The sequence below is a fragment of the Halichoerus grypus genome, chromosome 2 (assembly GCF_964656455.1).
Source record: "Halichoerus grypus chromosome 2, mHalGry1.hap1.1, whole genome shotgun sequence".
In the NCBI taxonomy this organism is placed as follows: Eukaryota; Metazoa; Chordata; class Mammalia; order Carnivora; family Phocidae; genus Halichoerus; species Halichoerus grypus.
In genome coordinates this window covers 144627232-144761732 of record NC_135713.1, presented here as the reverse complement: position 1 = coordinate 144761732, position 134501 = coordinate 144627232, and the positions used below count along the sequence as shown (strand labels likewise).

Genomic DNA, 134501 nt, shown 5'->3' with positions numbered 1-134501 from the left:
ACACAGGATCGCTGTGCCAGTTAGCAAGTGTTTAGCTGCGTGAGACAGAACTTTTCTCCTCACGCATCAGACATGCCCCTGAACCTGTGGAACCCTCAGGCTGCGGTCTGGCAAGCCTCCTGACCTGGGCGACAGGGGCCACAGATGGCCTAGGGCAGCGCCTCTCAAGCTGACGCGCCCAGGCCCGTTACCCAGGGACACGGCAGGGGCCCACATTAGAATGCCCACTCCCCCCAGCATCTGAGGTTCTGGTCCTGGCTAACAAGTGCCCAGGTGGTTCTCATGCAGGTTCCAAAGCACCAGAATGGCCCAAGCCTCACGGTTCTGCACTCGCTTAGCCTTCCTCCCCACACGTCTAGTTATAGTCTCTTTTCTGCCCACGGGCCTTTTCTCAACACGGATGTTCCCTACGTAAAACCAGGTAGCTGAAGGACCCAGGGAAGGAACCATCCCGGGGCCTTCTCAACACGGGTCGGTTCCACAGAGTGACTGCTAAGACCCCGGGGGGCAGTACTAGGTCTAGAACACAGCTGGAGACCAAATGCTCAGCACCTCCTCCCCCAAAAACGATTTTCTCTAAACCAGAAGAGCAGCTACAGGGTACATGCCAAGTCTACCACTTCCGTACCCCAGCCCGACTGCACACGTAGGACAGCACCAGCCCACAGGGGTGCACCCAGTCCTGACGGAGGGCATGGAGCAGGGTAGGGCCTGCAGGGCCTTTCATGCACATTTGTGCAATCTTGCCTTCTACAGACTCTTAGAAACGGGATTCCAAGCAAACCTCATCCGACATCAGAGAGAATCTTCAGCACTGTCACAGCCAGTGAAAATGGCTTCAGATCAGATCTACTGAAGGGACTGTGGGGATGATCCCTTTAAAAAGTGCTTAATGCCAGCTACTCCAGAGTTGTCAAGAGTTCTACCCAAACAGGTGGATTCCAATTACAGAATTAAACTAGTCCTTTTTGCTCGGAAATGCAATTTGGTATTCTACCTCCAGAACTATAAGGAATGAATTCTGCCCCGAAGTGGACCTGATCTTTAGGAATCAAAAACCGAAAGACTCCCTTTGAAAGCCATTTAGAAGCTAGCTCCTTCTACAAGCCCCCCTCCCCCATGCCCCATGGAAGCAAAACTTCAGGGAAGCCACCAGAGTGGGAGGGGCAGCTCCCGGTGGGCCCCCCTTGCCTCGGGCACTGCCTTCTCAGCCATGCCTGCTGCAGGCCTCTGGGGACATGCAGAACATGCAGTCAGAGTACTGCCACCTCTCCCTGGGTTTTGTGCAAGCGCTTAGCAAGGGCAGTTGGGGTTAGGTCCTGTGCAGCCAGGCCAAACACGCAGCCCTTCCACAAGGGCCCCCAAAAGCTCCATTTACCTTCAGTTGCACCGGAGGGAAGAGGAGGCTGCCGAGCCTCTCTGCCACAGCCAGAGACGTGGGCCACTGTCACCTACGCCCCAGGCAGGAAGAGAGCACCAAGAAACAGTCCACATGACACTGAAGCACAGACAAGACAAAGTGCAGTTTTTAAAAGGAAGATTTATTTGACAAGTTTCACTTAGCGCAATACACCTAAAAGGAAATCACGATACAAGGAAAGGTTTAAATCAAGGCCTCAGAATTTCATACAAACACCAAGACCAAAATCCTAACGTATGGTGTTGCGTCTCAAAGTCCCCCATTAACTTAAAAAAAAAAAAAAAAGCTTCAACTTACGTGCCTTAGAGGTTATTAAATGAAACTAGAATTAACAAACATGCCAAATGTGTTCACTTTTAATTGTAGACACAGCTCCTATATTGAGTTTTACAAAAAAGCATGTCTTTCAACATGCATCCCAACAGTGTTCAATGTAATGTGGTAGAAGAGCAACATTTAACATAATTCAACTGCTTTAACCTAAATACACTTGCTGCTTAAGTACATCCTACAATAGAACTAGAGAAAAGCTGAAAATTGTTTAACAGTTATAGTTTACTCCGTTGTTACATCCTAGATGAATGTTTGTGTTCAAAAATACTGAACCTTAAGTCTTTAAAACAATCCTGATTTCCACTTAGAGTAAGCATCAATCACAAGCTTGTATTGCAAAACTGTTAAACTTTTTTTAAAAAACGTTGACCAAGAGTCAGTGATCAGGATCAGTTACATCCCCCATCCACCACTCATACTGGACATGCTAGACATCCCTCCCATTCCGTTCACGCCCAGAGATGCTCGGCTTCCACTACTGTAGTAGCTGCTGTTCACTGCGCCTTGGCTGCCTGCAGAGAGAGCAATGTGACAAGTCAGCAGAATCATCAGATCATCAGTCAAAACAGAGCATTCCAAGAAAAAGTTTAAAAAGTATACGAGTACAAATGGCTGCTGTCCAAGTGGCGAGAAGCATGTTTGGGAAAGGGGACTCCCGACTCCAAACAAGTCTCAATTAACCCCTTTTCTCTGCAGTACCAACTTGCCAGACTCTTGTGCTACCATTTAATCGGATGCTTCAGGATCAACATAGAAAATTAAGTTTAAAGGAAAACTAGTGTTTTTCAAAAATTGCAAAAATTACTTCATGTTGTTTTTAAAGCTAAGCAAAGCATTTTAAAAAAAAATTTACCATAAAACATTCACAATGTGTCCATCGAATGGCATGTATGAATAGGGAGGACGGGGGCAGTCTCTTTGCTTTTCCTATTCATGGTGGGCAAGAAGTGAGATGACAAAAGTTGGGACTTAAGGCAACTCACTGTGCCCAAAATGGCAGCCTCCATGGAGTTAAGTCAGAGCCATTGACTGCTATAGAAAGTGTTATTACAACATATCAGTATTTGCTATTGGGAATTTAAATTATATTTTTTGAGAAAATATTTACCTATGCAATGTTTGATTGAAAATCACTGGAGTTTTCCTGTAAAACTTGGTCTGCAAAAGGATTTTGTAGGGTAAGACTATAATACCAAAATCACCATTCTTTAGACCAATTGAAAAAAAATAAAAATAAAAACAATCCTAGGATAAAACTGACTAGTAAATACGGTCCTAAACCCAACCACCATTCTACTATTAAATTCTCCCTCCATCTAAAATGGATTTAATGCTAACCAAAAGACAGAAAAAAAAAATCAACAGTTTAATTGTTTAATAAATGGAGGCAGATGTTTTCTGGCTCGACATTAGTCCAAGTTGCAATGACTAATTTATAGAACACTTCCCCCTCCCAATGATTGGTTCCAAAAATTAAGCTATTAATAATAGAACAAGTTACATTTGGATCAAAAGCAAACATTTATTAACCCACTTTCACCAAAAAGGAGCCTGCATATTCCCCCATCTAAAGAAACCTGCCTAAAACTTATTTCAAGTATATAAAAAAGCACACTTACCATATCCACTCATGCTGCTCTGGCCGCCATAGCCGCCTCCGTAACCACCACTCAGCTGCTGACTGGCTGGGCCGCCATAACTGGACTGGTTTGCTGTTAAGTTAAGAGAACATTAGGACCTTGTTCCGTATGTAACGTGGTACCTGGTGGTACCGGGCTTGTAATTCTAAATCTATCATTTTCCAGTCTTGATCTCGTATCTCTATAACCCTCTGCCTCCTTCTGCCTATCGCCTATGACCAAACTACCTTTCTATCCATCACATGAACTAGACAAACATTTATAAACCAGAAGGCCAACAGTATGCACATCAGCAGGACTAAATCCACATGATTCCGTAAGTAGAGGCATTCTGAGAAGACCTTAGGATATTGCTTAACTGGGGGATTTAGTGGGGCTTTCCCCCAATAATTTGATACAGTAAGGTTATGTCATACACAGGTTATCACTGAACATCTAATTCTGCCCAACTAACCATGCCCAAAACTTTACTGACCTTGTGCTTTTAACTAGGTATTAATTTTAGACTTCTACTTCATACTTAAGACAATTCAACTAGTTTCTGCAGTCCCCTCCCCCAAAACTACTAAAAACTAGTTATCTAAACAATTTTATTTAACTCACAATGATCTAAATAAGCCAGACACAAAATTCAAATCGAAATCTCTTTGCCTAACTTAATTATGCTAAACTCCTTAAAACATAACTTAACTTATATAATCGACTTATATAGGTATAAATGTTTTGGTTTTTAAAAAAACTAACGATATTTACACAAGCCCATGCCTCCCATCATTTGGCTACCATAAGCACCACCGCTTGCTCCTGCTGTAGAATTCAAGAAGAGTTCTACATATCTGTGTTCTGAAATGAGAGAAAAGGCATACAAGGTTAGCTTAAAAAAAAGACACTAAAGTGATATTTACACAAACCCATGCCTCCTAGCATTTGGCTACCGTAAGCACCACCGCTTGCTCCTGCTGTAGAATTCAAGAAGAGTTCTACATATCTGTGTTCTGAAATGAGAAAAAAAAAGTTTGAAAATGTTTGTTGGTAAAAGAAAAAACATAAGCACTTTAAGTTCTTAAACAAGTAGATCAGTGAACTTCAAATACTTTTGGTAAAAAAATTCTAGCTGCTTACTCTGGTTTCAACCACCAGCCTTTTGATTTAAACATTCATCTAAATTGTTCTAAGTTTGTCAATTAAGGATATACTTCAAGTCCACGTTACCACAAACCCCTTTTCAATCACACTAATTTTTAAAACCCACACGCTTTTTAAACACACACCATAGAACTAACCCATTATAGGAGAACAAATTTCTCATGCATCCGTACTATTTCTCTATCACAAACACTGGTCATTCCAACCATCTGTTACAGAGACCCCAAGATACTTAAAACCACACTTACGCATATTTGCTTTGTCTTTTGACATAGCTGCCACAGCATCTTCGTGAGTTGCAAACTCAACATCCGCTTCACCAGTTACTCTGCCATCAGGACCAATTTCAATATGTACTCTCACAGGATTGAGCGGTGAAAAAAACTAAATACAAGGTATTTCAGAGAACGAAGTCAAAGATCCACCGTTACCAAAAAAAAGCACAATTTAAACCTGTTTCACCTAATTAGAATAAAAACCAAGTTTTTACTGCTATCCTGAACCAGACACCTCGTAAATTTATCCGACACTTACATTATAAATGTCATTCTCAGTAGCTCTGTAAGGCAATCCCCGCATGTGTACACAATGTCCTGTTGTGCTCTGGAAAGTAGAGCCACCATCCCCATATCTGTGGTCAGACATTCCTGAAAAACAGTAATTGAGGTCTAGATTTACAAGAGTGTAAGTATCCTTCAGCTGAGAAATTCAATTCTTACCTTACCTCTTCCAAATCTATCCGACCCAAATCCATAGCCATCATTATAGCCATTATAATCATCATAGCCTCCGTAACCTGAAAGACAGTAAGGACAATCAACCAAATGAAAACAGTTACAGGAGGAACAGACCTTATAACGCCTGCACGGCCTCACGTACCTCCACCATAAGCACCACGCCTCATCCGTTCAAAGCCAGCCCCCCTGCCAATGCTGTTGTACCCTCTGCCAGCTCCAGGTCTGTCATAGGGACCTGGCCGCTGCATGGCCATAAGCTTTCGTGGTGGATCATAGTGAGTTCTAACTTCAGCGCGACTGCTCTTAAAGATTTCGATATACCTAAAGCATTGTTCATGAGGGAAAGGGGTGGGGAGGGGAGAGAAAACATTAGTCCATTTCATACAGGTACTTCGTTACACAAGAAAACAATGTAGTCATAGCCATGAAACTGACTAATATTTAAAGCCAGATTTCTTATATTTGCATAGGCAATGACCAGAAATTCACTCAATTTTAAGATTTAATGTAAAATTTATAGAGTAAAAGTCACTCCTCTGAGGCAGAGAGCCCAACCTTAGGGGTAAAGAGGAGTACTATAAATGTCAGGAGGGAAAGAATTCCACTCAACTTTCAACATTTCATGTCTTAAATCCGTTGGCAGCATGTATAGCAAGTGGGCTAAAAAGCCAGCCTCCACCAACAGTCTAGCCCACACTACACATTTCCTTTCGCCAATAATACCCCAGGCCTATGCTTTTAGTAGGAATCAGCATAGGTAAGCGCATGCTTCAATGAAAAATAGTCACAAGCAAAGAGAATAAAACCTTTTGTGACAATTTCTTGAAAGCTATGCTTATTAATACATATGCAGAATATTTATACAGCAAGAAAAAGTTTGTTGCATTTCAACTTTAAAAACAAGATCAGAAAGTATCACATTTTCTTATGGTAATATTAATTTACTAGGTGGGTGTTATTACAGCTAAAGCCAGGTTTGCATTAACATTTTTTAAAGCCATAGTCTCTCAACTCTAGTGATTAGAATTAGGAATCTTACAATATTGTCAGGGAGATCAAATTAACTGGGGACAATTTTAAAACCTAAACTTTCATCTCAATGCATTATGGGACTTTAACACAGGAAATTTGAAAATTGTGGCAAAACATCAATCAATTGGGACTAGAAAATAGATTTCTTCCTTCTAAGCAGAGAGAATATGGATTTAATTGTTTACCATAAGAAAAGTGACAAATCCAACCAACCATCCATCCCCACCTGTGCCCTATTCTTTCCTTGTGTTTCTTTAGAGCCTTTTCAGCTATTTCCTGTGAAGCAAACTGCACGAAGGCCTCCCCCGTACTCCTCCCCTGGAAGTCCACCGGCAATGTTATCCCATTTGGCACGATTTCCAACCCTTCAACCCAAGGACAAATAACCCCAGTAGGGGGGCAATATTAACATCACAAGCCCAAAAATGATTCTTCTTATAGCTTTAAATAAACCAGAATTTTAACTTTAGGTGAACGGTATGCTTTCAACAAGTAACTCTTTACATATGCATTGTAATAATATGAAGTTCCATTATTACAAAGTATAACTCAATTCTTAACACACCCCATGGCATAGTATGTAAAAGAAAAAAAAACAAAAAACAAAATAAAAACAAAAAAAACAAAAAACAAAACACTTGAACACAGGATGCATTAAGAATTCAACAATTAACACTCTAATCTATGCAAATTAATGTTGAGAATTACAGAAGAATTTAATAAAGTTTCAAGCATTAAATACAACAGTTACTAAACTTAAAACACACCTTTTACCTTATTTTATATTTCAATGTTTTAAGTTAGTGGAACTTCAACTTTTTTAAAAAATTACACATTTAAACATTTTATATACAAATTGAAACATTGCTTAAGTCATATAATTGACAAACATACAATCTAAACTTTTCAACAAACAACTGATCTACACAGCACAATCATGCACTCTTATGCTCTAACAGTAGTATGATTCACTTCTGGAAATTCCGTCTATGAAAAATCCTTTCCGTGGATACATTCCCAAGCTTACAAAAAGGGCTTAAAGCACTTTCCTAGAAGATATGAAATTATGTTCATATTTAACGTTGACAGATAGCATTCAATTCTCACCAATTTAGACAAAAACAATCAAAACAGACTTGATTTCAAAAATTCTGGCAAAGTATTAGGACTTGATAACATATCTAAGTCAAGATTTTAATACATACTACACTGAACCATGAAAGGATTTCTTGTTCTTAATCCCACTTTATTACATCATGATTATTAAAATAGTTACTTAAAATATGTTATCTAACATTCTGCTAAACATGCAATTTTATCAGCTCTTCAGCATAAAAACATTCAAATACTTTAGGCCCAGAACAATTTCAAAGCACTTTCTGTATTTCAGATACTGAGACTACATTCAAACTACTCCTACATTAGACCGACTTTTAGTAAGTTTATATAATTCCCTGGCTAAACCAACCATAAAAGCTGTTGTGGGTTTTTTTCCCCCCATAAAGAGAATTAGACCATTAGAGACATTTCTGGGCCCATGACCCAATGTGTCTTAAGACATAGGCGCTTGCCATAAATTACAACCACCTAACTGATACTAATCTAACGTTAAGGAATCTTACCTTTACTTGGTACTTTGCTGAACAGCATTGTGAGGAAAGTAGTTAAGCTGTCGAGGACAATCCTCAAACATCTACTCTGAACTACAACACTAAATATAGGCAAACTTAGCATTTTGGAAGTACTTAATTTCCACCTTTAAGATGGGCTTAAATTATTTGAAGGTCTCCAGGAAGAAGAAAACATTTAATTCATCTGCACATACTCACACCTGTTTAAGTATCTAAGCTACTGGACTTTAAGGTCTATTAAATCACATGTTGCCAGAAGCTTGCCAGAACTCACTGCTCAGCATCAAACACAACTACATACCTGAGAAGAACTGAACAATTTCTTCCTTGCTACATCCAAAGGGGAGTCCTCTAAGCCGTACAAAGCCATCATTGGCCGTGTCAGGACTATTTGGACCAGTATGCTTCAACACCCAATCCATTTCAACGTTGTTTGACTTGAATACTGAAAGAGGTGCTTAGAATTAGTCAATTTTGGAAAGTTAGAGAACAAAGTTCAGACTTCCTAGGTCTTTAGATAATCTAGGAAGAGCTGCCATAAACTCCCTTAGATGACCATTTCCATGCGGTCAAATACCTAAAATTCAGAAGGGGTAAGATAGAGCTCTAAGTGTTTAATATTTTATTTACTGTTACTAGGGCAACATAAATCAAACCTTCAACATATCTGTGTCCCATAGTTTCTCTGTCTTTTTTCAGGGCCAATTTGACTTCATCTTCTGATTCAAGTTCAACAAAAGCCTCGCCACTCGGTCTGCCTTCTCTGGTGTAGATGAAACGAATACCTTGAGCCCCATTTTGAATTTTGCAGTCTGGAAAGAAAACAACCGTTAATACAGAATTTAAAACTAAAAAACCACCTCTGGGTGATACAGATGAAACGCCTGTTTATTCCCCTGCTACAAAGCAGAGCTTCTACAAAGCCTAGAATGACCCACAGTACCAATTCCCAGGGCCACTTTCCAGTACTTAAGCACTTATCTTCCCCCAAACTTTCTTATTCTCTGGACACCTTCCCATTGCATCAAGAAAATCCAATAGTCAAAGCAATTTCTTAAAGTTATCTCCAAGTCCTCTCCATTGAACATCCTTTGTAACCTCTCATAAACTAAGTCTGGAATCTGATTTTATGCCATTTTCTGAGTCTGGTTTCAAGTTTCAGTCTGGGGCACTTGATGGTTTTACCTTACTGGCAGCAACATACAATTTCTCCTGCGAATCCAAATTGCAGGGCCAATACTCACCTAAAAGGGGATCAATGTTAGCAAGCTAAAATGCTCCAAGTTGCACAGCTGAAGCCAAACCCAGTCTTGCTCACTGCAAGGTGGCTTCCAGTGTACTTGGTTCTCGTTTTACAGGTCGTTTTCCGTTACCAATGCTAAATTCAGATAATAGGTCAATCCTACAAGTGTCCTTCCAAAACCTGCAAATTTCTCCCAAATATATCTGTATCAGGCTAAACTCACACTAACAATAAGAACAAGGACATTTTGGTAGAAACTATTCAGGAAACCTGCATACTGGAAAAAAGCTACACAGGCAAGTGAACTTCCCTGGGCTTCAGTGTCCTCAACTGTAAAGTGAGCCAGATCAAGAACTAGATGGGCAAAAACTCTTCACAATTACCAAATCTTGATTAGGAAAGTTTTCTGAAATTAAGAAGTGACATTTTAACTTTCTGAAGTCAAAATCCCCACTTCAAGGACACACCGAAATTGGAAATAAATTGTTATACTTTAAGGATTTGCAAAACGTATTGTTTGCCCAGCTAACTGGACAATTTTCCCAGGATGGAAAGCGAAATCCCATTTATCCTTTCGAAAAGACAGCCGTAGAAACACTAGTGCTTAGAGTAAGTGAAGACGACAAAAAAATCCTCCAGAGCCCGCACTCCCCCTCCCCCCGCCCCGAGGGCTCGGAGGGCGGGCGGGGCTTTCGCAATTTCCATTGCGTAACAGCGCCCGGCCAGGCGCGAGCAGCCCAGCGGGAACGGCTGCCGCCCGCGCCCCACCAGGGGGCGCCCCGGGCCCGGCCCGCCCCGCCCTGGCACGCCCGCCTCCCGGCTCGACCGCCCGCCCGCCCGCCCGCCGGCCGGCCCCGGCGGCGAACTCCCGCCTCCGCTTCAAACTCACCAGAAAAAAAACGCTGCACCTCGTCTGCCGAGCAAGACCAGGGCAAGCCCCGGACCTTCACCACGAATCCCTCTCCGCCTTCGGTGCCCAACATCATCGTCTCCTCGTGGGTCCTGGCGTCGACGCAGACTGCAGGCGGGGGACGAGCGTCAGACCGGGGAAATGATCCCATTAAACTGCCCTCCGGGCTCGAGGCGGCCGCCGGCCTGCGGGGCCCGAGGAAGAGCCGAGCCCGTGCGGACGCCCGAACCCCGGCGATTCCAACACTCGACACCCCTTCGGCCTGCGCCCAGGCCCCCGCAGCCGCTCTGGACACCAGGTGCCACTGCCCCAAGCCGAGGGGGCCCTGGCCTAGCGCCAGCGTGGAGGCAAGGAAATGGCGGCGGCCGCTTCCGCTCCGCCTCCTCCGACATCTCACACAATAGAGTCGGCGCGGCCTGCAGGCCTCGGCGGCCCCGCCGCCACTCGGCGAGCTCTTTTTGGCTCCGCGCGGCAGCCCGCACCTTGCCAAGGCCCCCCAGGCTCTACAGAGGTCTCGGGGCAAGCAATCCTCCCAAAAATGGCATCCTCGGGGGCCACTGGGCGGCAAACACAGAGCCACAAACACTCACCTGAACGCACGACTTCAGCGTGGCTGAGAAGAAATGGCCAGCAGGCGCCTGCGCAACCTAAATAAGGCCCTTTGAACAAGCTCTGCGCACGCGCAGCTAGGTGCCCGCACCGCCCCCTTGCGTCACACAGAGCTCAGACGCATGCGTAATTTCATGAGCCGGCCCCCACTCTAGCCGGCGCACTATTATGCGCATGCGTTTGGGGCTCATCGCCCTCCCACCTCTATAAACCCGCTGGGCTTTTTTGCGCCTGCGCCATCCCGCGATTATTGAACTTGGTTTACGATTTAGTTTCATGCGCATGCGTCGTCCTTCAAACCGTTCCGTCGCCTTACCCGCCAGAGTGGGGGAGGGGAATGGCGGCAATCAATTCCCCGTAGGGACCGTATGTAAGGCAGTCCCGCGCTCTGGGTTGTGAGGTGGGTGGTGAGGTGGCCGTGTTCCTACCCCTTCCCTAGCCTATTATCCGCGCCCCGGGCCGACCTGAAGGGACAGCCGCTCCCTGCCTTGGCGCCTCCTGTACCCCTTTTCTCCCTAGAGCCAGCCCGTGACCACCTGGGCCTCTCCTGGGGGCTGCAACACCAGGAGCACGTCCGAGGAGTGTATGCCTCCACTCCCCTTACCTGCCACCGTCGGGCCTGGGGCCCGGAGCCGCGCGGGGTCCCCGTGCCCGTGCCTCAGTCCTGTACCCCGCTTTTGCCCTAACGAACTCGCACCCCGCGCCCCCCGCTGCGGCGCCCCGGGGTAGGCGGGCCCTGAACGCCGCGGGGCGCTCGCACGAGAAGGGGTGGCCGGACGCCGCGTCCCGCTGCGCCTCGTGAGCGCCAGACTCCGCTCGTTCGAGCGGGTTCCCGCTCAATTCTTCCAAGGCCAAGTGGGTACCGTTAGATGCATTTCCCAGGTGGAGACACTGGGAAGATGACCCCGGGTCTCCCCGGGTGCGCCTACGGCACAAGACGAGTGAGGTTCGTGATTCCCACCAGCGCTGCGGAAAACCGACGCGCTGTCCTCTCCCGCTCGGGCCTGACGGACACAGTAAGGTAGCGTGGGACGGTGAGTGAAGGCCTCTCCGAGTGCCGCCACGGAAAGATGCGGGCGCAGCATGTCCCCGCCGAGGTGCAATGGTCCGGAGTCCGAAAACGGGGTTGAGAAAACCAGAGAAAGACACCGATGGAGTAAGAGGAACGGTGATCCTAGGTAGGATCCCAGAGGTAGGGAAGGGCCCGATCTTGAAATGCTCTTGACCTGCCATCTAGGTCTTGGCAAGGGGCTTAATTCCAAGTGCAAGGCGGTTAACTCCAAGTGCAAGGGGAAGACGGTAGCAGGTCTTCAACAGAAGCACTAGGAGCTGTTTTTGTAAAGGAAAATTCAGTGGCTGGAAGGGAGAAGGACACCGAAGGAACAGGCAGGGTTAATAATGCTGCCTGCCCTCAGGTGAAAACAGAGCTAGAGGAAATGGCATTTTGGCTGGAGGCACCAAGATGTGGGACTCCCAAATCTTCCAGACAGTAGGTCTATCTCTGGGTGATTGAAAAGTAAGGAGAACACTTACTGCACTTGGATGCTCTCTCCACCATATCACAAAGACACCTCCCAGAGGTTTTTTCTTCTAATTTTTGTTTTAATTGAGGTATAATTAACATTCAGAGGTGTCTTCTTAATAGGTTACAGCACTAGAGAGTTCTGGTGTTATTAAATGACCAAGGAACACTGGTTTATGATCAGATGAGGAAAAAAACCCTAATCTCCTTGATAGTGCATTAAAAAATCATGTTTTGACCTTTTAACAATATGGCCACACTCCTAAGATGTTTATTTTTCCTAATTTTTTTCTATAGTTTCCTGGGATTTTCTTCCATAATGAGAATGGGGGCACCTGGTTGGCTCAGTTGGTGGAGCATGAGAGTCTTGATCTTGGGGTTGTTGGTTCTAGCCCCACATTGGGTGTAGAGATTACTCAAAAATAAAATCCTTAAAAAACTAAATGTAATTGTATGATCATCATAGAAAGACTAATCATCTTAGGATAAATTTCTAGAAGTAAAATTATTCAACAAAAGGATCTGAGTCTTTTGAAGGCCACTAATAAAGGTTATAGCACTTCACACCCCTCTCTGTGGTGTGTGAGGGTTCCATATCCTTTGTTTTGCTGGCACTGAAAATTTCCTTTCCAGTAATCTTTGCTAATGTCATGCTGAGAAAAACCATATCTCTAATTTGTGCATCTGTTTGATTACTAGCGAGGTACAATAAATTTTATACATTTATAGCCAACTCCCTGTTTCAGTTTGACTTCTTTCTCTAATGATCTTTTGGACTTTATTAAGGCTGTTAAACCTTGGCCACAGCTGCCCCAAATATTTTTCTGTTTGCTTACCTTCTACTTGTTTTAATATTTATTTTTTTAAGATTTATTTATTCTAGAGATAGGGCACGAGCAAGAGGGGCAGAGAGAGTGAGAGAGGAAATCTCAAGCCGACTCTGCTGAGCAGAGCCGATGCGGGGCTCAATCTCATGATCCTGAGATCACGACCTGAGCTGAAACCAAGAGTCGCTGGATTAACCAGCTGCGCCACCCAGGCACCCCTGTTTTAATATTTAGAAACAAGGACGTTTTGGGGCGCCTGGGTGGCTGAGTTGGTTAAGCGACTGCCTTTGGCTCAGGTCATGATCCTGGAGTCCCGGGATCAAGTACCGCACCGAGCTCCCTGCTCAGCGGGGAGTCTGCTTCTCCCTCTGACCCTCCCCCCCCATGCTCTCTCTCTCTCTCTCTCAAATAAATAAATAAAATCTTAAAAAAAAAAACAAGGAAGTTTTTAATTTTGATGAAGTCAAAGCCATGGATACTTTACCTTTTTTATTTTATCTTTTTTTTATAGGACAGTTATGTAATCTTTTTAAAAAGATTTTATTCATTTTTGGGGGGAGGGGCACAGGAAGAGGGAGAGAGAGAATCCCAAGCAGACCTCACGCTGAGCCAGGAGGCCAACATGGGGCTCAATCCCACAATCTGAGATCATGACCTGAGCTGAAATCAAGAATTGGACGCTTAACCCACCGAGCTACCCAGGCGCCCCGACAATTATATAATCTTTATTGACCTTAACAAGGAACAACACAAACTGTGTAAAAGTTCATAACGAAAGCACTGACTTCCTCTCCATTTTCTCCCCCAAGTACTTTTAAGCTTAGAAAGCCGTTTCCCACGCAGAGATAATGTATTTATTCATCATCTATCTCTTTCATCAATTCTAAAATAACATTTCTTCACAGTTTAACCTCTCTAAAATAGGGACGTGTCTTAAAAACCAGTGGCATGTTATAGTTTAATTGGCAGCATTTATTTTCTTAATGGTACCTAAATGTGTCTTAAAATTGATGACATCTTGGGACGCCTGGGTGGCTATGTCGGTTGGGTGTCTGCCTTCAGCTCAAGTCATGATCCTGGGGTCCTCGGATCAAGTCCCACTTCGGGCTCCCTGCTCAGCGGGGAGTCTGCTTCTTGTTCTCCCCCCCTGCTCCTCTCCCCTGCTCATGCTCTCTTTCAAATAAATAAATTAAATATTTTTTTAAAATTGATGACATCTTAGGTTTTGGTTTTAAAGCATTTTATTTATTTATTTGACCGAGAGAGAGCCCAAGCAGTGAGAGCTGCAGGCAGAGGGAGAAGCAGGCTCCCAGCTGAGCAGGGAGCCCAACTCCAGGCTCGATCCCAGGACCCAGGGATCATGACCTGAGCCCAAGGCAGACGCTCAACCGTCTGAGCCACCCAGGCATTCCCATAGAGCTTACCTTAAAAAAAAAAATTACAAGAATGTTCATCGCAGCATGAAATGGCGCCCGTCATCTTTAAAACTTCTTTTAAAATAGGGGCGCCTGGGTGGCTCAGTTGGTTAAGCGACTGCCTTCGGCTCAGGTCATGATCCTGGAGTCCCTGGATCGAGTCCCGCATTGGGCTTCCTGCTCGGCAGGGAGTCTGCTTCGTCCTCTGACCCTATCCCCTCTCAGGTGTTCTCTCTCTCTCATTCTCTCTCTCTCAAATAAATAAATAAAATCTTTAAAAAAATAAAATAAAATAAAAAACTTCTTTTAAAATAATAAAAATGGTGAATTAGGGGTATAGTTTTGAAAAGCTGTTTACAATATTCGTTGAGTGAAAACCAATTCATGAAACAATAATAGTATGGCTCACTTTTCTGAAATATGTATAATTACACACATGTGTAGAATGTGTGTGGGTGGGAGCGACCGGGTGGCTCAGTCGTTAAGCGTCTGCCTTCGGCTCAGGTCATGATCCCAGGGTCCTGGGATCGAGCCCCGCATCAGGCTCCCTGCTCCGCAGGAAGCCTGCTTCTCCCTCTCCCGCTCCCCCTGCTTGTGTTCCCTCTCTCGCTCTCTCTGTCAAATAAAGTCACAAAAGAATGTGTGTGTAAGGTATAATCCAAAATGCTCACAGGGACTTTAGATGGTGCGAACATACGGGTGAATTGTCTTGTCTTGTTTTGTTTCTCGGTATTTTCCATCGTTTTAATGCTCAATACTTATCTGTGGATGGAAAACTTGACAATCCTCTGAGTGTAAGGCAGAACGTCAGGACAGGAGTTTCTCCCCATCCTCGGAGCACCTCAGCACCGGCAGCCTCCCGGACGCGCTCCGGGGCGGGGACCCCGTTCTGGAGCTGGAGACTGAACGCCCCGGCGGCCCAGTGGTTAGAGCCCGGGCCTCGGCTCCCGAGCGCATCCCGGCCCCACGCCGCCTGGCGCTGCCCCGCAGCCGCGGGATCAGGTTGTGTTCAATGAGATCGCCCCTCCACGCTCCGTGAAGGCTCCGGAACCTCTCCAGCTGCTCTGCATTCGGGTATTTGGTGCCGCAGAAACAAAGGCGGAGGCGGAGCGTCCCGGGGGAGGGGCCTGGCTCTCCCGGAGGAGTGGGGGCGCCCCGCGGACGCTGTCTAGGAAAGGGGATCCTGACACGCCCCCTTCGGCTCTGTCGGCGCATCTCCTTTAAGGCCGAATGCCACTCATTGTGGCTGAATCCTTAAGCCAGGTGTTCAAAATGCACTGATGGCTAATGTCCTTCCTTACATTTAAAAATGTTTTATTGTGGGGGCGCCAGGGTGGCTCAGTGGGTTGAGCTTCCAACTCTTGGTTCCGGCTCAGGTCATGATCTCAGGGTGTGAGATCCAGCCCTGCAAAGGCTCCGCAAGGCGCCTGCTTGTCCCTCTCCCTCTGCTCCCGGACCCCCCCACTTCCTCTCTCAAAATGAATAAATAAAGTCTTTTAAAAAAAAATCTTTAGTGGGGTAAAATATACATAACAAAAAAGTGGCCATGTTAACCACTTTTAAGTGTACAATTCGGTGGGATTAAACACATTCACAGTGTTGTGCAACTATCACCACCATCCATCTCCAGAACGTTTTCATCTTCTCAAGCTGAAAGGCTACCCTTTGAGCACTAACTCCCCATTCTCCCTCCTCCGTCCCTGGTGACCTCTATTCTACCTGGCTCTAGGAATTTGCCTATTCTAGGTACCTGATATAAGTGGAATGGTAGCATATTTGTCCTTTGTGTATGGTTCATTTCACCCAATGCAATGTTTTCAAGGTGGATCCACATAGTAGCATATGTCAGAGTTTCCTTTCTTTTTCAAACTGAATAATATTGTTATATGCATATACCACGTTTGGTTTATTCATTCATCCATAAGTGGACATTGGAGTTGGGTCCCAGCTTTTAGCTATTGTGAATAATGTTGCTTTGAACCTTGGGGTACAAGTATCTGTTAGATTCTCAGCTTTCCATTCTGTTAGTTATCTATCTAGGAGTGGAATTGCTGGATCATACATAATTCTATGTTTACCTTTTTGAAGAACCACTGTGTTCCGTAGAGGCTGAGCCACTTCATGTTCCCACCAGCAACTCACAAGGCTCCCAGTTTCCCCACTAGTTATTTTCTGGGTTTTCTGTTTGTTTTTGTGTTTTTACAGTGGCTGTCTCGAGTGTGAGGTAGTATTTCACGATGGTTTCCATTCGCATTTCCCTAATATATAGTGGTGCTGAGCATCTTTCCATGTGCTTATTGGCCATGTGTCTGTCTCCTTTGGAGAAATGTCTAAGTTCCTTGTGCATTTTTAATTTGGTTGTTTCGTTTGGGTTTTTTTGGTCAATAAGTTTTGGGGGTTCTTTATATATTGTGTGTATTAATCCCTTATCAAATATATGATTTGCAAATATTTTCTCTCATTCTGTGGATCATCTCTTACATTTTTTTAAAAGATTTTATTTATTTATTTGACAGAGACACAAGCAGGGGGGGTGGGAGAGGGAGAAGCAGGCTTCCTGCGGAGCAGGGAGCCTGATGTGGGGCTTGATCCCAGGAACCTCGGATCACGACCTGAGCTGAAGGCAGACGCTTAACAACTGAGCCACCCAGGTGCCCCTCATCTCTTACATTTTTTTATTTTTTTTTATTTTTAAAGATTTTATTTATTTATTTGACAGAGAGAGAGATAGCGAGAGCAGGAACACAAGCAAAGGGAGAGGGAGAAGCAGGCTTCCTGCAGAGCAGGGAGCCCGATGCGGGGCTCGATCCCAGGAACACGGGACCATGACCCGAGCCGAAGGCAGACGCTTAACGACTGAGCCACCCAGGCACCCCTCTTACATTTTTTTAAAAAAGATTTTATTTATTTATTTATTTATTTGAGAGAGAGAGCATGAGGAGGGGAGAGGGGTTGAGGGAGAAGCAGACTCCCTGCTGAGCAGGGAGCCCGACATGGGACTCGATCGCAGGACCCGAGATCATGACCTGAACTGAAGGCAGACACTTAACCACTGGGCCACCTGGGCACCCCAGTCCCTTACATTTTTGAGTCTTTGTAAGTTCATTCTCTTTTCAGAAGTTTCTTTGACCCACTGCTCCCTGGCTTCTCACATATGCATTCATTTCATACACGCATTCGCCCAAAAAATGTTCCAGTGCACTCCATACACCATGCTCCGGGGTGAGCACTGGAGGCATAATCACAGGAGAAAAGATCCTTGCCCTGGAGGAGCTTGCAGTTGAGTGGCGGAGGTGAACCAAAAAATAAGTCTACAAGTCAGTCCACGATGATAGATTCTGACACGTGCTGTGCAGGACAGCAAGGGTCCCCAACGTAATTTGGGGTTAGAGAAAGTTGCTGAGAGAGTGGCACTTAAATTGGGATTTGACAGATGAGAGGGCCTGCTTAAGGGCAGAGTGATTTGGCAGAGACAACCCAGCTTTGAGGCTGGGAGGCCTGAGGCCAGACGTGGTTCAAGGCTCAGGCATGATGCAGTTTATGTCCTCAAAGATCTGTCTTGCTGCTGGGCTGCCAATGGTTTGATAAAGGAATCCTCCTTCCTCCCCCGCCCCACCGACATTCACCACATCCTGCCTTGCACCCACAGGCAGGCACCCTCTGGCCCAGTCCCTGTCATCCCTCTGTCATCTGATGAGGGCAGTTGATCTCCTGTGCTATCCTCTTGTCCTTTGCCTGGTCACTCTCAACACAGAGTGATTTTTTTTTCCTGCTAACAGCTTTACTGAGATATAATTCACATACCATACAATTTTTTTAGTGTAGTCACAAAGTTCTGCCCCCATCACCACCTAAGTTTAGAACATTGTCCTCACCCACGAAAAGAAACCCCTTACCCATTATCAGTCCAGAGTCATCTTTCAGAACTGCAAATCAGATCACATAACTTCCCCTGCTTTGAATCCTTCAGGGGTTCTCACGCATTTCAAGTTAAGTCATTTCTTTGATGGGACTCCTGCGTACCTCCCATCTTCGCATGACCTCTTCACCCACTTCTCTACCCTCCAGCCACACCGACCTCCTTTCTGCTCTTTTCCATCGCAGGCCTTTGCAAATGGGGATTCCTCTGCCCAGAGCACTCTCCCCCAGATACCGTCATCACCAGCTCCCACACTAGAATGTTGGTTCCGTCGCTAGCACTGGGACAGAGTGCCTGGCACGTAATAGACATCAACAAGTAAGTGTTGGAGGAGAGACGGATTAAGGAGAAGAGGGAGAAGGTCATGTGAAGGTCAGTGCCCGGGAGTGATGAAGGCGCCATTCGCTGAGATGAGGAGGGCTGGAGGCAGGCAGAAAGGAGGGGGCCTGTCAGGAGCTCCATTTTGAACACGGTCAATTCGAGATGCCTCCAAGGTATCCAAGGGGAGATATCATATGAACAGCTGGAGTTTTAGGAGCTTAAAGCCAACAAGAGTAGTCTAGGCTGGATATAAAATCTGGATGTCACTGGATATAGATGATATTTAAAACCTTAGGCATGAATAAAGGGGCTTACCCTTGAGAATGGTATTCCATTCCAACACCCAGCATCGCACAAGCTAAAGATTGGGAGGTTGTGTCAATGAGAGGAAAAGAAAGAAAAAGGATGGAAGGAAAGGAAAGGAAAGGAAAGGAAAGGAAAGGAAAGGAAAGGAGGAAGGAAGACAGCAAAGGAGGCTGAAAATGAGTGGCCAGAGAGATGGGCAAAGCCTGGGAAGCACAGGGTTTCAGGTGGAAGAGTGTGGTCCGCAGCATCAAATTCTAGTGAGAGGACTCGGAAGATAGAGAAACAGAGACCCTGGAATTTGGCAACATGGAAGTCACTGGTGCCTTTAGCAAGAGCAGGTTAGGTGGAGCAGAAGGGGTGGAAAGCAGAGCGGGGTGCAGAGGAGAGTAAGGGAGGGCGCACTCTTCTTCGAACACAAGATAATAAATGTGTGTTGGTTTGAGCCACTGTGTTTGTGGTAATTTTACTGCTTGTGGTTATAGCAGTAACAGGAAAACAATACAGGGTGGTATTCCAGGAAATAAAAAGGATAATGCATTTTCTTGGAAATCAAGGAGAAAAATCTTGTGATTATATCCATGGATACGGAGAAAGGCACTTGATTAAAAAAAAGAAAGAAAGAAAAGCACTTGATAGAATCCTCTATCTCTTCTTAATAAAGTCCTAAGCTAAAAAGGAATAGAAGAATATACTTAAATATGATAAAGACTATTTACCAGAACCCAAAATTATAAAGCAAACTAAATGGATATATCCAAGCTGTTTCTACTGAAATCTAGATCAAGACAGGAGTTCCCACTCCTCTTTAAGATTGTGTTGGAATGTGCAGCTAGACAATGGGATTAGAACTGGCTTAAGTGATTTTTTTTAAAGTTGTCTCTGCACCCAATGTGGGGCTCAAACTCACAACCCTGAGACCAAGAGTTGCATGCTCTGCCGTCTGAGCCGGCCAGGCACCTCTAGAACTGGTTTAAATGATTTTAAAGTTCAACTGGAAGAACAAATGCCTAAGTACATCCCAGAATTTTCAGAATGGAAGAATTGTGGTAGAGTGGGACAGGCCAGAAGATAGACAAGAAGAACTCAGAAATAGCTTGCAAATATATATGGGAAATTAATATATGGCTAAGATGGCATATCTGATGAGTGAAAAAAAGAGGTGATTAATTCTTTTTAAAGATTTATCTATTTTAGGGAGAGCACGAGTGGGAGGGGCAGAGGGAGAGGGAGAGAAAAACTCAAGCAGACCACACTAAGCTTGGAGCCGGACGCAGGACTTGATCTCACGACCCCAAGATCATGACCTGAGCTGAAACCAAGACTCAGATGCTTAACCTACTATGCCACCCAGGTGCCCCGATGATTAATTTGATGGGTGGTACTGACATTATTGGCCATGCTTATGGGGAAAAAAAACCAAAAGCTGGACTCCAACCCAGTGGTTCTCAACTCGGGGGATTTTGCTCCCATTGGACATTTGGCAATATCTCGTGACATTTTGGTTGTCACAACTGGGGTTGGTACTATTGGCCTCTAGTGTGTAGAGGCAGAGATACCGCTCCTAAACATCCAACAGTGCACGAGACAGCCCCCACAGCAAAGAATTATCTGGCCCCCAATGTCGATAGGGCCGTGGTTGCGGAATCATTGTTCTAAAATAACACAAAATACCTGGGGCACTTGGGTGGTTCAGTCAGTTAAGCATCCAACTCTTGATTTCGGCTCAGGTCATGATCTCAGGGTCATGAGATCGAGCCCTGCATCGAGCCCTGCATCAAGCCCCGCGTCGAGCCCTGTTCCGCACAGAGTCTGTTTAAGATTCTCTCTCCCTCTGCTCCTCCCCCTGCTTGTGCTCTCTCTCTAAAATAAATACATAAATAAAAATCTTTAAAATAACACAAAATACCAAAATACTTTTCTGATGCATTAAATATTTCATTATACATATTTAAATAAAAAACAATATATTAGAGGGAAAAAAAATAATATTTACCTAACTTCAGGGTGGAAAAAAACCTGCTAAGTAAGCCTGGAAACCAGAAAGCCAAAAGGAAAAGATATATCTGACTGCACACAAATTTTAAATTTTCCTAAAAAAAGATGTAAGAAAATATATAAAGCAAATGATAAGCTTAGAAAATATTTATAAAATATGTGAAAGACCAAGAGTCAACAGCCCTAAAATGCAATTACGACCTGAAACCATAAAATTCTTACAAGAAAACATAGGCGATAATTTCTTTGACATCGGCCAGAGAAACATTTTTCTAGATATGTCTTCAGGCAAGGGAAACAAAAGCAAAATTAAATTATTGGAACTACACCCAAATAAAAAGCTTTTGCAGGGGCGCCTGGGTGGCTCAGTTGGTGGCGCATGCAACTCTTCATCTCGGGGTTGTGAGATCAAGCCCCATGTTGGGTGTAGAGTTTTCTTTAAAAAAAAAATAGGGGCACCTGGGTGGCTCAGTCGTTAAGCGTCTGCCTTCGGCTCAGGTCATGATCTCGGGGTCCTGGGATCGAGCCCCACGTCGGGCTCCCTGCTCACCGGGAAGCCTGCTTCTCCCTCTCCCTCTCCCACTCCCCCTGCTTGTGCTCTCTCTGTGTCTGTCTCTCTCTGTCAAATAAATAAAATCTTTTAAAAAAATAAATAAAATCTTAAAATAAATAAATAAAGATCTTAAAAAAAGAGCTTCTGCACAGTGAGAGAAACCATCAACAAAATGATAAGGCAACCTACTGAGTGGAAGAAGATATTTGCAAATGATATATCCAATAAAGGGTCCATATCCAAAATTTATAAAGAATTTATACAACCCAACACCAGTAATAATAATAATAATCCAATTAAAAAATGGGCAGAGGACCTGAATAGACATTTTTCCAAAGAGGACATATAAATGGCCAACAGACACATGAACTCAATATCACTCATCATCAGGGAAATACAAATCAAAACCACAGTGAGCTATCACCTCACACCCGTCAGAATAAAAAGGACAAGAAATAAGTGTTGGTGAGGATGTGAAGACAAAGGAGCCCTCGTGCACTGTCGGTGGGAATGCAAACTGGGGCAGCCACTCTGGAAGAGAGTATGGAGGTGCCGCAAAAAGTTAAAAATAGAACTGCCATATGACCCAGTAATTCCACTACTTGGTATTATCCCAAAGAAAACAAAAACACTAGTTCAATAAGATATGTGCACCTCTATGTTTAGTGCAGCTTTATTTGCAATAGCCAAAATATGGAAGCAACCCAACCATCTCTCAATAGATAAATGGATAGAGAAGAGTGATATATATAGAGATAGATATCCCTACCTACCTATTTATCTATCTATATATATGATATATAGATATATATCTATATAATGGAATATTACTCAGCTATACGAAGTGATGAAATCTTGCCACTTGTGAACACATGGATGGACCTAGAGGGCATAATGCCAAGTGAAATAAACCAGACAGAGGAAGACAAACACCATATGATTTCACTCATATGTAGAATTTAAGAAACAAATGAAGAAACAAAGAAAAAAAGAGACGAACAAAAAAGAAAGATTTTTTTTTTAAAGCTATTATTTATTTATCTGAGAGACAGCATACAAGCAGGGGGAGGGGCAGAGGGAGAGGGAGAAGCAGACTCCACACTGAGCAGGGAGCCCAATGTGGGGTTCCATATGGGGCTCCATGTGGGACTCGATCCCAGGACCCTGGGATCATGACCTGAGCCAAAAGAAGATGCTTAACTGACTGAGTCACCCAGGTGCCCCATCAGCACAGGTCTCGATCTCAGGGTCACAACTTCAAGCCCCATGTTGGGCTCCATGCTGGGTGTGGAGCCTACTTAAAAAAAAATGTGAAAGAAAAAGAGTCAAAAACCCTAACATGTAAGTTTTAACAGACCAGGAAGAAAACAAGACACATAAATGGTCCAAAGCTCTCACAAGTAGTCAGAGAAATGCAAATTAAAGTAGTAGAAGGGTTGGCTAGAATTAAAGAGCAGTTCATATCCAAAATCCCTGATCTTCAACCCCAACTTCACGAAGTCTTGAAGTCCCGGGATTGAGTCCCACATCGGGCTCCCGGCTCGGCAGGAGGCCTGCTTCTCCCTTTCCCACTCCCCCTGCTTGTGTTCCCTCTCTCGCTGTCTCTCTCTCTGTCAAGTAAATAAATAAAAAAATCTTTAAAAAAAAAAAAAAAAAAAAACGTAGTCTTGAAAACCAGAAAGATGGCTTTGTTAAGTCTGAGGCCAATTCATTCAGCAGCAGGACTTTAACCTGAGCTAATATGAGGCTATTTACAGTCTTTTTTTTTTTTTAAGATTTTATTTATTTATTTGACAGAGAAAGCGAGAGAGCACAAGCAGGGGGAACAGTAGAGGGAGAGGGAGCCCGATGCAGGGCTCGATCCCAGGAACCTGGGGTCATGACCTGAGCCGGAGGCAGATGCTCAACCATCTGAGCCACCCAGGTGCCCCGAGGCTATTTGCAGTCTTGGCTCATCTTTTTTTTTTTTTTTTTTTTTAAAGATTTTATTTATTTATTTGAGAGAGAAAGCACAAGAGGGGGAGAGCGGGAGAGGGAGAAGCAGACCCCCCACTGAGCAGGGAGCCCGACGCGGGACTCGATCTTGGGACTCCAGGATCATGACCTGAGCCGAAGGCAGTCGTTTAACCAACTGAGCCACCCAGGCGCCCCAGTCTTGGCTCATCTTGCTTGGTGAGAATTTTTTTTTCAAAATTTTTTTTATTATTATGTTATGTTAATCACCATACATTACATCATTAGCTTTTTTTTTCTAATTTTATTATGTTATGTTAGCCACCATACAATACATCATTGGTTTTTGATGTGGTGATCCACGATCCATTGTTTTCGTATAACACCCGTGCTCCATGCAGTACGTGCCCTCCTTAATACCCATCACCGGGCTAACCCATCCCCCCACCCCCGCTCCCCTCTAAAACCCTGTTTGTTTCTCAGAGTCCATAGTCTCTCATGGTTCATCTCTCCTTCCAATCCCCCCCCATCCCCCCATTTTTCCCTTCCTTCTCCTAATGTCCTCCATGTTATTCCTTATGTTCCACAAATAAGTGAAACCATATGATAATTGACTTTCTCTGCTTGACTTATTTCACTTAGCATAATCTCCTCCAGTTCCATCCATGTTGATGTAAAAGTTGGGTATTCATCCTTTCTGATGGCTGAGTAATATTCCATTGTATATATGGACCACATCTTCTTTATCCATTCTTCTGTTGAAGGGCATCTCAGCTCTTTCCACAGTTTGGCTATTGCGGACATTGCTGCTATGAACATTGGGGTGCATATGGCCCTTCTTTTCACTACATCTGTGTCTTTGGGGTAAATACCCAGGAGTGCAATTGCTGGGTCATAGGGTGGCTCTATTTTTATTTTTTTGAGGCACCTCCACACTGTTTTCCAGAGTGGCTGTACCAACGTGCATTCCCACCAACAGTGTAAGAGGGTTCCCCTTTCTCCACAACCTCGCCAACATTTGTTGTTTCTTTCCCTGTCCATTTTTGCCATTCTAACTGGTGTAAGGTGGTATCTCAGTGTGGTTTTGATTTGGATTTCCCTGATGGCTAATGATGATGAACATTTTTTCATGTGTCTATTAGCCATTTGTATGTCTTCTTCAGGGAAGTGTCTGTTCATATCTTCTGCCCACTTTTTGACTTGATTATTTGTTTTTTGGGTGTTGAGTTTGAGAAGTTCTTTATAGATCTTGGATACCAGCCCTTTATCTGTAGTGTCATTTGCAAATATCTTCTCCCATTCTGTGGGTTGCCTCTTTGTTTTGTTGACTGTTTGCTTTGCTGTGCAAAGGTTTTTATCTTGATGAAGTCCCAAAAGTTCATTTTTGCTTTTGTTTCACTAGCTTTTGGAGATGTCTTGAAAGAAGTTGCTGAGGCTGGGGCGCCTGGGTGGCTCAGTTGGTTGGGCGACTGCCTTCGGCTCAGGTCATGATCCTGGAGTCCCTGGATCGAGTCCCACATCGGGCTCCCTGCTCGGCAGGGAGTCTGCTTCTCCCTCTGACCCTCCCCCATCTCATGTGCTGTCTCTCTCATTCTCTCTCTCTCAAATAAATAAATAAAATCTTTAAAAAAAAAAAAAAAAAAAGAAGTTGCTGAGGCTGATGTCAGAGAGGTTACTGCCTATGTTCTCCTCTAGGATTTGGATGGATTCCTGTCTCACATTGTGGTCTCTCATCCATTTTGAGTTTATCTTTGTGAATGGTGTTAGAGAATGGTCGAGTTTCATTCTTCTGCATGTGGCTGTCCAATTTTCCCAGCACCATTTATTGAAGAGACTATCTTTTTTCCATTGCATGTTTTTTTTTGCTTTGTCAAAGATTATTTGACCATAGAGTTGAGGGTCCATATCTGGGTTCTCTGTTCTGTTCTATTGGTCTGTATGTCTGTTTTTGTGCCAGTACCATACTGTCTTGGTGATCACTGATTTGTAATATAGCTTGAAATCGGGCAATGTGATGCCCCCAGCTTTGTTTTTCTTTTTCAACATTTCCTTGGCGATTCGGGGTCTTTTCTGATTCCATACAAATTTTAGGATTGTTTGTTCCAGCACTTTGAAAAATGTCATTGGAATTTTGATCGGGATGGTATTGAAGGTATAGATTGCTCTGGGTAGCAACATCATTAGTTTTTGAGAGAATATTTTTATTATTCTGCTGCAAAGCCTTAACTAATGCATTTGATTAGGAGGGGCTGCCTCAGAGCCTGCTGGGGGTGTCATATAATTTCCTAAAATCCAAAAAGTACTGCATTGTGAAATACATGTAAGGATTTTGAATAAGTGCTTACAGCTCTGTAATCTGCAGAGATGCGGAGTGAGAGAAGCATGCATTGGCCAATTTTCAAATATTAAAACAACCTTGCATTCCTGGAATAAATCCTGCTTTGTCACGATGTGTTATCTTTTCATATAACATTGGGTTTGATTTGCTGATAATACTTGACAAGGATGTTTAAGTCCATATTCACCTGGCCTAGTGGTCTCTGACTTTCTTTTGTAATCTCTTTGCCAGCTTTCTGTCCTGGGTTATGCTGGCCTCAGAAAAGGAATTGAATGAGCAGTGTTCCTCCCTCTCTCCTCTATTCTCTGTGTTCGTATGAGACATTGTCTGGGCCTGGATTTTTCTTTCGGGGAAGGTTTGGATAACAAATTCCGTTTCTTTGCCTGTGCTTCTTTTTTCCAGCATGCCACAACGCTAGGTAGATATCCGCCCCTCTGACTCGAGGTCAGAATGTGTGTCCCGGGCTCCGTCCCAGCCAACCAAGGGCAGGGAGATGGCTCTGCTGGGATTGGCTTAAACAAGTTGGGATTGATCCCTGAACCTGGGCAAGGGGCTCCCTCTGCAAGGGTGGGACCCAAACACTCAGGGTTCTCGTGGCAGAGAAGCCGGGAACAGGGATGATGCAGGATGAGGCAGGGGGAAAGGAGGGACATTTGAAAGATGGAAGACCCAGAAGAGACTAAAATAAATCCAGAGATCATCACTATTACAGAGCAAGTTTGCTGTTTGCCATCAGTAGAAATAGGGCTCAGGGGCGCCCGGGTGGTCAGTCAATTAAGCATCTGCTTTCAGCGGCTCAGGTCATGATCCAGGGTCCTGGGATCGAGCCCCCCGCGTCGGGCTCCCTGCTCAGTGGGGAGTCTGCTTCTCCCTCTGCCTCTGCTGCTCTCTCTCTCCTGTCAAATAAATAAAATCTTTAAAAAAAAATAGAAATAGGGTTCAGAGCAGGGGGTCGAAAACACAAGTTACTTTCTTCCCTTTGGAGCCCTATGAAGCGTGTGCATGTTACCCCACATCCCATCCCCCTTCCCCTTACACACATGTTGGTGCAGATGGGGCTGTGGTCGTGAAGGCCGCAACCACCCTTGACCATCCACTTGGGAATAGGAGACAAGACCATACAGGATAGGGAAGAGGCTGGACTAACGGGGCTGGAGGCAGGGAGGGCTCCATCAGGGAGGAGCAGGCTCTCCTCGGAGTGGCGTGGGCTGGCCTGAAGGCTCAGAGAGTCCATTTCCAGCTGACTACTGCCAGGGCTGCCGAGCAGATGTGCACAATGAACAGCCCAGCCCTAACTGCAGGCCGGTGACCTCGGCCTCCAGGCCAGAGCAGACAAGCTCACACCATGGCCAGCTCCGTCTGAACGTGTGGGGGGCCAGCCTCGGTTTGAGGACACCTTGCCCTGCCATTCGTTGTTCACGAATAAATTCTAGATTCTCAGGGCTCATGGTCTCAACGGAAGTAAGCTGCCCGCCTGTTTGCTAGTTTGCTGGTATTCTGTTTTGTTCCAGAAAGGAGGTAGGATGCCATTAGTCAGGATGCTACAGTAACAAGCCCACATCTCAGGGCTTTAACAGAGTTGACTTCTCACTGCTCAGACCACGTAGCTCATCCACCAAGTTAAGTCAAGAGGCCAGGAAATGAAACTTTCCCAACGTCCTGGAAAAAGAACTGGAAATTTAGGGCGCCTGGGTGGCTCAGTTGGTTAAGCCACTGCCTTCAGCTCAGGTCATGATCCTGGAGTCCCGGGATCGAGTCCCGCATCGGGCTCCCTGCTCAGCGGGGAGCCTGCTTCGCCCTCTGACCCTCCCCCCTCTCATGCTCTCTCTCTCTATCTCATTCTCTCTCTCAAATAAATAAATAAAATCTTTAAAAAAAAAAAAACTGGAAATTTCCATGAACGATAGGAATGACCACCCTAGATGGGGGGGGGGGGGGTCTGTGTTTATATACACACATTGGAGAGGAAATGCCTCTTGCAGTAAAAATAGGGCACCTGCTTGGTGGCATCGCTACCTTCCACTTAGCCTTTGAAGGCTTCACCTCTGTCAGGACCTGCCCAATCAATCAATCAATCAGTCAGTCAGCCAGGGGACTGGCAGCAGCAGCCCCAGGAAGACTGGCCCCATTGGCGATGCCTACCGGGCACCAAAGCCCTTTCCTTCTCGCCTTCCACATCCTTCCTCTGGGTTTTCCCCAGTCAGGGCTGACTCCGCCAACTGATAAGACATCCTTGTTGGTGGGGCGCCTGGGTGGCTCAGTCTGTTAAGCACCTGATTTCAGCTCAGGTCATGATCTCAGGGTCCCGGGTTGGAGCCCCGTGCTGCACGCTCAGTGGGGAGTCTGCTTCTCCCTCTCCCTCTGCCCCTCCTCCCCCCAACTGCTCTCTCAAAAAAAAAAAAAAAAGACGGAGTTGTTGGGTCCCAGCATTTGACAGATAATTATTGTAGAGTTGCGTGATTACTGAGTCAAATGAGTCTGAGTAACATAAGACATCGCTGTGGCCCTGGGCTAGTAGGGAAGATAAAGCGCGGGCCATGGTCAAGCCCAAGGGCAGGACAGTCTCCCTCTGTGGGAGGGAGGGCGGCGGGAGAACTTTCCAGCTGATTAGAAAGAACCACAGTAGGGAGGGACGGTCAGGAGCTGGGGGCCTGGGTTCCGGGAGGAGAATGGGGAGCGCACACAAGTTCAGGCAGCTGGGGTTCAAGGACGGTGTCCGAATCAGCCCCCCTTCCTCCCCTTGCTGGGTGCTTCAGCATCTCTGTCCGCTGGGTCCCCAATCTCCAAGGAACAGGCGCAGAGAGATGCACAGAGCTCCAGCAAGTGGGCAGAGCGGACCTGGACTCTGGGCCACGTCCAAATCCAGCGCCAAGTGCTCCCCGCGCTCCAGCGGGTCGGGGAGCCAAGGGCACCTGGCCAAACGGAACGCTGACGTTGCAAGCTGCTGGAAGGGCGGTGGAAGGCGTACTTCAGGGCCGGGCGCAGCTGGAAAGGGCTTGGCTCCTGGCTGGTGAACCACTCCAGGGAGCGGGCTGCCGAGAACCTCAAGGCAGCCTCGCGAGCGGGAAACGTGCAAAGCACGCCCGCGCCCCAGCCTCGCCAAGGAAGGTGTCGGCCTTTCTGGGACGCACCACCGGCTCCGGCTTCGCGTGACCAGCAGGGGGCGCCCGATCCCCCCGAAACCCGGAGAACGCGGGCTGGCCGGCCGCGCCTGCGGAGGTGATTCAGCCCGAGGTCCTCTGCTGGCTTGTGCGTTGAAAAAGCGCTTGGAAACTATTTTCACCGGTTCCCTCTGCGGAATTGCACTGGGGCGGGGTAAGGACTTTTGTTTTTCGTTTTAAACCCAGCTCTGTGAACACTAAACATACTGCTGGACGCATTTGCAAGCTTGTATTAATTTGATTGAGAGTGCATGTTCTACAGCTGATTTGGCCTGGGTCCCCCAGAAAGCAGAGCCTGTGGGGAGTGGCTTTAGGAGATGACAGGGTAAGGCGTGTGGCCAGGAGAGGAGAGAGAGGCTAACACCACTCCGCATCACCAAGGTGGTCCTGCCCCGCTCTGTCTCCCAGGGCATTGCGGGCCACTTTACGGACTGTGTCTCAGAACCATCCTCCCAAGGAGGAGAGAAGGATTTATCCATTGCCTCCTGAGACCCCCTCCTCTGGCACAGGCTTGCAGGAGATTCTGTCCAGTTGCACGGGTGCAAAGCCTCCTCAGGGTGCTCTCCCCGCAGGCGCTCGACTCAGGATGAGAAGGCTGAAGAGGTGCACGTGATCTCAGAACCCCACCCGAGAAAGGGACCCAGAGGGGACAAGGGGACCCTAAGGAAGTCATCCACAGTAACTACCCAAACTCTTCATCTCAGGGACGTTTACACCAGGGTGTGTGTCTGAGACAGATTCTGGGAAGTGGGATTGCTTGGCTAAAGGGTCAAGGCAGCTGCAACTTTGCTACATGTTGTAAGATCCTGGTATGAAGCAGTTGTACCATTTTGCATTTCCCAACAACTTAGTGAGCGCCTGCTTCCCCACAGCCTTGCCAGCAGAGAAGTTGCAGACTTTGGGTTTTTGCTGATCTGACAGGTGAGACATGACATCTTAGTGCGTTTTTATTTTGGATTTCTATTCTCATGAGCAAGATTGAGCATCCCACCTTATACACAAGGCTTTTTATTGCAGTATTAATTATATGAGCAGAAGACAGGAAACACAAAAGCACAATGAGATATCACCACCTCACGCCCATCAGAATGGCTGTTAAAAAACAACAAAACAGGGCACCTGGGTGGTACAGTCGGTTAACTGTGATCCCAGGGTCCTGGGATCGAGTCCTGCATCGGGCTCCCGCTCAGTGGGGAGTCTGCTTCTCCCTCTACCCCCTGCTCGTGCTCTGTCTCGAATTCTCTCAAATAAATAAATAAAATCTTACAAGAAAAAACAAACAGAAAATAACAAGTGTTGGCAAGTATGCGGAGAAACTGGGACCCTTGTGCACTGTCGATGAGAATGTAAAATGATGCCGCCACTATGGAAAAGTTTGGTTTGGATTCCTAAAATAGTGTGACATGGAAGTACCATCTGATCCAGCAATTCCATTGGGTATATACCCTAAAGAATTGGAAGCAGGGTCTCAAAGAGATCATTGTACACCCATGTTCCTATCAACACCATTCACAACAGCCAAAAGGTGGAAGCAACTCACATGTCCATTGACAGATAAGTGGATAAACAAAATGTGGTGTAGGGGCGCCTGGGTGGCTCAGTCAGTTAAGCGTCTGCCTTCGGCCCAGGTCATGATCCTGAGGTCCTGGGATTAAGTCCCACATAGGGCTCTCTACTCAGTGGGGAGTCTGCTTCTCCCTCTGTCCCTCCCTGCCCCCCCCACCCCTGCTTGTTCACAAGCTCTTTCTCTTGCAAAAATAAATAAAATCTGTAAAAAAAAAAAAAAAAAAGAACGAGGGGCATCTCTAGGTCCTGCTGAGGTGTGACCTCCAGAATATGTCACTAAGTGAACACAGCAAGAGGTTTTACAGATTTCACAGTATGCTACAGCATCCAAGAAAAGGAGGAAATAACAGATATAGATGCTTATATTTTCAAATAGAAACAATGGAAGGATAAATAAATCAATACAAACATTTACCTAGCGGGGAGGAAGGATCAGGCTAGAAGGGACAAGGGTGCAGCTGGACCTCTCCATGCTTACCTTCTTTTTTTTTTTTTAAGATTTTATTTATTCATTTGAGAGAGAGAGAGAGCACAAGCGGGGGGGGAGAGGCAGAGGGAGAGGGAGAAGCAGACTCCCCGCTGAGCAGGGAGCCTGATGCGGGGCTCAATCCCAGGACCCTGAGATCATGACCTGAGCCGAAAGCAGACGCTTAACCAACTGAGCCCCATCTCCATACCTATCTTGTTTCATACTTCCGCATTCAGAAATGTGTAAATGTGTACACAATTTTCTGAAAACTTTAATTAGTATAGAGTTTGTTGGATTAACTTCTCTGCAATCTCCATAAGCATAGCCTTAGAAGGGCTAGTGATTTTTTTTTTAAAGATTTATTTATTTATTTGAGAGAGAGAGGGTGCAGGGCGGGGAGGGGCAGAGGGAGCAAGAATCTCAAGCAGAGTCCACGCTGATCGCAGAGCCTGATGCAGGGCTTGATCTCGTGAGATCATGACCTGAGCCGAAACCAAGAGTCAGACGGTTAACCAACTGAGCCACCCAGGCGCCCCATTAAGATTTTATTTTTAAGTAATCTCTACACCCAACGTGGGGCTCAAACTCACAACCCCTGAGATCAGGAGTTGCATGTCTACTGAGCCAGCCAGGAGCCCCTAAGAGGGTTGGTGATTTTTGAGATTTCTTCCACAGGATGGGTATATTAAAAAACAAACAAAATGAACAAAAACCCCCCAGAACGTAACAAGTATTGGTGAGGCTATGGAAAAGATGGAACCCTCACACATTGCTAGTGGTAATGTAAATGGTGTGGCTGCCTCGGAAAATAGTCTGGCTTCCTCAGAAATTGAAACAGGGTTAGCATACCCAAGAGAAATGAAAACACATGTCCACACAAAGGCTTTTACACAAATGTTCATAGCAGCTTTATTTATAACAAATAATACAATAGTAAAATAAATGATAACCCCAAACTGAGGACAACCCAGATTTCCACCAGCAGAGGAATGGATACACTGCGGTATTTCCACACAATGGACTCACCAGTAGAAAGGCATCCTGATGTGCTGAATAACATAAATGAATCCTGAAGTACTTTTGCAGAGTAAAAGAAATTAGGCTTTCAAAAGTACATACTGTATGATTCCATTTGCAGAAAATTCTGGAAAATGAAACTTAATCTATAATAATAAAAAGCAGATCAGTGGTGCCCTGGGGCAGGGGGAGGAGGGCAGGGGTGCCCCTTACGGCACGAGGAAACTTTGGGGTGTGATGAATATGTTCATTGTCTTGATCGTGGTGATGGTCTCATGGGTATGTAGATACATAGGAACTCATCACGTTATATGCTTTGGTTTTTTGTTTTGTTTAAGATTTATTTATTTTTAGAGAGAGCACAGGTGCGGGAGGAAGGGCAGAGGGAGAGAGAGAGAGGGAGATTCTCAGGCAGACTTCCCACTGAGTGTGGAGCCCGATGCCGGGCTCGATTGCACGACCCTGAGATCACGACCTGAGCCGAAATCAAGAGTCAGACATTCAACCAACTGAGCCACCCAGGCGCCCGTAAATTATACACTTTGAGTATCAGCAGTTAATTGTTCACAAAATAGGATAATAAACGATACTTAACATTTTTAAAACAATGAATGTAAGTTTTTGGACGATATCTTTTTTTTAAGATTTATTTTTAAGTAATCTCTACACCCAACGTGGCCTCAAACTCACAACCCTAAGATGGACAGTCACATGCTCCAATGGCTGAGCCAGCCAGGCGTCCCAATATCTTCTATTTAGTTGGAAATTCCTTTCTATTTCTAGGTTTTAGTAAGAATTTTTTTTCAGGTGGACTATCAAATACTTTTTTGGCATCTATTATATGGTTTTTCCTTCTTTAATCTGTTTGTATGGTACGTTTATAGATTCTCCAGCATTAATTCATCTCCGTATTCCTGGAATAAACACAACTTGATCATGACACATCGTCATTTTAATACGCTGCTGAAATTGATTTGCTAATATTTTGCAGGGATTTTTGCAGTTATCTTTTTATTACTAGCTAATTTAATTGCTTCCATCGTCCTGGTAAGAATGGCCCGTGGCTTTCTTTGGCACACAGTTTGCTCTCGGCTATGCTGGTCATGCACTGAGGAACGAACGTTCTCTCTTTCCGTTCTCTGGAAGAGTTTGTTCTTTTCCGGTTGAGATGATCCGTTCCTTGCCAGTTTGGTGGAGCCTGCCTTGTGAAGCCAGCTGGGCTCGGTATTTTCTTTGCGGGATTTGTAATGACTAATTAAATCTCTTTAATGGTTCAGGGAAAATTCAGGCTTCTCTTTTTTCCTTTTTTTTTTTTTTTAAGTGTCAGCATTTTTTTGTTTGTTTGTTTTTTAAAAGATTTTATTTATTCGACAGAGAGAGACACAGCGAGAAAGGGACACATGCAGGGGGAGGGTCAGAGGGAGAAGCAGGCTTCCGGCCGAGTAGGGAGCCCGATGCGGGGCTCGATCCCAGGATCCTGGGACCATGACCTGAGCCGAAGGCACACGCTTCACAACTGAGCCACCCAGGCGCCCCCTCTTTTTTCCTTTTGAAAAAAATTTTATTATGGAAAATATCCACCACACAAAAGTAGAGAGGATGGTATGGTGAGCCCTCATGTACCAGCTTATAACCGCATCTTTTCATCTGCACCCCCACCCACTTCCCCTGCCCACATCCTAGACCACCTGGAAACAAATTCCAGACACCTTATCATTTCATCTGTAAGGATTCTACTAATTCTCTCCAAAAGAGAATGATTTTATTTATTTATTTTTTAAAAGATTTTATTCATTTGAGAGAGCGCACAAGCAAGGGAGGGGAAGAGGGAGAGGCAGGCTCCCCACTGAGCAGGGAGCCCGATGCGGGGCTTGATCCCAGGACCCTGGGATCATGACCTGAGCCAAAGGCAGACACTTAACAGACTGAGCCACCCAGGGGCCCCAAAAGATAAGGATTTTAAAAACACAAAATGTAACCCTTCTATATCATGCCTACACAAATTTTTTTTTTAAACTTTTTTTTTTTTTAAGATTTTATTTATTTATTTGAGAGAGAGAATGAGATAGAGCATGAGAGGGTCAGAGGGAGAAGCAGACTCCCCACCGAGCAGGGAGCCCGATGCGGGACTCGATCCCGGGACTCCAGGATCATGGCCTGAGCCGAAGGCAGTCACTTAACCAACTGAGCCACCCAGGCGCCCATGCCTACACAAATTTAACAATTCTGTAATATTAAATAGTCTGTTTCCATCTTTCCCCAGTTGTCTTATATGTTGGGGGGTGGGATTGGTGGTTTTGTTTGTTTCAGTTAGTTTGTTTGAAAATCAGGAGCCAATTAATGCCCATACATTGTTACCGGTTGATGTGTGTCTTCAGAGGCCTGCCCAGCATGAGGGTTCACGCCCCCCAGTCCCATTTGTTTCCCCTTCTCCGGCCATGCACAGGCCCCCCTCCACGGTCATCCACACCCCCAAGCCACTGAGCAGCCTTGCACTTTCCCCAGGAGAGCAGTGCACCTGCTGCCATAACCCCAGGACATGGGTCTCAAGGGTCCACACCCAGCCCACCCCCGGTGAGCCCGCGGAGTCCCCGAGACGTTGCTTCGTCCCCTGACTTCAATTCAGCCCTGGCTGATCAGAACTAGGACACGGACCAGTTGAAAACGGACTGAGTAGGTGATATCACAGTATTGCTAAATATATTAGGAGGGGACAGAAAGCAACAGACAGGCCACTGGTGGTGGCTCCCAAGGGGGCAGGGGCCAAGGCTCCTGCTCCGTGGCTCCAGGGACAGCGGTGCCAGCGGCAGCCCTAGGCCACCCTGCTCCCCAGGGTCCCCCGCGAGGCCTCCTCTCTCCCCGCGGGTGCTGTTCCTGCCGACGGCGCGAGTCCCGTGGGCCTTTGCTCCCTCGCAGTCCCCTGCGGCTGCACAGGCTTCTGTGGCATCCTGTCCCCCGTGTGTGCGGGGGCACATGGGACATCCTGGGCACCGGCTTCTGAGCGCGCTCGTTCTCATTCTGGACACGCCGAGGACGGGCGGCAGGCCAGGCGCTGCACGCGGGGGCCTCCCAGCCTGCTCGGGGGAGGGGGTCCACCTGCTAGGAGCGCCCCCGGAGCAGCAGAGACTCGGCTGCGTCAGAACTGACGGCGGGGGCGGCGGGCGCGAGGGTGGGGTGACCGGGGCCGGCTGTGGGGCACGGAGCCCGTGCTGTGCGGCTTCGCTCCCAGACAGACCGGGAAGCGGCTGCTTGTGGGGCAGACACCGGGCCGGCCGGGCCCCCTCCGGAAGCGGGAGGCACAGTCCCCGCCGACACAGGGCCGCCACGTCTGGGCCTCTCCCTGTGATCCTACACGCTCTCGAACGCACGGCTGTCTGGCAATTGCAGGCTGCCTTCCGGACAGTTTTCCGGCTACGGTCTGCCCCTCCTCGCGGCCGCGCTGCTCTGCCATCTGGACCCCGCTCCGCACGGTCGCCGTTAACCACGTGGTCCTCCTGTTTCTGGCGGGAAGATCCCCGGGACGGGAAACGGACCGCCTCCACCGTCCAGGGTGCAGTTCCGTGGTGGTAACCGCATTGACACTGTTGTGCGACCATCCGTACCACTGGGCACTTCTGTTGACCCCGTCCCCGCCCGGCTGCCATCCGTCACCGGGCCGGTGGGGTGGGTTGAGGGGCAGGTCCTGGGGCCCCTCACTGCTGCCGGCTGAGCCTGCTTCTGATTCTGGCATCTGCCTCCTGTTAGGGACTGTGTCTCCCCCACCCCCCCCAAATTCATATGGCAAAACCCTCCCTCCCCATGTGATGGCATTGAGAGGTGGGGCCTCCGGAGATCAGGGTTCGAGGAGATCGTGACACGGAGCCCTCATGATGGGATTAGGAGTGGAGAGAGAGCATGCTTCCCTGCTCCGCCATGTGAGGACACAAGGGGAAGTGGGTCATCTGCAAGACAGCCCTCGCCCGGCCATGGGGGCACCCTGATCTTGAAATTCCCGCCAACTTCTGCTGCGTAAAAGCCACCCAGTCTATGGAATTTTGATAGCAGCCTGAACTGCGACACAGCCAAAGGTGGTCCGTCGCGGTCCCACTTCTCAGCGTCTCATACTGCCCAGGCTCCTTGTTAGGCTTTGTAGGCAGGACACGTCTCACTCCACATTTTCAGGGGTGCAGGGGATGTGGTTTTAAAATGTTTCTGTGTAACTTACTTTGTATGTCACACCTGCCGCTCCCCTGCAGTGGTAGAAACCACGTCAACGGTGGAGCTTTTCCTAGGACACGTCTAAATACTGACCTGATACGAAGGCATTTTAACAGCAAGTCAGATCTCTGCAGGTGCGTCTCTCGTCCTTGCTCCCCAACCCCGAGCTAGCGCTCACTCTCTGCCTCCTTTGGCTGCCCGTGTATTTTGCCCCTATGGACACCATGGCCTTGCCAGAGAGCTCTGAGGAGCAAGACCCCCCTTGTTGCTGCAAGGCATGGTAAGAACGCCCTTCTCTCTTCTGTGAGGTATCACGTCGTCATCATCCAAACAGTTAAATGCCATGCGAGAATCCCCTCATTTCCAATGACACTAGGAAACCCAGCTCCACGGCAGCATCAACTGCTGTCAACTCTGGCCCACGGGGGTCAGCCACCAACAGCTCCCAGATGACTCAATGGCCCCTCACTGTCTCATCCCCTACTGCCTCAGCAGAGGGACATCCTCTGGGCAGCCGCCGAAGAACAGTCGAATAGGGGCGCCTGGGTGGCTCAGTCGGCTAACTGTCTGACTTTGGCTCAGGTCATGATCCCGGGGGTCCTGGGATGAGCCCCACGTGGGACTCCCTGCTCAGCAGGGAGCCTGCTTCTCCCTCTGTCCCTCCCCCCCCGCTCATGCTCTCTCTCTCTCAAATAAATTTTTAAACTTTTTTTTTTTTTTAAGATTTTATTTATTTATTTGACAGAGAGAGATATAGCAAGAGAGGGAACACAAGCAGAGGGAGTGGGAGCGGGAGAAGCAGACTTCCCACCAAGCAGGGAGCCCGATGCGGGGCTCGATCCCAGGACCCTGGGATCATGACCTGAACCGAAGGCAGACACTTAACGACTGAGCCACCCAGGTGCCCCAAATTTTTAAAATCTTAAAAAAAAAAAAGGAACAAATGGTGAATCTTCTGGTTTTATGTAATAAACCCACTCTAAGATCCCCACTCCCCCTGAGCCTTCAGGCTCCTTCTTCCAAACTCAGCCAAGGCAACTCTGGCATCTCCAGGTCATTGACTGAGGCCACCAATGTGTCCAAACTTCTGGAGGCATTAGGATAAGCTCTGGGTGTTCTTGGCAGGACTTTAGGTCTTGAGTCATGGGAAATGCTCCCATTACCAATCAACTCGTTACCCAATATTATATATCCCACCCCCATCTAGTACCCTCAGGATCCACTCCTGCATGTGCTGCCCTTAGGTCCTGTGGTTAGACCGTTCCTGCAACTTTTTGGGCAATTGAGCTATTTCCTCCTAGAGGAGGGACTGCGCTTCACTGCTGAGGCTAAGCAGAGCCCAGTTCTAGTTGTTGGTCTGGAGGCAATGGGCAGAGGTGATCTCCACAGTGATGAGCATCATTTCATAAGACAATCGGCTCAGGTGCGATCTCTGCGTGGCCTCCGGGCAAAACGAGGCTATTCTTCTCTATCAAGTGGGGGGGAAGGAAGCAGCAGCTGCTGGCCAGGGGCATTCGGGGGCTCTGGGGCTCAAGATCCTTAGGTATATCCACCCAAACATCCCCATGCCAGGCCTTAAGATCGCATTCCACAGCACCCCCCTCGATGGCCTGACTTTATAGCACAGGAAAATTGCTGTGGATGACGGGTCTCCTCTGCAGCTCTGCAGCCCTTACGATCACATCGTGGGCCTCGCTGCCAGCATGCTCTGCTTTCTGGCTGCAAAAGTGAGCATTTCCTTACGTTGCCTCAGGAGACTTTCTGGCTTTCATATCACGCCCTGTCAAGGGGGTTCACTTGAGCCTTATCTTCTTTCAGTAAAGTTTCTAAAGCAGGTTTAGAAAAACTAGCCGCCTCCATAATCCTTGTAGCTACAGCTGCCCTCCTATCTTTCAAGTGCCAAAGCTACTCCATAAGCCAAGCTCTCCCTTCCACTTCTATCTTATTCCAATCTACAGAAGGTAAGAGTCTCATGCTCCAGGACGCAAGGAGTTAGCACCACCCACTGACCAATAGTGGTGAGAAGTCACTGTTGCCTTCTGAATGGTGGATGAGCCATAGTTCTAGATTCCTATCCCCACAGTGTCCCTTCTAGGGCTACTCCCTACTGTTTTAGCTTGCATCCCCATAAAAGCTTGAGCCTAGAACTTGGGTGCAGTTGATTTGGTAGATGAATCCAGGAAATGGGAGAGAGGGAGTGAGGAGAGTGACACAGGGCAGAAGGAAAAGTCAACAAAGTCTATTTTGGCTCCCATCCCTTATGGGCTGAAGGCATTCGCTTACCTGCACTCCCAGGCTAGGCCTGTGGGGTTGAGAGAGCTCCTGAGGCTTAGGAGAAAGCCACAGTAGCCGCTGGAAATGAGGCACTGACAGTGTCCACGGAGCCATCTACCCTTGCTGTGGCTGAAGTCAGAGGTGGGCTGATTGGATGGAACCAAAAGTTCTAGAACATCTAGTACACCTTTCTTGCCTTCGCAGGGATCAGAAATCTGGGACAATACCAAAGGCCACACGCCGTCGGCTCCCTGGGACTCAGCTGCCTGCCTCTGTAGACCTCTGTGCGTTCTAGAAGTATGTGGAAAGGGCCTACTAAGTGTTGTTAAGGACTTTTCTACAATGAGATGCAGGAAAGAACAGAACGAAAAGCCCTGAGGAGCTTATGTCCTAGTGGTGGGGGGCAGAGGAGACCAACAGTAAAATAGCATGCCAAGGGGTTACGGACGTTAGAAAACAAAACGGGCAAGGAGGATCCGTTGTCCCACTTTGGTTGGGTTGGGAAGAAGATGGACTCCTTTAAACAGTCATCAGGGAAAACACTGAAAAGGTGATATTTAGGCAGACATCTGAAGGAAGTGAGAGTAAGACCAGCCAGATACTGAGGAGGAGGAATGGGGAGGGAGGAGGGAAATAGTGCCCAGGAGCTCGTAGTGCCTTGGAAGCCAGGTGAAGACAGTGTTTCCAGGAGGAGTGGGAGGGGTCAACTGCAAGAAATGCAGCTAATGGGCCAAGACGAAGGCAGAGAATTGACCAAAGTCAATAACATTGGAGGGTGATGGCGTCTGTAAGGAGAGCAGGCTGGGGAGAGTTGGGGGTGAGAAACCCAAACTCGAGGGGGGTTAAGAGCGAAGAGGGAGGGGAAGAATTGAGGACAGTGAATACAAGCAACTTTTTGGAGTTTAGTTACAAAAGGAAGCAGAGAAATGGGGCAGTAGCTGGAAAGTCATGTCGGGTCAAGAAAGGCTATGTTTTCCAAGATGGAAGATCTACCAGGTTCTCTACTTCCATTTCCCTTCATCTTCCCTCTTGCTGTTGACAAATCTGTGACCTTTTTGACCTCCCTCTTCAAGCCCAAAAATATTTTTTGCAAAGCTCTAGATACCCAGAGAGTTCTGAGCTGTAGGAGGTGAAAGCCACAAAGAGTCCTTTGTTCCTGCTTTCTGCTCTGTCACATCCTTCCCTGGGGCAATGAGCCCGGCTGCCTCGTCAGGGGGTGAAATTCCACAGCAGAAAGAACAAAGTCAGATATCTCAAAATATCATCCTGCTCCATTTATTTTGGGCCCTTTAGCCACTTGGATGCCTTTCCCTAAACATGGGGCTCCCTGCCTGCCTGCTGCTGGTCTAGCAGGACAGATACTTTACTCTAGAACTATTTATTTTCAAGTAGTTTGGCCAAAGCAATATTCCCTAAACTTTAGACATTCTTGGATCGCTGTTACGATTTTGGCTATTTTCCCATACCTCATATAGTTTTTACTCCATGTTTTTATATAAAGCACTTTCCTTTACATTTTTTTTTATTGTCTAAAATTTGCCTAACCTAAAACTCACTGAAGTGTATACAATTCGGTGGCTTTTAGAACATTCACATTGTTGTGCCACCATTACCAAACAGTTCCAAAACCTTTTTATTCAGTCTAAAAGGGAACCCTTCACCTGCCAAGCAGTACCTCGCTCCTTCCCACTCCCCCCAGTCCTTGGTAACCACCAATCTGCTTCCTGTCTCTATGGATTTGCCTATTATGGATATTTTATATAAACAGAATCATGTCAGGGTGCCGTGGCTCAGTCAGTTGACCGTCTGCCTTCGGCTCAGGTCATGATCCCAGGGTTCTGGGATCGAGCCCTGCATCGGGCTCCCTGCTAGGCGGGGAGTCTGCTTCTCCCTCTGCCCCTCCCCGACCCCCCCCCACTCGTGTAATCTTAAAAAAAAAAAAAAAAAGCAAACAGAATCCCAAAATACATGGTCCTTTGTGTCTAGCGTCTTTCACTTGTATGGTTTCTCCATTAGTCCCTTCTTTTGGGTTTGATTTTTTTTCTAGTGTATCATTTTGATTCCCTTCTCATTACCTTTTCTGTATATATTTTTTTCTTATTTTAAAGATTTTATTTTTATTTATTCTTTTTAAGATTTAGTTGAGATAGAAAGCATGGGGGGGAGAGGGAGAGAGAGAAGCAGACTCCCTGCTGAGGGTGGGGGGGAGGTTCCATCCCAGGACCCTGAGATCATGACCTGAGCTAAAGGCAGACGCTTAACCGACTGAGCCACTCAGGTGCCCCAAGATTTTTCTTTTTTTTTTTAAGTAATCTCTACTCCCAATGCAGGGCTCGAACTCCCGCCCTGAGATCAAGAGTCACTTTGCTCTTCTGACTAAGCCAGCCAGGCCCTCCCACTTTCTTAGTTATTTTAAAAGGAAAATTCATTTCACCATCATAACTATTTTAAATACTTTGTTTAATATAGGTTAATGTAAATATAGAATTATTAAAATACAAAAAAGCACTGCTCAAAAGAAATGTTTTTCAATTTTGTGTCTAATGACCTGTTTTGTATTGTTTTGCTGCTTGAATGAATAAGGACACATCTTCATACAAAGCAGATGTTTAGTAATCCCTAGTCTGCGCCTGAAACAAAGGCTGAGGCAGGACACCCACTTCTCTCACAGCTGTCATATGGCCCTCGAGAAATGTGTCCCCAGTCTCAAGTTTCAGTGGATGCAGAAATGCACTGTCTATATTCCAGGGAAAAGGTTAGAGATTGCGAGGACCAGTGTCACCACAAGTACAGTCCACTCCCCAAAGCACCTTATATAATACCTCGTGTGGACGGGGGTTGGGGAAATGGGCTCCCCACATCCTGGGAAAGAACACGGACCCAGAAGGGATCTAGGAAGAGATCAAAATCAGACACCTACAACAAGGAAGGAGTGAAGCGACCAGGAGGTGACAGCCGCACTTCAGCTCAAGGAAACTGGGGCTGGACAGAATGAAGGTCCAGGGTGGTGGCCAAGACTCTTCTTCATGAGAACACAGGAAATCTGGATTTTTAATGTGAAATCTCCAAATTCTTAAATGTTGGCAACGAATGCAAAATCTTTAAGCAACGTGGGTGGAGCAAATCCTATCTGTGCACAGGATTTGCCCCGGAGAGGGCTTGTTTGTACCCTGGGTCAGACAAACCCTTTCTTCTACGGAGGAGAAAAAGCGAGGCCTGGAACAGCGAAGCGACTCGCCCAAAGCCACACGGCCAGGTGGGAGAGGCTGCGCCCAGGTTCGAGAAAGCTGAGTAAAACACACCTACTCTGGAGCCAGGCTGAAACCCCCTGGCCCGCTCGGCGCCTCTAAACCGGGGCGGGGGGAGCCAGGAGCGAGGTTCCCGACCCCGTCGGCCTGCCCACCTCCCCGCACCCTCCAACACTGGGCGCCCAAGGTTTCGCGGCCCCCCAAGACTCGGTCCTCGGTCCCTCGGGCCCAGAATGCCCCTGCCCGCTCCTTCTTGCCGTCCTCGCGCCCCTTCCCCGCCCCGCTCTGCGGGCACTGCCGGCTGCAAGCCCGGCTCCCCGTCCCGCGTTCCCAGCGGGCCGCACACACACACCTTCCTCCACAGCCCTATCGCGCCCTCCCGGGACCGGCTGCTGGCTGAGTCACCCGTCCACACTGGGCACTAGGTGACCGTCCCTACCCGCGAGTCGGGAGCCCGCGCCGGGCCCCCTTCGCCGCCCACGAACGCGCCCCGGCCGGCGGCGAGCAGCGAAGTGCGCGTGCGCCGCACGGGCTTTATTGCGTCAGCGCGACTCCAGAGCGCGCGGCTCGATCATGAGCGCGCCGCTCGCGCCCTCGCGCTTGCGCATCTTCCTCTGCCAGGCGCGCGCCGCGGCCACCGGGCTGGCCTGGCTGTCGAGCTTCTTCTCCAGCAGGTGCATGCGCGCCGTGGTCTCCGTCAGCATGTCCATGAGCAGCTCCTGCTGCAGCTTCAGGTAGTTGTTCTCCTCCAGGAGCACCTGGCTCCTGACCCGCGGCAGCGGCGGCTTCCAGCCCGAGACGGTCGGCGAGGACAGCGGCGGCCGCGACCGCAACGGCAGCCCCTCGGCGGTCCAGCGGCCGCCGCGGAACACGAAGGCCTCGTCGCTCAGGCGCGTGCGCGGCGCGCCGTAGCTGAGGCCCAGCTCGGCCTGGCGCGTCCGGTGGTCCAGCAGGTAGAAGGTGGACATGGAGGAGATGCGGCGCAGCGGCGGGCGGCGCGGCGAGAAGCGCCGCGAGCAATGGTCGGCCCAGAACTGCCGGAGCTGCTCCCACAGGCGGCCGGCGTGGCCCGAGGCCGGGCACCGGAAGGCCTCCAGGGCGAGGGCCGAGTGGGCCTAGTCCGGCGCGCGGGTGCCCGGTGCCGAGCCTCGAGGACGGGGACGACCGGGGCTGCGCCCTTGCCTCCGGAGCCCCGGTGTCCGGAACGATGAAGGCGAGCCAGGGGCACTGCTGGGGAGCAAGAGTCCGGGTGAGCAGCCTGCTTGGATGGGCTGGCCCGTCGGGCCGCGAGCACCGGTGGGCAGAGCTTAGCTCTGAGGCCGGCACCAGGGGCCAGCCAGCTGCTGGCCGCTGAGGAGCCCGTCCCTGCGCCCTGGGCCGACGGAAGTGTCCTGAAACTACCTTCCCCAAAGACCACTGTGCGTCAGGCGCAGGGGACGTGTGTGCAGACGGAGGACCGCAACCCTGGCTTTCCGAGCCTCGGCGGGACTGCTGGAAGGGGTTAGGGGCCCGGGAGTTGGGCATGGTAGAGACAGGGACTTAGAAGTTAAGCAGGGCTTTGCTAGGTGAATTGGGGGTAGATGAGGGAGAGGGCCCCTAGGCAGAGTGAAGAGCCGGGCACGGCTTGCCTGTTCCGGACGTGAGGAAGAGCTTGGAGTAGGGTCGGTGTAGGGTGCTCGGCTGCGAATACAACAGGAAGCTGGAAGGGGGACCAGGGCCTAAACTGCATTCTGGCACCGCTGGTTTACAAAGCCAGGGCTAGCTCTGGATTCAGAAAAGTATTCGGTAGGATATCTGAACTAACCAGTGGCGTCATGCGCCCTGGGCCAGACCTGGTCTGGGCAGGGGTTCTTAGCCTGTGGCCGCCCTCAAGATGCTCCTGGTCCAGCTTGGAACCCAGATGTGTGTGTGGATGACAGTAGTTCAGTATGCTCAGTGACGTGCCGTGGGCTAGGACCAATGCTTAGGATTCGAGGCCATAGGGGGTATGCAGACTACATCCTCAAGGAAGCTGAAGGACAGGTAACAAGTCTCATTCTCTGTCTCCCCTAAAGCCTGGAAGTGCTGACTCTAGTCTACGGGAAAAGGACTATATGTTCCCTCTTCTCCCACATGGAGGGTGAAAAGGGCAGGAACCCTCTGTCATGCCTACATCAATCCAATACACACGTGTTCCTCTTGCACGTAGCTGGGCTGAGGGGATGGTACTGTCCCCTAGATCTGACTCCGGGCGACATCCCTGAAAGCCCCAAGAGGGCCCGAGAGGGTGCAGCCGGACCGCCTGCGAGGCTGCATGCTCCCAGAGGCCCTCCCCAGGAATCCTCCCTGCAGGTTGGGCCTCACCTGGAGGACGCGCCGGAGGTGCTGAGCTGCTGCCCCGGGCCTGGCCCATGTCTGAGCCGCTCAGCTGCTCTCCCCCAGCTGTGACTCACAATGCCGCCAGGCCGGACTAGCCCAGGACAGGAGGGCTGCCCACAGTCCGGCCATAAAGCAGCCTCTGCGCTCTCCCCGTATTCCTGCAACACATGTGTAGAGTGTTTGCTGCGTTCCCGGCACAGCTCTGCAGAGCCGGAGATAGGGATTTGATGTAAGGGAACGAACAAGGTAGTCCCCCGTGAGGCTTACCGAGGGTGGTATGGGTCAGGTTCCCAGAAGCAGAGCCAGAGGTGAGAATTCTTGTTTGAGTGATTTACTGGGGAAGTGCTCTCCGGAGAAGGGTGTGAGAGAAACAGGACAGGGCAGGGAAACAAAGGAAGCAGGAGAGTGGCCTCAAGTGGAAACTAGCTTCAGCCCCATCCCCCAGGTAACTGCATAAATTGCACCACAGAGTTAGGCCTCCTTACCAAAGGAAGGCCAGTCTTTTGTACCCTCCCTTCTCTCCCACACCCTCATTTCCCATCAGTTATTGGCAGGGGCAGCTGTGAGTTGTCAGCCAACACTTAGGGCACATGTGGGGTGAGTGCATCACCAGGAAAAGGGCTCTGTGGGGCCCCAACAGCACAGAGGTGGGAGGAAGGGAATAAATAATAAAAATGAATAGAAGGGGCCCATGGGTGGCTCAGTGGGTTAAGTGTCTGCCTTCGGCTCAGGTCATGATCTCGGGGTCCTGGGTATCGAGCCCTGCATCTCGGGCTCCTTGCTCAGCGGGGAGCCTGCTTCTCCCTCTCCTTCTGCCTGTCGCTCTGCCTACTTGTGCTCTCTCTGTCAAATAAATAAATTTTTAAAAAAGTTTTTTTAAGCTGTACATCCAACGTGGGGCTTGAACGCATGACCTTGAGTTCAAGAGTCAGGGGTGTACCAACTGAGCCAGCCAGGCGCTCCATAAACAACATATTTAGGGGCGCCTGGGTGGCTCAGTTGTTAAGTGTCTGCCTTCAGCTCAGGTCATGATCCCAGTGTCCTGGGATTGAGCCCCGCGTCAGGCTCCCAGCTCAGCAGGGAGCCTGCTTCTCCCTCTCCCTCTGCCTGCCTCTCTGCCTACTTGTGCTCTCTCTCTCTCTGTCAAATAAATAAATAAAATCTTAAAAAAAATAAACAACATATTTATAATGTACAATTCGATATGTTTTTATAACTTGATGTATGAAATCATCACCCAAATCAAGATAATGAAGACATCCATTACCTTCAGAAGTTTGCTCTCATCACTACATAGTCATTTGTATTTTCCAGAATTTTATATAAATAGAATAGTATGTCCTTTTTTGGACACTAGCTTCTTGCAGCATAATTATTTTGAGATTCATCCATGTGGTCGCATTCATCAACAATTTCTTCTTATTGATGAATATTTCCCATTGTATGGAAATACCACGGTTTGTTTTCGCGTGTATTTGATGGAAATTTGGGTTGTTTCCAGTTTGGGGGCTTTTACGAATAAAGCTACTATGAATATGTGTGGCCATATACTTTCATTTCTCTTGAATAAATACCTAGGAGTGGAATGGCTGGGTCATATGGTAGGTGTACATTTACCTCTTTATGAAGCTACCGGACTTTTTCTGGAATGGTTGTACCACACCCCCAACAGCAGTGAAAGAGTTTCTGTTCTTCCACATACTTGCCAACACCTTGTATGGTAAACCTTTTTAATTTTCGTCATTCTGGTGGGTATGTCTAAATTGTGGTTTTAATATCATTTCTGTAATGGCTAATGATGTTGACCATGTCTTCATGTGCTTGTTACCCTCTTTGGTAAATTAAGGTCTTTTGCCATTCTTTTTTTTTAACTGGATTGTTTGTCTTACTGAGTATAAGGAGTTCTGTAATGCTAGATAAAAGTGGATATGTGGATATGGTGGATATGTTTTGCAAATATTTTCTCCCATTCTGTGGCTTTGCCTTTCAAAGTGAAAGTTTTTAATTTTGATAAAGTCCAGCTTATCAATTTTCTCTCCCGTAGTTCCTGCTTTCTGTATCATACTTAAGAACTGTTTGCCAAACCTAAGGTCACTAAGATTTTCTCCTCTGTTTTCTTCTAGAAATTTTATGGTTTTAGCTTTACATTTAGGTCTGTGCTACATTTTGAGTTAATTTTTAAAAAATATTTATTTGAGAGAGAGGACATGAGTGGGTGAGGGGTGGGGCAGAGGGAGAGGAGAGGCAAACTCCCCGCTGAGCTGGGAACCTGACATGGGGCTCAGTTCCAGGACCCTGAGATCATGACCTGAGCTGAAGGCAGACACTTAACTAACTGAGCCACCCCAGCGCCCCTTGAGTTAATTTTTTTAAGATTATTTATTTTAGGGCGCCTGGGTGGCTCAGTTGGTTAAGCGACTGCCTTCGGCTCAGGTCATGGTCCTGGAGTCCCGGGATCGAGTCCCGCATCGGGCTCCCTGCTCAGCGGGGAGTCTGCTTCTCCCTCTGACCCTCCTCCCTCTCATGCTCTCTGTCTCTCGTTCTCTCTCTCTCAAATAAATAAATAAAATCTTTAAAAAAAAAAAAAAAAAAAAAAGATTATTTATTTTAGAGAGAGAGCACAAGTGGGAGGGAGGGGCAGGGGGAGAGGGCGAGGGAATCTCAAGCAGACTCTGCGCTGAACTCAGAGCCTGACATGGGGCTTGATCTCACAACCCTGAGATCATGACCTGAGCTGAAACCAGGAGTCGGACTCAACTGACTGTGCCACCCAGGTGCCCCTTTTTTGAGTTAATTTTTGTTTTTAGTGTGAGGTGAGAGTTAATATTTTTTTTCATATAGATGTCAATTTGACCTAACACCAATTATAAAAAAGATTAGGCCTTCTCCCTAGTTTCAATCCTGTCATTTGTCCTGTGACTGTCCGAGTGTTTCTGGGCTTTCTGTTCCTTTCCATTGGTCTCTTTATCTATTCTTGCCCCACATCGTATTTTCTTTTTTTTTTTTTTTTAAGATTTTATTTATTTATCTGACAGAGAGACAGCGAGAGAGGGAACACAAGCAGGGGGAGTGGGAGAGGGAGAAGCAGACTCCCCGCTGAGCAGGGAGCCCGATGTGGGGCTCGATCCCAGGACCCTGGGATCATGACCTGAGCCAAAGGCAGACGCTTAACGACTGAGCCACCCAGGTGCCCCCCACATCATATTTTCTTAATTATTGTAGCTTACAGGAAGTCTTAATATCTGATAAAGTACATCTTCCAGCAATATTCTTTAAAGATTGCTTTGGTTTTCTAGGTCCTTTGCAATTCCATATAATTGAATTTCCATCCTAATTTTAGAATTTGAATGTCAGTTTCCACAAATAAACCCTCATGCTCACTGTTCAAATCTCTCTCTTCCTATCACGAGGACACTTGAGAGCTCAGATCAGCCCTCAGAAGGTTGTCTGATGGACGTGGAATCAGAGCCCAGGAATATTTTAATCGAGCCAGTGATTCATTCTCTCTGTGTCTCTCCAAATTTGTCTGTGTTATTAAAGCTAATTTTCATTAACAATCTCAGTATTTCAGGCAGGTCATGGGTGGCCATGGTCTACAGTAACTTTCAATTTCCCCTATTTCCTTACAAAAAAGGAGAAAGCTATAAAACCCAAGGAAGTCTTTATTTGATGATATGAATGGGAAAAGTTTAGAGATGATGAACAATTAACATCTTAACTCCTTTCACAAGCAGACCTTGATTCTGAGGAATTAAGAAACTGTGTCGATGTCCTCACTGAAAAGACTAGACCTGGAGCCCTTCAGTAAAGGAGCGCCAGGTACCGACAGGTCCGAGTTTCAGAACATAAAGTTCATTCTAAGGGCACAGAGGAAAGGAGAAGAGGACCTAAAAATGAATTTTCACTTCCTCACACCACACGCAAATGCCATAGCAACTGTGAATGTCAGTGGATTGGATCCCTTCTCTTGGCAACCAAGAATACTCCCAAAACCAAGGAAGTGAACTCTTGTTTTGCCCCAAGGCTATTTCACTTGGTTTCTGAGATACTCTTCGTGACATTTGCCCTTCCCTGAAACAATGAGACGTTCTCTGTGCTAACATAGTGAATTAAAAAAAAAAAAAGAATCCTGCTTTGGTATAATAAAACTTGATAGAAGTCATTTAGATAGTACAGGGGTGCCTGGGGGGCTCAGTCGGTTGAGCGTCTGACTCTTGGTTTCTGCTCAGGTCATGATCTCAGGGTCGTGGGATTGAGCCCCACGTCGGGCTCCGCACTGGGTGGGGAGTCTGCTTGAGATTCTCTCTCTCCCTCTGCCTCTGCCCCTCCCCACCATGCTCTCTCTCTCTAAAATAAATAAGTAAATAAATAAATAATATTTTTTTAATAAAGTCATTCGGATAGTACAGAACACATAGAACATAGTTATAAATAATGCACATGCTTCACTCGGCCTTTTTACGAAGCTCAAATTAAACAGGAAAGGATGTCCACCTGCTCTGTGGCTCATCCTTCCCTTGGGCTTTTTTCTTCTTTAGCTTCTCCTCCAGCCTTCCTCTTGGGCTTGGCGGTGACAGCAGTGGGGTGGGGGGCAGCACGCAGGTTGGCCCCAGTAGTGGTCTAGAGGTGGCTATGATTCCCCATGCTGCTCCAAAACCATTGTACCTTAAAATTAGTTCCATGCATGTTCTTTGGGATCTGTAAGTAGTCTATGAAAAAAATGTTTAAATTCTCTGTTTTAGGGGTGCCTGGGTGGCTCAGTCGCTAAGCGTCTGCCTTTGGCTCAGGTCATGATCACAGGATCCTGGGATCAAGCCCTGCATCTGGCTCCCTGCTCCGCGGGAAGCCTGCTTCTCACTCTCCCACTCCCCCTGCTTGTGTTCCCTCTCTCACTGTGTCTCTGTCAAATAAACAAAATTTAAAAAAAAATTCTCTGTTTTAATAAAAAAAGATCTGGAAAAAAATGTTCATGCATAATCTCTCTGCCCTAGATAACCACCTTGTAACCAGGAAGCACCACGGAACCCGAGAGTCTACATCTGGGCTTGAGTGGTGGAGGCTAAGGAGAGGGGAAGGCGCGCAGGCAGGCGTGAGAACGCCAAGCTCCGCTGGTGAGGGGAAGATTGCAAAGTCTTTCTGGAGAGTCGAAAGTAGACCGAGCCTGTGCCAGCTGAGCTCCAACACATTTGCCTTGGGGCACTGGGACCAGGTCACAGGGCACATAGCACTTATTTTCAGCAGAAAAAAAATTTTTTTTGTTCTCCTACTTAAATGTGAATTTGAATATTTTTGACTAATAGGTAATTTATACGTTTTTTATGCTTTTATATTTGGAAGTTGGAAATCAATGAATGTATGGTAAGTTTATGTTTCTAGGTGTTTGAACAAGATGGTAAGGTGGGTTAATATTTTGGAATTTTAGCCCCTGTATAGTTTTTGTCCTAAATAGTTCTCTTTTACACAGGTACCTGTTATCACCTAAATGGAAGTGAGGCTTTCTGCAGAAAACAGAACAACTTTTTGGGCTTTCAACTTCCAAAATAGGCTCTGAACAATTGTGTTGGATTGTGAAAGCCTGACTTTTTTTTTAAGTTGTAAAGTTGGAAATTGTCCAAGGAGGGGCACCTGGGGGGCTCAGTCAGTTAAGCGACTGACTCTTGATTTCACCTTGGGTCCTGATTTTAGGGTTGTGAGATCAAGTCCTGGGTTGGGCTCCTCGCTGAGTGTGGAGCCTGCTTAAATTCTCTCTCCCTCTCCATCTGCCCTTCCTCCCTCACCCCTGTTCGTGCGTGCTGTCTCTCTCAAAAAAAGTAATAAAATAAAATAAAAAAAATAAAATAAAAATTGTACATGGAACACCTGTATACCCTTTATTTTATTTATTTTTTTTATTATTAACATATAATGTATTATTTGTTTCGGGGTACAGGTCTGTGATTCATCAGTCTTATACAATTCACAGCGCTCACCATAGCACATACCCTCCCCAATGTCCAACCTCTATACCCTTTATCCAGATTCCCCTACAGTCAACATTTTACCCTATTTCCTTTATCATTTCTGAGCCATTTACATATATCATGGCCCTTTGCCCCTAAATACTTCAGTGTGTATTATCTTATATGACCAGAGTACAGTTATCAACCTTATGAGTTTATTTCGCTACAAATTACTTCTTTTTTTGTTTTAAGATTTTATTTATTTGACAGAGACAGAGCAAGAGAGGGAACACAAGCAGGGGGAGTGGGAGAGGGAGAAACAGGCTTCCCGCCCAGCAGGGAGCCTGATGCGGGGCTCGATCCTAGGACCCTGGGACCATGACCTGAGCTGAAGGCAGATGCTTAACAACTGAGCCACCCAGGCGCCCCTTCTGGTGGTGATTCTTGCCTGAGCCAATCCTTACCATCATGTTTGCAAAGTGGTGCTTTTCCAATGCTAGCACTAACTTCGTATTTGTGAGTTGGCTCTCCATTCTACTATAAGCAAGAGGTCTCCATTCTCAGGGCGCCAAATAAATAAAAAAAATCTTAAAAAAAAAAGAACCACTTAAAAAGAAAAAGAGGTCTCCCTTCTCTATTAGTATCGTGAGATAATAGAAAATCTATATACTCTAGGGTCACCCAGGTGGCTCAGTCGGTTGGGCGTCTGCCTTCGGCTCAGGTCATGATCTCAGGGTCCTGGGATCGAGCCCCACGTCCGCCTCCCTGCTCAGTGGGGAGCCTGCTTCTCTCTCTCCTCCCTGCTTGTGCTCTCTGTCGCTATCTCTGTCTCTCTCTCAAATAAAATCTTAAAAAAAAAAGAAATCTGTATACTCTCTGTACTGCCCCCCCCTCAATTCCGGACACAGGGCTTCTAAAACCCTTCTAATTTCCTAAGTGGTAACAGTACTAGGTGCATCTTTTGCTGTCATATTTGGTCTTTGACCCTTATTTTTGATATAGACCTTCCAAATCCCTTGGAATTTCCCAGGTAATAGCAGTGTCTTTTGTTCTAACGAGGTGGGTGTTGGTGGGCTCCTGGCTGGGGGCTGGTCACCAGAAGGACAAAGCCATGATTAGAAGCTTGGAACTTTCAGCCCCATCCCCCATTCTCCCAAGAGGGAAGACGGGCTGGAAATGGAGTTAACCATCGATCATGCCTTTTCTGATGAAGCCTCCCTAAAAACCCCCAAAGTATGGGGTTCAGAGAGCTTCCAGGTTGGTGAACACATCTGTGTGCAGGAAGGATGACATACCCCCAACACCACAGGATGGAAGTGTCTTTGCTCGGGACCCTCCTAGACCTCGCCCGATGTATCCTTTTATCTGGTTGTTCATCTGTATGCTTGGTCATATCTTTTCATAAGTTGGTAAACATAAATAAGTATTTCCCCCAAGTTCTGCGAGCTGTTCTAGCAAAGAATCAAATCCAAGAGGAGGTCGCAAGAGCCTCTGATCTGGAGCCAAGTTGGACAGACATTGTGGGTAACCTGGGGACCCACTACTTGTGATTGGCATCTAAAGTGTGGTCAGTCTCATAGACTGAGCCTTTCACTGGTGGGATCTGACGCTAGCTATCTCCAGGTAGATGGTGTCAGGACTGAGTTAAATTGTAGGGCACCCAGCTGGTGTCATAGAATTGCTTGGTGTGGGAAAAACTCCCACACATCTGGTGTCAGAAGGGTTATGAGTATGGTACTGGTGTGAGTAAAGGGGAAACACAGGAGCGTAGGTTGGTTTTTTGGGGTTTTTTAAGTTTATCTATTTTTAGGTAATCTCTACACCCAAAGTGGGACTTGAACTCACGACCCTGAGATCAAGAGTTACATGCTGTCCAGCTGAGCCAGCCAGGTGCCCCTAGTTTTTTTTTTTTTTTTTTTTCTTTACACTTTAATTTCTATTTTTTTCTTTTTAAAAACTTGTTGAGGGGCGCCTGGGTGGCTCAGTCGTTAAGCGTCTGCCTTCGGCTCAGGTCATGATCCCAGGGTCCTGGGATTGAGCCCCTCATCGCGCTCCCTGCTCAGCGGGAAGCCTGCTTCTCCCTCTCCCACTCCGCCTGCTTGTGTTCCCTCTCTCGCTGTGTCTCTGTCAAATAAATAAAATCTTTCAAAAAAAAAAAACTTGTTGACATTTTCATTTTTCACTGACTTATAATTCTTTTGAGTTTCAAATGGCTGTGCTCTCCCCCTAGAGATTCTGATGTAATGTTCTGGGGGTACAGCTTGGGCACTGGGGTTTTTAAAAGCTTTCCAAGTGATTCTAGTGTGCAGACAAGGCAAATAAATATCCCGTGCAAAGTGAAACATAGAGGCCAATGCAAGAAAACAGAAAAAAAGCAATGTCTAGGGAAGACACACAGAGGAAAAAAATCTTCAACTAAAAGTATGTGAGGGTAGCAGCCTGGTGAAGTGAGGAGATCAACAATTCTCTCTCCAGAAAACGATGATAAAGTTGGAGGAAAAAAGAAATCCAAAAAACCATTTAGCGTTCTGGGAATTGACCAAAAGCAAAGGAGAAATTGAGAAGCATTTATCCATGGAAAACCACTGAACTCTAGGTGAGAACAGAGAGTCTGTGGCATACTTGCCCGGGCTGCTCACAGTCCCCCAGCCTAGGCAGCAGGGCAGCCGACCACGACCGGGCAGGCCGTACCATCCAACAGTTTCGCTGCCAGAGGGGGCTCACTGAATTTGGAAAAAACCACAGCCAGATGCTCCTACACACCCACTAGAATGGCTACAACAAAAAAGACAGACCATAGCAAGTGTTGGCGATGCTGTGAAGAACTGAAACCTTCCGGCGTGGGACTGTGAAATAGAACAACTACTTTGGAAAACAACTGGGCAATTCCTTCTAAAGCTAAACATAAATTTACCACATAAGCTGGTGGTCCTACTCCTACATAGTATCCAAGAGAAATAGAAATGTTTGTATAAATACTCGTATACAGATGTTCCTATCAGCATTACCTACGATAGCCCCAAACTGGAAACAATCGAAAGGTCCATCAGCTGTTCAATGGATAGATAAATTGTGGCATATCCTTGCAATGGAATATTATTCAGCAATGAACAGGAATGAATTCCTATACATGCTGCTACATGAATGAACTGCAAGAACATTATGCTTTGTGAAAGAAATCAGATTCCAAGACTGCATATTGCATGATTCCGTTTATTTTTTTAAATTTTTATTATTTTAATTTTTTAATTTAAATTTAATTAGCCAACATATAATACATCATTAGTTTCAGATGTAGTGTTCAGTAATTTATCAGTTGCCTATAATACCCAGTGCTCGTCACATCACGTGCCCTCCTTAATGCCCACCACCCTGTTACCCCATTCCCCTCCAGTATGATTCCATTTATATGACCTCTCTAGAAAAGGGAGATCAATAAAGGGAGAAAGCTGTTCGGTGATTACCTGGGGTTGGCTGGGAGTTGACTGCAAATACTTACAAAGGCTGACATATCCTAAACTTGGATTGTGGTAATGGCTAAAAATCACTGAATCATTTACTGACAATGGGCTAACTTTATGGTATGTAAATTATATGTCAATCAAATAAAAAAAAAAACCTACTTGAGGGTAGATTAAATAGATTTTTACATTTATTTATTATTTTTATTTTTATAGATTTTATTTTCTTATTTGTGAGAGAGAGCATGAGCAGGGGGGAGAGGGAGAAGCAGGCTCCCCACCGAGCAAGGAGCCAGACATGGGGCTTGATCCCAGGACCCCGGGATCATGACCCGATCCAAAGGCAGATGCTTCACTGACTGAGCCACCCAGGCGCCCCATAAATAGATTTTTTAAAAAGATTTTATTTATTTACTTGAGAGAGAGCGAGTGAGCACAAGTGGGGTCAGCAGCAGAGGGAAAGGGAGAGGGAGAAGCAGACTCCCCACTAAGCAGGGAGCCTGATGCGGGGCTCGATCCCAGGACCCTGAGATCATGACCTGAGCCGAAGGCAGACGCTTAACCGACCGAGCCACCCAGGTGCCCCAAGAGATTTTTCTGATGTGCAAGATTTCAACAAAACCTTATTCCACAGCTTGGGCAGCAACAGGAAGACGAAATTACCAACTGTGGCAGTAAACCAAAAAAAAATGGAGGATGTTGGGTTATTAAGAGAACATTAAAAGATATGTCTGTACAAAGAGTCTATAGCAGTTTTATACCATACAGTCCCAAATTGGAAACAGCCCAGATAACTGTTACTTGGTGAATGGATAAACTGGCATGCTCATACAATGGAATACTACTCAGCAAGTAAAAGGAACAAATTCGTGATAAATGTTACCATATAAATGAGGATCTCGGAAAAATTTGTTCAGAGAAAGAAGCCAGACACAAAACATATATACGATATGGTTCTATTTATATGAAGCTCTAGAAAATAGAGATCTGTAGTAACAGAAATAAAGTCAGCTTTTGCCTGAGGCTGGTGGTAGGGATGGGCTGGGAATCGCTATGAGGGAATGGTAGTATCATAAAAATCGGTCTTTGTTCTGGGTTCCTGGTGCACAGCTCCTGAAATCCTTGGAATTTCCTGAGCGATAGGAGCGTCTTTTTTATTTTTTAAAATATTTTATTTATTTATTTTGAGAGAGGAAGAGAGCGAGAGCAGGGGCAGGGGCAGAGGGAGAGAGAGAATCTCAAGTACACGCCACACCGAACGCGGAGCCTGACGCTGGGCTTGATCCCAGGACCCTGAAATCATGACCTGAGCCGACATCAAGAATCAGACGCTTAACCAACTGTGCCACCCAAGTGCCCCAGGAGTGTCTTTTGCTATTCCTAAGGAGCCCCTTTCAGCCACACCTGAGTTTATGCTAATAAGGTGATTACTGGTGGGTCCCTAGAGAGATTCAGGTTGGAGGCTGGTTACTAGCCTAACCAGAGAGAAAGAACTGAATAGGAATGTAGGGTGCTCCTTCTGGCTGTGTCCCCCCCTTTCTCTTTCAAGCAAGGGAAGGTGGGGATAAGCAAGAGTGAGAGCGACTTGCAGAAAGGGGGGGGCAAATTAAGTTATAAGCAGCAATTGGATAAGAAGGACGGATTGGTCAACAGTTTTGTTTGTGGTGAGTTTTATTTTTTTTATTTTATTTATTTTTTAAAGATTTTATTTATTTATTTGACAGATAGAGACATAGCGAGAGAGGGAACACAAGCAGGGGTAGTGGGAGAGGGTGAAGCAGGGAGCCCGATGTGGGGCTCGATCCCAGGACCCTGGGACCATGACCTGAGCCGAAGGAAGTTGCTTAATGACTGAGCCTCCCAGGCGCCTCTATGTTGAGTTTTAAACATTTCATATTTTAAAGCTAAACACAAAAGTGGACGTTTACGTGATTTTAAGTAAGCTCTATTCCCAATGTGGGGCTTGAACTCATAAGCCCGAGATCAAGAGTCACATGCTCTACCAACTGAGCCAGCCAGGTACCCCCATTTAGGTGATTCTTTATTGAAAAAAATAACATATGCACGTTATTAAAAAGCCTCCTTTTCACTTTTCACTTGTGGAACCGTATATTGCCCAGGAGGTACCTGAAACTTAAGTCAGAAAATGAACAAATCCACAAGTGTGGTTATGGCCGAACCAACAAGCAGCCAAATGCCCTGACAGATAACACTTGGGTTTCTCCATCTCTTGGTAAATATGGCATTATCTGCATGGAGGATCTAATTCATGAGATCTTCACTTGGAAGTGCTGGAAAATACTTCAGAGAAGCAAACAACTTCCTGGGGCCCTTCAGATGATCATTTCCAGGAGTGGAATGAAGAAAAAGACCACCCATTTTGTAGAAGGTGGAGATGTTGGCCACAGGGAAGACCAGATTGGCGGGCTTATTAGAAGGATGACCTGAGGTCTCTACAGTGATTATTTTTGTAATCTGGTCAGTTAATCAACAGTGACTGCTTTTAAATTGGAGGAAAGAAAGATATTCCTTGGGGTTTGTCCTTTGCTTCCTTTTTTTTTTTTTTTTTTTAAGAGTTTATTTCTTTGAGAGAGAGAGAGAGAGCACAAGCAGGGGGAGCGGCAGAGGGAGAGGCAGAAGCAGGCTCCCCGGTGAGCAGGGAGCTCTGCTTGGGGCTCTATCCCAGGGTCCTGGGATCATGATCTTAACTGACTGAGCCACCCAGGTGCCCCTTGCTTCCTCCTCTGAAGAACATTATGCTTTAGAAAAAAAAATCCCCAACAGGACTCTTAGCAGGATCTCGAGTCCTGCTCTGTCTTGGGCCCAGACAGGATCCCCAGGATCAGCCAAGTTTGAATTCCCTCTTTTTTGGGGGGCTATACAGTTCACCTCTGGTCACCCAGGCTCACACTCCCAGTGTTGGCTTTGACTCCTCTCTTTCCCTAGCCTCCTGAGTCCAACAGACCATTCTTCAGCGTCAACATTTAATGTTTTTTTTCTATACATGAGGCCATTCCCTAACCCTGCCCTTAAATCACCTCCAAGAAGTGGCTTCCTAACTGGCCTCATAGTCTCTCTGTCTTTCAGACCTCCCTGGAATAATACTAAAATGATCTAAAATCCAAATCTAAAATCTAAACCATCTCCCTTGCAGACTCCTTGGCTTGGCCTTCAAGGCCTGCCCCATACCCAACCCTGGAACTGACTCCCATCACTTTCTTAGATACCTTTCTCTGGCCAAAACGCTCTTTCTTGGACACCTTTCTCCAGCCAAAGAGATAAAATCTTTAAAAACACTCCAGCCTAAACACACCCTACCCATTTTCCTGTCTTTGCCTATGCTGTTCCCTCAGCTAATGAAGCCTTCAACCCTCCGCCAACTCTCCAGCTATAGAAGTCCTGCGTATCTACCAGGTCCAGCCAAGTCTTACCTCTTTCCCTGTCCATTCTAGATGAAAGCAGTTCCTCCTAACTCAAAGCTCCATTACCTTCGCTCTCTCTTTTTTAAAAGATTTTTATTTATTTGAGAGAGAGTGAGAGCGAGAGAGATCACAGGGAGAGGGAGAAGCAGACTGGCTGCTGAGCTGGGAGCCCGATGTGGGGCTGATCCCAGGACCCCTGAGATTATGACCTGAGCCGAAGGCAGACGCTCCAGGGACTGAACCACCCAGGCGCCCCTCCATTACCTTCTCTTTACTATCTATCTATCTATCTATCTATCTATCTATCTATCTATCTATCTATCATCTATCTATCTATAATTGAGAGAGAGGACAAGCAGGGTCGAAGGAGAGGGAGAAGCAGACTCTCCGCTGAGCAGGGAGCCCGAGGTGGGGCTCCATCCCAGGACCCCGGGATCCTGACCTGAGGGGAAGGCAGACGTTTAACCGACTGAGCCACCCAGGTGCCCCTTCTCTTTACCTCTTAGCACCTTTACTGGAGTAGCTCTTTTGCTCACATATCGTTCCTATAACTACATTGTTTGCAACATGTGGCCTTCGAAATATCATAAGTAAAATTCTCTTACATAGATCTGGGGGTTGAAGGACTGGAGAATACTAAACTCAGGCAAACACCAAACTCTGACTCCTCTTTTCTCCTTCCAAGTGGCAGGAGGGAATAATGCTGGTTCCTGGGATAAGCGATACACCTGCTGATTCTAGTTTTTTCCATCCTAAGATTCAGCCTTCGGGCCTCCAAACAAACGGAAGACCAAGACCAGGACCTATAAACGTCTAGAAAAACCATAGGCCATTTCCATTTTCTGACGTTCTCAGCATATTAAACCTGAAGATGTGTTAAAAGTGGGTTACACAAGTTGTGATGGGTCTGAAATCTTCCCATCCTTTTCTCCCAACCCAGCCGTCAGTCCGTCTCTGTGGCCTTACGTTTAATCTTACTTAAGAAAACATCGCAAACTGAAAATGGAAATAACCTTGGGTTATATCGTATTCTGGACTCTGTGTTGGATAAGGAGGCGGCAGGCTGCTGCGCCCAGAGAGATGACTCTGCAAGAACGGTGGCGCCTGGTTACACAGCGCCGTGCAGTCAACTCCAGGCCGGGCCAGGGGAGCCCGCGCCGGGTTTCCTCCGGGCCCCGCACATGCCGCCTCCGGGCACAAGCCTTTCCCAGTGGCCCAGAGGGTCTCCCACCCCTTCTGCCGGCTGCCATTTGCCCCTTGAGCAAAGGGAACCCAATGCCCATCCCGGGGGCCAGCTCCAGGCACCGGCGGCGCAGGCACCGAAGAGGCGGGGACGAAACGCCGGGCAGCGGGCCCACTAAGGCATCAGGGCAACCGGGCGCCGGAACAACTGCCCGGCCAGCCCCGCCCCAGGGCGCGCGCGCCCCAGGTTCCCGATTCCGCGGCGGCCCGCCCCTTCCCTCCCGCCCAACCAACAGCCACTTCCTGCCTCACTCCCAGCCAATCCCCACACTCCACGAAGAATAGCCCTAGGGGGCGTATGGGAAGGTGCAGAGAGCGATGGCCACACCGGCCAACCAAATTCCGGAGCTTGCGTAAGGGGGCGGGACTTGGCGCTGGCCCTAGCTACTCAGGAGCGAGGGGCGGACGCAGGGCCGGGCTCCGCGCGGTGGGGCTCGCTCGCGCGGCAGCAGCGGTAGCCGAGGCCTCTTGGTTCTGCGGCACGTGACGGTCGGGCCGCCTCTGCCGCTGTCTCCACTGCAGCGCGGGCCAGGTGTGCGGGCGGGTGGAGGCGCGGGCGCCGCCGGCGGACCCCGTAAAACTCGAGGTGAGGCAGGAGGCCCGCGCGTGTCCTCGGGCCTGTGAGGACCTCGGGGGGCCTGGGTGCGCGGCGCGGCGGCCCCAGGGCCGGGCGTGGCCGGGGCCGAGGGGGTCGGGCTGGGTGTGAGGGCCCAGGCCCCAGCAGACGCGCCGGCCGGGAGGGACGAGGCCCGACGCGGGCAGCCTGGTGTGGGGAGCCGGGCCCAGGCCGCGCCGCCGGGGTCGGGAGGCGTGGCAGGTGCCCTAGAGGCTCCCTTGACCTCTGGGTAGCTAACTTCTTCCTATGGCTTTGCTTCTAGGGCTTTCGGAGGCCTTTTACTGGCTGCCCGGGAAGCCGCGAGGTGGGTCGGAGCGAACGGGGAAGGTCTGCAGGGGGGCAGGGCCTAGTCCGTACTCGTAGCAGCGGGAGAAGATGGTACCAGACCGGGAGCGAGTGTCTGGGATTAGCAGCATCACAGGTTCAGAACTGGAAAATAAAACCGCAAAGCGGAGACCGAAGCCTGGCACCCCGAAGAGGGTAGAGAATGTGCCAGAACACGCCTGGGTTGAAGAACTTCAGCCTTAACGTTTACACCTATTCGGGGGTGGGGAGTAATCCAGTCGGGAATTCAGTGGACATTTTTAAAAGCAGGATAGCACCCAAAAGCCCACTAAGGGCATGGCGTTTTATGGTGGAGGAAGCTGAGACCCAGAGCTATGAAATGACAGGCCCAAGGTCATGCCATTAATTTTACGATCACGTTGGGGATTATAGTTGAGGGCAGGGCAGTTTTGGTGTAGGGGTTAAGGTTACCGCCCTGGTTCGAGCCCTTTATGGCCCATTTGTTGTTGTGTGAACTTAGGCAATTTACTTACCCTCTGTGTCCTAGTTCTCCCCAAATAATGGACATCATAATACCTGATGGAGTTGTTGTTAGAATTAAATTGGGTGTACAATAAGATAGGGAGGTCTGACACATCATAACTGTTGTATAAATATTGATTGCATTAAGTTACTATAATCCAAATGCTCTTGGTCCACTACACTCACATCCTGCGCTTTGAACCAGCCCCTGTTTACCAGTATCTGAAGTCACATTTACTTACTTATTTTTAATTCAAATTTTAGTTAACATACAGTGCAATATTGGTTTCTGGCTGAAACTACATTTACAGTAATGGGAGGGAGAAATGGATCTAGTGGGTCAACTGCTGGGCTTGGCACACGTGAATGCTGGTTGAGGGAAGTTAAACTGAGCTGAATATTAAAAGCTTGTGAGGACAAAGGTGAGCCACAGTTAAGTCTCTCTACCTCTAATTTAAGAAATGGAACATTTTGTTTAATTTTTTAACGAGTAGACTTCTGTTGTTTTTAAGAGAAGAATTGTGTTGAGTTTTGAAATCATTCTGTAGCTTAGCTTTTCCCGCATTGTTCGAGGGTCATGAATAGAATCACTGCCATGTTGTACGCTTGCTGTAATTATACTTAGAGCAGACTCGGAACAGAGGTAAAGCACTGTGTGGGAGTTCTTTGCACCATCCTAGAGTGCACAAGCCAGCAAACCTGGTAACTGGATCGTGAGGAGGCTAGAGTGAATGAACTATGTATTGGAGTGAACGAGTCCTACAACGACAGACTTTCTGACCTATCTGAAAACGGGTGTTAGCATCCCGCTCCACCTAACTATATTAACCGGACAGACAGTTCAACTAACACATTATCTCCCAAGAACCATGAGAGGTAAACGTTTAGGCAGAAGCTGTTGCTGCCGTTTTGGCAATCATGCTCTTGCATCCTTTCATGAGAGTTCGCTTTGCCCTGCGAGATAGCTTCAGGGACAAAATGACCGTTGGTAAGCAGAATGCAGAGTCTTGAATTCCAGGCCCAGCATGGTAAGTAACTAGCTTATGAACCACCTTGGTTTCCCCATCTTTAAAATGGAAATGGGAAGTCTCCTGGCTGCCTCAACTTTCGGGGGCCACTGGGAGGGACAAATAAGATGGGGAACAGGGAACTACTTTGAACAGTGTGCTGCACTGTGCAGACAGAACTGGCAGTCCATAACAACTCCTGGGGAAAATAAAAGGGCCCAAACATAGTTGTAACCCATATAGCTCGCTGTAGAACTGCATCGGGAAAGTACTGCTAGTTGGGTGCTTTTTTAACTGCAGCAGATGTACTTTTATTTTTTATTTTATTTTTTTTCTTTTTAAAGATTTAATTTATTTGAGAGAGAGAGAGAGAGAGCGAGAGAGAGCATGAGCGGGGGATGAGGGGACAGAGGGAGAAGCAGACTCTCCACTGAGCAGGGAGCCTGACATGGGGCTCGATCCCAGGACCCTGGGACCATGACCTGAGCCGAAGGCAGACGCTTAACGACTGAGCCACCCGGGCGCCTCTGACTGCAGCAGATGTACTTTTAAATTAAGCTTAACTGTGAGCTGTGAAACCTAGTTGGAGATTTTTTTTTTTTTTAAGAATTTAGAGGATCTTCAGCAATGTACTCTGAGTATTCACATGTTAAACCTACTTAGGTTATAGGAAAAAAGAAAGTGCTATGGAAAAACCAATTATGTTCCAGTCAACGAAAAACAAAATTCAAAACTGTAAACAAGGTAGTATAGATATATTTTTAAATGGTTGAGCATTCCCAATAAAGATCATGTTTTATGTAGTTCCCCCTTCTTAAATGCTTTTACTTTTTGACTAGATGCATGTGTAATACAGTGAGAAGGTATAAAGAGTAGTAAAATGGTTCATCTGTGACTGGAATCAAATCCCTTTTAACTGGTTCCTTTCCAATTTAAGGCTTAAAATTTCTTACTTGCCTTAAAACTTAGAGTTTTAGAACCATTAAGACTTACATGGTATCACTGGGCAATACCTAGTAATAGTAGAAATCACTGCTAGCGTTGCTCGTATGTCCTGTAAGCCGGGCACGTGCATTTTGTTTATACAGTGACCCTAAGAAGTATATAGTGTTGTTGTTCTCATCTAAGAGCTGAAGAAACTGAGGGCCCTGAAGTTAGTAGTTCACTCAGTGGGCCAAGTTACTGGATATCCAGGAGGGATTGTGACTTCTGAGCTCCTGCTCATATATACCGCTGTATGTCCAACTGTGACCTCGGACAGTTTCTGTAATTTCTCTTAGCTTTAGTTTTCTCCTGTGTCAGCTGAGGGTGATCAAACCTCCTGGGGTTCTTGTGAGGATTAAGTTAGACAACCCAAGATACTTAAACCCCATAAGACCAACATTTTGAAAAGGGTATATTAATAGATGAGTGGATAACCTGCATGAAAGAAAGACTGCCTCATTTCCTATTATATGCTGCCTTAAAAAAAAAAAAAATCACTTTTTTTTTTTTTTTGAACAAGAACATTAGCTAGGTTATTTCTTCTTTTCCTCTTTCTAATTTCTCATGGATTAAAGGAATTATTTGAAATACCTTAACTTCTTTTAAGAGACAAGTCCCACAAAGAAAAGCCAGGAACCAAATGGCTTTACTGGTTAAATCTACCAAATACTTAAAACAAGAATTAACATCAGTCATTCACAAACTCTTCCAAAAATAGAAGAGAGCACACTTCCCACTCATTCTATGAGGCCAGTATTACCGTGATACCAAAACCAGAGACTTCACAAGAAAACTGTAGACCTCTCTCTTTGATGAAAATAGGTGCAAAAACCCTCAAAATGCTAGCAAATGGAATCCAGCACCATATAAAAAGGACTATACACCATGCCAACTGGGATTTATCCCAGGAATGCAAGGTTGGTTGAACATACAATAATGAATGTAGCACACTACATTAATAAAGGACAAAAACCACATCTCAGTAGACACAAAAAAGCATTTGACAAAATGCAGCTCCCTTTCATGATAAAAATACTCAACAAACTGGGAATAGAAAGAACTTCCTCAACCTGATGAAGAGACAAATAGTCCCTTCCTGGGGATTTCTTCTGTTCCTCTTTCTAATTTCAGATGGATTACAGGACTTAGAGTTGAAATTTCCTAACTTCTTTTAAGAAACAAAGTCCCACAAATAAAAGCTGAGAACCAAATGGCTTCATTGGTGAATTCATTCAGAAACCTAGGGAAGAATTAATAGCAATCCTTCCACAAACTCTTTTGAAGAATAGAAGAGAGAGAGTACTTCTCAACCCATTTAGTAAGGTCAGTATTCCTCAAATACTAAGACCAGACAAAGACTTCCCAAGAAAAGAAAACCATAGACCAAAATACGTATTTTTTTTAACGTAAGCACTGCGCCCAGCATGGAGCTTGAGCTCATGACCCTGTGATCAAGAGTTGCATACTCTACTGACTGAGCAGCCAGGTGCCCCAGACCAATATTTCTTATGAAAAAAAAAATAGACTAGACTTGATAAAATATAAAAATTTAAATTTAATAAACTTAAAAACAATAATATAAGCCTCCATTTGTTTTAAGGATCTTCTTTTTCCTAAATAGACCCTTATTCAGAATAAAGTTTTGTGCCTTACAGGGTGCAAATTTACTATTTTTTTAGTGTGCCTATTCCTAAAGATCTAAGTGGTTGTCCGGATTTGCTGAAATTCAATGCAGATTTGTCTGTTTCTGTTAAATAAGATATTACGTGTTCAGGTGAAGTCTCATGTACATTATTAAATGTATGTAGTAAAATAATTGGGATTGTCTTTTTTCAGAATGTGCTGAGAACAGAATTACAATTAACCAGAAATAAATTGAATTTTGGAGAATTCATGAACAGAAATCAGTGACTAAGCAGGAAAAAAATCACAGATAAACATGGGACATTTCTGTACACAAATGCTAAAATTATAGAGACACCATTGCAAGGAAGAGTTAAGAAGTCATATAGTGTGATTAGAGGAAAGCAAGTTTTTCTGGCTATGCAAAATTATTCAGCTTTGCTGAAAAACGTTGGAGGAGGAGGCAGATGTATTAGACCTATGGGTCTACTATGAGAACTGAAGGTGTATTCACTCTGATTGTACTAATTGTGCATCCAAGAACAAACTATTTGCATATACCTACCTATAAAGTCCTGGACTCTGATAGACTTTGTATTATTTTTTTCTATTTTCACAGCAGGCCTTCCTGCCAGTAGTACTATTACCCACATCTGTAAAATAGGGAAAGAAGACTCCTGGGAGCTCAGTAAGCTGAGCAGGGCCAGATAGAGGAGCAGGGGAGTCTGGAGCCCAGGTTTCTCTGACATGACAGGTTACACCAACCACGTGCACTGTACGGCCTTGGGTTATCAGGAATTACTTTTCTGAATCGGCAGTTTTAAGATAGGAAATTCCCGTCTCTAGAAGTCGAAATGAATTCACTCTTTTAAAAGTTAAAAAGCATGGACTGCAGTATTAAAAGTGAGTAGATTAGGTGCTCTTGAAGCCTCCTGTCCCTGAGATTTTGAGAGTTGGACTTTTTGCTCTGTCCTTGGGAAATTGGGAAGCAAGCCAGAAATCATATATATAATAGTATAGATTAAACGTACATGTGTTTCATTCCTGCTTTCTTGGTTTTGTGTATGTTTGTCCATGCGAACCCAGAGGCTGGAGATACTCTGGCCTGGATATAGATAGATAATTACATTCGATTACCAAAAACAAAACCCTTATAAACTGGAAGGAAAAGAGAAAGACTTGACCTCTTCAAGTTCAAATTTCTCATCCAGCTCACGTTTCTCAGTCTTCCTTTATAATTTCATGCTTTACAGAAGTAGGTCAGTTTAAAGCTGGTGTCTGGACAACTTTGCTCAAGTCTAAAGTGTCATCTTCGTTGATCCAGTATACATCATTTTAAAAAAGCATTTAATTTTGAACTAATCATAGACCTGTAAGAAGTTGCAAAAATAGTACAGAGCAGTCCCTGGTACCCATCACCCAGCTTCCCCCAATGGTAGCATCATCTTTTTTTTTTTTTTTTTTTTTAAGTAGGCTCCATGCCCATTGTGGAACCCAGTGCTGGGCTCGAACTCATGACCCTGAGATCAAGACCTGAGCCAAGATCCAGAGTCAGACACCCAACTGATTGAGCCACCCAGGCGTCCCCCCAGTGGTATCATCTACATAACATATAGTACAATCTCAAATCCAGAAAATTGACTTTGGTATAATCTACAGACCTTATTCATAATTTACCAGGATTTGCATGCATGTGTGTGTGTATGTATACAGTATTCTGTGCAATTTTGTCATGTTGAGAATTCATTTTTGAAATTGTTACTTTTTTGGCATTATTTTTGTAGAAAGAGAATACTAGCATGAGTCTTAAGTGGTACTAACAAACCTGTGCATTTTTTGCAAGTTAGATAAAGAAAAGATAGGTTATAATATTACGAGTTTATTTTGATATTGACCAAAACCCCCCAAAATTGATTTGTAGAACTAATACTACAGTATATTCATAAACTCTGAAAACATAGGCGAGTATACATAATGTCCTCGAGGTCACTTTTAATCTATAAAATATTTTTGTTTCCAGATTTTTTTTTTAATCCCTTTGCCTCTTATGTTTCCAGACTTTATGGACACCATATTATAGATTGAGTTCCTGAAGGTCAGAGACCGACTTTTTTTTTTTTTATATTTGATACCTACTTGGCAGTCGTGGAATTGGATGCCATCAGCAAACATTGGTTTAGTGTTTCACTCTAGCCAGGTTTTCTGATGGGCATTAGATGGTTTTCTCCTTTAACCCGTTTGTAATACATAATTCCCAATCTAAGCCTGTGATTGCCAGAAAACACTTTTGAACTCTGCCACCCAGCTTTTATGAGAAGTCCAGTTGATTGATTGATGAGGATTTGAAGGATATGCAGTCTGTTGATTTCTCTAGAGCCTAGATATTGTAGGTTTTATTTTTATTTTTTATTTTATTTTTTAAAGATTTATTTATTTGAAAGAGAGCACGTGCGCTTGCAAGCATGGAGAGGGGCAGAAGGAGAGGGAGAGAATCTTAAGCAGACGCCTGCTGAATGGGGAGCCTGGTTTGGGGCTCGATCTCCCTACCCTGGGATCAGGACCCCAGCCGAAATCTAGAGTCAGATGCCTATCGGGGCGCCTGGGTGGTTCAGTCGTTAAGTGTCTGCCTTCTGCTCAGGTCATGATCCCAGGGTCCTGGAATCGAGCCCCGCATCGGGCTCCCTGCTCCGCAGGAAGCCTGCTTCTCCCTCTCCTACTCCCCCTGCTTGTGTTCCCTCTCTCACTGTGTCTCTCTCTGTCAAATAAATAAATACTTAAAAAAAAAAAAAAAAGATGCCTATCAGGAGTCAGATGCGTAACCAACTGAGCCATCCAGGCGCTCCATAGGTTTTGTTTTTAGGTCTAGATTAACAGAAATCAGAACTTGGATCATATGGTGTTGGCCCCCATAGTATTTTGGGGTTTTTATTGACTTAGTCTTTGCTTACATTAAAGGATATCTTAAGACAGAGCCACACAAAACTCACATTTGTATATAACTTAAGGGCATTTTTGAGACAAGTTGTCCACTTCAGTAGATTCATAGATGTTAAAAGATTTTCTTGTTTGTGCTTTTGTTTTTTACTTGTGGGCTGTCCTGGAGGTCCATACCTGTAGTGATTATAATTTGACTAAGATAGGAATTTAAGCAGCCCACTGTGAAACTTTTTCTTGTAGCACTGAGCTAGTTACAGGTCATGCATTCACCCAGCATTTGCATCCTGGCTCAGAGGGACTTTGCTGTAGAGTTTAAGGTAAGAGTCTTGCAGTGATAAAAATTACGAGAGACAAGGAGAGAAGATGGCCCCTGAAAGAAAACCAGAAAATGAAGTGGTCTAAGAATATAATGGCTTAAAGTCGGGGGTGGGGGACCGGACTGCTGTAATGGCATGCAGGAATGCGGGAAACCTTGCCCTTGAGGAGCTGATGATACCTCTTAGCATGAACTGTGAAACAGAAGAGAATTTTAGCAAATGTGGTCAGTGTTTCTTTATTACGGGAAAATGTTTCTCGGTTAAGGGCGCCTGGGTGGCTCAGTCGTTAAGCGTCTGCCTTCGGCTCAGGTCATGGTCCCAGGGTCCTGGGATTGAGTCCCACATCGGGCTCCCTGCTTGGCAGGAAGCCTGCTTCTCCCTCTCCCACTCCCCCTGCTTGTGTTCCCTCTTCCGCTCTCTCTCTCTCTGTCAAATAACTAAATGAAATCTTTGAAAAAAAATTAAAAAGGTAATTTCTTTATTCACTTTTACTCCTGAACCTTCCAAATCTAGGAACCACTTGCCCTGTGGCTCAGGGGAAGTTGGGGGGGGCTGTGTGTGTGTGTGTGTGTGCTGTTTGTTTTCTAAAAGCATTCTTGCTTTGTTGTTGAACTCCTTGTTATATATTTCCTATTGATAATCTTAGAACCAGGAAAGCAAAGTGACAGAAGTATGCTCTCTGCTTAGGATTCTGTCAGCGTAAAGACAAATGAAGACTTTAAAAGGGAGGAAAAAAACCTGAAATCCTTCTAGATGCTAAAATATGTGGAAAATCACGTTGTGTCTTTCAGACAAAAGCATTTGTAGAATTACCAAGTAGGGTGCACTGCACCGGGATGCAGGAACCTTGGCTTCTGATCCTGATTCTGCCAATAACTGCTTGTTGGCAAGTCGGTCTCTGGACCTTAGTCTTGTCAAAAAGGAGAGCTAGACTAGATTCCTTTGGTATATTTCAGCCCCAGGATATTTTTGAAGGGGTGGGAGATCAAACATTTGAAGCATAATCGTGGAACATCTTTTTTTTTTTTAATTAATTTTTAGAATAGTTTTAGATTTACAGAAAAATTATGAAGATAGCACAGAGGAATCCCAGTTTCCCCTACTATTTACAACTTAAATTAGTGCAGAACGTTTGTTACAATTAATGAACCAATATTGATACATAAATATTAACTAAAGTTTTCTTTAATTCAGATTTTCTTTGTTTTTACCCGTTGTCCTTTTTCTGTTCCAGGATACATTACATTTAGTCATATTTCTTTAGGCTCTCCTTGGCTGTGACCGTTCTTTAGATTTTCCGTAGTTTTGATGACCGTGACATTTTTGAGGACTACTGGTTAGGATGTTTTGTAGAATGTCCTTCTATTGGGATTTTGATTTGTGTTTTTCTCATGATTAGACTGGGGATAATGGATTTTTGGGAGGAAGACCACGGAGGTTAAAGTCCTTTTTTCATCACATTGTGTCAAGGGTACATACTATCAACATGACCTCTCACTGTTGATGTTGACCTTGGTCACCTGGGTGAGATAGTTTTTGCCAGGTTTCTCCAGTGTAAAGTTCCCCCCCCCTCTCCCCCTTCCCATACTGTGTGCTCTTAGGGAGGACATCACCTGGTGCAGCCACGCACACGTTAAGGAGTGGGGAGTTAGGCTCTCCTTCCTTGAAGGAGGAGTAACTGCATAGATTAGTTGGAATATTTCTGCATGGGAAATTTGTCTCTCCTTCCCCATTTATTTCTTTACCCATATATTTGTGTCAGTATAGATCCATGGATATTTATTTTCTACTTCAGGGTATTATCTAGTACCACTTATTTTGTTGCTCATAACTGTTCCACTTTGGCCACTGGGCACTCTTTCTTGTGTTCCTTTGACATACCCGCCCCCCCCATCATTATGGGTGTTTTATTTTTGTTTTCTTTTTTGAACACTCTCCTGGCAGTGTCAGATGTTCCAGGCTCACCTTGTGTATTTCCTGCCCCAATCCTAGAGTTGGCCATTTTTCCAAAGGGCCCTGTTCCCTTTAATTGGAGGTGGTATTAAAAATCAAGATCTCGGGGGCGCCTGGGTGGCTCAGTTGGTTAAGCGACTGCCTTCGGCTCAGGTCATGATCCTGGAGTCCCGGGATCGAGTCCCGCATCGGACTCCCTGCTCAGCAGGGAGTCTGCTTCTCCCTCTGATCCTCCCATCTCTCATGCTCTCTCTCTCTGTCTCATTCTCTCTCTCAAATAAATAAATAAAATCTTTAAAAAAAAAAAAAAATCAAGATCTCGGTACTAGGTGTATTTATTGCTACAGAGATGTAGTTTCTTTTAGGCCCTCAAGGTGACACAGGAAGGAAACGTGTGCATACTAACGGGCATATATGCGCCTATCTATAAATACTACTGTATGTAAGCCTCTGTAAATTAGCCACAACATGAGTTTACATTGATGTCTCCAGCTCTCTCCCGTTACCGTAGGGGCTCTTCCAGCCTCTTTCCTTTGCTTACCCGTCAGTTCCCACACCCTGTGGTGAGAACGTGGCTCCCGCCATCCACCACCCATATACTCGTTCAGTTCCAGCATACGCATACAGCAGCATCAGCTTTGTTAACCTGTCCCTGTGGGGGTAACTTACCAGCTGGAAAAGTGCTTTCGCACCGTCTGGTTTACAGATTCCACTTGTTTCTGAAGTTACGTAGGTCAGCATCTTCCCTCCATCCCTTCCAATGAGGTGGTTAATATATCTGTAACACAGAACAATTGTCACATCCTGTGTTGCTGTCCTTGGGCCACCTGACCTAAAGGATTTTCTAAAATTTTCATCCATTGAGATTCATTCTCTGTGCAGTGAAGTGTCATGGGTTTTGACAAATGCATAGAGTTATGGATCCATAATCATAGCATCCTACAGAGTAGTCTCACTGCCTGAATTATCACCCTGTGCTGATGTGTTCATCCTGACCACTTCCCCCAAACCTCTGGTAACCACTGATCTTTTTACTGTATCTGTAGTTTTGCTTTTTTCAGAATGTCCTATAACTGGAATTATACAACACGTCACCCTCTCGGGCTGGCTTCTTTCACTTAGCAATATGCACTTAGAATTCGTCCAAGTCTTTGTATGGCTTGAGAACTCATTTCTTTGAGTTGCTGAATACTATTGCAGTGCAGTTTGTTTATTCATACAGCTATTGAAGGATATTTTTGATCCTTCCAAGTTTGCGGTGGTTATAGGTAAAGCTGCTAGAAATCCTGGTGTGCAGGCTTTTGTGCATCTGTAAGCTTTCAGGTCAGTTGGGCAAGTACCTAGGAACATGATTGCTGAATAGATGGTAAGACTCCGTTTAGTTTTGTAAGAAATTGCCACACTGTCTTCCAGAGGGGGTATGCTATTGTGCATTTTCACCAGCAATGAATGAGAGCTCCTGTTGGCTTCACACCCTTGCCAGTGTTTGGATCTTGGCCATTCTAATATGCGCATGCTGGTATCTTGTGGTTTTAATTTGCAGTTAGCTAATGGCAAATGATATTGAGCATCTTTTCATATGCTTATTTTCCATCTGAGTATCTTTGGTGAGGTATCTGTTCAGAATTTTTTGTCCATTTTGTAACTGGATGGTGTGTTTTCTTATTGGTGAGTGTGAGTTCTTTGTACATTTTGGAAACCAGTCTGTTATCAGATGTGTGTTTTCCAGGTATTTTCTTCTTGTCTGATTTGTCTTTTAATTCTCTTAAGTCTCACAGAGTTGATTTTTCTTTCCATATATCTTACTTTCAATGTTTTACATAAAAACTCACAAGATCACCTAAATTTTTTCCTATGTTTTCTTTTAGAAAGCATAGTAGTGCAACATCCTGTATAAATACCCACCCAGTCAGTGCTACCTTTTGGATTCCATTTGGTGTAGGGGGACTGAAAGAAGATGGGGGGGATTCTGTGTCTTGGTAATGTTGGATTTTCATTAACAAAGCAGAGAATTAAGGTCACCTTAAAACGTCTTGTTGAATTCTTTGTAAGTATGGACAAATCTCTAACAAAACTTGGAACATTTAAGCTGACTTACTGGTGATTCTTGGAACTAGAATAGACCTATTGGCTGTAGCATTTTGGGGGGGGTATTGGCAAATTCCTGGTGTTAACGCAGCAGATATAAAGCTGGCAGAGGGTAAGGCTCATTAAGTGTAAGAGCTCTGAGAGGCATGGTTTGGCGAGCCTGACTCCTCACAGGTTCCACAGCCTTCTGAATAATGTGAAAGAAACCGATGAATGCCTGCACACTTCTCTCCCCTAAAGAACCAGGTTCTGCACCTCAGAGTGTAGAGGAAACGGCAGTGGGCGAGGAGTGCATTTTCTGAAGCTTGCTAGAGACTTTCTGTGTTGTTCCTGACAGGACAGGTAGCCAGCCTTCTGCTCTCTGAAAACGGTTTTCTTTGCAGGGGGACCACTCTGCCTCCCCAACACAGATGCCTTCTTTCCCCCTGTTCCTTGACCCACAGCCTGGGCTCGCTGTTCTGCAGTTGCTCTGCCCTCACTAACCCTATCTGGAAACCCCCCCCCCCCCCCCGGACATTCCAGATCACTCTCTCCTAAAGGCTCCTCCTGCCTGGTCTTCCTGTCTTCTGTTCCGTTATACCTTCTCAGTATGCAACTACACAGTAGCATTCTGTCTCGTGTAATAGAAATACAGGATTTGCATTCTTTGAGTCTCACTTATTAGTTGTGATAATAAGTAGTTTGTTTTGATTTCATTAAGTCTTGATTCCTAACGTGTAAAATAAAATGAGAGTAATACCTCACGGGAGGTTTACATGAGCAGTGTACATGAAAGTGCTTTATAAACTGGAAAACAGAGCCCAAATGGATTATTCATAAACCCTAAGCGATGGTTCTCAAAGTGTGGTTCCTGGGACTTGTTAGAAAGGTAAAAATCCAGGCCTGGACTGAATCAGAAACTCAGACTGAGCCCCAGTAGTCTGTTTCAGCAAGCCCCCCGCGTGATGCTGATAGCTGTTTAAGTTTGGGAAACACGGCTCTACATTGTACTTAAAAACCAAAGGAGAGCTATTGCAGTCTGCCCAGGCTGCTGTATAGAATACCGCGGCAGGGTCTTAAACAATAGGAAATTATTTTCTCTCAATTCTGGAGGCTGGAAGTCCAAGATCAAGGTGTTGTCAGGCTTGGCTTCTGGTGAGGATGTTTCTCCTGCTTGCAGAGAGCTGCCATCTGGCTGTGTCCTCACGTGGACTCGCCTCTGTGCATGAACACTCCTAGTGTCATGTGGACAGCAGTTTCACTGGATTAGGGCCCTACCTACCCTGTGACCTCTTAACCTTAAGTACTCTCTTGAAGGTCATGTGTCTAGATACAGTCCCATTGGGAGTTAGGGCTTCATCATGCAAACTTGGGCAGGGCAATACAATTCAGTCCATAGCAGCAATATATCAACACATTAAAACTTATTGAGGAAAAAAAAAAATCAGTCCTATCTTTTTTAAAGGTAAGTAGTTAGCCCACCAGACCATCTCCCTGATTAGTTTTTTTCCTTGGACAGCGGTGTTCCAGCACCAGTACTCTGTTCTAAGTAATCCATTGCTTTGTACTTTTAATTACTACTAGTCTTAACATATTTTATTTACTTTGAAAAAGTCAGCTACATACTGTTTTAGCTGTGTTTGGGGCTAATTTGGTTTTGTAGCTTATACCGGGGAAGCTAATCACCATTTATAGCATTGTTTCTTTTCTTTTCTTTTTTAAATATTTTATTTATTTAGGGGCACCTGGGTGGCTCAAGTCAGTTAAGCCTCCGACTCTTGATTTTAGCTCAGGTCATGATCTCAGGGTCTTGAGATGAAACCCCGTGTGGGGCTCCATGCTCAGCGTGGAGTCTGCTTGAGATTCTCTCTCTCCCTCTACCTCTCCCCACGCTTGCACGCACTCTCTCAAAATAAGTATAATCTTTAAAAAGAAAAAAGCCTGCGCACCAGGGGGGTGGAGCAGCAGAGGGAGAGGGATAGGCAGATTGCATGCTGAGTGCGGAGCCTGAAGCTGGCCTCCATCCCAGGACCCTGGGATCATGACCTGAACCAAAGTCAGATGCTTAACCGACTGAGCCACCCACCCAGGTGCCCCTATAGCATTATTTCTATGAGAGAGAGCTTGGGAGTTGTATAAAATTGATTTAGATAAAAGGGTTGAATCAGCCTGTTTAGTTTCAGAGAGTAAGTTGTAAATCAAACAGCAATACTGCTATGCCATTGCAGAAAACAGAGGTCTTTCCAGTGAATAAATGAGAGATTACTTGTATTTTTTAAGTATATAAGAAACTGAAGCAGAATGTTGACATTAAGAGTTTTTTCTAAAAACTAATACGAGTCCTAGAAAAGGTAATGAATGATTTTACTTAGCACTTTTATTTTCTGTACTAAATGCTAAGCATTTAGGAATCCAGTCTCTCCCTTCTTTCATTTTGTGAACACAGTCCTAAGATGCATAAGTAAAGAAATACCACTAAATAATGCATGAAAATCTAGTTCTTTGTGTCAGGTTACTCACTATAAAGGATTATAAAGTTTATAAGGAATTCGGCATTAAATTGAGCATTAGAATAAATTGATCTGCATTTTTCTAGAAACTCAATTGGTCAAAATGGCAGCATTGGTTATGAATTGGGGCCATTCGAAGTTTACGAAGGAGCTCCTTCAGGTTTTTTTCTTTTTCTTTTTGCACTTTGCCTAAGAAATAAAGGTCTCCGTTGTAAACAAAAGACCAGAAGTATTAAGCTCAGATGTTTTTTCTTAATTTTTTTTGTTGTTGTTGTTGAATTAAAAACACATAAGATTTACTATCTTTTTTAAAAAATTAATTTTTGTTGTTGACTTACTATCTTCAGTGTTATTAAGTGTACAGTTCTGTGGTATAAAGTATATTCACATTCTTGTGCACTCATCACCTCCATCCATCTCTAGAACTCTTTTCATCTTGCAGAATTGAAACTGTACTACGTACTGTTGAATCATGTTGTGCATCCATGGGACTCAGCTTTTATATCTTAAAGATCTGTGGTCCTTGAGAAGAGGACCCACTGCCACCCATGACAGTCTAACACAAGACACAAGGCACCTAGGTGTTTGAAAAATAAGATAAAAGTAGCTGGTCCTTGGTTTAATATTTTTGTTGAGTCTTAAAACACTAATTTAAAACCATATCTAAACTTGATGATCTTTGAACAATAGCTATTAAATCTTTAATGTGAGGCTATTCAGCTCTTCTGTTACCATGTGATTGTAAATTGTAAATTAATATGCAGAAGAGGCTTTTGTCCATCATCAAACTCTTTAAATGCAAGCAGTTAGTTTGAAATTGCATTCAGACACCCTGGGTCTGGGTAGCCAACATTCTATATGGGGACAATTGTTTTGAGTTCCGTTTTGGAATTTTCTTGAAATTCAGTCTTTTAACTAACTGATTTTGGGTAGACCCTCTTCATCTCTCTGGGCTCACTTTCCCTTTTTTTTTTTTTTTTTTTAAATATTTTATTTATTTATTCATGAGAGTCAGAGAGAGAGAGAGAGGCAGAGGGAGAAGCAGGCTTCCCGCCTAGCAGGGAACCCCATGCGGGACTCAGTCCCAGAACCCTGGGATCATGACCTGAGCCGAAGGCAGACGCTTAACCATCTGAGCCACCCAGGCGCCCCTGGGCTCACTTTCCTTATCTGTAAAATAAAATAGTCACAATAAAGATCTTTTAGCTTTGATTTGAAAGCCTTAATTTTATTTTTATTTTATTTTACTTACTTATTTTTTTAAAAGATTTTATTTATTTGACAGAGAGAGAGAGACAGCGAGAGAGGGAACACAAGCAGGGGGAGTGGGAGAGGGAGAAGCAGGCCTCCTGCTGAGCAGGGAGCCCCATGCGGGGCTCGATCCCAGGATCCCGGGATAATGACCCGAGCCGAAGGCAGATGCTTAGCGACTGAGCCACCCAGGCGTCCCTTGGAAGCCTTAATTTTAAATAAGAGAGGGGTCAATGATCTTTATAAAATGTTTAAAAGGAAGTGATAACATTTCACTGATTGTACTCTTTTTTTTAATATTTTTATGTGTAGATGATGGAAGGGAAGTGGTTGCTGTGTATGTTACTGGTCCTTGGAACTACTATCGTTCAGGCTCATGAAGGACACGATGATGATATGATTGATATTGAGGACGACCTCGATGATGTTATTGAAGAGGTGGAAGACTCCAAATCAAAACCAGATTCTAGCGTTCCTCCTTCTCCAAAGGTTTGAAATGGTCTTTGAATCTATTGGTTTTACCTCTTGAGATAGTCAAAGATAAAGGTAAATTTGGATCCTTTTCCAAGGGGAAGCAAAGTCAGCTAAAATAGCAGCCTTTCTTATATGTTGCCAATGATAAATTATATATATATATATATATATATATATATATATATATATAATCATGAGCCAGCTATAAAAATTTGGGATAATTGAAAGCAAATCTTACTAAGAAGGGAATCATGCTGAAAATTGAAATTCTTGATACATTTTTATATTTAATACAGGTCACCTACAAAGCTCCGGTTCCAACAGGGGAAGTGTATTTTGCTGATTCTTTTGACAGAGGAACTCTGTCAGGGTAAGTGTTTCTTAGGGGAAAATGTCTTAGAGGCAAACATCATGTAAATATGATGTGATAGTGGATTCATTTTTGGATAGCATTTTATATAGTAAAATGTCTTAACTATTTTATGTCCCCAGTGTTCGTGCTCATTTAGGAGAATTTAGAACATGTCCATTTAGAAAAGTTTTTTAGAATATGTGGGTCTAATTTCCATTTCTCTTTCCCCCTTGACCGTATATATTGTTCTTTTGAACTGAGGAATTTTTTTCTCTTGAGTCTTAAAAAGAGTGGAGGGGCACCGGGGTGGCTCAGTCGGTTAAGCGTCTGACTCTTGGTTTCAGCTCAGGTCATGATGTCACAGTCATGGGATCAAGCCCTGCGTCAGGTTCCATGCTCTTTGCATAGTCTGCTTAAGATTCTCTCTCCCTCTCCTTCCCACTTGTGCGTGCTCTCTCTCTAACTAAAATCTTAAAAAAAAAAAAAAAAATGGAATTATTTCATGGGTTTGGTACTTTTTCTTATAGGTTTGTGAGTTGAATAGAATGTGTGGCAGATTTAAAAGTTGAAAGTAGTGGAGTGGTTAAGTAGGCTAAGAAGACTTGGATAGATCTGCTTTTGTTAGTATTTACATTGTTTCTTTTCACAGGCTAGCCGTCGTTTAAATCTTAATTTGGGGGTTTGTCTTAATTACAGGTGGATTTTATCCAAAGCTAAGAAGGATGACACTGATGATGAAATTGCCAAATACGACGGTGAGAGTCCATTTGATTTACATAGAATAGCAGATTGAGGCTTCACGTGTGGTTTCTATATTGTCTCTTAAGGCTGGTTTGAAAAGAGTATGTATACATTTTAAGATTTTTCGTTGGAAGCTTTGCTGTCTGTGTGTTCATAGGGTTAGACCTGTTGACTGCTTTGCACCATAAAATGGAGAGGTAATGTGTCACCTGTGGTGCTGTCTATTGGAAATGGAAGGTCTTTCTAGGTATTGATGAAGTGAACACGCTACAGGTTTAAAAACCATATCCTAATACTTGTCACGTGTGTGTGGTTAATAGGCTAGCTCTCATAGGTAAATGGAATAGGTTAAAAATTTGCCAGTATGATAGATGTGCACAACTTGGAGTTTTGCTTGTTACCATTTAAGGGATCTTCAAAGGCATAATTAGGAAGTGGATTTTTTTCTGATGTCTTACAGGAAAGTGGGAGGTAGATGAAATGAAGGAAACAAAGCTTCCAGGTGATAAAGGGCTTGTGTTGGTGTCTCGGGCCAAGCATCATGCCATCTCTGCAAAACTGAACAAGCCCTTCCTGTTTGATACCAAGCCTCTCATTGTTCAGTGAGTGAAATGTTTGCTTGATAGAAACTTCCCAGATCTCAGGAAATTATTACTCTACTCTAAAAAATTACAAGAATAATTATATATTACAGTAGCGGGTTTGTGGTGTATTTAAGTATCTTGTAATCCAGTATTTTTTTTCCTTCCCAGTAAATTCTTTTGAAACAGATTGACTTATTTTTCTCCTGATAGCAAATGATCAGGATTTTACACTGGGAATCTGCATTAAAGTTTTGTTTTATTTTAACTTACATTTGGGGGGTGGTTGGGTAGCCATTCAAAAGCAATAGAAAATGAGGGGCACCTGTCTGGCTCAGTCGGTAGAGCATGCAACTCTTGATCTTGGGGTGTGAGTTGGAGCCCCAGTTGGGTGTAAAAATTACCTTAAAAAAAAAAAAGTCTTCAAAGCAATAGAAGATGGAATTTTTCTTAAGGATGAAAGTATGACCTGTGATAAAACATGGGGGAGAGGGGAAGTAAATTAAGAAATTTGATCTTTCAGAATGCCTTACGGTTTTCTACTTTTCTCTTTGAAATCAGATATGAGGTTAATTTCCAAAATGGAATAGAATGTGGCGGTGCCTACGTGAAACTGCTTTCCAAAACCCCAGAACTTAACCTGGTAGGTCCTTCCTGTTTCCTTGTGGCCACCCACAATTGTCTTTTGAGAATCTTAGAGAAAAGGAAAGAGAATCTTGTAAGACCTGGGAAAATGAAGGCCTCCTCTCCTACTGTTGAAATATTTAGAGGATTGGGAATATTGACTTTGACTCTTCTTTGGTTTTTATTTGAAATGTGAATTTCAAAGCCATCGTGCCTTATCCCTGATTTCTGTTCTGTGTAATTTTTAGTTTTGGCAAAACTTATTTGTTTGTTTTATGAAAGAAGCAGTAACTATCTAGATACATGCATTACTCTTTTTTTTTTAAGTACCTTCGTATATCTTCATGTAAAGTTCTCTGGTAATTTCTGGTTATTCCTTTTCACTGGTATCTATATAAGCCTCGTAAATGAATTAACTTTTTCTTTAAGGTGCCAAAAATTTACTTGGGATTTTATTAGAGGAAATAGCATACTTTGAAAGTTTGCTTTTGAACACTTTGATTGAGTCACTTAAAAATAATTCATTTTTGTTTCTGAAGGATCAGTTCCACGACAAGACCCCTTATACGATTATGTTTGGTCCAGATAAATGTGGAGAAGACTATAAATTGCACTTCATCTTCCGCCACAAAAACCCCAAAACCGGTATATATGAAGAAAAGCATGCCAAGAGGCCAGATGCAGATCTGAAGACCTATTTTACTGATAAGAAAACACATCTTTATACATTAAGTAAGAAAACATATTAATTTGGGGGTTTTATGGCACTATACATTTATCATCTGTTTAATTTAAAGATCGCACATCTACAGAAGACCCACGCCTGCAAATAAGAGTCTCTGTTGACTTAATATCTTAGTGGTAAAAAGGACTTAATTTCTCAGTGCTAAGAAAAGCTTCTTTTCCCGTAGGTTAAATTGAGAAGTGGGGTTTGAGACCGTTCTAAGAGTAAGCTTTTATGTTCCATAAAGAGCTTTGCTGATTCCCCTCATTTTCTCCCATTGTGTATTTTGTTGTTGATAACATGTTAAATAATGGGACACAATAGAAATATATGTACGTTTTTTTCAAATTATCTTTCGATTGAACTTTGGGTGCTCCAATACCTAGATAGTTGGGGTTTGTGTGTGTGTGTGTGTGTGTGTGTTTAAGATTTTATTTGTCAGAGAGAGCACAAGCAGGGGGAATGGTAGGGCACAGGGAGAAGCTGGCTCCCCGCTGAGCAAGGAGCCCGATGCGGGACTTGATCCCAGGACCCTTGGGATCAAGACGTTTAACCGACTGAACCACCTAGAGTTGAGTTTAATCATTTGGATGTTGGAATGCATTTTTTATTTTATTATTATTATTTTTTAAGGATTTGTTTGTTTGTTTTTGAGAAAGAGAGAGAGACCGTGCAAGGGAGGTGAGAGGCAGAGGGAGAGAGAGAGAGAAATCCTCAAGCACACTCTGCACTGAGCCCAGAGCCTGGCATGGGCTCGAGACCAGGACCTGAGCTGAAACCAAGAGCCAGCTGCTTAACTGACTGAGCCACCCAGGGGCCCCTGGAATGTGTTTTTTATTTTAATGAAGCTTTTCCTGCTGGTTTGAGTATATGTGGACATGTCTCTTTTCCTAAAGAATACAGTAACCTTTTTTCTGTATAACAAAAGTAACACATGCTCTGTATAGAACTCAAAAGCTAGAAATAAGCAAAACAAAAGACATTTAAAATTATCTGAAATATCAACATTGTAGTATGTATTTGGCTATATGTGTATAAACACACATAATGTTTTATTAAAAGTTGAACGTGCTAGGGGCGCCTGGGTGGCTCAGTCGGTTGAGTGGCTGGCTCTTTTTTTAAAGATTTTATTTATTTATTTAATTGACAGAGAGAGAGACAGCGAGAGAGGGAACACAAGCAGGGGGAGATGGAGAGGGAGAAGCAGGCTTCCCACTGAGCAAGGAGCCCGATGCGGGGCTCGATCCCAGGACCCTGGGATCATGACCTGAGCCGAAGGCAGACGCTTAACCGACTGAGCCACCCAGGCTCCCCGAGTGGCTGGCTCTTGATGTCAACTCAGGTCATGATCTTGGAGTCGTGGGATTGAGCCCCGCGTCTGGCTCTATGCTCAGCAGGGAGTTGCTTGAGGATTCTCTCTTTCCCTCTCCTTCTGCCCCTCTCCTTGCACACATGCACGTGCTTTCTCTCTCCCTCTCAAATAAATTAAAAAAAAAGTTGGACGTGCTATATTTCACTCTCCTCACAAAAGTAGGAATCTCTCTGTGAGAGTACATATGACTGATAATTGCTGGTCTCATGATCACTGATGTCAGTGGTATGGGCACCCCTTGCTTTCCATAGTATTCTGGATGTGCCTGGACTTAGTCAGGTGCCTGTGAGACATTTAGGTGTGGGATCCAGGCTTCAGAGGAAGTCTCACTTAAGATACCTTTATGGACTTAAAGTTCCCCTGGACTCCAGAAGTACAACCGTAAGTAGACATGTGGTTTAATAAATAAGATCAAAAGCTTGTGTACTTTGAAATTTTGGTGACATATATGGTAGTAGTACCAATTCAAAAAATGAGGAAATGGGCTTTTTTTTTTTTTTTGCTCAAAGGTGATGGTTATAATAAATTAACTTATTTGCCTGTTGACTGGTGTGTAACCATTTGTGTCAGACTATTATTGCATGAGTTCTTTGGTGTTTTGATGTTTTTAATGTCTATAAGTAGTCTTCTGGCATTTTAAATTTTATGTATAATTTGCTTTAATTTTAAAATCCTGAGGAACTAGCATTTATGATTTACAAATAAGGAAGAGACAGTTAACTTACATAAGGCTCCAAGACCATGTTCTGACTGACACCCTGAGGTCATTACTCTGTGCTTCCGTTTTCTATTAGAAATATGATCTGCTGTGGTAAAGAGAGCTTGGGGAATGAGTGGTTAATTTATTTTTTTTTAATTGCATTTCATTTTTTTCAGTCTTGAATCCAGATAATAGTTTTGAAATATTAGTGGACCAATCTGTTGTGAATAGTGGAAATTTGCTAAATGACATGACTCCTCCTGTAAATCCTTCGCGTGAAATTGAGGACCCAGAAGACCAGAAGCCTGAGGACTGGGATGAAAGACCAAAAATACCAGATCCCGACGCTGTCAAACCAGATGACTGGTGAGTCTTTGCAGTGCAGCATTTCATATGTTCCACATGGCTTAAGCAACTCAGTGTTGGCTGAGATCTCATAATTTCAGTAATCTGTGATGCTGTCTAAATGGTAGGAAAAATGGAGACCACTATAGCTGAAAAGGGGCAATAATGGTCATCTGGATTGCCTAATACCATTTTACAAGCCACAAAATGCTGAAGTTGATGAGTTTGCCTGTGGTAACATGGGTGGTTTGTAGCAGAACCTTTCTTGGCCTGGCTCTTCCAGTGCTTTTATGAATTAACATTTGAAAGTCTTGAAATTTTATTTATTTTTTTAAAGATTTTGGGGCGCCTAGGTGGCTCAGTTGGTTAATCGTCTGCCTTTGGCTCAGGTCATGATCTCAGGGTCTTGGGATCTAGCCCTGTATCAGGCTCCCTGCTTAATTTTTATTTATTTGAGAGAGAGAGAACTCATGCGTGCACAAGTCGGGGGGTGGAGGGGTAGAGGGAGAGGGCTCCCCTCTGAGCAGGGAGCCCAAAGTGGGGCTCGATCCCAGGACCCTGAGATCATGACCTGAGCCGAAGGCAGTTGCTTAACCAATGGAGCCACCCAGGTGCCCCGAAATTTTAAATTTTAATTTGAAAAATAACCTTTTCCCCATTAAATAACACTCAAGACATCTCTGCTCTGTATTGGGCAATGGAATACAAAGCCACAGGGATACCAGCTGCCCACATGACTCCCAGTCCAGTTGTAAGATAGGCAGGTGAAGTTGGCATGTATGTGGTGAGTGATCTAATAGTAGGTATTAGTAAGTGACCAGAGCACCAAGTATACCTGGTCCAGAGGTGGTTTCTTGGAGCAGAGCAAGTCAAACTGGGACTTGGAAGTCGGGTAGGAGTCAAGCAAATGGTGAAGATGGGAAATGATATTCCCAGCTTGTGCAAAAGTAGAGGAGTAGGAGTGAGCTTGACATGTGTGAGTGAACTTGAGTATACGCTGTGTAGCCTTTCTTGTAGGATACGAATTGGAGAGTGAGGAAAAGTGAGAACAACAGGGTTGTACTCTTGTGTATGGCCGTGTTTGAACTCCGATACAGTGACTTTCAGAAATGTCAGGAAGTGACAAAGAGCCGTTAAATTCTAGCTGATGTTTTTCCTTTCTTAAAGTATGTGTACCTGAACTTTTATGCTGCACTAGTGTAAACGCTGAATTTATTTGTGTATTCATGAACATAGATCTGGATTCAGCCTATTTTAGTATCAGGCTCCTTAACTAGCGGATTTATTTTGGGGGTAGGAGTGTGAATGTTTACTTCATTAAAAGGGCCAGCTGAATGTTATACAATGTTCTCATGCAATTAATTTAAAACAAGCATGAGTCAAAAAGAAGCATAATCCTGATAGAGGATAGAAGATGTTTTTGCTTACCTGTTAATATGGTATGTTTCATAGTAACTGTGTAAAACTTTGAAATTAGTTACTTGATGAACTTTTATTTTAAGAGTAATTGTTTGAGTTACAATTCACATACTAAAATCCACCCTCTTAATTGGTACAATTCAGCAGTTCAGTATATTCACAGAACCATCCTCACTGTCTAATTCCAGAACATTTGTATCACCCAAAAAGAAATCCATACCCATTAAGCGGTTACTTCCTGTTTCCCCCTTCCACCAGCCCCTTGGCAATCACTAAACTACTTTCTATCTCTGGATTAACCTATTCTGGACGTAGCATACTGTAATGTATGACCTTTTGTGTCTGGCTTCTTTCACTGAGCATAATGTCTTCAGGGTTCATCCATGTTGAAGCATGTGACCGTACTCCATTCCTTTTTCTGAGCGAATAATACTCCATCGTGTGATAACCGCCACACTTCATCCATTCCCCGGTTGACTGACGTTTAGGTTGTCTCCCTGTTTTGGCAGTGGTTATGAGTCCTGCTGCTATGAACAGTCGTTACAGATTTTGAATGGTTCTGCATTTTCATTGCTCTTAGAACAGAATTGCTGCTGTTTTTAACTTTCCCACCAGTAACGTTATGAGAGTCCTGGTTTCTCCACATCCTCGCCAGCACTTGTTTTTATCAGTCATTTTTCTTACAGCCATCCTAGTGGGCATGAAGTGATCGCTTATTAGGGCTTTGATTGGCACTTCCCTGATGGCTAACGATGTTACACATCATTTCGTGTGCTTGTTGGCCCTTTGTGTATCTTTGGAGAAATGTCTATTCACATCCTTTGCCAGTGTTTAAGTTGGGTTGTCTTTTTATTATTGAATTGTAAGAGCTCTCTATTCTGAATACTAGACCACTATCATAGGAATGAATTATTCTCTTCTATTTTCTAGGAGGAATTATTTTAAATTTTGAGATTAAGTGTGACTGAAATATTTTCAGATTGCCCTGTTTTAGATTCATAACGTGGGATCACATTGTGATTTTTCGGTCAGTGTTGTCATAATTAGCTTTTTCTTTTGTGTTTAAGGGATGAAGATGCCCCTGCTAAGATTCCAGATGAAGAAGCTACAAAGCCTGAAGGCTGGTTAGATGATGAGCCCGAATATGTACCTGATCCAGATGCGGAGAAGCCAGAGGATTGGTAAGAGCTTCAGTTAACTTTTTAAATTACTGCTTTTTTATTGAAGTAAAAGTTAATGATTAAATATAGCCAAGTGTCCACCTTAAGTGTAGAGCTCAGCAAATTTAATTACGTGTTTGTCTTTAATGCATCTGTCATGAAAAACCCTTGTTACTGGAAATGCAGGAATAAGATGATACTCCAGTGACACAGAATGACCCTGAAAGCATTACTGCAGGATTTCAGGGGAGCCCCGGCGTGGCCATCCTAGTCCCGCATCACAGAATCTATTTGTAATTTGTCTGTGTCTCCACAGGGATGAAGATATGGATGGGGAGTGGGAGGCTCCTCAGATTGCCAACCCTAAGTGTGAGTCGGCCCCTGGGTGTGGTGTCTGGCAGCGACCTATGATTGACAACCCTAATTATAAGGGCAAATGGAAGCCTCCCATGATTGACAATCCTAACTACCAGGTTTGTGCCTCCTGATGGTTGAGTTACCTCATTGATCTGTTTGTTTGGATAGAAGTTTTGTCTATAGCGAGGCTGCGTGGTTGATCACTGTATTCAAACAATTGAATTAAAAGCAAACTTGAGGGGCGCCTGGGTGGCTCAGTCGTTGGGCGTCTGCCTTCGGCTCAGGTTATGGTCCCAGGGTCCTGGGATCGAGCCCCACATCGGGCTCCCTGCTCCACGGGCAGCCTGCTTCTCCCTCTCCCACTCCCCTTGCTTGTGCTCCCTCTCTCGCTGTGTCTCTGTCAAATAAATAAATAAAATCTTTTTAAAAAAAAAACTTCAGGGGTGCCTGGGTGGCTCAGTCAGTTGAGAGTCCAACTCCTGATCTCAGCTCAAATCCCAAGAGTCAGGGTGGTGACTTGAAGCCCCGTGTTAGGCTCCACGCCCAGCTAAAAAAAAAACAAAAACCCAAAAAACAAACTTCAGCATTGAGAGAGAGCTTATATGCTAGGTGTTGAAAAAACACACCTAGGGACTGGAAAGAGGTTTCATAATTGCTTTGTAACTTGCGTTTAAAAACAGAAAAGAAAAATGGAAAGCTTGTTATTTGGGCACCCTGCTGTTGTGTGGTATGGGGTGTTGCAGCCACTGGATCCAGACTGGCGATCCGTGGGGTGCGGTGGGTAGGGCGTGGAGACGGGAGGGGGCTCCCTGACCCCGAGTCCGCCCAGTGCTCCACCTCGGTATCTCAGCTGTGAGAAGACCGCACACATGCTGGTGTTATAAAGCTGCAGCTCTGCCGCAGACGTAACCACTCAGACCTTGGTCTCTTCGGTCTCTGTCTTAGTCACATGATTTGCCATCATTAATTTCCACTTTGTCCCCCTTTACTTTATCTTATTTTTCACAAAATATTTATTTCAGAGAAAAAGCACGAGCATGCAGTGGGGAGGGGTGGGAGAGGGAGAGAGAGTGTTAAGCCATCTCCGGGCTGAGCGTGGAGCCTGACATGGGGCTTGATCTCAAGACCCCAAGATCACGACCTGAGCCCAAATCAAGAGTCAGACATTCAACCAACTGAGCCATCCAGGCATCCCTGTCCCCCTTTAAAATGTAAGGTATGGGTGTGTGTCTCTGTGCATATGCTATGTGTATACTTTTCTGTTTGTAAGTGTATTTTTAGTTGTGTATTCAAGCAATGAGATAAATTAAAATTGCCCTTGAATTAAAACCGCCCTTTAGCTGTTCTGTGGTTGGCCATTTGGGTGGATTGCCTTCCACCCATTTTTGCTTTCAGAGTCTTTGCTGCAGTGATCACCCTTGCGCGTGTCTGGGTATGTGTGGTAACTATTCCTCGAGCTAGTTACCAAGAAGTACAATTGCTGGTTGAAGGTCACGTACATTGCGAATCCCCACTGAGCAAGCCTGTGCTTGTTCAAGGCTATTCGTTGATAAGAGTCTTGTTGGAATGTGCCAGGCAGAGCGAGGTGTTGGTTTGGGTCAAGGTCAGGGTTGAGGTTAGAAATTGAAAGTAGTTGGAGTCCAGACATCTTCATCGTTTTCTCCCTGGTACTCAGTTACATTTTACAAAGTCAACACTACCGTCACTGATCATGCAGAATTGGTCTTAACTCTTATTTGTGTTGTTCATTATCTGAAATGTTGTGTTTCTTTTTTTTTTTTTAAAGATTTTATTTATTTATTTCACAGAGAGAGAGACAGCGAGAGAGGGAACACAAGCAGGGGGAGTGGGAGAGGGAGAAGCAGGCTTCCCGCTGAGCAGGGAGCCTGATGTGGGGCTCGATCCCAGGACCCTGGGATCATGACCTGAGCAGAAGGCAGACGCTTAACGACTGAGCCACCCAGGTGCCCCTATCTGAAATGTTTTATTTATTTGAGAGAGAGAATGAGATAGAGCATGAGAGGGGGGAGGGTCAGAGGGAGAAGCAGGCTCCCTGCTGAGCAGGGAGCCCGATGCAGGACTCGATCCCGGAACTCCAGGATCATGACCTGAGCCGAAGGCAGTTGCTTAACCAACTGAGCCACCCAGGCGCCCCTATCTGAAATGTTTTAAAAAAATATATATTTTTTTTTTCCAGGGAATCTGGAAGCCCCGAAAAATACCAAATCCGGATTTCTTTGAAGATCTGGAACCTTTCAGAATGACTCCTTTTAGTGCTATTGGTTTGGAACTGTGGTCCATGACCTCTGACATTTTTTTTGACAACTTTATTGTTTGCGGGGATCGAAGAGTAGTTGATGATTGGGCCAATGATGGATGGGGACTGAAGAAGGCTGCGGACGGGGCTGCCGAGGTTCGTGCTCACTTGCTTCTTAGGCATTTATGTCTGTTATTGCTGGTGACAAATTGTTCCTTTTGTGGCAGGCAATCTTCTAGGATTTGTCTTTTCCCTTATTTGAGAATATTGGCATAAAATGTGGGACTGGATGCCTGCTAAAGACAAAATACTGGGTGTTTGGACATGATTTCGTTAGTCTAATGTAATGGCTTTAGATTCCCTATTTGTGTTAGGGTAGGGTTTTTTGTTGCTTTTTTTTTTAATTAACGTGCTAAAATATGTTTAACAAAATTTGTCATTTAGGGTATTTTAATGCACTCTTAAATGTTGAATCTTGGTTTACCAGTATATGCAATTTTCACACAATTGGCCACATGGTCGAACTGTGAGTGGGGGAGCCAGAGGTACTGAGCAAGGAGTTCTTCATTCACTGGCCCTGAGGTTACGGGGGCCTCTGGCAGATGATTAAGAAACCCGTGTTGACATCTGTGAAAGGGAAATCACCTTGATGATAAGAGTGGGGGGAAAATGGAGGCTTTTCTCTTATTTCCTTTTTATATTGTCTGAATATCTTGGCTCGAACCCTTTGACAAAGGAGGAGCCTGAGTAGTGCCACGCAGAAATTGAACAGTGCAGCCTATATTTGGTGTCAAAACCGAGGACCTGAAGTCTGTCCTATCCTGTTTTTCAGCCAGGTGTAGTGGGGCAGATGATTGAGGCCGCTGAGGAGCGCCCGTGGCTCTGGGTGGTCTACATTTTGACCGTAGCTCTGCCCGTGTTTCTTGTTATCCTCTTCTGCTGCTCTGGAAAGGTATGAGTTTTTCTGTTTAGTCACTTTTATATATTAGTATAACTAAGATCTTTTGCCTGAAGTTTTCTCGGCAATGACTGGGTCACATCTGAAACCTTAGTCACTGCTCTCAGTGGCCATATATTGTGCCCAGGTGGGAGTAGGATTTACAGCCCTTCGGTTTCTAGTAGTATTTAAGCCTGCTGTATTACTCTTCCCTAATATTTGGCAGCAGTTTTCTGGAAAACAAAAATAAAAAACCCAACAACTTAGATACAAAACCAGCCATCTGGACCCAAACCAGCTTTTCCTCCTTGTCATAGCTGTTTGTATTCATATACTTTATAACAGTCTTTGATTTTTTTTTTTCATTATCCATTCTTCCCTCAGCATCCCCACGCTCCCTCCAAAAATACATGTGGGGGTAATCCAGCCTTATTTTAAAGTTTTTCTAATTTAGTCTTTGTTGCATGCAATCCAAAAACCAGGAAAGAAAATTTTGTTTAGGTGCTCTACTTCTATTAAATGAGGATTGTGTTTCACCTTGCATTCGATGTTTTGTAACCTGATCCCCAAGTTTCCTTTTTCAGTCTTCTCCCCCCACCACGCTTCTGTCTGCGTGTCTGTGCCTCAGTCATCTTGACTGTTTAGATCTGCATGTTCCTGCCTCACCCCTTTGTTCTTACTGTGCCTTCTGCCTTTGACACACACACATGCTCACTGAAGAGAGAGCTCTCGGGGCAGGAATTCTTCCTTAACATTTTTATTTATCTATGCCAGTATATGGCCTTGTGCAGAACTTTATTCATAGGCATTCAATAATTATGTGATAATGTAGTACATAAAAATGTGAACAAAACTGTTGGTGCTTTGGGGGAATATTTCAGAAACAGTCCAGTCCCGTGGAGTATAAGAAGACCGATGCTCCCCAACCAGATGTGAAGGAGGAGGAAGAAGAAAAGGAAGAGGAAAAGGACAAGGGAGATGAGGATGAGGAGGGCGAAGAAAAACTTGGTAAGTAGACCCCAGAATATATGCTTTACGCCAAGACCCTAAGATGTTTCAAACTCAGAAGCAAGTGACGATGCTAAAGATTGCCTTAGACTCCAGAGGTGTGTCCTAAGGCTACTGGTCTCATTATCAAAAACAAGTATGAGGTTTTGCTCAGTTTGTTGTACTTTTGGTCTCTGTCTCAGAAGAGAAGCAGAAGAGTGATGCTGAAGAAGATGGTGGCACTGCCAGTCAGGAGGAGGACGACAGGAAACCTAAAGCAGAGGTAACGGCAGAGGGTGTACGTATTCCAGCCCGAGCAGCTTGGGGGAAGATGCATTTAAGTAGGGGCTTATTTTCAGAGAGTAATTTTCATGGGCTGTGGCAGTAAAAAAAAAAAAAAAAAAAAAAGCTAGAATTAATTTTGTAAGAGTGGAATTCTTAGCAACACAGGTACACATTTCCTTGGATCATTTTAAACTACATCTGAATCTCAGAAGTATTTTTCTGTGCTGCAGATGGTTTTCTGGAATAAGCAGAAGGTTTCAGGGGAAAACCAATAAAATGTTTGCGAAAATGGTAACTTCAGGTTATTATTGAACACGTCTGTCTCCTCTCTCTCCCTACTGTGCCCTGAAAAAGTATTTCCTTCCCTGGTGGTCTAGTGGTTAGGAGGAGAAAAAAAAATATTTCTTGAACAATGATTTCATTGTATTCTAAAATTTTTGTCCGTGTGGCTTATGGATTTGTTCATTCAACAAATATTTATGGAGTGCCCATCATGGGCTGCACATTGTCAGTGAACAAGACAAAGATACCCTTCCTTTGGGGGGCCTAAATTCCATTGGGAGGAAATTGACAATAAGCTGTAGGCGTTATAAGGAAGTAAATGAATAGTATGTTAGGAAGCGATAGGCCATGAAAAATAAAAGTAGGACAGGAAAAGGTATTGGAAGTACTGGAGGTGGGATGGGATGGGTTGCAGTGTTAGAGATGGTAGGCCTTGTTGAAGAGGTGACCCTGGGGCAGACCGGAAAGAGATAAAGGACTTTGCCGTAGAGGTGTCCATGGGAAGAATGTTCCTGCGGAGACAACAGCCAGTACGGAGGCCTGAAGTAGTAGTCTAGAAGACCCTGTGGCCAGTAGAGTAGGGGCCGGAGGAAAGCAGGGTGGGGAAGGCTCCAGAGGAGGTGGGGCCTCCTAGGCCGTGGTGTGGGCTTGGCTTCTTCTGGTGAAATGGGCAGCCATCTCAGGTTTTGGGGCACAGGCGTGACAGGATCTGCTTAGGCTGGCTGCCGTGGTTTCTACAGAATCAACGAGGCCAGGTTGGAGGCTGCTGCGATAATGCAGGCGGGATCCGCGGGATCCCCGGGATCCGGTGGCTCCGAGCAGGGTGATAGGAGAGTGTGAGAACTCACTGGGCTTCTGGGTCCAGATTTGGGTGCATTGGATAGGATGTATGAGGGAAAGAGAATGATCTACACTTTCCTTGGGGCCCTTTTCAGTCTGCTCCTTCCTGGAAAACCCTATGCAGTTTCCATTCCAGCTTCTACAACTGCCCCTCCATCGATAAAGGTCAACGCTGTTTCTATTTTCTTTGGCTATATTCTGTGTCAACTACGATGTAGACTTTCAACTAGATGTGCTTCTTTCAGGCAGGGACCGGTCTCACACACATATTTTATATTCCCCAATCTTCCTCACTCTGTAGAGTAGGAGGAGCCCTGGGCTTACAGTCTTGAGTGTTGTGTGGGGCTCTGCTAGGATCATCTTCCATCCCCTGAGATCCTAGCTTTCCCAGCCTCAGAACGGGGCCGATGTGCCCACAGGCCAGTAGGTTCGGTTATTCAGGATTCAGCAAGATCACGTGGGAAAGCAGGGCATCTGGTCCTTTTTAAAGCAAATGTTGATGGGTTAGATTGAGGAAAGTGGATGTTTACAGAAAACCATACAGACTAAATTAGAGCACACAGAACCCTGCCACCTCTGAGATAGCCATTGTTTTTGGTGCATTTTCTTCTAATCATTTTTCTTCTCTTATTTGGTCCTCAGATGGGTTACCCTGAGCCTGGCTGATCTTGAAAGCTTGGTGAAGTTTTAACTTGTTTAAAGCATGCTAATTATAGCGAATTTTTTATTTTTTCAACCAACAGGAGGATGAAATTTTGAACAGATCACCAAGAAACAGAAAGCCTCGAAGAGAGTGAAACAATCTTAAGAACTTGATCTGTGATTTCCTCTCCCTCCCCTTCCCCTGCAAGCGTGGTCCTAGGAGAGGGCCTGGCACACCTTAGGTTGAAACTCAGAAAACCTCCAGACGTCACCATCGACAGGCTCCAGTCGAACACTAGCCCGTGTAATTGTAAACATCTAAGCAGTCAGTAATTGCAGTTGTGACATAAAGGACCCTGTTTCTGTAGAAAGCAAGCATATAACATTAATGGTTGTGAAATGTAACATGAAGCAACTAACTCGTATTTTTGTTTTTGTTTTTAAACATCCTTGTTTTTTAAAATAGAGTGATAGAACTTTGCCAGTCTTTAAAATCTTGGCTTAATTTAATATATTAATCTCTCCATGCAGAAATAACACCAACCTTTAGAAATGCTAGGGGGATGAATTGCAGTTTTTATAACCAAATTTGTTTTTTAAGTTTGGTATTACAAAACATTCAAGTGTTCTCTGTCCCTTAAAATGGATAATCATGTTGAAAGTACAGTCGTTACGTGGTTATAATCTTGTTTGGCTTGCTTCCATCACCCAGTTTCTCTTAAGGAAACTGAGGGGATGGACTGGATGGAAGCCCAAATTTATAGAAAGGTTCTGTTTCATTTGTATTAAAAATAGACATACAGAAGAAACTTTTCCTCTTGATGTTGGTTAGACCATACAGTGCGTGTGTTCTGTTGCCCTTGGAACAGCTGTGTTCCCAGACAGTCAGTGGAGGAGGTGACATAAGGTGGCACTCGGGCAATCATGCTTCCCAAACTGGGAGAGTCTGGGCTCCAGCCTTCCGGAGCAGGTGGCTGTGTAAGGAATGCTCCCAGGGCACGGGAGCTCCCAAGTAGATGCAGATGTTTTCATCACTTCTTCCACTGTGTTGACACTGTTTCCTTCCCTGTTGCCCCAGATCCCCGGCTTTCTCCTCTGCTATGCATTTTCTTCACAGCGCAGCTTGCAGTCCGTCGCTGAAAATGATTATAAGCTCCGCATAGTGTTAAGCTTTATTGTGATTAAGTGTATGTTTCTTCTTCCTTTTTTAAGCAGACCCACACCTTTCCAGGGTCAAAGTACAGGATAGAATACTGTCTTTCATTTTTATCCATTTCTTTTACTCTGTGTAAAGACTTGAGAAGTCTGAGCCAGAGGTGAGCCAATTCAGAATTGACTGTAATTGAACATAGGCGAAAAGTATTTATGGGAGGAGTGACATACAGCATGAATTTTCTGATTTTTTTTTTTTTTTTAGCTGCTAAACTTTTTAAGTCTTCATTTGCAGTTCATGTAACCTTTGTGTCTTAAATTACATGATAAAGCAGTCCTGTTGAAAAGAAATTTTTTTGTTTGGGTATGTGGCTTGTAGAATTCTTTAAAAAGTGATCTTAGATTTGTTTTTTTCATGTGGAATGCAGATGGGTGCTATCAGAGCCTCTCCCCCATCACTATAGTGTAATATCATTATTACACCACACTGAAATGTATTCAGAGTTGTTTTAGCTTTATTCTTTCTTCAGAGGTGTTTCAAATGTACCGGTGATACTGTTTCTTGCACTGAATATATAAACACTCCAAAGTGTTTATATTGGGGAGATTTGGGGAGGAAGTATATTCGTAAAAGATGAAGGCTGTATCTGTTTATTTTGTTTATCTTCAATTTTTTACTGGTTCACTGAAATTCTTACGAGGGTGGGATGAATTTTTCTTGCTGTTCAGTGCTTTATCCTTTTCATCTGTTGTTCTGTGGTCACAGTGACCTTAGCTATGTAGCAGACTTTCCCAGATGTATTGAGTGCAAATAAACAGTTACTTAGCAAGACCTGAAAATATGTCTGCAGGTTTCTCCTTGAAGCAAATGTGTGGGATTATTGCATTTCCAGAAACCTGCCTTCACTGACCGTTGACGTTACATCTCGTGTCTCACTTAACAGTTTCTTCCAGCCCAGCTGTGGAATGACAAGTATAAACTAGAGTGTTCCTTTGCCTTTCCAGGATTACTTAGCAAAGTTTGTCAAAAAAACAAAACAAAAGTCTTTTCTTGGTTCTCTTTTTCACTCTTTGTTGAAGGTGCACCCTTCCGATTAAATGTCTGACACATCAGTGAATGACCAGCAGTGTTTAGCTCTTCAAATGCACTTACATTATAGTTTTACGTGCTGGCTGTCTGTCACAGTGTTGTAAAATGCCCACTCCATCAGATGTGTTCCTCGATTTCTCTTATCCACAAAATACTCTCCATTTTTCTCAGATTGTCACGTCACTAAATGGTATTACATTAAAGCCCTCTGTTAAGTGTCTGCTTTTGACTGAACTTCTTCATGGTAACTTTCAAGTCAAGTGTTTTACTGCAGAAAATGTGAATGGTTGAGTATTACTTCATGTCTTCATGTGGATATGATCCAGTCAATTCAGTGTAGATTCTGCCGCCTTTTTCTGCTGGATTGGGGGTCAGCAGTTTCTGTTGTATAATAGGGATAGCAGCTCAGAAGGGGGGGGGGGGGCAGTAATTTGTAGATTTTTTTTTTTTTTTTTACGATTTTATTTATTTGACAGAGCACAAGCAGGGGGAGCAGCAGAGGGAGAGGGAGAAGCAGGCAAGGATCCAGAAATGGGGCTCCATCCCAGGACCCTGGGATCATGACCTGAGCAGAAGGCAGATGCTTAACTGACTGAGCCACTCAGGCCACCCCCTCTTTAAAAAAAAAAAAAAAGTTTTATGATAATATTCTTTAAGATATATGGGAGCCATTGAACTTTTAAATTTTTATTAGAGAATGTTCAGAATCAGACTCCCATCTTTTACATATTCTTAAGTATTTCAAGGATATTTTTGAAAGTTAGACCAAAACTTCTTAAATATGTGCTATAGGCTTTTGGATTGCTTACTGAAAGAGAAGTACACAGTGTAGTACTCTTAGTTACTATTATCTCCCCTATTAGAAAATTTAATTCTAATGTAAAATACATATGTTTGAAGACTTGGAAAAAAAAAACTATTGATGTGGCCTTCATGAGCTCTAGACACTTTTGCCTTGGGCCACTTGTATTTATTTTTTACTGCATTTGTATAAAAATAATACTTGAATAAGAACTCATTTTTTTTTCCCTTCTGATTTTAAAATATTTTTGTGGGCCCTAGTAAAATGTTAATGTAACAAATGTTTGAGCTGTTGGTGGTCCTGGCACCTCCTGTTTAACTTCTTAGCAATTAGGGTGCCCATGACTGTTTCTTGTATCTCTTGGGCCAAAGCAGGCTTAGTTACCTAGTTTTAGTACGGAGTCACTGCTCCTGTTTTTTTGCCCCAGTCTCCCACCCCCTATGCCTACTGGTTGTAATGCTAAACGTAATTGTCTCTGGTTGGATTTTGTTGAGTGACTCAGTTTAACCTAAGCCACCATCCTTAAATGGCAGGCCAGGCTCCCTGTTGTTTTGGCTGAAACCTCATCCTTTATAGTTCTAGTCCCCACTAACGGAGCTAGACTCTTCTTCACACCCTCCTCTTCACATCTGCTGGGGCTTTTTTTTTTCTTAAGTAGTACTTAGGAAACTTGTTCAAACTTTTATATTAAGTGGAAACTGCGCCCCAGTGATTCAGAATGGTGCAAGAGGAAGCCTCTTCCAGTCTTCCAGCTCACTCGTGGACAATTCCGACCAATTATGAGGCCGGATGTAAGGAATGCGGTCGAAAAACAGCTGACACTGAAAAAGCGTGACTACTTTGGAGTTTATGAAAACAACTCAAAAAGGCTGCAGGGCAGAAAATGGTGAAGCGCTGTAGTGCCAGGGGGCCGTCTGGGTCGGGCGGTTACGCTCCGCGGCGCGGACTGCCCCTTTCCTCCGCGGGCCCGGAAGGGCCTGCCGGCGAGGGGTGGCCTTTGGGACCGGCTCCTGTCGGTCATACTTGGCCCCGTGCCCCGCACTGAGGCCCGCCCAGGGGCTTCCCTCCGCCCCTCACTTCAGAGTTCCTTTTAAACTCCGCTCGGGAGCCCCCGCGCGCCTCTTGCGTGCTCGCCCCCGCCCCTCGGGCGGCCCGCTCTTCCTGCTCTGATTGGCCGCAGTGCCTGCTCATCAGCCGTGACGCCGGGGTCGCCCGCCGGGGCCCCGCCCTCTTCCGAGAGCCCTGAAAACAATTTTAAGATGGCGGCGGCGGCGGCGCGGAAAACAATGGGGCCGGGGCGGCGGGGACAGGCCGAAGCCTGAGGTGGGCAGCGAGCGCCGGCCCGGGTCGGGCCGAGCGGGGCCCGAGGAAGAGCCGCCGCCGCGCGCGAGCCTGCTCCGCAGCCCGCGGGGCCATGGCGCGGCCGTGAGGCGGCCGGGCCGCCGGCGGGGAGCGGAGCCCGCAGTGCCAGTCGGCCCCGAGAGGCCCGCCCCGGGCCCGGCCCGTGCAGCCCGCGGCCCATGGTGCTGCCCACCTGCCCCATGGCGGAGTTCGCGCTGCCGCGGCACAGCGCGGTCATGGAGCGCCTCCGCCGGCGCATCGAGCTGTGCCGGCGCCACCACAGCACCTGCGAGGCCCGCTACGAGGCCGTGTCGCCCGAGCGCCTGGAGCTCGAGCGCCAGCACACCTTCGCCCTGCACCAGCGCTGCATCCAGGCCAAAGCCAAGCGCGCCGGCAAGCACCGGCAGCCGCCCGCCCCGGCCCCGGCCGCCGCCCCGGCCCCGGCGCCCGCCACCGCCCCGGCGTCCGCCGCGCCGGCCTCGGCCCCGCGCCTGGACGCCGCCGACGGCCCCGAGCACGGCCGCCCGGTCGCGGTGAGTAGGGCGTGGGGAGCAGCCCCCTGTCCGCGAGACGCTGCCCCTGACGCCGCCCGGCCGCCCTGAGGCTGCCCCGGTGCCCGCAGCTCCTCGGGTCTGGCTCGGGGCGGGGGCGGGGGGGAGGCTGACATGGCAGGGACTGAGCGGTTGTCATCTGCGGGAAGTGGCACTGTGGCATTTACTTTGGGAGAACATGACCGTGAGGACCTTACGTTCAGGCCCCGGCTGGGGGGCTGGGGAACGGTGGCTGAAAGGTAGCTCTTCCAGGCTTGATTCCAAATTTTCATAACTTTTTTGGGGAACAGACTGGCATAGAGTTACCTCTGATAGTGGCCTCATTTATTCTGCGAATATTTATAAGGTCCTTGCTCTTTGAAGAGTCCGGGCTTACATATGGAAATAAGTCGATCCGCAGTTGTCCAAATTAAACTGTTCTGAACGGAAAAATCCAAAGATCTTGAGAAATCGTAGTAAAAGGCATAATACTGCTCATTGAGTTGCAAAGAAAGTATTGCCTGTTTAGGCAGCGCAGAAATGTGTGAACTTGTGATTCCAGCAATATTGTTGACAATTCCCGTTTTAATTTTTAAGCCTCTTTAAAATCTCTGATGATGTTAGAGAATTTGTTGGTTAGAGGTTTACCTCCCTGAAACTGATTTATAGAAGGAAGATAATAAGATTTTTTGTTGTTGTTGTTTTCATGGTGATTTAAAGTTTAAAACAAGTGTTACCAGTCTAGTTTGTTCTGTGTGTTTTTTAAATTTGTGCCTTTATTACCTCTCACCTAGGCTCTTGCTGTACTCTTCCCTGACTAGGCTTCAGTCTTTCTTGCTCTCAAGTGCTCTGCCCCCACAGGTCCTGTGCTCTGGTTGAATTCTTTTCCCCATTCCCTCCTACACTGGGCTGCTGGACATTGCATTACTAGTTGTATGGACTAGTCCAGCCTAATGAACCTCACTTACTCCGTCTGTAAACTGTGGTCGTCATTTAGCTGCTTATCCTCCAGGGTTCTTCTAGGACTCCAATGAGTGCGGATGTGAAAATATTTCATAAGGATCCTTCTCCCCTTTCAGAATCCTGCCATCATCCTTCAGCTCGTCTTCCTCTTCTTTAAAGCTAGTTTCTGACCACCCTAGCCCACAACCAGAGTCTTCTTTGTGAAAACATTTAGAAAAGGTATGGTCTGTGCTATTTATTTTTAGCACATAGTGGTACTGCTTTAAGTCATGGCTTGCCAACTAGACTGTAAGCCCTGGGAGGCAAGGGGCAGTTTGGCTCAGTCCTGTGTGCGTAGGCCCTCAGCACATGTTTGTTGAGTGATTGATACTAAACTTTGTAGTACTTTACTCAGTCATCTATCCTCTTACGCACTAACCTCGCAAAGTAAAATGGCTTAATTTCATGAGCCACCTTTACTTATAACTCTTGTTTTAAGGAAAGCCTTTAAGAGTAGTGGGTGGTCATGCCAATTTAAGTAAACAATGAAAGCTCATAAAAATCCTAGTTTTATACTCAAATAGTTGCCTTGAATACCCTGTAGAAGGTATTATGGGTAGTGATTCAATTTGTTTAAAGAATGAAAGAGCTTAGACCCTCTATGTTATTTTTAGTCCTGATTTACTGGAAAGAAATGAGGCACGCTGTTTGAAGAGAAATTAATTCTGAGTGTGCTAGAGCTTGTCTGTCATTCCTTTGGGTGTTAGAGCCTGATCAGATGAGCCATGTTATGTCGATGTCTTATCACATAAAACTTTGACCCATGGATTTCATGAGTTTAAACTTCAGAGTGGAAGTGCTCTTCCGCCTCCTCCTAGGAAGGGGGACTCTTTTCACTTCAGTCTACAACTGACTCTAGCTGAGCTCTTTGGCCTTGGAATGGGGTCGTAACAGAAGATCAGTGTTACTAAGAAAACAGTGGTGTTTTCCATTTTAATGGCTTACTGGGTTCAGAGAGGAGAGCGTCCTTGCCTGGATAGGACTTTGACTTGGAGAGAGAGCACAGCTTTGCACAGAGAAATGGAGAGAAGGTGCCTCTTAGTCACTGTTATTTTGGACAGTTCTATGTATGTACTTGATCTAATTAATATCCCTTACATAGGGAATATTATTAGTAGTTTTTCCCCCCCAATGTACTATAATACTGGTAGGCAGCTGTTTCATCAGCAAACCATTTGTAAAACTGAAAAGGGATCAGATTTACAATAGAGTTCACCTTCAGGTTTTTTCCTTTCTCAGGATGTCCCACCACCAGCAGTCTTAACCTCTATCTGCTTATTCTGTTGAAGATGGGTAAGAAACAGTGCCTCAGACTTCTTTCTATTCTAGTTGTCAAGGAATGACCTTATTGGGTTTTTTTTATACTGTATGTGTATTAAAGACCAGATTGTTGTTGTTTTTTTTAAGATTTATTTATTTGAGAGAGAGAGAGAGCAAGCAGGGGGAGGGACAGAGGAAGAGGGAGAGAGAGAATCCCAAGCAGACTCTGCCAGCTGCAGAGCCCAGTGCAGGGTCTGATCCTAGGACCCTGAGATCATGACCTGAGCTGAAATCAAGAGTCAGACGCTCAACTGACTGAATTGAGCCACCCAGGTGCCCCCAGGATTGTTTCCTAATGACAGTTAAGATTGACTTCTTTTGGGACGCCTGGGTGGCTCAGTCGGTTAAGCATCTGCCTTCGGCTCAGGTCATGATCCCAGGGTCCTGGGATCGACTCCCGCATCGGGCTCCCTGCTCAGTGGGGACCCAGTTTCTCCCTTGGCCTGCTGCTCCCCCTGCTTGTGCTCTCTCTCTCTCTGATAGATAAATAAATAAAATCTTAAAAAAAAAGATTGACTTTTTATTAGGAATGCAAGATTATAGAAAATTACCCAACCACTTTATACAAGCATTCGTTCTGTAATGAAAATAGTCTTATGCAATAGCTTGAACATTTTCTTTTAGTAAAATGCCATAAAGGTTTATGCCTCATCCCTTTATCCACCATTGTTACGGTTTTGCTGCTTATTCCTTTAGTAGCTGTGAAAGTCTATGGAGAAATATGACAGTTGCCTGCCAACCATTCGTGGAAGTTGCATTCCCTGCTTAGTTTAAGTGTGAAAACTTTCCCTTTCTCTCTCTCTTTTTAATTTTTTATTTGTACATAATTTAAAACTTAGAGAAAAGCTACACAAATAGTACAAAGAACATCTGTACATCCTTCACTTAGATTCTGCCCTATCACCGTTGTGTCCCATTTGCTTTATCATTTGTCCACACGCTCCTTCTCTCCTGTCCACATCCAGCCATCCATCTCTTTCTCTCTTAAAACCTTTGTTCTCTGAACCATATGGGAGCACTGCCTGCAGACCTCACGGCTCCCTACTGGCAGACACCCCAGTGTGTGCCTTCTAAGGGTTAAGAAACTTGTACAGCATTTTAATAATGATTTTGTGGAGCAAACTGTGTTAGAATTATGCAGATAACAAATTACTTCCAGGGAGTAGATATTTCTGAACGTAAAACAGATATTGTACTGTAATCATGTGGGATAGTTTTAGAGAGAAGATGACTAATGTGGCTTTAGGATCCCATTTCTTCCTATAGCATCTGGGACCTTGTCCTGGCACTCTTTCCTTTTTTTTCTTTAGTATCCCCTTTCCCACCGGGCCCTTCCCTTCAGCTTGAAAACATAGGCAGTTATTCTCCTTTCTTTTGTCTTTTCTCACCCTCAAAATAGTATTCCATCTTTTTCCTTCCCTTTGCCCTTTCCCCTTGAACTTCCCATTTACTCATGAGCCCATTGTAATCTGCCTTTTCCCTCTTCTACTCTTCCGAAGTTGCCCCTTTAAAGAGCACCAAAGATGGAATTGCCAAATTCAGTGGCTTCTTAGTCATCATTCTTTTTGACTTCCTCCTTCTCAAGGCTCTTCTCTTAGCTTCCACTCTCTTCTGATTCTCTTTCCAGCTTTCTGGTTTTTTTCTCAGTCTCCTGCTTTCCCTTACTAATTCATGCAACGAGTACTTGAGTGCCTCCTGTGGGCCAGAGGGTGTTTTAGGCACTAGGAATACAGCAGTGAACAAGACAAATTAAAACTCTGCCTTCATGGAGAAAGAGATTGATAATTTTAAAAATTAATTTTTATAATATTATAATGCTAAGAAAAAATGAAAAGAGTAATGTATAACTGGTTGACTTACAGTAGTAGCTTTAGATAAGATGCTCTTTGGGCCTGATTGACAGGAGGTTATCAGTCAGCTGAAAGTCTCAGAAAGGAACATTCCAGTTAGAGAAAACCACCAGCACAAAGTCTTCTTCTGAGCTTGCCTGCAGAACAGAAAGGAGGTCAATGTGGCTGGAGCCGCATGGCAGGTAAGCAGCTAGTAGGAGAGGTAGATAGGAAGGACCAGATCAAGTGCACTGGGAAGTAATTAGCAGGGTTTTAAGCAGAAGCATGTCCTATGTTTTAAAGGCCATTCTGGTGCTAGGTGGAGAATGCTTGGGGTTGGTGTGCACGAGAGTGGATACAGTTAAGGCTTTTGGGGTGGTCTAGACTGGGGCTGGAGGTAGCCATGGCAACGGAGAGGAAGAGATGGGTTTTGTATAGCTCCCAAAGGCAGAGGTGACAGGGCTTGGTGATGGGCCAGATGGAGTAGATGGGGGGGGAGGGGGCACGAGAGAGGGGGAATCGAGGGGAATTCCGAGTTTTTTGGCTTGAGAAGCTTTCTTTGCGTGCCTTTTAGATATTAGTATTCCCCAGGTTACTCTGTCCTCTCTTTTTCCACTCAGTCATGTTTTCCTGGGTCATGTTATTGTTTCATGGCTTCATCTACCACCTATAATAATAAGATTCTCCAGATCTTTTTTCAAGTTTCAGATCCATATTTCCAGCTGTCTGCTGGACATTTCCACTTTTATATCCCACATATCCAAAATGGACTCTCCCTTTTTCCTGCCAATCTTATATTCCTTCTAAGTATTTTCCCTAGTCCCGTCATCCGAAGCAGAAACCTGTGAATTGCTCACTACTTCCCTGCACTTCCAGCTTTCCATTGGTCTGTTCAACCATTTGAGCTCCTGCTAGGAGCCAGGAATCATGGTGGTACTGGACCTATGTCGTGCAGCCTCAGGGGGAATAGGTGGTAAGCTAGTTACTGCACAGCTGTGTTGAGGGCTACAAAGCCTGTGGAAATACTGGGGAAGGGATGGATGCCTCTTAGGTGAAGTTTGGAAGGCTTTAAAGACTTGACTTTTAAACGAGGTCTTAAGATTTTGCGAGATGCTTTGCCTAAAAGGTGTTCCATGGAACATTAACTTCACAGAATATTAAAAGAGTTCTAGAGTTGGAGAAACAAATTTAAACGGTTTCCTTTATTAGGAGTTTTCCAAACCTTTAAATACAACTAATACTCGTGGGGAGAGGGCACCTAATAGGATTTTGATCCCTTTGGGAAACTAAGCAAAAGCACAAAATTATGACAGTTAGTTCTTTGAATTTGGGGTTTCAAGTGCCAGAAGCTAGAAGATGAAGCTAGAAAGGTAGGAGTCATATCCTAAAAAGCCGTATATCTGATACTGGGTGTTTAGACTAAGTAATTTTGCAACACTGTGAACCCCCTCAACACATTTTTATGTTGACATCTAAAACTTCAGCCCAAGTTTTTAAGCTAATCAAAAATCATAATGCATTCATTGTGTTGATCAACTGTATACTTACTTACCGTAACTCGATTTATTAAGTGAAATATATGAAATAAGTATATGTAACACAGTCTTACAAGTGCTACATATATTCAGTATGAATCAACTGTCTTAAAAAGAGAAAAGACAGAAAATGCTATTTATAGTTTCAGGGGATGTAGCTTTCAGAGAATTATAAATATTAACATTTAAAAATAAGATGGTTACATCACTTTTTAAAATGTAGCCTGGTGGAACCTGAATACCTTAGTAATACACTTTCATCAGCCATTTAAAGAAGCTTTTCTTTCGTAGAAATTTTAAGTCCTTCCTTTTCCTCCTGCAACTTGCATTTCTTTAACACTTGCCCCACATAGTTTTATTCTAACATAATGTATGCTTTTTTTAAAAGTCTTTATCATTCTAGCAAATTTTTCAGCAACAAAAGTATAAAAATTGAAACTAAAAACTTTTCAATTTACTTTGACCATAAAGCTCTATGGATATTTTTGCTCTTTTTAAGAAAGGTTGATTTAGGGCACCTGGGTGGCTCAGTTGGTTAAGCGACTGCCTTCGGCTCAGGTCATGATCCTGGAGTCCCTGGATCGAGTCCCGCATCGGGCTCCCTGCTCGGCAGGGAGCCTGCTTCTCCCTCTGACCCTCCCCCATCTCATGTGCTCTCTCTCTCTCTCTCATTCTCTCTGTCTCAAATAAATAAATAAAATCTTTAAAAAAAAAAAAAAAGGTTGATTTATACAAAGGAAAAATATATGTAGCACTTATAAGATTCTGTGTGTTACATATTTCTTATTTCAGTAAGTTGAGTTATAGTAATTTAGTACACAACAAACAACAAATACATTATAAATTTTTATAAATAATTATTAAGCAAAAAGAACATAAGTTTATTAGAAATAATGCCTCCCTTAGGGGCGCCTGGGTGGCTCAGTCGGTTGAGGGTCCTACTCCTGGTTTCGGCTCAGGTCATAATTTCAGATTGAGCCCCAAGCGCTCAGTGCTGAGTCCATTTGGGATTCTTTCCCTCTTCCTGCCCCCCTCTCCTACTCTGCCCCTCTCCCCTGCTCTTGCGCGAAGTCTCTCTCTCTTTTTCAAATAAATAAATAAAAGCTTAAAAAAAAGAAATGCCTCTCTTAGTGAGATGGATGAGTCTTTTGCCCTCCTCAGTTTGTTCATGGAACCATGGGTGAATATTGTTGATAAAATGAGAGTTCTCAATTCTGTTCCTGTTTTTTGTTTTTTTAAATGTAAGCCCCAGTAATCCTTATTCACATTAATGCAAAAGAAAGGAAGAAATTTAGTTCTAGCGTTGTTATTCATTTTTTTTTGAAACCTGAGTTGTATGCCAAAAATCATATGGTGATCTATCATCAAAAATTAATTTACTAATTAACCTCATGAATTGGTTAGGTACTCTTTCAGTTTTATTGAAAACAATGAATTAGAAAGCCATCTTGGATCTAGAGAGTATAATGCTAAGTGAAATAAGTCAGAGAAAGACAAATACCATATAATTTCACTCATGTAGAATTTGTTTTTTAAAGATTTTCTTTATTTATTTGAGAGAGAGAGAGCACGAGTGGGGGAAGGGGCAGAGGGAGAAGGAGAAGCAGACTCCCCGCCAAGCAGGGAGCCCATCATGGGACTTGATCCCAGGACCCTGGGATCATGACCTGAGCCGAAGGCAGACACTTAACCACTGAGCCACCCAGGCCCCTCATATGTGGAATTTAAGAAACAAAACAAGCAAAGGAGAAAAAAGACAAATCAAGAAGCAGACTCTAAAAGAACAAACTGATGATTATGATGAGGGTGGGGGGGGTGTTGGGGGGGAGTGGGAGGATGGGTGAATTAGGTGTCTGGGATTAAGGAGAGAGCACTTGTCGTGATGAGCGCTGGGTGATGTATGGAAGTGTTGAATCACTGCATTGTGCACATGAAACTAATATTACACTGTATGTTAACTGGAATTTAAATAAAAACTTAAAAAAATTAGAAACCATCTGCTTATGAAAGGATTAGTCTCATTAGTCATTCACTTACTCATTTACTGAGAAATATACAAAAGGCTTTTTCAAATCTTATCAATTGATTATTGATTATACCTGTTTCTCTTTTCTTAGAGGTAACCTTGTTTAACCTAATACTCTCAAAATTGGTTGGGCAGATCAAAATACTGTTCATTTCAATACAGTTTTGTCAGTACAGTGTTTTTGATAAAATACTTCTGTTGGCTTTAAATATATTTTCATCAAAACCTTACTGTGACTGTAGCTTGTTTAATATCTGAAAAGTGTGGAAAGTGTCCACCATGCAACCTAACTGGCAGAATCAATCTTTATTGTGAAATTATCCAGCCACTTCAGACTCAACTTTCTATCAGAAAAAGTTTGACTCTCTTTTTCAGATACACATCCCTATGACTACCATCTCACTTCTGAATTCTAAGGGGGAGAGTTAAAGAGCATGGACCTTGTTGTGAGTTCTGTTACCTGCATCAGATACCACACATTGCCTTCATATTTCTTACTCCGTTCTCTCTGCTTTCTCGTGGATCATTCCTTCAAAGAGCTGGTTTGATTACTTGAGGATGGAAGAGTGATGTCTTTAAATGGAAAATATCGCAACTCCAGCTACCCACTCTATGGTGTATCTGACTTTAAAGCATCCTGACTCACAGACCAGATGCTGGCCATTTCAGTGCTCAAGGCCCTAAGGTCAGTGGAGAGCTGTTGTGTCTGGCAGAGCAGCGCAGCAGGAGAGACTTGGCACACAGTAGACATTTGGGGCAGCATCGGTGCTACCAGGCCTAGTGGAGCGACTTGGCCTTGGCGAGGCATCTGGTACCATGGGAATGAAGCCCGTGTGCCACCCTCTCATGGTCCTCCAGATACTTTGAATGCAGTTCTTTGAAAATGGCCTCAATTCTCTTGGTGTCATCACATGTATCTTTCAACATCTGCAGCTCCTCATCATTGAGAATTCTGCTCCTATCATCTTCTCCAGGACTCCTGTCAGGTCCCTCCTCAAGCTGGGCTAAGTGCTCAACCTCTGTCAGAATAACCACGTTGAGCTTTAATTAGTGCGTTTGCTGCTCTCCAGTAGACTCTGAGTAACCTGAGAGCAAGACAAGGAGTCTAGCACCATACCTGCTACATATTTGGCCATCAGCAAGTGTTTATTCAGGGAATCTTAATGACATTGTGGATGGACTCTGAATTGGGAATCATAAGCTGTATGTTTTTAAGCTGGGATCTTTTCAGAAGTGGAGTGGGCAGAGGTAAGACCTATAGGCCCCAGTTTGCACTCCCATGTTCATTGCAGCATTGTTCACAGTAACCAAGAGGTAGAAGCAACTTAAGTGTCCCGTCAGCACATGAATGGATGAAGAAAATGTGGTGTGTACATACAATGAAATATGCAGCCTTAAAAAGGAAAGGAAGTCCTGTCATACGCTACAACCTGGATGAACCTTGCAGACGTTATGCTAAGTGAAATAAGCCAGTTGCAAAAAAGGCAAATACTGCATAATTCCACTTAATGCGATATCTAAAATAGTCAAACTCTCAGAAACAGAAAATAGAATGGTAGTTGCCAGGGGCTGAAGGGAAGGAGATGGGGGAGCTGTCTATTGGATACAGAGTTTCAGTTTTGCAAGATGAAAAAATTCTAGAGATCAGTTGCCATGTACCATACACTTAAAAAAGGTTAAGATGGTGTATTTTATGATACGGTTTTTGAAAAAATTAGCCACAAGATAAAAGCTATGATTTCACAAACCATATACCTTGAAAACTTCCTAGAAATTTTAATGGATTTTTAATTAAAGTCATATCAATGAAATTAGACCAGTTTCATTCAAAAATCAATCAGAGAGGGGCTCCTGGGTGGCTCAGTCAGTTAGGCGTCTGCCTTCGGCTCAGGTCATGATCCCAGGGTGCTGGGATGAGCCCTACGTCAGGCTCCCTGCTCACTGGGGAGTCTGCTTCTCCCTCTCCCTCTGTCCTTCCCCCCCTTCTTGTGTGCGTGCGCTCTCTCTTGCTCTCAAATAAAATCTTAAAAAAAAAATCAGAGCAAGATGTAATAGATTCTGTGATTCTCTGCTTAAATATAAATCAAGGAAGAACTTCATATTTGTGTATCTATATTGCATCTTTATTTCTGTATAGTTATGAATAAAAATTTAATCTAAACAAAACTAAAAAAAAGGCAGTATGTCTTTATGTCTCAGGGGAGGAAGGTGCTGCTAATGAGAAAGAAGGTAGTTAAGATTTGCATGCAGAGGGGATAAAGCTGGTTATGAGCCTGGATCAAAAAACTTGAATGCAGTGACACTTTCGGCCTAAAGTAATTGTATGACTTTAGGCATGGCACTCTCTCTCTCTGCTCTCCAACTCCCTCGTCTTTAAAGGATATTAAGAAAAAAAAAAAATCTAAGAGACCAGAGATTGTAAATTAAGTGGAAAAATTTACCTCTAAGCAGAGAACCCAATCTAGCACAGTCTAGGCTCTGGGGCAAATAGCTCACAGGAGGAAAAATAGGGTGGTTCTTTTAAAGTCAGAAGACTACGGACCATCTCTTCCCTTGCTGGGAAAGCAAAAACTGTGTTGCTGATTGGCTAATGATAATCAGGACCTTTCCATTAAGGAAGCCGTGGGCTGCCTGGGGGTGGTCTGCTGTGTAAAGGGGCGGGCAGCCTGAGATTTGGCCTTCGGCCGCCTCTGGTACTTAGATATAATGTGCCTGTCTTAGGATCATGGCATCCAGTCAGATCTGCTTTGATCTAAGTAGTCAAGCTGCTCAGGTCAAAAGAAAATTTTAAAAGGACCACTCTTTAAATATATTGTCATTCAGTCCTCACAGTGGTCTCATAGGGTGGATATTATTGTGGCCAATTTTACTTGTAAGGAAACTAAGATTCATAGGTTAACTTGCCAATGTTGCCAGCTCAGTGGTAGGACAAGAATTCAAACCAAAGTCCAGTACCAAAGCTCTTTATCTTTCCACTGTGCCATTTAGGTTGTGCAGATACCATACATGGGAAAGAACTTTTCAAAAATTAGAAGTCTTTTTAGAAACAAATTGCTGGTTAATACATGATTTACCATGGCACAGTTAATATGTTATTTAGTATAGTAAAGACACTCTCTGTGGCAGAGGGGCATATAAGAATTACTTGGGGCACTTTGAAAATATACATCTCCTTGCCTACTGCTGCCCTCCCTCCTCTACCTGTCCCCTGACTTTTATCCTTAATCACTGCTAAAATGAGTTGCTATTATTGGGGAGCCTGGGTGGCTTAGTCAGTTGAGTGTCTGACTCTTGGTTTTGGCTCAGGTCGTGATCTCAGGGTCGTAGGATTAAGCCTGGAGTGGGGCTCCATGCTCAGCAGGGAGTCTGCTTGAGATTCTCTCTCCCTCTCTCGTGTGCACTCTCTCTTTCTCCCCAATCAATCAATCAATCTTTAAAATGAGTTGCTATTATTGATGGGAGTATGTCATATCCCTTAGTTGTGGGGGGGTCAGTTAAATGTTTGGCCTCAGTTCTTCACTCTTTAGGTCATATTATAAACCCACACCCTTGGCATAGCTTTATAGCAGACAGAGTATACTTCTTCATCCTTTGATTTGGGGCTTGGACATATGACTTCTTTTGGCCAATGAGATATTATTGAGAGAGATTAAGAGGATGTATTGTATTTATGGAACAAGAATTTTTAAAAATTCAGAAAGCAAAATCTTGGAAATATTTTTAAAATATTAAGAATATGTGTGAACTATACATATGAAATAGGAGTAATTATCCCAAAAAGTAAAGAAAAAAAGACAAAACAGATGGAAAATCAAAAAGAAAATTAGAGAAGCAACATTTGAATAATAGAAATAACAGGAAGAGAGAAAACAAGGTAGGAAATGATTAATAAAATTACTTGAGATCTGAAGAACATGAGTTGCCAAATTCAAACGGCACGCTGTATGCTCAGCACTGTGGAAGAAAATAGACCCATACCAGTCATAAAATTTCTGAACATTGGGTTTAAAGAAAAGATTCTACAGGTTTCCAAGGTAGGGTACTAGGTCACATACCAAGAATCAGGATTGCTTTGGACTTCATGGCAGCCACATATGAAGCAAAAAGACATTAGTACAGTGTCTTTAGAATTCTGAAGGCAAACGATTACCAACCTAGAATTCTAGACCTAGCCAAAATATACAAGAATGTGTATAGGATAGTCATTTTCAAAGATAAACATTTTTAAAAATTTAACTGCCACACACCCTTTCTCAAGGAGCTACTGCAAGATGTACTCCACCAAATTGAAAGGATAAGAAAGAGTAAGACATTAGGTACAGAAAAGACAAGACTCAACATGGAAGAAAATGAGGAGGGACTCCCTTGGAGGATGATGGAGCACTCCCAGGACGGCAGCTCTGCAGCAGATGTGGAGGGAGCTGAGCCATCCTGCAGCAGGGTGACCCCAGAGGCAGCCGGGCATCACAAAGACCCCCCCACTTCCATCGGGCCATCTTCTTAAACCAAGGACAGAACGTCCAGGACGGGTTGGCCCAGATTCTCACCAGGACTTGGCTTGTCTTGACCATGTGCCCCCGAGGGTCTCTCCCCTGATGCTCTGCTGAGGGGACGCATATCCCCCATAGAAGTTCTCAGCGTTTCCCTGAGAGCAGGAGGCAGCCCCTTCCCTCTGGCTGTACTCCTGCCACATGTCCGGTGCCTGGTCCACACCTCAGTCTTGCTAAGCGCCCAAGTGTGAAGAGCCCCATGTTTCCCAAGACTCACTCGTGACCTTGCTTGCAACTTCCCCAGAAGGGGCCTTGTCAGCTCCCACAGAAGAAGTCAGACCACGACCCGAGACTGTTCTCCTCACCTCCTCCTGGACCCTTTGTCCAGCGGGGACAGTGCTGCCCTCTCCTTGCACAGCTGGTGTGTGCTTGCCCTTTGTTTTTTGAGACTAGGGCAGCATATTGTTTGGGGATAGATTATGTGAGGGTGGTACTATCAACAGAATCAAGTAACACAAAATCAGGATATTCGTTCTCTCTTGTGGGGTGAAGAGGGAGGGTGCAGGGATTTATAAGGAGAGCTCCTCTGGCTTAATGTGTATATGAATCACTTGGAGATCCTTTTAAAATGCAGATTTCTAAGACAGAGGTGGCAGTGACTGAGATTCACCATTTTTAACCTTTCAGGTGATGCCAGTTCTATTGGTCCTGGGACCACACGTTGAGTGCCAAGGCCTAAAGTGTTTCTTAACTTGAGCAGTTGGAAAATGGTGTTTGTTTTATTACTGTTCTTTGCACTGTAATGCGTGCATATATGTATGATACCTTTCACAACAACAACAAAAACGTTCATTGCTAAAGAAAAATAGGAGAAGGATGTGTTGAGCAATAAGCCTGGAGACATAAGCATGCAAATCATAAAAGCCTTACATACTGTGTTAGGGTTCTCCAGAGAAACAGAACCCTCGTGTCTGTGTATGTGTGTGTGTGATAGTGATTCGTTGGTTGATTATAATAAATTGGCTCGTGCGGTTATGGAGGCTCGCAAGTGCTGAGATCTGCAGTTGGCGAGCTGGAGACCCAAGAGAGCCAGTGGTATAGTTCCAGTCCAAATGTTGGCAGGCTTGAGATCCCACAAAGAACCAGTGTTTCCCGTTTAGTCCAGAGGCAGGAAAATCCTCATGTCTCAGCTCAAGGCAAGCACACAGGAAGAGTTCCCTCTTAACCCATCTTGTTGTTCTGGTAGGCCCCAACTAACTGAATGAGGCCCACCCAAATCAGGGAGGGCAGTCTGCTTTACTCAAGCTACTGACTCAAACGTTAATTTCATCCAGAAGCACCCTCACAGACACACCCAGAATAATGTGTGGCCAAATAAACATTTGGACACTCGGTGGTCCAGTCATGTTGATGCACAAAATCAACCATTGCATATACCATGGCAAGGAGCTTGCACTTGATTCTTTTCTGTGTACTGTGGAGAGCTGGTTAAAGGATTTAAATAACAGTGAACATTGAGTAAATTTGTGCCTTAGATAATCTTTGCAGTGGTGTGGAGGATGGAGTGGGGATGAGCGTAGGTAGTAGAGAAGGGCTATTTTATCGGTTTAGGCAAGACATGATTAGGAGGAGCTAGAAAGTGACAGCGTGGAAACAGAGGAGAAGGCCAAGGAGATGGTAAAACGAACAGGATAGGGTGATTGGTTGATGGAGGAATTGGACGATTGGGGGATGAATCAAGAGTTTCTGATTTCTGAGATTCCATTTCCTGATCCCGGGTGAGCAGAGACCCTGCCGGGCCAGGAGCTGCTGGGAAGTTGCCTTTAGCCACGTGGGCTTCATTAGTGACCTTGCCAGGGCAGCTGCAGAGGCATTGGGGGGGGGGGGGGCATCAGATGTGGAGCTAATCCACAGCTCCAAATACGCAGAGGTCTGGAGCTGTAGCCCCTTTGGAGCTTTGCCTAAGGTGCCCTATTAATGTCACGCTGATCCATTTATAGTTTCCACCTCAACTTGCCTCAGGTTGTCTGTTTCACCTCCAAGTTTTTATTCGAGAAAGTTGAGAATCTGTGTTGTAAGTTGAGTTGATCACATGTGTGCAGCCTAAGTCGTTATGTAGAGAGTTAAGAATTTACATGTGGCAGGCTGCCAGCCACCCCCGGGAGCTGTGAATCGGCCGGGGAATGTTCGGAGCTCATACCCCGCGGTGTTCTCCACTGTGCCTTCAGGGGTTGTTAGGATGTGGACAGCTGTCACTGCCAACTTCAGTCCACACACACACGCACGCATGCACGCACACAGACACCCCCCTGCATTGCTTCTGAGCTATAGTTACCACCGATCCTCCTCCTCTTTGCTCTGCTTACCGTCTCCAAGCCTTGGTTCCCTTCCTGGGAAATGGTGACAACAATATCTGCTTTGCAGAGTTGCTCTGCCTGGTGCAGAATAGGTGCTTCATAAATGATTGCTTTTGGGGTGCCTGGTTAAGCATCTGCCTTCGGCTCAGGTCATGATCCCAGGATCCTGGGGTCAAGTCCTGCATTGGGCTCCTGCTCAGCGGGGAGTCTGCTTCTCCCTCTCCCTCTGGTGCTCCCCCTGCTTGTGCTCTCTCTGTCAAATGAATAAATAAAATCTTTAAAAAAAAATAAATGGTTGCTCTTGTTAGCTTAGGAGATTACTTTTTCTTTATTAATTTATTAATATTCTTTTTTTTTTAAAGTAAAACCTGGGGCTTCAACTCACGACTCTGAGATCAAGACCTGAGCTTGATCAAGAGTCAGATGCTTAACTGACTGAGCCACCCCAGGCACCCCTAATATTTACTCTTTTAAGTAATATACCTAACTCGAACTCATGACCCTGAGATCAAGACTTCTGACTGAGTCAGCCAGATGCCCCCAGGAGATTTCTTTTTAAATGTTTATGTGTTGTTGTTTTTGATCTCCTGATTACCTCTCTTAATCAGGTATGAGCCTTTGCCAGAAGACCTAGCCAACCACGGACTGTTCTTTTGGTTGGCAAGCTAGCCAGTCGCAACCGACAGGCAGAATTTAGGAGAGCTGCTTACTGAACACTGGTGGTGATGAGTCAGGTGCCATCTGGTGCTGCAGAGACAGGTGAACGAGGGAGTGGCCGTGCCCTAGGAGCTGGCAGAGACCAGTGAAGAGGCCAGTCATCACTGTGCTGTGTCCTATGTGCCACACCGGAGGATGGTACAGAAAGCTAGCGGCAGACCCTTCGGGCACCTTTGGGAGTTGGGGAACACTTCAAGATGTGGGCACTATGTGCTGTCTGCTATTAAGTGCAGGGGGAATGCCCACAGGCTCCCTGTGCTCCTGGCAAAGCCACTTCACCTCCCTCCATCCCCTGTCACCAGCCTGAGAGCCCATGGGGACTGTGCCAAGGAGCCTGACCCGTCTGCTGCCACCTGCCCTCACTCGCTGCACTCTAGCCAGGGAGCCTGCCAGCGACACTCTTCTCCCAGAGACCCTTGGGCCAAGTTCTGTCAGCTAACTTCACCAGCTCTGCCTTCCGTGCACATCCAGAACTGGCCACTGCTCACCACCTCTGCCACTCCCACCTGGGTCTGAGCCGTTGATTTTCCTACCTAGAATATTGCCTCCTAATCGGTTTCCCTGTCTGCCCGAGCCCTCCTACAGTCTGCTGTCTGTGCACAATCGGAGTGAAGTCGTTCCCCAGCTCAGTTTTCTGTCTCACCGGAGGGAAAAGCCCACCCTTAGCCAGGGCTGCATGCCCTATGCAGTCTGGCACCCCTGTCCCTCATGCCCTGTCTCACTTTCACCCTCTTCCCTCCACCAGGTCCCCTCTCCCACCATCTCTTCATGCTCCCCCATCCCCCCAGGCACGTTCCCACTTGGCCTCTGTGCCCCTCTCCCCTCAGCCTGGACCCTCTTCTGGAGATGTTGCCGTGGCTCACTCTCTCATCTCCTGCCAACTTTGGCTCAAACCTCTCATGCTGTGTAAGGCCTTCCCTGAATATCTTTTTTAAATGGTAAGCCCCACAAACTCCCTTTTCGTGCTTTATTTACTTGGGAGCACAAGCCAACTAGAATGTAGGTTCTAGGAGAGCAAGGGGGTTGTCTCTTTTTGTTCTTGCTGTATTCCAGGGCCCAGACCATGGCTGACTGAGCTCTCAGTAACTTTTTATAGAATACATTGAATAAGATCATGAGGGGCGCCTGGGTGGTTCAGTCGGTTAGGTGTCTGCCTTCGGCTCAGGTCGTGATCCTAGGGTCCTGGGATCAAGCCTTGGCGAAGAGTCTGCTTCTCCCTCTGCCTGCCGCTCCGCCTGCTTGTGTGTGCCCTCTCACTCTCGCCGTCTCTCAAATAGATAAATAAAATCTTTGAAAAAAAAAAAAATTAAGATCATGAGAAGGAGTTTGGGAGAAACAGAAAGGAGGGCCAAGGTCGAGCACCTCCAGTGAAGAAGCCGCCTGTGCAGAGATGCGGGGCCTGGCGTGCTGAAGTTCAGCTTTCCTGACGCAGGAGGGCAGGCTGCGAGGAAGAGTGAGGGCCGTGTGTGCAGAGAGGCGCCTGCTGCCTAAACCCAGCAGGTTCAGGGGCGCTTCCTTTGTGCTAGTACTGTCCTGAGAACTTAGGTTCAAGGCCTGTTTCTAGAGCTGTGTCATCCAGTACGGTAGCCATCAGCCACGGAGGGCTGTTAAGCACCTGAAGTGTGCCTAGTCCACATTGTATTGTGCCAAAAATTGGATCTGGAAAACTTATTGAAAACCACTGCTCTAGAACAAAACACTGAAGTTATTTTGTTTATAAATGAAAATTTTTAAAAGATTTAATTTATTTTAGAGACAGTGTGTGAATTGGCGGGGGAGGGGGGGGCAAAGGGGGAAGGAGAGAGAATCTGAAGCAGACTGTGCTGAGCGCCAAGCCCGACATGGGGCTCAGTCCCATGACCCTGAGATCATGACCTGAGCCAGAACCAAGAGTCGGACGCTTAACTGATTGAGCCACCCAAGTACCTCAATGTTGAAGTTATTTTTGAGCTGAAGAGGGGAATTTTTTATTTTTCTTTTTAAGTAAGCTCTATGCCCAGTGTGGGGCTTGAACTCATGACCTCAAGATCAAGAGTCGCATGTTGTGCTGACTGAGCCAACCAGGTGCCCTGGAGGGGGATAATTTGAAGGGGAAAAGTCTCAGATGAAGCAGGTCCAGAAGGAGTAAGAAGGTGCAGCTGAAAGCCGTTAACATTTGCAAGGAGAGATGTTTTCCTCTCAGGGAAGAGAGAAGTAAAGACTCTAAGAAGTTGTGAGATGAAAAAGAGACGCATTTGCTGGAGTTGCATAAGTTGGACTTTGGGAAATGACTTTGAATCAAATAAATCTGTGTTCAAATCCTGGTTTCATGCTCACTTTGCAAATGCTTTCATTGCTTTAAGCCTTAGTGCCTTGATCTTGAAATTGGGGTAATAGTACAGCACGGACCCCATAGGTTGTCGTGAAGATTACATGAACTAGTACTGCCTCCCAGTACTGGGCACAGAAAGCCTGTGAAACTGAAAGACGGATGTGCAGGAGGCCAGAGAACAGTAGAGTGACCGTGAAGGGGAGTGTTGGGGCAGGAGGGAGGCTTAATCTGGAAACAGTCGTTGGGCACCTGCAGCTTGCTGGGGATGAAGAGGGCAAGGCTCTTGTCCTCCACAGATGGGGCAAGATGCAGAGAAACATGAGACGCATGTTTACAGTATGGCTCCACGCTTTACCTTGAACGTGGAATATAAGTAATACACAAAATGCTTTGTCAGAGCACTAGGGTTGGAATAAGGAACTTGATCAGGTGTGGGGTAAGTGGTCAGGGAAAAAATACTACAGAGGAGTTGATGTTTGTGCTAAATCTTAAAAGTTTAGTAGGAGATCACCAGGCTACAGGTATATTCTCAGTCCTGAAAGAAGTTCACTGTAAGTTGGGGCCCCACGGGAATGGCAGGGGATTAAGCGGAAAGGCTCAATGGGATCAGATCAAACAGGCTCTTAGTGCCAGAATAAGGAATTTGAACTTCAACCGTAAGTGGGGGGGGGGGGGGGATAAGGGATTTAAAGTGGTTCAGATAAGTGTTTTATAGAGATCACTCGATAACATCGTAAAGGGTGGGTTAGAACAGAGAATAGAAACAGATCAGCATGAAGTTATTTTAGTAATCTATTTTAATAAAATAAGGCATTCGTCTAAGAGAGAGGTGTGGTGGTGGGAGGGATCTCACTGGAGATTGATTTAGGAGGTAGAGTCAGCAGAGGACAAGGATTGAGCCGTGCACTGAGGGAAGGAGCATGAGAGGAAGAGCCAGGTTTGGAGGACATCCTGTCGGATATCCATGTGGAGATTCCTGGTTATAGTCGAATATGTGAGTCTAGAGCACAGGAGAGAGAGCTGGGCACAAAGATGCAGATCCCAGGAGCACCTGGATGGCTCAGTTGGTTAAGCATCTGACTTCAACTCGGGTCCTGGGGTCTTGTTGGGCTCCGTGCTCAGCAGGGAGTCTGCTTGTTGCTTGTCTTTCTCCCTCTGCTCCCTGCCCCCCGCTTGTGTGCCTTCTCCCTCTCAAATAAATAAATAAATAAATAAAATGTAAAAAAAAAAAAAAAAAGATGGAGATCCAGGAAATCTGATGAAGATCAGTAAATATTTGAGTGGCCACTCTGTGCCAGGTTGTCGGGTTGTGGCTGAGCCCCTGAGTGTGGATGGAGAACCTGGGAGAGGACAGCAATGGAAAGGGAGGAAGGAGCAGCATGGGGAGCCGCAGCCTGCAGAGAGTGGCCATGGAGGCAGGTCCAGAGAGCCGTCTCTTGGGCCTTAAGGGAGGAACATGTTTAGAGAAGGGAGGAGAGGTCATCAGAGTTCAAGTGCCTCAGGAAGGTCAAGTAGATACAGTTTAAAAGTGTCCCTTGGATTTAAGATCCAGGAGGTGACCTTGGCACATACGGCAAAGTAGAGACCCCATCTTTGAGGAAGCTCCAAAGTGAAGGAAGGGGATTGGCTGAAGGGTGAGAATGTTATCAGCTTGGTAAGTGGTAGGGGTGTGCCTCGCAGCTCCCCCAGGAAGTGGCTGTTCTCCCCACACCACCACCATCCCCAGCCCCTCTTTAGATGAGGAACCAGAGCTTAGTAATTTGCCTGTGAGCACACAGCTGTTAAGCAACCAAAGCAGGATTTGAACCCATTCTAGCTGTGCCCTTAACACTGAGCTAAATGCAGAGTAGGATGGGGGCTAAAAGATGGGGTTACTGAGCATTGCAAATGCTTAGGGGTAAACAGGGAGATGGATGGAAGAGAGGCCACATGGGAATGGGATAGAGACCCCGGGTGGAGGGCGTGGCTTTGGAAGGGAAGAGTATCACTTATATGCGCAGTTACATGCGTTGCAGTCCCTGAATTAAGTCAGGATTTCCTCGTACAGGAGAAGATCATGGTGTTTATGCTTTCAGTAGTTCATGACACATGTTTTTCATATTTATCTATGAATGCCTGATTGCACGAATCACAGAGCTCCAGAGGATTTTAGAGAGATCTGGTCTAATAATTATCTGCTGTTCTTTTAAGTGAGTTCAAGTATTATTCCAAAATTACCTTCCTTTGACCCTCTCTGGCTACCAGTCTCTCTCCCTCACTGAAAATATATATATATAATTTATTTATTTATTTAGAGAGCGTGAGCCAGGGGAGGGGCAGGAGGAGAGGGAGAGAGAATCCCAAGCAGACTCCCTGCTGGGTGGGATGCGGGGCTCTCGCTCACGACCCTGAGATCTGACCTGAGCTGAAATCAAGACTTGGACACTGAACCGACTGAGCCACCCAGGCGCCCTTCCCTCACTTTTTTTGAGCTTTATTGAGATACAGTTTCCATACCATACAATTCACCCATTTAAATTCATTTCCCCCATACATTTCAGTGGTTTTAATTTATCCACAGAATTGTCTGACCGTCGGCACAGTCGGATTTTAGGACATTTCCTCACCCCAGAAAGAAGCTCCACAACCCTAGCTGTCACACATCAGTGCCCCCACCCCCCACTGCCCAGGCCTAGGCAATCACTTAATCTACTTTGTCTATCTCCCTTTTACAATTAAACTTGGGAAGGAACAATTCATACTCTATTTACTTGCTTCCCAGTCACTTCTCAAGTTAGGGTTTTGTGTTTTGTTTTTTTTAAGATTTTATTTATTTATTTGACACAGAGAGAGAGACAGCGAGAGAGGGAACACAAGCAGGGGGAGTGGGGGAGGGAGAAGCAGGCTTCCCGCTGGGCAGGGAGCCCGATACGGGGCTCAATCCCAGGACCCTGAGATCATGACCTGAGCCGAAGGCAGACGCTTAACGACTGAGCTACCCACACGCCCCTCAAGTTAAGGGTTTTTACTCCAGTCAGCCTTCTGGAACTGCTTTGGGCAATGGCATCAGTGAGTGACCCTTTGGACATGTTCAGACCCAGTTACCAGAGCCAGTGGACATGTTCAGCCTTTATCTTTCTGGACCTTTCAGATGCATTTAACCCATCACTCTCCCTTGTGCCCCATCTTCATTATGGGTGCTTCATCTGCCCCTTGGCTGGCGTGTCAGTCGTCCTGAGTGATCAGACCTGCTCGTGGTTTCAGCTGCATGCGTTGCTGGTGACAGTCTTTCCCCTGGACTCGTCATCAGTGTTATTCACTGCCTCTTGGACGTGACCTGAATGGTCTAGTCATGTCTTCATGGCTAAAACTAAACTAACCCCTTCCCCCACTGAAACCCTGCTTTTCCTTTGTTCTCTGTCTTACCCATGTGCCAAAACTAGAGCGAAACTCCTTTCTCCCTCACCCCCAATACAAAATCAGTCTTCAGGACCTGCTGAATCCCTCCCCCCCCCCCCCAACTCTGAAATCCTCTCTTCTTCCTCATACCCGCTGTCTGGTGCAGTCACTTCCTTGGTGATCACTCTGGCTGTGGCTTCCCTCCTTGAAATGTATTCGCCACAGAGGCATTAGAGATAGCTTATAAAAATGCGAATCCAAAAAAAAAAATGCAAGTCTGACTTCATGTGATAAGTTCCTATTAAAATGATATGCAGCGCAACATTACCTATCAGTATTTATGTAAAAAAAAAAAAATCTGAATCTGATCAAGCTTTTGTCAGCTTACTGGAAATACAGAGGATAGAAGAACTTGTAGACGACACCTTGGGGGGCATACAATCAGCCAACTCTGGAAATGGAAAATTCTACAGGACAAGTGACTAAGTGTCTTGGACAAATAAATGGCAAAGTCAAGAAAGGGAGAGAGAACTGTTATATATTCAGAGTCCTAAGAGCATGTCAACCAGATGCAGTGTATTGGATCCTGACTTGAATAAACCAACTGTAGCAACAATTTGATTTTTATTTTTGACATGCAGTAATGGTGTTATGGTTATTTTTCAAAGAGCTTTCATATTTTAGTGATGCATGCTGAACTATTTAAGGGGAAATGATGTGATTGCTAGGTTAGCCCAGGGGTAGGGTATGAAGGAGACAAAACGGGCCAGGCGTAGTTTCACTTGGACAGTGAGTGCATGGAGGGTCATTCTACTTTCTCTCTACTTTAGTGTATATTTGAAATTTTCCATAATAAAGGGGTTATTTTGTTTGTTTGCAAAAGATCTTGAGACAGGGAAACTTGAACACTGCTGGCCTACAGGATGATAATAAAGAATTAATTTTTTTTAATTGTAATAAAATAAAACAAGGGGTGCCTGGATGGCACAGTTGATTAAGTACCCGACTTGGTTTCAGCTCAGGTCATGATCTCAGAGGGTTGTAGGATCAAGCCCCGTGTTGAGCTCCACGCTGAGCGTGGAGCCTGCTTGGGATTCTTTCTCTCCCTCTCCCTCTTAAAAAAAAAAAAAAAATACACACACACACACGTGTGTGTGTGTGTGTATAAATTTACCAGCTTAACCATTCTTAAGTGTACACCCTAGTATTAAGTACTTTCACATTATTTGTGCAACCACCACCACTATCCATTTCCATAGCTCTTTTCTTACAGAACGGAAACACTAGCTCCCTACTTCCCTCTCCCCGCAGCCCCCGGAAACCACCCTTGTCCTTTCTGTCTCTGAGTTCGATGACTCTAGGTACCGTATGTAAGTGGAATTATACAGTATTTATCCTTTTGTGATGGGTTTATTTCACCTGAGGCCTCAAGGTTCCTCCATATTATAGCATGTGTCAGAATGTCTTTGCTTTTTAAGGCTGAATAATATTCCATTGTATGGAGTTTATTCATTCATCCATTGATGAACTCTTGGGTTGCTTCCACCTTTTGGCTACCGTGAATACGTAGCTATGAACATGGTCAACAAATATCTGTTCAAGTCCTTGCTTTCAGTGCTTTTGGAAATGGAATTCTTTTAGAAATGGTATTGCTGACTAACATGGTAAATCTAGGTTTTTATTTTTTGAGGAACCACCAAACTGTTTTCCATAGCAGATGCACCATTTTCATTTCCACCAACAGTGCACAAATGTCCTTGCCAACACCTGTTATTTTGTTTTTTTGTTTGTTTGTTTTGGATAGTAGCCGTTCTAATGTGTTTGAGGTGGGGATAATAATTGTTAATGTTTTAGGTGTGATAATGGTATTGCGATATTATACACACATGTATATTTTTAAGAGTTTTTACTTTTTAGAGATATGTAATGAAGTATTTGTGGATTGAATGGTATTATGCCCAGGATTTGTTTCTTAAAAAATCCAGTTTGGGGGGTGGGGAATAGGGAGGTAGAAATGCAACAAAATGGCCAAATACTAAGAGTTGTTTAAGTTGGGTGAGGGGCACACGAGGGTTCAGTGTACTGTTCTCTCTAGTTTTGTACATTTTTGGAAATTTCACATTATTAAATACAATTTCGGGGCCATCACCGTCCATTCCCAGCGTGACTTTCAGCACTTCCTGTTGTGCCATTTACTCGTGAGCAACATGAAACTACTACTCATTTTTTCTGCTTGCCTCCTTCTGTCCACTCCCACTCAGTGCTCATTTGTGTCTCCTTGCTTTTGCCTCTCAGCCTGGAATGCCTGCCCCTTGCTTCTGGATGACTTCTTTGTTCTTTTAATGCCTAATTCGGGTGCCCCCTTCTCCTTCCTCCCATAAGACTCTGTTCTGCCTCCCTAGCTTCGCCATCTCATCCCAGCTGGTGGGAGCAGGAGCTATGTCTTGTCTTTTTATCCCAGTGCCCAGTGCCCTGCCTAGAGTATAGTAAAAACCTAGTGCATATCTGAGTTTATGACTGTTTTGTGCTCAGCTTGCATAGGGCGGTGTCTGGCAACTAGTAGGATCTTGGGAATGAGCAGTGCATGCGAACACCGTTGGGGGAAACTGGGGGAGGGATACACAGGACCTCTCTGTACTCTATTTCCAATTTCCTATGAACCTCAAGTTCTTTTTTCTTTTTTAAATTTTTTTAATTTGAGTATAGTTGACACAGGAACCTATAATTCGTTAAAAATAAAACATTTAAAAAATGATGGTAAAAATGTCTGGACCCCAAAGTATAAATTTTTCTGGAAAATGCATTTCTTGGAACTTGCCATTTTCACTTTGTCCTTATAGGTGGATTCAGTCGCAAGGAGTAGTGTTTACAGATCTCTTTAATATTTACCGTACTTCTAAATCACTGAGGATTCCAACTGTTAAGACAAATATCATCTTAAAAGTGGGAATCTTTAGTAGCAGGTTATATTTGGTTCTGTGGTATTTTTCTTTTTCTTCAGTATGTGTGTGTGAGTTCCTCATGGCACAGCCCGTTTTTCTGGTCACAGCACCTTGATGGGTGGGATTCTTTGTGCTTGGCAGAGGGGTGGTACTCGTCTCAGGGCTTGAAGCTCTGACTCACTCCCTGCGGCTTGTGTTTCATACCGAGACACCGCCTCGCTCAGCCAGCCTCACAGGTGGAAGCAGAGTTGACGTGGGCCCTTCCCAGTCTGATGAGCAGGGAGGCAGGGCCGCGAGGATGATCGGCAGCAGATCCTTCCTGCGAGCCCCGAATGCTCACACCTTGGGAAGCCTCATGTAATCAGACTTTCATCTGCTTTGAAGGGCACGTGAGATTCTGACACCATGAGGAGTAGTCAAAGTGCAGGTGCTGGGCGGTCAGCAAGGCCGCTGAGGAAGTAATGACTTGTCCCTGTGGCATTTGGCTCAGATTCGTGCCCTACCACGGTTGCTACTCGACACGGATTTCCCACATTTTCCCTCAAATCATTGGAATCTTGAATGTTGCCTGAAAGTAGATCAGCTTTACCTGGAGATGGTCCTTTCCACCAACAGTCAGGGTTCCTGAGTGTCCGTACAGGGTACAGTAGGAACATAGGGGAAAAGGAAACGTGAGCATGGTATTAGGTTGAATTGCTGCCCTAAAAAGTTAAGGGCTTCTATGTTTCAGCCTACACTTCTGCGGCATTCCAGCGAGCCTTACCGCTGGTGCACAGCATGGGTGTGGTTGGAAAGCTGCTGGGGAGTTACACCAGTACCAGAGCCGGGAGGGCGGCGGAGCCCAGTTCAGGGTTATGAAGACCTGAGGGCGACGAGGTGCCATTGAAGAGCTTTCAGGAGGAGAGTGACAGGATCAGATTTGCCCTTCGGTGCAGGCACTCTGACCATAGTACGGAATGTAGATGAGGGCAGAGATTGTTAACGAGACTAGCTGTAGACGTGGTTGGAATGAGTCAAGCGAGAGAAGTTAGTGTTAGTGGATGGAGAGAAGTGTGGAGACCCAAGAATGCTGAGGAGGTGGGCTCAGCAGGACTAGGGTGCTGATTGGACATGAGGAGTAGTAGAGAAGGAGGGGCTAGAGTGGCTCTCCCGTTCTGGCTTATGTGACTAGGTGGACGGTAGTGACATTGTCTGGGACAGGAACAGAGAAAGGAAAACGGGAGTGGGGAGAAGCTGCTTCAGGTTTGGACAGATTAAGTCTGAATTATCTGTGGTACACCCCACACACCAGGTAGGTGGTTGGACAAACAGGAGTCTGGAGCTCTGTTGACGTTGGGGTAAGAGAGCATATTCATTCACAAATACTTACTGGGTGCCAGGCACTGTTCTAGGTACTGGGTCTCTGCTTTTCATTCTAATGGGGGGAAGCTAGGCTTATTCACCTGAGTGCCTCTGGGGGAATTAACAAGGAGATAGGCTGGAGAGATGGAGAATAGTCGTTCTATGACTTTTAGGAGATAAGGGATCCGAATTATGTGCTAAGCCACCCCTAGGGAGATGAGGAAGAAGTGTTTTGGGCAAAGAGAAGAACAAATCCAAAGGCCCTGAGGCAGGAATGAGGGGGCACGTTTGAGGATCTCTAAGAAGGCTGGTGTGACTCAGTGTGCTGTACATGGGGGAGCATGGAAAAGGAGGTTGGATGGAGGGCAAGGGCTGATAGATCAGCACTTGATCCCTGGCAGATGGGTTTATTCTGAGTGTGATGCTCAGTCATAGGAATTTGGAGCCTTGGGAGTGGATAAGATCACTCAGAGTATGTATAGAATAAAAAGAGGAGAGGGGCACTGGGTTGGCTCAGTCAGTTGGGTGTCCAACTCTTGCTTTCGTCTCAGGTCATGATCTCGTGGGTCGTGGGATTGAGCCCTGTGTTGGTCTCTGCACTCGGAGAGGAGTCTGCTTGGGGATTCTCTCTCCCCCTCTCCCTCTGCCCCTCCCCCCTGCTCGTGCACTCGCATGCATGCTCTCTCTCTCAAATGAATATATAAATCTTTTTTTAAAAATTTTAAAAAAAGGTGGCGCCTGGGTGGCTCAGTCGTTAAGCGTCTGCCTTCAGCTCAGGTCATGGTTCCAGGGTCCTGGGATCGAGCCCCGCATCGGGCTCCCTGCTCCATGGGAAGCCTGCTTCTCCCTCTCCCACTCCCCCTGCTTGTGTTCCCTCTCTCACTGTGTCTCTCTCTGTCAAATAAATAAACAAAATCTTAAAAAAAAATTAAAAAATTAAAAAATTAAAATTAAAAAAAAAGAAAAAGAGGAGAGAGGACTCCCATACTCATTTGGACCTACCTCAAAGGAGAGTAGAAGGAACAACCAGAAAAGTAGAAGAGAAAGCAAGATTCTGTGGTAAAGAAATATGAAGACAGAGAGCTTTAAAGATGCAGGAAATTATGAAGAAGCAGATGATGGAGGGAAAGACTGAAAATGTGAACTGTGTTTAGCAGCATCAAGGTCATTGCCTGCCTTGGGGAAAGCAGCCCTGAAGTCTCCCTTCTACCCCCCCGCCCAATTCAGCATCGCGTCAGCTCCCCAGAGGATGGAAGCCGTATTGCAGTGGGTCAGGGTGCTAACTCTTGGGCCGGGGTTGAGGGGGAGGGCCTGTATTTGGCTGATAGGAAGATGACCGAGGAGAGAGATGACCCTGAGAAGGGGCAGAAAGCACTGGTGGCTGCCCCAGGTGACTGCCCACACATAAGGAATATGGAGGAGAGAGCCACCCCTGTCTTAAGCTGCCACATGTGTTTGTTAGTGGAAGAGTATAGGTGTTACCCTGTGGTTAGTCTGACCAGAAAGCACACTGGAACTTCAGTGGTGGGTGGCAAAGGCTGGCCTGGGAGTCAGGCCTGCAGGGTGCTTTGGTGGAAGACTGGGTGAGCATGCAGGGCCTCCAGCTTACCATCAGGCATGTGGTACCCTTTAACAAAACCCCCTTGAGAGGGAAACGAACACCAGTTATCCCAGGACCGGATCCTCCTGGAACCCTGTGTACCACGAGACCATTCCATAGTTAGGACAGGAGCCTCTGAGCTGAGCACCCAGAAGTACCAGATACACTGAGAGCAAGCCCGTGTGTTTATCTATGGCAGCCGGTTTTGTATGCTTTCTCTTAACTGTGTTTGTTCTTATATAATTTATAATCCGTTCAGGCTGTCTGCCCATCTCTGTTGTAAATTCCCAGAGATGAGTCTCCGTGGTTTACCCATCTTCGTCTTCCTCTCCAGTGCCCAGGCACTCCTGCAAATGGGCCACCACATTCCACCCTCCTCACCCCTGCCTACATCATTCCAGTTACATTTTGTGAGCAGTTGAGAAAATGGCCTGGTGTTTCCTTTGGCTGAAAGTAATTGGATTGCAAAATTGAGTTGTTACTTTGGAACTTGTCTGCAGCTGTTTGCATGCGGATATTGAAAGAAGGAGTGGTAGCTTTTATAATTGTTAGGGCAAAGAAGGGTTCTGTTTCTAATCTGGGACAACCAGCTGACTCATCAAGTGCCCTGACCTCCTGGATTTCCATCTTACCCCTTAGGAGAATGGAAAACTGGGCTCCCAGGTTTACAGACAGCCCAAAGCTGACACTGAGGAACAAATGATTTTCCAAAAAGAAAATAATAGAAAGAATAAAAATCCAAGAAAAACCAGCAGCTCATTTTGATTTCCTTGTGACGGATTAAATGGCTATGAATTGCCCTTCCCCAAAGGAAACTTTCCAACAGTAGATCTTACAAAGGTCCATTTTAAGAGCATGGGTCCCTTCCCCCCTCCCGCCTCTAGGTGGCAGCAGGAAGCAGAAGAACGCACATGAAAGTAAGGCAGCCGTCTTGTAGGATCCGAGGATCCTGTTCAGCTTACACCTCTCTTCCATCTGTTGAGTATCCCTAAGTTTTTCTGAGCTAACTTAGGTACCCAGATATGGATTTAGAGAAATACGGACTCAGTCAGGATTTATAGAGCCCTGTGCAGTCACCTTTAACAGTAAAGAAATCGGAAAATCTTGCAGTGGGGCTAAAAAAAGGAATGGGAGCATTGAAATTGGGACTCCAGATTGAGAAAATTGCCCTCCTTGTTTCCTTGCTCGTTGCACATTTGTATCTAGGAGGTGGTTTGCTGCTGAGAGCTGGTGCCCAAGGAGTCGCCTTGGGCAGGACTGCTGGTCAGAGCACTCACGCACGCAGGCTCCTCAGGCCGCTGCGGTGGGTCCGTGTAGCCCTTCTCTGTAGCCAGAGGAGAGCAGTACGGAGTTCTGGATGCTAGGACTCTTCTGATCGCTATTTAAAGATAATAATGAAAGCTACTATTTGGAACTTTGTAAATAGCACAGTGTAGATGCTTAGGGTCAGTGGGAGGGAGGGTGAAGGACAAAAATGTAACAAAATTAAAACTGTAAAGGAGCAGCACCATGTGAGGACTAATTGTAGGCATCTCCGCTGATGGAGGAATCATGTCCCGGGGGTTGAAAACGAGGCTGGGGGAAGAGTGGAAAGATACCACCTTCTCTCCTCCCCACTCCCGTTGTCACGTTCTCTTCACGAAACTCCTGCGCCTGGACTCCCGGCTCGGGGCACTGTTGCTCTGCTGCTTGTGGAGGGCATTTGTCATCACCTGTAGCCGTGTGTGTGTGTGTGTGTGTCCGTCCCGTGGCCCATGAATGCCGCAGTGTGCACACAGCACTTGGCCCCGGCCCAAGGTGGGCTGTTAGAAAGGCTAGCCGAACAGATCTCACAGCGGAAGCAAGGACAACGATGCAAGACAGACTGGCTGTGTTCAGAGGGATGCTCTCCATAAGAAGTGGTGGGGTTCGTGGGGGCTGGTGACTGGGCGCAGGGGACTGGAAGCTGCTTTGGGCCTCCCCAGCAGGGAGGAGGGTGGGCTCGTATGGGAGCAGCCCTGCCTAGAGAGAGGGGGTGGGGCCAGGCACAGGGCAGGGAAACTGGCCTGAGCCACACAATGGCGGCGCAGCCTGGTGCTCGTGAGCCACCCCCACCAAGGCCTGAGAAGGAGCCCCTAGCAGCCAGGGCTCCTCCCGCGGAAAGCGGAAGGAATCTGAGTTAAATCAGCTTAAACACAAGGAGGAATGTTTTGGTTCCCCGAAGTGACAAGTCCAGGGGCGCTGGGCTCCTGTAGAACCAGGACTTAGGTGGTGCCCTCAAGAACGCGAATGTATCTTCTGGTTCTTTCTCATTGGCTCCATTCTCGGGCACACCCTCCGCCTAGACGACTGTGGGCAGCACCGGGCTTGCGTCCTGCAGGAGGAGAGGGCCGCAGAAGTCAGGGACCCAGGCACTGATGGACGTGGGCTCGCTTTCCTGCAGCGCCGGAGGACCTGGGAGAGGGGAGGTGTGGGGGGGTGTAAGCTGGAGAGCGCTGCGGGGATGGGGGCCCTGACTCCCTCACCGTTAGGAGGGGCCTCCCGCGTGCCGTTGTGTCTGAAGTCCCTCTTGTCCGTGTTTTGCAGCATCTCCACGATACAGTGAAGAGGAACCTCGAGAGCACCACCTCCCCTCAGAATGGTGAGCAGCAGAACGGCTATGGAGACCTCTTTCCTGGACACAAGAAGACCCGGCGAGAGGCCTCTCTGGGGGTAGCCGTCGCTTCCAACGGCCTGCCCCCGGCCTCCCCCCTGGGGCAGCCTGACCAGCCGGGCGCCGAGGCACTGCAGGCCAGCGGGAAGCACCCCCTGGGGTTGGACTCCGTCAGTAAGAAATGTCTGGTGGACTCGAGCCTCCACTTGAACGGGGGAAGCAACCCCGGCGAGCCCTTTCCTCTGAGCCTGAATAAAGAGCTGAAGCAGGAGCCCGTCGATGACCTGCCATGCATGATCACAGGGGCCGGGGGCTCCATATCCCAGAGCAACCTCATGCCTGACCTCAACCTTAACGAGCAGGAGTGGAAGGAGCTCATTGAGGAGCTGAACAGGTCAGTGCCCGATGAAGACATGAAGGATCTGTTTAACGAGGACTTTGAAGAAAAGAAGGACCCAGAGTCTTCTGGGTCGGCCACCCAGACCCCCTTGGCCCAGGATATTAATATTAAGACAGAATTCTCTCCAGCAGCCTTTGAACAAGAGCAGTTAGGCTCTCCACAAGTGAGGGCTGGGTCTGCAGGACAGACCTTTATGGGGCCTTCAGCCGGCCCCGTGAGCACAGATGCGCCCAGCCTGGGGGGCGCTCCGCCTCTGTTCCACGCCTCTGGTCAGCCCGGGGCCGACAATCCCAGTCCCAGCCTGATGCCGGCATCAGCCCAGGCCCAGAATGCACCAAGAGCCCTCTCCAGTGTAGTGTTGCCCAGCCAGGGCCCAGGAGGGGCCGCCGAGCTGTCCTCTGCCCACCAGCTGCAGCAGATCGCCGCCAAGCAGAAGCGTGAGCAGATGCTCCAGAACCCGCAGCAGGCCACCCAGGCGCCAGCCCCAGGCCAGATGTCCACATGGCAGCAGACGGGCCCCTCCCACAGCCCCTTAAACGTCCCTTATCCCCTGGAGAAGCCTGCCAGCCCTCCCGGCTATAAGCAAGACTTCACCAACTCCAAACTGCTCATGATGCCCGGAGTGAACAAGAGCTCCCCGCGGCCCGGAGGCCCCTACCTCCAGGCCGGCCACGTGAACCTGCTGAGTCACCCACCGCCAAGTAACTTGAATCAGAGCGCCGTGCCTAACCAGGGCTCGGTGCTGGACTATGGCAACACCAAACCCCTGTCTCATTACAAAGCCGACTGCGGGCAAGGCGGCCCCGCGTCCAGCCAGAGCAAGACCGCCCTCATGGCTTACCTTCCCCAGCAGCTGCCTCATCTGAGCAATGAGCAGAACTCCTTGTTTATGATGAAACCAAAGCCAGGGAACATGCCCTTCCGATCACTGGTTCCACCCAGCCAGGTGAGCTCCCAGCTTCCCTCTCTGTCACTGTGTACCCCTATGGTCGGAGGGAGGGAGAGAGAGAGGGAGGGAGTAGCTACCGGCGTCCTTTGAGTCTCTGGAGAGAGAAAATCGGTCAAGCAAACCAGGGTCGATTCTGAATAAACAGAAATAGGGTAAAATTCCCTGGTACAACTTGGTTTAAAGTATCCATACGTTTGAGGCATCAGCTGACACCTAGGCAGAGGCGTCGAGTGTCTCCCGCCTGCCGTACAGCGTAAAGCCAGTCACGGGTGGCTGTATTCTGCAGGTAAAGGTCACGTTTAATGTGCTCCTTAGAGGCCTTGCCTTTGAAAAAAAAAACAACACCTTTCAGATCTCTGTGTGCAAAATACCTTAAGATTTAGTAAGGGGAGAGCTGATCCCCGACACCTGTAAACTCCGTGGCTAACTAGGCGTGACGCTCCAGCCCGGCAGAGTCACGGAGAATGGTCACGGGCCAGTTTTATCGCGATCACTGCGTTTCTGCTCATGTTCAGATGTGTGCTGAGAGGTCTTTTCCCTAGCAACCTTCTCATGGCAAGGGCTTGTTCCCCCAACTTCCTCCAAGACAGAGGGGAGCACACGTGCTTTTCTCCCTCCACGGCGTGTCCCAGACTGTCCCCGTGTCCACACGCACAGATCCCTGATCCTTGTTGACAGTGGTTGGCAGCAGGTGCGGAAGGTGGGGCGTGCCCTCATGTTGGTGTGCCCTGTCATCTCACGGTCTTCACGACTATAAGCCTGTGGCCAGTACCTTTGCAGGTACCCTTGTGTGTTTGCAAAATTTTAAAAATTAAAAACCTGGTGTTGGTAATAATAATAATTGGGAAATCAGTGCCCCTCTGCTGATGAGGGTGTGCACATGGGCACGGTGCTGGTGGGAAGTAATTTGGCGTAGATATTCTTCTTAAGCCATAAAAATGTTCATAAGCATCGACACATTATACCCCTGCAAGAAATAATCCCTAAAAAAACAGGAAAGTAATATGCGGGATATTCATTGCATCCTTATTTCTAATAGCCCCGAACCGGGTCAGGCCTCTCAGCAGGAGAGCACACGTGGAAATGTTGATGCGGTCACTGGTACCAGCCGGGAAACTCTCCACAGCCACTGGGAGCATCCCTGAGAGCGCCTCACAAAGCACTTGGAGCCCAGAGGCTTCTGGGGGGGTGGGGGGGGATTACCCAGGGTCTGTCTGCTCGAAGGTCAGACTCTTTCTTATAAGGATGAAATATACAGACCTTAAAAGACTGGAAAGGAGCTCAAAAAGTCAAGCTTATTTAAATGATCATTGCTTTTTACCTTTGTCCCCGTTTCGAGTTAAATTTTCCCCTTTTTAAAATGTAAGTCACGACGGGATAATACTGTGGAGCCTCTGACGGGCTAATGACTCTCAGCTTTTAGCCCACCTATTAATTGAGAATATTTATTTAAGTTTCCATCGATGCTCAGTATTTTGTGAGCGTGAGTATCTGACAAAAGCCCAGCAGTCTGGTCCCAGGAAAATGCCCTACACAGATGGACACGTGGTACGGTTTCGGGCAGCTGAGGGCAGTCCCACGCCTGGAGACCCGAGGTTGGCACGCTTGGAACTTCTTGGAACCTCGGGTCTCCATCCGTCAGAGCCCCTCAGGGCGTTCCTCCTCCGGGGGCGCATCTGCGTGCACGCATTCCGGAGAGCGCGCGGCCTGGAAGCCAGGCATGCGGACGTGCGGGCTTCGGGCTTCAGTGGGCACCGCAGGCAGCAGGGATCTCGTGCTCTGGTGACGCTGCCCCTTGCTGTGCCTGGGCACTCGGGTGTGCGGCCTGGGGTCCCGGGCCCTGGGGTCAGCCTTGGGGGGGGCGGTGCCGAGGCTTCAGGGGAGAATCTGCACCGACCGGGCCTGCTAGACTTCACTGTGTTCCTGCTGACCCGAGACCCCCTCCTCTGTGCGCCCAGGAGCAGCCCCCGCCCAGCGCCCCTGTGGCCGCCGCGGGGAGCCAGCCGCCCGCCGCCTCGGCGGCCAGCACGCGCAGCAGCGCCCCGTATCTCAGCGGCCCGCAGCAGGCGGCCGTCCTGAAGCAGCACCAGCTGCTGTTGGACCAGCAGAAACAGCGGGAGCAGCAGCAGAAGCACCTGCAGCAGCAGTTCTTACAGAGGCAGCAGCACCTGCTGGCGGAACAGGTAGGCGAGGGGGGGGGCCGCCCCTGCCGCCCCCGCGGCCCTGCCTGGCCCTTAGCTCCGCTGCGCGCGCGCGCGCCTCTGGGCCTGCGTGTGCGTGTCCTTTGCCCTTTTAAATTTTTTTTAAAGATTTATTTATTTGAGAGAGAGAGAGAGCACCAGCTGGAGGGGCAGAGGGAGAGAATCTAAAGCAGACTCTCCTCGACGGACCGAGCCACCCGGGCGCCCCTCCTCTGCCCTTTTAAACTGCTTCCCAGGAGTGTGGCCTTTCTCAGCGGGGGCCCGTGTCCGAAGCCGCTTTCGTGTCACTTGGCGGGGATTCAGGAAGGCAAATCCGTGGCTAAAACTGTATTTGTGAGGGGCGTTTTTCCATACCCCGCATCCACAACTACCAGAGCCCCGAGCTCCCTGGTCTGCTGGTTCACTGTGGGATCCAGCGTTGTGGTAAGTGTAGTTTGTGATTAGCCAGAATATGACACAGGGGAATGGAAATGTCCCCGAGGCCCTCGAGTTCTGGAACCAGGCCCGCCCAGCCCCCTCCACGTCCTGCAGTTCACCCGCCCGGTCCCCGGGTGCGGTGCGCGGGCGCCAAGGTGACAGCGGTGCTCGGGATTTCAAAGTCCAGCTTTAAAAGTTGTAAGAGAAGAAGCAGCCACCCAGAAGACGAAGGTGCCTGAGGAGGACTTTAAGGCCCACATCCCTGCCCCAGTGCTGCCATTTTTACAAACAACAGCTTTATTGGGACTCGAGTCCCAGGACCTCCCCCCCACCCATTTGAAGTGTACAATTCAGTGGTTTTTACCGTATCCACACAGTAGTGCAACCATCAGCACAGTCACCACAGTCGATTTCATCCGTTTTCAGCCGCTAAAAAACCACATGCCCATTAAAAGTTGCCACCGTGTTGTAGCGCGCACTTCCCTCCTTCCCGTGGCTGAGCGGTACTCTCGTGTGTGGATAAGCGCCGTTTGGTTTATCCATTCACCGGGTGATGACGTTTGGGTTGTCCCCCCTTCTTACTACGGTCGCAGGTTTTCGGCTCTGTTGAGTGCATGCCCGGGGGCGGAATTGCTGGGTCACGTGGCGGCTCTTACGTGGGGCCCTGTGAGGAGCTGTCAGCCTGGGCTCCCAAGCAGCTGCCCCATTGTGCTTTCCCACCACAGTGTGAGGGCGCCAGGCTCTCCACAGCCTGCCCGTACTTGGCTTGTTGGCTCTAGCCATCCTAGCGGGTGTGAAGGGGATGTCATTGTGGCTTTGATGAGCATTTCCCTGATCTGTCCTCCCAACATTGGGCGAGGGGCACAGGGGGAGAGAGAATCGTAAGCAGGCTCCACGCCCAGCTCGGAGCCCAGTGCAGGGCTCCATCTCATGGTCTTAAGGCCAGGACCTGAGCCGAAACCAAGAGTGGGATGCTCAACCCACTGCGCCCCCCAGGCGCTCCCCTCATCGTTTTTTTAAACCAATACACCACCGTTTTTTGTGTTTTTTTTTTTTTTAATCATTGCTCCTTAGATCTGCCCCATCCTTCTGTTTCACACAGTTTATTAAAAATCCCCCAAATGGAACCACGAGCATTATGTCCGCGGGAACGCATCTGTGAGTAACAGACGTAGGGTGTGCTTCTGTCTGTTCTAACTCTTGTTTTTGTTTTGTGTGGGTCTTGTTGTTTTGGTCTTTCCTTCTTGGTGTTTTCTAGGAAAAGCAGCAGTTCCAGCGCCACCTGACGCGCCCACCTCCCCAGTACCAAGACCCAGCCCAGAGCACCTTCCCCCAGCAGGTCGGGCAGTTCGCAGGTGAGGGCCCGGGGAGGTGGGCACAGGGCAGAGCGGGTGGCTCTTGCGTTGGCCTGGCTTCCTGCTAGGGGCTGACTAGATGGACTTGCTTGTGAAAGTTTAGTCGCCCGCGGAGCGCGGCTTTCTAGGTCCCCTGCAGGCCGGGGGAACAGGGTCGTGGGGGCAGGCCACTTTGGCGAGTGCTCTGGTGGCGCCATCTTTTGAAGCAAAGTCCTTCCTGGCCGGAGGATAGCTTATCAACAGGAAATGGCTTCTGTAATTCTTAAGAAAGTTCTTTGTTTCTGCCATTGCATGCCTTCAAAAAGTGACCCTCTTATTTTCCAGATAAGGAGAGAATTGGGGTAGTTTGTATGGCCTTTTGCTTCTTCTTTTTCTTCCTTTTGTCTCACTTTGGTGTCACGGGCAGGAAGCACTCTGAGGTCTCAGATGTGCAGAGGAACCTCGCTGCCCTGGCTCAGGCCGTCCCTCCAGGAATAAACAGGACCTCACACCCTTCCTCTCTCACCCCCACGGTGCCAACAGCTCGTGCACCCCTCACCTGAGTGATTTTAGCAGTCCCCACCCAGCCCCGGAACCACTGTTGCAATCCCCTCGCCCTGTGGCTCTGCAGCCTTGCCCTTGACGTGGCAGCCCCAGCTCCCCTGAGTCTGGCCACGGCTGTCTGTCCAGTTGCATCTCCAGCCGGTGGGGACACCCTCCCAATACCCCAGCCACGGAGCTCCCCACACAGCCGGCCTCTCGTAACTCCATGCCCTTCCATGCTCTCCTCTCCATCTAGAATACTCCGTTTCTCCAAACTGTTAAATCACTGAAATTCGATCCTTTTAAAACCCAGTGTCTTTGTCACCGTTTCTCTGAAGCCCTCCGCAGATCTTCCCAGGCACTGAGCCTCTGGTCCCCTGCCTTGCCACCTGTCGTCATCACCTGGTCACACTGCACAGAGCCCTTACCTCCCCGAGGCAGACCCCGTGCCGGATCCGTCCCCCTCCTCCCCGTGCCGGCAGGGGGCTCCCACAGAGCAGAAACGGGGTGGGACTTTGACGGGGGAATCATTGAGTCTCCTGGCTTCCCCCGCCCTGGGGTTGGCCCCTTCCTCTGAGCGGGTCTTAAATTCCTCGCTGCTCCAGACTGGCCTCCGTTCCACCCTGCAGGAAACCTGCTCCCCTTCAGCCCCCAGGGCTGTCTTCTTCGAGGCTCCACTGACTTCAGGATACCCGGTGTTCTGGTTTGGCCTTTCACGCCAGAGCGTAGCGCCTACAGCTGGGGTCGTAGAGCCCCTCTGCGGCGGTGGGCCAAGAAATGCCAGCTTGATTGCCCGGCTCCTCTCTGTCTTCTAGGGTCCTCCGCTGCTGTGCCTGGCATGAACAACTTGGGGCCGTCTAACTCCAGCTGTCCTCGAGGGTTCCCTCAGGCCGGGAGTCTGATGCCGATGGGCCCTGGGCACACTTCGGTTTCCTCGCTCCCCTCAAACTCAGGCCAGCAGGACCGGGGTGTGGCCCAGTTCACTGGCTCCCAAAGCCTGCCGCAGGGCGGTCTCTATGGCATGGCCTCCAGCATCACCCAGATCGTCGCCCAGCCCCCGCCACAGGCCACCAACGGACACGCCCACATCGCACGGCAGACTGGCGTGGGCCAGAACACCTCGGTCTCCGCGGCCTATGGGCAGAATTCTCTGGGGAGCTCCGGCCTCTCCCAGCAGCACAATAAGGGGACCCTGAACTCTGGCTTAACCAAGCCACAGGTCCCGAGGGTGTCAGCCGCTATGGGAGGCCAGAACCCCTCGTGGCCACATCAGGGCCTGCCGAACTTGAGCGGCCAGACCCCAGGGAGCAGCACCGTGAGCCCCTTCACGGCAGCCTCCAGTTTCCACATGCAGCAGGCCCACCTGAAAATGTCCAGCCCCCAGTTCTCCCAGGCGATGCCCAGCAGGCCCATGGCCCCCATGAGCTCGGCAGCTGCGGCGGGGTCCATGCTGCCCCCGGTGAGCGCGCAGCAGAGGACCAGTGCCCCCGCCCCAGCACCTCCCCAGGGAGCCCCACAGCCGGGCTTGCCGGGCCTGAGCCCCGGCGGCCCTGAGCTGGGGGCCTTCAGCCAGAGCCCGGCACCGCCGATGGCGGGCCGGGCGGGACTGCACTGCGCTCAGGCCTACCCCGTGCGGACTGCGGGCCAGGAGCTCCCCTTCGCCTACAGCGGGCAGCCGGGTGGCAGCGGGCTGGCCAGCATGGCCGGAGATGCCGACCTGATCGACTCCCTGCTGAAGAACAGGACTTCAGAAGAGTGGATGAATGATTTGGACGACCTCTTAGGGCCTCAGTAACTGGAGGGTTTGCAGTGTTCTCAGTGTTCAGACAGCCTGTACTTTTGTTCTCAGATTCAAGAAAGAGCAACTACTTGGGACCAAAAGCCCGTGGCCCGGGGAACCGGGCGGGGTGGGGGTGGGGGGCTAGAGCCCCAGGGCTGAGGCGGGCCCCGGCCAGGGTCTGCGGGGCTCCCCCGGCTCCAGCCAGCAGTCGCGGTCGGTCGGGCTGTCCCCAGCCCCTCTGCTGGTATCCGTTGCCTGGTGTCGGGACAGCAGGACAGGGTTCTACAGGTGGTTTTCAATCCAAATGACCAAAAAACCGAACAGTAAGAACAGTGAAACCCCACGATGTCAGGCTTACAAAAATCTGTGCCATCATGTTGACTTAATCCAAGATTTCTCCACTTGCCCCCGTGCTGGGGACAGGTTTCATTGCAACTTCATATAGCAGAACTATTTGCAATTTGTAGCATAGAAAAGATTAAATTTTTTTTTTAAAGATTTGAAGACCGATTAGGATAGGTGGTGGTTTAAACCAATTGCGTGGCATTGGGAACCGAGGGTTTCCTTGTGGTCAAGAGCCTTTCTTATTCCTGCTCTTTGTCCGCTTTAGGGGAAAGGGAGGGTCCCTGGGAACTCGTTTCCGTCAGCGCAGCCTGAGACCGCATGTGCCAAAAAGGAACCGGATGCGTGAGGTAGCAGAGCTGGGGACATAGATGCGGCCTCTGCCTCCCCCTCCCACAGTGTTGTGCTCCCCCCCGCCCCCAGGCAGCCCCCGGGCTGTGTGCTGAAATGGAAAGTTGGGGATGCCTGTGTCCCCTCTCTCGTCGTCACTCCCCACCTTCTGCAGTTTCTCTGAAAACTGGGATTTAATGTGTCAGGAAGGTGATCCTAGCTGAGCTGTGCACGGAGGTCTTCACCCCATCTCCAGTTTCTGTGACCTTCCTCCCTCCCCTTCTTTGTCTCTCCGGGCCAAATGGAAAACTTCTTGAAGGCGACAGTGTACTAGATTGGTGGGGAAAGAGTCACTAGAATTCCCTGGGGAGTCCCAGCGTTGTAGGCGGGAAGGCGTCTCCTCCCCAGAAAGCAGAGGTGTGGGGGAAGGCGGGAAAGCAGGGAGCGCTGGGGGGGGGGGCAGGCGAAGGAGAGAATCCCACTTGGTTTTACCACTTCCGCCACTCTCCCATGTCAGATGACTTGCACTTTTTAAAGAGAATGGCTTTATAACACTAATACATCCTTCTCGAGATGTGAGTGGATTTCTCTCTGAAGGTCTATGGACTTGACTAAGCTAAGAGTCCACAAAACAGAGGGTTACCTGTGGGCTGTTTCTGGACAGAACAGATGGAGAGAGCACTTGGGTTAGAACGAAAGCAAAATGGTAAGTGCAGGGTTGAGACCCTTTTAAACAGTGTCGGAGAGCAGATAGGACACTGAGAAGAGTGGCTTCCATGCAGAGTGGTCTCGGGAGAAACCGAAACCCCGTTTTTATTTCCCTGGAGTCTCAAAGTGGATGGTTCAAGGAGTGTCCTGTGTAAAGAATTGAGCCAGGGAAGATACCCACGTGGGCAGCCTGAGTGGCTTTTGAGGGGACAAGGGTTGTGCACAGGAGTTATTATTCTGCACCAGCAGTGCCTTTCATGGGGGTACTTGGACCCTCAGATCCTCTTCTCTAATAGCCATTTGCCACCTTGGGTGGTGTCTGGGCCGTTTCCCCCTTTAAACGCCCTCCCTGCCCTCCCCAGATGCTGAATTTAGCTTTCAAAGAAGGGAATGAATCATAAAGCCAGTGAAGACTCCACCCTCTGTGCGAGTTCCCCAATCTGAAGGGGAAGAGGGTGACTTCAGCGGGTTTTCTACCAAAAATAGCGGGCTGAAGGCTGGTGATGGGTCCTATTCCTGTCCCGGTCTCCCTCTGGCTGCTCACCTCTGTCCCCTCCTGGGGAGGGCCGCCCCTGCCTTAGTCCTCGGGCCGCCGCACGGACAGCAGGCTTCTTCGCTGCAGTGTTGAAGCAAGAAAATGTGATGCTTGGGGTCCCCCCGGGGAGCTGCCCGTGGCTTTATTTATGAATCTGGTTTTTGGGGAGTCGGGAGGAGATGCCTCCGCTTCAGTGCAGATCCCCTCTTCCAGGAGCCATGACTCAAAAGAAGGGTGCTCGGACTTTGTTATACACATTTGCTTTGTGTAAATAAATGTTTACAATTTTATATTAAAGAGGAAATAAGTGTTAGAGTTTCTGACTGTATATTTTTTACTTTTATAGATTTTAAAACTATGATCCTTTATATATGTGTTTTGGGGGAGCTATGATAAGTTTTATGGCAAACGGTTGGTATTGTTAACTTTTTATTGTCATCAAAGTGCATAAAAATCCCATTAATCCCCTTATTCTTCTACCGCCCTTAACTCTGGTATACACCAAAAAGAAATCTTTACTCTCCTTCTTTTATCATTATAAAATAATAAAAGTATTTTGCTAGTATGGAAACCGCCTGTGTGTTGGAGCTCACGCGGCTGCAGGGAGGGCGGGGGACCGGCGCAGGACTCCTGGGGGGGGTGGTGTCCATCCCTGATGCACCTGCCCGCCCACTGCGCGGTGGAGGGAGGGGGGACGTTTGGTCTGGCTTACCTCAGGGAACAATCTGTTACCCGATGACGATGACGGGTAGGAGGGTGGGCCTCGGGGCCACCACCCTCTCCCCTCTCTGGGGCCCGCCCGGTCCTTGTATCTAACGGGAGGTAACTCAGGGATACTTTAGGTCCTTAGCAGTTGAGACGTTTTACTTGAAGCCCTGAGGCTTACCCTCCGAGCAGCCCCCAGGGCCTACTTAGTGTCCCCTCCTTTTTTTTGTAAGAACATGTGCTCCGGCACACCCACCCTTCCTTGTCTTCACACTGGCAAATGCACTCGCGCCTCTTCCCCCTTGGCTGTGCCGGCCGGTGGGATGGCTGCTCTAAGCTGGGCGGCAGCTCTAGCCCGGGCCTACAGACCTTCTCGTGAAGGTGGGGAAGATCGTCTTTGGACCCTCACCCAAAGTGGAAACTGATGTGGGAAAGACGTTAGGGTTCGAGGCCGACGGCCAAGAAAGAATTCCTGAGACGTCTTTGGTGCACAAAGGTGATTTTATT

General features: G+C 46.3%; 4 protein-coding genes across 9 annotated transcripts; 2 read left to right on the top strand and 2 right to left on the bottom strand.

The window, feature by feature from the left end:
- Positions 1 to 1520: 1520 nt before the first annotated feature.
- HNRNPH1 (heterogeneous nuclear ribonucleoprotein H1) lies at positions 1521 to 10793 on the bottom strand. 5 transcript variants are annotated; one of them, XM_036097107.2, is made up of 14 exons: positions 10683 to 10793; positions 10072 to 10200; positions 8596 to 8751; positions 8241 to 8384; positions 6535 to 6673; positions 5419 to 5597; positions 5264 to 5335; positions 5074 to 5207; positions 4788 to 4923; positions 4329 to 4388; positions 4147 to 4236; positions 3373 to 3465; positions 2862 to 2911; positions 1521 to 2265 (listed from the first exon to the last, which is right to left on the bottom strand). In XM_036097107.2, the coding sequence occupies exons 2-13, from the start codon at positions 10166 to 10168 to the stop codon at positions 2862 to 2864; spliced, it is 1350 nt and encodes a 449-aa protein (XP_035953000.1). In that variant the 5' UTR covers positions 10169 to 10200; positions 10683 to 10793; the 3' UTR covers positions 1521 to 2265. The 5 variants fall into 5 exon arrangements, with proteins under 5 accessions (XP_035953000.1, XP_035953002.1, XP_035952997.1 ...); XM_036097109.2 differs by lacking the exon at positions 4147 to 4236 and having other exon boundaries at positions 4299 to 4388; XM_036097104.2 differs by lacking the exon at positions 2862 to 2911.
- Positions 10794 to 42305: 31512 nt separating this feature from the next.
- On the bottom strand, positions 42306 to 43598 carry CBY3 (chibby family member 3). The gene is given in 3 exon segments (XM_078066346.1): positions 42306 to 43088; positions 43411 to 43462; positions 43587 to 43598. Coding segments are annotated over 3 exon segments (828 nt in total). The 3' UTR covers positions 42306 to 42324.
- A 15017-nt stretch (positions 43599 to 58615) lies between these two features.
- Positions 58616 to 91817, top strand: CANX (calnexin). Of its 2 annotated transcripts, XM_078067650.1 has the most exons (16): positions 58616 to 58790; positions 59083 to 59124; positions 74589 to 74765; positions 75047 to 75120; positions 75799 to 75857; positions 76304 to 76445; positions 76986 to 77067; positions 77588 to 77780; positions 80021 to 80210; positions 82676 to 82789; positions 83085 to 83241; positions 85323 to 85538; positions 86215 to 86334; positions 87201 to 87327; positions 87510 to 87589; positions 89457 to 91817. In XM_078067650.1, the coding sequence occupies exons 3-16, from the start codon at positions 74589 to 74591 to the stop codon at positions 89508 to 89510; spliced, it is 1785 nt and encodes a 594-aa protein (XP_077923776.1). In that variant the 5' UTR covers positions 58616 to 58790; positions 59083 to 59124; the 3' UTR covers positions 89511 to 91817. The 2 variants fall into 2 exon arrangements, with proteins under 2 accessions (XP_077923776.1, XP_035952996.1); XM_036097103.2 differs by lacking the exon at positions 59083 to 59124.
- Positions 91818 to 93647: 1830 nt separating this feature from the next.
- On the top strand, positions 93648 to 133860 carry MAML1 (mastermind like transcriptional coactivator 1). Its single transcript, XM_036097098.2, has 5 exons — positions 93648 to 94273; positions 123684 to 125096; positions 127058 to 127282; positions 128976 to 129072; positions 130410 to 133860. Exons 1-5 carry the CDS (start codon positions 93920 to 93922, stop codon positions 131387 to 131389), a joined length of 3069 nt encoding a protein of 1022 aa, XP_035952991.2. The 5' UTR covers positions 93648 to 93919; the 3' UTR covers positions 131390 to 133860.
- The last annotated feature ends 641 nt before the right edge of the window (positions 133861 to 134501 follow it).

Coding starts and splice junctions, on each gene's coding strand:
- HNRNPH1 (XM_036097104.2), bottom strand. CDS start 10,168: ATGATGTTGGGCACCGAAGGCGGAGAGGGATTCGTGGTGAAGGTCCGG. Junction 8,752..10,071: donor GGTGCAGCGTTTTTTTTCTG/GTGAGTTTGAAG, acceptor TTTTCTTTCCAG/ACTGCAAAATTCAAAATGGG. Junction 6,674..8,240: donor AATTGTTCAGTTCTTCTCAG/GTATGTAGTTGT, acceptor CTTGGGTTGAAG/GGTTGGAAATCGTGCCAAAT.
- CANX (XM_036097103.2), top strand. CDS start 74,589: ATGATGGAAGGGAAGTGGTTGCTGTGTATGTTACTGGTCCTTGGAACT. Junction 77,781..80,020: donor AACACATCTTTATACATTAA/GTAAGAAAACAT, acceptor CATTTTTTTCAG/TCTTGAATCCAGATAATAGT. Junction 83,242..85,322: donor TTGACAATCCTAACTACCAG/GTTTGTGCCTCC, acceptor TTTTTTTTCCAG/GGAATCTGGAAGCCCCGAAA.
- MAML1 (XM_036097098.2), top strand. CDS start 93,920: ATGGTGCTGCCCACCTGCCCCATGGCGGAGTTCGCGCTGCCGCGGCAC. Junction 94,274..123,683: donor AGCACGGCCGCCCGGTCGCG/GTGAGTAGGGCG, acceptor CGTGTTTTGCAG/CATCTCCACGATACAGTGAA. Junction 127,283..128,975: donor AGCACCTGCTGGCGGAACAG/GTAGGCGAGGGG, acceptor GGTGTTTTCTAG/GAAAAGCAGCAGTTCCAGCG.